Source organism: Periplaneta americana, chromosome 6 (assembly GCF_040183065.1).
Source record: "Periplaneta americana isolate PAMFEO1 chromosome 6, P.americana_PAMFEO1_priV1, whole genome shotgun sequence".
NCBI classification, from domain to species: Eukaryota; Metazoa; Arthropoda; class Insecta; order Blattodea; family Blattidae; genus Periplaneta; species Periplaneta americana.
Window position 1 is genome coordinate 59,867,577 of NC_091122.1, and position 144,179 is coordinate 60,011,755.

The 144,179-nt window shown below is 35.4% G+C and overlaps 2 protein-coding genes across 3 annotated transcripts; one reads left to right on the forward strand and one right to left on the reverse strand.

Moving 5' to 3' along the window:
* The first annotated feature begins 4,709 nt into the window (after positions 1 to 4,709).
* On the forward strand, positions 4,710 to 80,180 carry LOC138701355 (neurogenic locus notch homolog protein 1-like). Of its 2 annotated transcripts, none has more exons than XM_069828154.1 (6): positions 4,710 to 5,018; positions 58,074 to 58,126; positions 63,932 to 64,071; positions 69,009 to 69,188; positions 71,496 to 71,736; positions 74,986 to 80,180. In XM_069828154.1, exons 2-6 carry the CDS (start codon positions 58,085 to 58,087, stop codon positions 76,756 to 76,758), a joined length of 2,376 nt encoding a protein of 791 aa, XP_069684255.1. In that variant the 5' UTR covers positions 4,710 to 5,018; positions 58,074 to 58,084; the 3' UTR covers positions 76,759 to 80,180. The 2 variants fall into 2 exon arrangements, with proteins under 2 accessions (XP_069684255.1, XP_069684254.1); XM_069828153.1 differs by lacking the exon at positions 4,710 to 5,018 and adding an exon at positions 5,043 to 5,675.
* A 19,595-nt stretch (positions 80,181 to 99,775) lies between these two features.
* Wdfy2 (WD repeat and FYVE domain containing 2) lies at positions 99,776 to 136,774 on the reverse strand. The gene is made up of 7 exons (XM_069828155.1): positions 136,519 to 136,774; positions 123,913 to 124,054; positions 115,895 to 116,100; positions 114,481 to 114,720; positions 109,681 to 109,786; positions 105,989 to 106,221; positions 99,776 to 100,999 (listed from the first exon to the last, which is right to left on the reverse strand). The coding sequence occupies exons 1-7, from the start codon at positions 136,677 to 136,679 to the stop codon at positions 100,861 to 100,863; spliced, it is 1,227 nt and encodes a 408-aa protein (XP_069684256.1). The 5' UTR covers positions 136,680 to 136,774; the 3' UTR covers positions 99,776 to 100,860.
* Positions 136,775 to 144,179: the final 7,405 nt, after the last annotated feature.

Here is a 144,179-nt window from a genome sequence, read left to right on the forward strand (position 1 = left end):
TACGCCTAAAAACCGCACTGATTTTTGAAATGCACTACTGCATATAATCTTCTATAAACCGTTCTGAATTAAATTACTGTAGTTCTTAAAGTAGGCTACACTTCAGATCAGTTCACTAGTTTAAATAATCCAGAAGTGGTAGCGACAGTAAGCGAATGTTTGGAAAATATCGCTGCAAAATGATGTCGCGTATCAGTTCTTCTGAATGAAGTTAGTATTCATATACAGCAGACTCTTGCTAACCCGATCATTCTTTTCAAAAAGGTATGCCAGATTAACGAGATGCAGAATTACTGAAAGTACATAAAAATGTTATTTACTTCTTCATTAAATTTAATGTTACAAACTGCACCAAATACTGCACTTGCACTTCTAAATTTTAAACTAGAACGTTCCACACGTGACCGGCGCGGAGTGCCTCACAACTCGTGACGTCACAAGGACGAATAACTCCACCTCTTCTACGCCACTGCAGTTACAAATTAATATCAACTGCAGTAACAATTAATTCAAGCTCAGACTAAAATGTCCTTACAATTTTATTTGCTTAGAAGTTAAAGGCTTTCCTTCAAATTCCTGTGACGTTTGAAGTATAGTGTACAAGTAATATAGTACAAAACATGACATCGGTGCATATTCCTCAGAAAAAAACTATTACAGTAGAAGTGATAGGAAGTACATTAGAAGGAGCCGGATAATTGAGAGTCGAATTACTGAGAAGCGGATTAGCAAGAGTCCAGAGTAATAATTCATTGACCATTTTAATCATTCTGACGCATAGAGGATCTTTATGAAATAATACTCTCTCAAATATTCTCTTAATGACTCTAAAACATCTCCAGAACAATTTAAAAAATATATCTAGCCTAAAGAACTTCTGCAGTTTAGCAGCGTCATTAAGCAAATGCCTGGAAAACGTCACTGCATGAAGATCCTCTGTACCAGCTATTCTACAATGAAATGTCAATGGTTTCCAGATACCTTCAGTTCATTTCCGTTATTTTTTCATTACATCTATCCGGTCTTTCCTCAATTCTAGGCGCGCTTAACTTTATTTCTACAACAATTAATATAAAACCAATTAATATAAAACCGGAACGAATTCCCTTATTCGTATGATCAGTAGCCATTACAGTACTATTATTATTATTATTATTATCATCATTTTGAATTACTGTTAGAAACTCCTGCAGTTGTCGCAGCGTCATTACGCAAATGTTTGGAAAGCGTCACTACATAAACATATTCTGCACCAGCTATTCTACAATAACATGTCAATGGTTTTCAGATACCTACAGTTCATTTCCGTTCACCATTTTTAATTACTGTTAGATAACTTCCCATGTATTGTGGGTCCCTATCACCACGGCATGGCGCGTCCTCAGGTTGCGGATAGAGGAGACGGCCTCCAGATATGGAGGGTAGCTGCGAATATATTGAATAAGCAGACGTGGACAGCCGATAAGGGGTGGTCCTCCAGCTTGGGGGTTGGGCGAAGGGCTAACAACCCATCACCGTAAAAAACAGCTTGTTACGAAACCTAACATATCCCGAAAAGACTGAGTATATGATTATGTCTCGTGATCAGAATATTGTACGAAATAGAACTATAAAAGTTGGAGATTTATCCTTCGAAGAGGTGGAAAAAACAAATATCTTGGAGCAACAGTAACAAATGTAAATGACACTCGGGAGGAAATTAAACGCAGAATAAATATGGGAAATGCCTGTTATTATTCGGTTGAGAAGCTTTTGTCATCTAGTCTGCTGTCAAAAAATCTGAAAGTTAGAATTTATAAAACAGTTATATTACCGGTTGTTCTGTATGGCTGTGAAACTTGGACTCTCATTTTGAGAGAGGAACAGAGATTGAGGGTTTTTGAGAATAAGGTTCTTAGGAAAATATTTGGGGCTAAGAGAGATGAAGTTACAGGAGAATGGAGAAAGTTACACAACGCAGAGCTGCACGCATTGTATCCTTCACCTGACATAATTAGGAACATTAAATCCAGACGTTTGAGATGGGCAGGGCATGTGGCACGTATGGGCGAATCCAGAAATGCATATAGAGTATTAGTTGGGAGGCCAGAGGGGAAAAGACCTTTGGGGAGGCCGAGACGTAGATGGGAAGATAATATTAAAATGGATTTGAGGGAGGTGGGATATGATGGTAGGGACTGGATTAATCTTGCTCAGGATAGGGACCAATGGCGGGCTTATGTGAGGGCGGCAATGAACCTCCGGATTCCTTAAAAGCCAGTAAGTAAGTAAGTAAGTAAGTAAGTAAGTTAGATAACTTCTACAGTTGTCGCAGCGTCATTAAGCAAATATTTAGAAAGAGTCACTGCATAAAGATCCTCTGTACCAGCCGTTCTACAATGAAATGTCAATTGTTTTCAGATACCTTCAGTTCATTTCCGTTTACCATTTTTAATTACTGGTATATAACTTCTGCAGTTGTAGCAGCGTCATTAAGCAAATGTTTGGTAAGCGTCACTGCATGAAGATCCTCTGTACCAGCTGTTCTACAATGAAATGTCAATGGTTTTCAGATACCTTCAGTTCATTTCCGTTTACCTACTTACTTAAAAATGGCTTTTAAGGAACCCGGAGGTTCATTGCCGCCCTCACATACGCCCCCCATCGGTACCTATCCTGTGCAAGATTAATCCAGTCTCTATCATCATATCCCACCTCCCTCAAATCCATTTTAATATTATCCTCCTATCTACATCTCGGCCTCCCTAAAGGTCTTTTTCCCTCCGGTCTCCCAACTAACACTCTATATGCACTTCTGGATTCGCCCATATGTGCTACATGCCCTGCCCAACTCAAGCGTCTGGATTTAATGTTCCTAATTATGTCAGGTGAAGAATACAATGCGTGCAGTTCTGCGTTATGTAACTTTCTCCATTCTCCTGTAACTTCAAATATTTTCCTAAGAACCTTATTTTCAAACACCCTTAATCTTTGTTCCCCTCTCAAATTGAAAGTCCAAGTTTTACAACCATAAAGAACAACCGGTAATATACTCGTAACAGTTTTGTAAATTCTGACTTTCAGATTTTTTGACAGCAGACTAGATGACAAAAGCTTCTCAACCGAATAAGAACAGGCATTTCCCATATTTATTCTGCTTTCAATTTCCTCCCGAGTGTCATTTATATTTGTTACTGTTGCTCCAAGATACAGTATTTGAATTTTTCCACCTCTTCCATTTCGTACAATATTCTGGTCACGAGACATAATCATATACTTTGTCGTTTCGAGATTTACTTCCAAACATATCGCTTTACTTGCTTCAAGTAAACTTTCCGTGTTTTCCCCAATCGTTTGTGGATTTTCTCCTAACATATTCACATCAACCGCATAGACAAGAAGCTGATGTAACCCGTTCAATTCCAAACCCTCTGTTATCCTGGAGTTTCCTAATGGCATATTCTAAAGCGAAGTTAAAAAGTAAAGGTGATAGTGCATCTTCTTGCTTTAGTCCGCAGTGAACTGGAAAAGCATCAGATTAGAGATGGGTAAAGAAAGCTGGAACAGTAATTTGAAACTGATATATAACCTGTTCGTGATATAACCTGTTCCAACTGTTCCAAAGAGTAAGTTCAACGTTCCACATGGTTCCAACAGATAAACAGTTCAGTTTCTAAACAGTTTTTCTCTTCTTTGTTGTCTTCAAAGGTCACGTGTAGGACTATCATTGACATCAAATCGAAAGTAGATAAAATATCCATGTTCCACACGGCCTTCGTGCAACAGTAGCCTATGTAGGATCGCGCAATTTAATTGTACGAATCAAATTCCCTAATAAATCTCCTAATTATTTGCTGTCCATTGATGGAGAATATGTTCATGGTGCCCTTACATAGTGTTAATTATTAATATACCGCGAAAAATATCATCGGCTAATGTCATCGTTATTAATCTCTCCTAGGGTTATATGCGTTATTTTTACTAAAATTGATTTATTTTGAATTGTAGTTATTTACTGTACCCTTAACAGTAACCTACGAAAAATACTTTCGTCGTCATAACACACTGAACAGCTGATTTAAAGATAATTCAAGGGCTTTCAAACATGTTCCTGAAGCAGATGAGAGGTTGAAACAGTTGGAACAGTTGGCACTGATATTGTAAACATATTCTTATGAAACTCTTTCTTTGAAACTGTTATTTTGGAACAGTTTCGTTCATGAAACAGTTACAATCGAAACTGTTTCTTATAAAGAACAGTTTATCTCATCTCTACATCAGATAGAAACTGGCCTATACGGACTCTGCTGTAAGTTTCACTGAGACACATTTTAATTAATGGAACTAGTTTCCGTTTACTTATGTTACTTATGTCCCGCCCACTATAGAAGACATAGGCCAGTTTTACACTAATCCTAAACATCTTGACGGGATAATAAAAACCTAAACTAAGCTAACCTAACCTAACCTAAGTGCGTCGGTGTCTATTCCAAAATCGGCGAAAGTCGCTCAACGCTCCTTTAACCAATATTCGTTTAGTGGGCAGTAGATACTCTACATTGACCCCATTTTTTAAATACTGTTAGATAACTTTTGCAGTTGTCGCAGCGTCATTAAGCAAATGCTTGGAACGCGTCACTGCATTAAGCTCCCGTGAGCGGTCGAGGTGACCCTGGACGTCATTACACAACGCTGAAGATTCCTTCACGGGACAGGCAGCTTCCTAATCCGAGAATATTGGTAATTTATAAGCTCTGCTGAAGGTGAAAGTATCAGTCGCAAATATGAATTTAACATCCGTTTTGAGCTAATTGGAACCAACTCATCTTGACCTTATAATGGTACATCAGTAGTAGAGTAGGGATGAAGACGCATCTGACCTCCGACCTGAAGAGCCTCACGACAGCCTCATCCTGGTTTGTAGGTCGACAACCGAACACCGACAGGATAAAGCAGGATGCCACGAGGCCTGCAATTGTGACGTCAGGCGCACAACAACAAAAACAACAACTACTACAAGCTGTGGGAATAATGTGGCGGTGAGTATATATATAAGTGGGAAGTGTGGGGCACAGATCCGGCTAGTCTGCGGTGTCCGAGGTGAACAACATGTGATTGCTTCAGCGGCGAAGTGACAATCGTTCGGTTTCGATCGTTCAACAGACAGGTCAAGAAACGAAGTGTTTGTAAATAAAAACGAAATGGCGACGTTCTTTTAATAACGGCATTTACAACAGAAATAATAATTAAATAAAAGACTGTCATTTTAAATGCTGCATTGATTTCTTTATAAATGTGTTAAAATACGTTTTGAATTGCGATAAAACAAATGCAGACAGTTAAATCAACAATGCTTATCACTTTAAGAAATTTTAATTTAAATCAGTCTAAAACGAAAGGATTTGTAAAAATAACTAACAATTACATAACAAATTATTGCAATTTTCAAAGAAGTTCCAAGTGAAGAATATTAACTTACTGAAATAGGCTGTATGTTAAAATTAATTTGCCACTGTTTTTAATAATTTATAAATATTAATACATTTAAATTATTGTATTTATTTTAATACGTGTGTTTAATCTCGTGTGAATGTGTCCAACTATAGTGTGATATTGTGTGACTTTATTTCTAATTGATCATCTGAATTACACTCAAAACAACGAGATGACGCCCATAGCATCTATCTTCGTTCTGGGTAAGAATACAACATTTAATTTTCTGTTAAGTACGCACAACATAACCAGTGCCAGATTTAGGACTAGGCAACCTAGGGCGGCAATTTCCAGGGAGCGGCATTTTCTCTCTCTTTTTCTTTCATTTTCATTTTACAGTGAAATTTGTTATTGAAACACCTGTTTGGTAAATCTTTTCTGAAGTTTGTTCTTGAACACCTTGTGGAAGTCGAATATTGTTTTGTTATCGCATTGTCGTGGCCGTGGCGAGAGTAAAAGTAAAGTGTGCAGCTGCATAGTTACATCACAGTCTAGCATATACATATACGAAGCTCAATACGTAGTAAATATGCATCCATAGATAGTTGCTAACCATTAGGATCGCTAATATCACCTCATTACAGACAATGCGAAATAGTACCAGCACAGTCTATTGTTCCTAGCACCCTCACAACTCAAGCTTCGTGATTCTATGTACTAGACTGTGGTTATATTGTAATGCCGGTATCACGTTATTATACTATGAAACTGCTTAAATTTAACTGCTTGTATAAACAAGAATGCACTGTTGAAAATCAAATTAGATGTGTGTTTATTACCTAATTATCGCTGTGAATAATAACCAGAAATCTCAGTTAAATTTCCAATATAATATACCGTCAACAATACTATTTAATCACTTTCCAGCATGTGCACTATATCTTAATTCGATATGAAAGGTTTATTCCGCAAAGAGTTGGAGTTTATTTTTTAATTTGCTTTATACTTCCTATCGAAGTAAGAAATACTCGTAATAATTATATCACTATCAAAACTCAATGCTTAATAATAAACAGCAGCTTGCCTTTGACAAATCAATTTTGTTTCAACAATGAATAAGTTTGAATATATTTCTTTGCGTCGAGTCTGATGTGCATTGTCACATTGACTTTGATAACATCAATTCTTTCCCTGTGAAGGAAGTGGGAAGGAAATCTGACATAATTAGAACATTAAATTCAGTATAGTGTGTTAGTTGGGAGGCCGGAGGGAAAAAGAGCTTTGGGGAGGCCGAGACGTAGATGGAAGGATAATATTAAATAGATTTGAGGGAGATGGGATATGATGATAGAGACTAGATTAATTTTGCACAGGATAGGGACCGATGGCGGGCTTATGTGAGGGCGGCAACAAACCTGCAGGTTCCTTAAAAGCCATAAGTAAGCAAGTTTTTTTTTTTTTAATTTTTTACTTGTTATTTAACGACGCTGTATCAACTACGAGGTTATTTAGAGTCGATGGGATTGGTGATAGCGAAATGATATTTGGCGAGATGAGGCCGAGGATTCGCCATAGATTACCTGACATTTGTCTTATGGTTGGGAAAAACCTCGGAAAAAACCAACCAGGTAATCAGCCCAATTGGGAATCGAACCCGCGCCCGAGCGCAACTGCGGATCGGCTGGCAGGCGCTTTAACCGACCGAGCTACGCCGGTGGCTAGTAAGCAAGTAAATTTATTGTTTTCTGGATTATAACATTTCATTTAGAACTAATGTAAATTAAACGCGACATGTATAATAGCTGCTCATAAACTATTTGTGAGAGTTGAGGGGGGGGGGGCAAATTTTAGCACTGTACATAAATCCGGCCCTGAACATAACCTGTAAGAGTACAATGCGCCTAAAAAGTATTCATACTCTAATCACATTAGGTGCAGTGAAATTACTGTAATGTTATAAAAATACTTCAACATTTTCATTGAAATCGTCCGCGGTTGTAGAAAAGGTTCTTGCTCAACCTAGAGCAATTAATTAAGGACGATGGAAATGCTAACTTGGTTTCATTTTGAAGAAAATCACAGTAGAGGGACCCTAGGAATAGATTTAGAACACGTAACAGAAGCTTGTCGCTGGATTAGAGGGTTCCAAGTAAAATGTTCAATCTATTTGTGATATTTTGTCTGGCGATTTGTAAAACACTACTGTTACTTTCTCGAGTAAAAATTATATTTCATATCCATCTTTACTCAGCGGTCGCCTCAGAAAAATCGTAATATTCCTTTCTGAAACTGATTTAATTACTCATAAACAACTATTCCAGCTGCCACCTCCTGCTGCGTTCAACTGCCAAACACTAATCACCGAACAACAAATTTTTATTTTTTGTCTTGTTCCGAAATAAAAATAGGTGATTATTACTAATGTGTGTGCCCTAAATCTGAATTTGAAATCCAAATTGCTCCATCACCTACCATTCTCCGGGGAAAATGAATTCAATTCTTTATTAAAAAACTTCCTTTTTTATTTTTTACTGCCACTGATAAAATTACAACAGACTAGGGATTCAAAATGCCTCCTAATACTTTAAAAATGTGTACTGGATACAAAAATGATGTTACACAGTTTAAAACACAACAACAATAAAAATATTTCATGCGTATAATGACTTCTGTTTATAACTAGACCCGGGACTGTATTTTACAAGGAACCAACAATAGTCTGCAAGCATGCTGGATGATATTTCTTTATATCGCCTTTGCATTTAAGATATTTCTTGTTGAAATCTTTCCCCTATGCTCGTCGCTTACCGCTCCAAGGTTAGGAGGAAAGAAATCCAAATTATAATGTAAAAAGTGTATTTAGGGAGACATATTACACTCCATTTTCTCATATGCACTTAACATGGTTTCCACGACAAATTCTTTGTAGTTGTCTGCTCTAGAATTTCCAAGAAAATTGAGCAAATATCTTTGAAAGGGCGCCATGCCATTTTTTCTGTAACGGAAAGTTTTCCTCAAACAAAGAGTCAGCCATAACTTTGTGAATTTGTGAACCGACGAAAATGCCCTCTTTTTTTATTTGCCTTCACTCAATATGGTACATTTTTCTTTTAAGTACTGAAAAACAACACCCTTGTTTGTTCATTGCTGAGACCTCACTTTGAACTGTTATGAAATTTACTGAATAGAAGGTTCCAATATCTGCTTATTTATTAGAAGTACAAAATAACATGCCAACAACTATAAGAAACCGGAACTAAATCATAAACTCATGAAATGCATTAGCTTTTGTTTTGGTTTACAATTCCCAACCTGCTCTAAATGTTTCCTGGGAAGCGTTTATCGAAAAGCGAAATAATAATAATATATCTTAAAAACCTTACATGATACGAAGAAAATAGATGCATTTTCGAATTCAGCGCACACAAAAACGTAAGGGACACATTGTTTTAAGTCGGACCAAAATTCCTGTTCAGTGTAATTGACGGTCGATCATAAACTACCCCAAATACAATCCATGGATAAATTATATAATATCTTAATTGTAAGGCATTCAATCAATTAATAAATGCAATCAATAAATCATTATGCGAACATTGAAACAGCTGGTTCTCCACACTCATTGAAAATGAAATTGAACACATGCTTATATGAACTTTTTTGCTCGGCATACTTCATATTACCACCTCCTAAAATATTTGCTAATTCATCTGCAACACCCTTAAAGTCACTTTAATTGCGAGGTTACAATGTGACTGTATTTGGGAGTTGTACATTGGATTTTCATTTTGTGTGTTGCCATCTAGTGACCGAACTGAGACATGTCCACTTTCAGGTCTTACGAAAAAGAGCTGTAACCCATCCCGCATTTATTTCTTAATTAACTAATTTCTCTAATAATTTATGAACGCGGAAAGAAATCACTAAAAACTCCGAAAAGATTGACGCATCGCGGGCCCGGAACATTCCGAGTGAGGTTTCAGTGTCTTATCACCAGGCTTAGGATCCGAGACAACTTAAGAATGAAGCGAAGTTACAGTGCAACGGAGTACAGATGGAGTGAGGTGGCGCGTTGAGTTTTGTTTACCTGTTACAGTACGTACAGTACGTTAGTGTAAAATTCAGTTGGTGATCAGAGATATTACTCGTTGCACGAATGATTGCCGGCGGCCAGTAGGCGAACTAAATCATAAACACTGGATCGTATTGTATAACGCAGCGACAATGTCTCTCTTGAAATCGGGCAATCATTCGTTCAACGAGTTATTACCAAAGCTCGGATCTTGGGGACTTGTGTGTCGTGTGCTTGAGTAAGGTTACAGGCATAACGTACACAAAGCTCACGCTGCAAGTGCTCAGGGACAGTCGTTTGTACTAAGAAAGTGGTCACATCGAATGGCAAGAAGACGAACGAATAAACTGTGTCACGTCGAAGCCAATGACATTAAGAGAATTACAGGTAAACGGTCTGTTTGAGGAATTAGAAAATACGTGTTATTCGAATGGGTGTTATGGAAGTTTGAAAATGCATTTCTTAAATTTTAGGTATAGAATTTCGTGGAGGAATTCTGAGGAGATACATTATTTTCTTCTAATGCAGAGTTTATATCTTGTAAGTTGTGCCACACATAAACTAGAGCTGGAAACGGGCATTCATTGAAAGACATTGCAGTCCTTTAAATTGATGGAGAATTTGTCCATAGCCATGGATCAAGTCGTAGAGGGACCTTCCCTAGTAGTGATACACTAATTGAAAACTATTTGCGAGAAAAATTTAGGATATACTTATCTTTCTCAGATACGAGATCTGCTGAAAATCGAACAGGAAACAGTGACAGTGAAATATTCAGTATTTTATTTAGGCCCAAGACTTTATAATAAAATTTCAAACCATTTTCCAAATTTGAAATTTTTTAAAATTGAAACTTTTAAAAAAGAATTTTGTAAAATTATCCATGATATATAATAGTAACAAATGTACTTTTTTTACCTTTTATTTCTATCGACTATATTCATGTTTTTATTGAATATCACTGGCTTCTGTCGGATTGTCAATTTATATTAAATGTGTATTTTTCTCTCGTTTTCCCTTTCTTCTTTATTCTTGCTCTTGTGTTGTATTTATTGGTTTGAATTAAGTTAATTACTGTATTTAGTAAACTGTCCTTGTAAATTTTATGTTATATTATTCACTAAGACCACACCGTACACGAGCCTGACTCTTTATTTTATAAATGCAATTTGTACTCACTAGGTAGCTAGTTAAAATAAATAAAATAAAAAAATTAAAGTTTGCTCCCGTCACTTCATGTGGCGTGGAAATAAGTTTCCTTCGTTTCAAATCATGTTTAACTAACAGACGAAGAATTTATGGGTTCGAAAATCTTCGAATGCATGTAGTCATACACTGTAATGAAATGTACAGAGCAGAACTGTAAATTTGATGTATTTTGCATGTTTATTTATATATATATGCTATAAAATTAGATGTTTCAACCTATCATAATATTATCATTATGTTGTTCCAGCCAGGAACCACTTTTATAGCAGACCTGACAGTACCTCCGTGCTGGAAGCGGGAGTTTGTTGACATTGAAGTCCGGTCGCTTAGCCACGTTCAAAGACACAAGTCCCCAACTTCCGAGCTTTGGTTATTACAGTATTCTTCCATCTCTCCCTACGAAACGAATTCAGGCCATCACATTGCATTTTCAATTCATAGTGAACAGTTTTTTTTTTTCGAATTATTTGCAAGTATGTACAGTAGTGGCAAAAAAAACCGGACTGGCCCTTGTAGCTGATTTCAGAGCCTTGTTCACTCCAGACACGATAGACTGGTAACTAAAGCCTGGTTCAGACGATGCTAGTTTCTGTGATGGATTCCAAGGTGGCTGCGCTGATGGGTGCCCTGCGTGCTCACTTGGTGGCTCCCGTGTTGCCTACGGTGATGGTAGTTGTTCACACGGAGCTGGCTCTTTTCACAGTTCAAATTGGAAAATCATCTGCTGTTTCATCTGTTGCCAACACTCATGGTCAAAAAGAAACTAAACCGTGAATGGAAAACAACTAAAGTCCTACATTAACAGTAATAAATGTCGCAATAAAGTAATTATGCCATAAGTGCAAAATAGCTAAAGTCCGATATTTAATTGTTGTTTCTTAGAAACTAAAGAATATAGAAAAATACAGGTTTAGTTGGAAAACAACGAACATGGCGACATGGTTTCAGTGGTGATGTTATATGATCATCTTTGGATCCAGCCTGCAAACCATAACGAAAAATAGCAAGGAACCTACCCTCGAAATCCGGCAAGCTAGCCATCCAAGGAGCCACCAGAGACCTGTTTCTTAAAAATACTAGTTTAGTAGTTCACCAGTTACTAGTTACCAGAGTATATTTCACCAGCTCTAGTAGATTCTGTTTCTCAAACTATTTTACCAGTCTAGTAACTTGTAACAATTTTTCACTAGTCACATGATCTCTTTCACTAGTCAGCTGATTGAGTTCATTTGTTTATAGCCATTGGTAGGTATTGTTATTTGAGTTTAGAAGGCTAAGTTGTTTGTGTTTTGGTTCTTACTTCTCTCTTTTCTTGAAATTCCATCAATTGAAAGCAAATTAACTATACTCAATATGATTAATGAATCAAAGGATATATCATTCGGTGCTTTTTCAAGCATAATAACAAAAAATGATAAAGTAAACGAATGGACAAAAAAATGTGTAATATGTGAGGGTATGGAACTGATACCTCAGAACAAAGATTATTACCAATTCAAGTTCACAGTATCATAATATGAACACATTATGTAGCTAGTGGGTCTACTGGCGACATGGATGCCACTTATGACTTGAAAAATTCGCTAGTTTTTTTTTTTTCAGTTTTACGTTTGATCTATTCGTAAATTAGTGTCGTTTTGTATTTAATTTGTAGGCTAAAGTTGACAATGTCAGAAGAACTGGCAGTGGAGGAGGCAAGCCAGCAAAAATTACTGCAGTTGATGAATTGATATTAGATTATTAGGAAAAAAATTCTTCATGTGTTGCTGGTCTAGGGGAGAAAAACCTGATGGCATTGGAAAATAATCAACATCCCGATTTGTAGAGCAATTTGTATTTGAAGCTTTGCTGATAATGCATGACTTCTATTTGTTTGCTTGTTATGGCAGGTCCCACTATATTTAACAACTCGCCAAGCTTTTCAGCACTTTATTTAAACCGTTCATTATATTTAAACAATGCTCCCGTAAAGGAATAATAGTTGTTCCTTCTCGATATAGTTTTAGCTCTTTTCACAACTTCTTTACTACTTCAATCGGAATCACTAAACCACATACTGTATATTAAAAAAATAACTACAATATTTTGTTTTGATTATCTGAGAAAGGTTGTCACTGGTAACTGATAATACAGAAATCACCAGTCTTTAGAGTCTTGTAGGAATATTCCTGTGGAATACTAGTATAATCAACTAGATTAGCATTTTGAGAAAAAGAATCTCTTAGGAACTGGTGAAATCGACCAATATTACTAGTCTGTGAACTGGTAACTACTACTTTACCCTTGTAGTTTCTAGAAACACAGACTTGTAAAACAAACTATTATTACTACTGTACAGACTAGTATTACTAGTCCGTGAGTTTTGAGAAACAGGCCCCAGAGCGCTTTACTTCCGGCTAGTGAGCACGCAGGCGACCCATCAGCGTAGCCACTTTGGAATCCATCACAGAAACAGCACCGTCTGAACCGGGCTTAAGACTTTCGTGGTTCGAATCCTGCCTGGGAAAGAAACTTTTTTTTTGTTCCTTATTCAAATTTATTCCCAATACTTTTCGAATGCAGCGATATTTACTGCTTAATTAACTTATTATTCCCAGAACATGAATTTTACCAGCAATAATTTATTATTATTATTATTATTATTATTATTATTATTTATATAGACGCTCTAGGTTCCACGCCGTGGCGTCGTGATCTAAGGCATCCTGCCTAGAACTCGCGTTACGGAATACGCGCTGGTTCGATTCCTCATAGAGAAAGAAATTTTCTCATGAAATTTCGGCAAGTGTATGGGACCGGTGCCCACCCAGCACCGTAATGTACTTGGAGAGCTACGATAGGTAGCGAAAATCCGGTTTCGCAAACCAGCTATAACGGCTGGGGGGATCATCGTGCTAACCACACGATACCTCCATTCTGGTTGTATGATCGTCCACCTCTGCTTCGGCATGTGGACGTGAGGCCAGCAGCCGGCTGGTCGGTCTTGGCCCTTCATGGGCTCTAACGCCATGTATTTTTATTTTTATAGACGTTCTAGACGTCCAGACAACAGTGCGTTTTGAGGCAATAATTTGACACCATGAATTAATATGAGCCGTTTGCTTTACTATTCCTTCCATGTATACAAATTGAAATGATGGAAGAAACTGCGCATATTCATTTAATCTCGCTTCGTATTGTTTACTGAAGTCCTAGTTTTACTTTCTCTTATAGAAATACTAAGAAAGTATATTCGGTATTCATGTGACTTTGTAATATGCAATTACAAGGTCGGGAATTTGCGAAACACAAAAGCAGAGCATAGAACTCACGATTATGCAAATGAAAGCTTGCTTTGCATTGTGCTGATGTGAGACCACACACTTAAGAAACACTCGATGTGCATTACAAAATTATTGAGCAGTACACGCGCACGCAACAAGATGTAGCCTATCTTTCTGTCTCTTTTGAATGCTGTAGTTGCCAGCTATTATATTTAACGTGTAGCTCATGAGGAATTATCACAAAATTAAATAATACAGTAAGTAAAACATATCTCAATTGTAAGTCTCTCCTTTACGAATCCAAAGGATGCAGATTCGATTCTCGGTAGTGAAGAGCAAATTCATCAATCTTGCATAATGTTTGTATTGTCTTAATTGTTGACCTTAAGTATGTTGCTACATGGCAAGAGAATATTGCTATTGTGAGTACCAAGTGATAGTTAAAAATCCTCACAAGAATACTATAAACATACCCATGTTGAGTCTTTTATTTCTGACATTGAAATTCTGTAAAACTGGTTTGATGCCAGTGAATGTTAGAACCAAAGTAAAAAAAAGCGAACGAACGCACAAATTCTGATTTCACAATTCCATTTTGTCCTAAAACCGGCTCTTGGATTACCTACCTGCTCTGTATAAAAGGCACTGAAGACACTGGGTGAAGAACTACGTTTACCTCGATATAAAAATACACCTGGCATTGGAAACGGAAAATTAATACTGAAGTGCGAAATAAACTGAAATTATATTTTTAAAAGTGGCAATAGCTTATAATTATTAACGATGAATGCCACTAAGAAGAATTTACAGAACGGTGTTTAGAATAGGTTGCGAGCGACTTAACCCTCAACTGGTAATGCTTTTTAAATTACGTTAACGGTATCTATCCATATGGGTCTATATTGACCCATAGATACCAGTTGAAGGTTAAGCTGCCCAAAGCATTATAATTATACAGCACAGTTCACCAACAAAGTGACGGGACATTCGAGAAAATGCGTATAACGTTGATAAAGGTATTAGAGTAATGGAATTAGCATTTAAATACATACAATTAGCTGTAATATTTAAGTGTGTGTCTAATGAACAGAATGAAATAATATATATTATTTTAATATACTCTTTCATCGTAGAATGAAATAAGCTATGAATAACAGTCAATCCCCCAATAATAATAATAATAATAATAATAATAATAATAATAATAATAATAATAATAATAATAATGATGATGATGATGATGATGATGATGATGATGATGATGATGCAGTAAAACAGAATCTACTATTAATAGGACAAGTAAAAACTGCTTTTGAGTCATGGACAACTAGCCGGTTTACAGTACGGTATATAAACATACGAAACTATCCATTAAATATTGTTTTTTTTTTTATTATTATTATTATTATTATTATTATTATTATTTACATATTTGTATGTAATGCCAACTTTGTATTAATTTTCTATAGTTACGCATGTAGGGTATATTGTGCACGCATCTGTTATGCGGTCATGTCACAAGTCAACACATACATAATATATACACATACACAGTATATTAGTGTCGTGCAATGTTCGAACATGGGAGGGGATATCAAGATATTACGAACTTCGCCCTACTCCATAGGCATCCCAACAATACGTGAAAGTAAAGCATGTGAACTAAAATAACCAAGTAAGTTGAAACCGGTCAGAGGCCTTATGTTCGGTTCATGTTTGCCGACTCTCTATAGAACCGAAGCTCTATTTGCGTTTGTTCAATCTTTCCCTTTCCTTACAATATATTCTCGGTGGTTTTTTTCTTACGTACTTCCACCTCTCCCTGCCCTTTTATGCTTTAGCTGCAGAAGGATGTCAGGCACATATATTTCGAAGTTATGCACAGTAATGAGTATAGGTAATTTTTCTTGTTATTAATATGACTAAACATTCGTAAAAATATATGTATAATTTAGTGCTGTCGATCGATAAAAATATTTAATCGATTAACGGTTTGAATTTAATCTATTAATCGATAGATTTGGAAAAAAAATTTAATGTACCGTAATACACAATTGTTGTTAAATTTAATTTGCGTTTGGTGATATATATATGTATGTATCGCTGTATTACAAAACAATACTATTTTAGTTATTTACTAACATATTTACGAGTATTATGTAGGCTTATAATTTATTGTGTCAGTATAGTGTCCTACAATGTTCGAACATGAGAGAGGCAAGCAAGACATTACAAACTTCGTCTTATTCCATATGAAAATCTAATCGCAAGATATGTGCTCAAATCCTTAAGCAGTTTAAAATAGTGTAGGTACGCACTGCAACGTTCGAACATCACAGAGGCAACCAAGATATTACAAACTTCGTCTTATTCCATATGAAAATCTAATCGCAAGATATGTGCTCAAATCCTTAAGCAGTTTAAAATAGTGTAGGTACGCACTGCAACGTTCGAACATCACAGAGGCAACCAAGATATTACAAACTTCGTCTTATTTTATATGTAAAACTAATCGCAAGATATATTCTAAAACATGAAATGGTGGGAGTGGAGGACAGCGAATATTTTTATAACAAGGTGGAACAAACACGACAGGCCTCTTCTGCAGAGTAAACATCGACGAATGTCGAACTTCGTCATATTCGACTAACTTGAATCGAACATACCGTAATGCTAATCCTTTCACCATCCGTATAGTCAAATATTGTTATCGAGCAACTGTGATTTATTTGAATATTATGCGAAGAATGTAATTATAGCTATTTTGTAACTGATATAGTAAAAACTGTCATGTATTTTTAAAACATAATGGGCCGTATTCATAGACATTCTTAGCGCGGGCTTTCGGTGGATGATCAGCGAACTAACGTTTTTCGTATTCATAAACCAGTGTCAGCGATATGATATGATATGAATCCTGTTTAGCACGCTCGTAGCCCGGGCTAGCGAAATGTCTATGAATAGCACCCAATGTGACGTAAGTATATATAGACTACGTATATTTTTGACGACGTTTAATCATATTTTTTCAATAAAAATTATCTTTCCGTACATCTAAATAAAACTTCACAAGATTTGTTCTAAAATCTTTACTCAGCTAAAAACATGAAAGGATAAGAGAGGAACTTCAAAGGCACAGATCATACAAGGCGCAAGTTCGAGCGAGCTTTGAAAGATCTGCTCCTTCAAAGCAAACTTTTCGAGTTCCTCTGAAAAAAACTGAACGGATTTAACGTCAGAGAAAGAAGAAAAATAATCCGTGAAATATATTTTATGACATCTCTTCTGAAACAGTTCTGAGTAACTGGAGAATGTATAGTATGAATTTCAGGAAACTCCGAACTGAGGTCTTGACATTGAAGTTTATTACTGTTCTAAACATGTCGTCCTTGTAATATATTTGTTTCATTCATTTACCCATTTTCGAATCTCATTAAATATGCTGCTTTGATAGTGCTAATACTGAACATAGGAAAGATAAAGATATTAACATTGTGACAGAGGTGAATAGCATATATATACATATACATACGTAGGCCTACTACATACATACAGAGTCGGCCTGGTTGGCGCAGTTGGAATAGCGCTGGCCTTCTATGCCCGAGATTGCGAGTTCGATCCCGGGCCAGGTCGATAGCATTTAAATGTGCTTAAATGCGACAGTAGATTTACTGGCATGTAAAAGAACTTATGCGGGACAAAATTCCGGCACACCGGCGACGCTGATATAACCTCGGCAGTTGCGAGTGTCGTTAAATAAAACATAATATTTTAACATTTATACACACACACTCTGTACGTACATACATAAATCAAATATGCGTATATACAGTGTGTTTAAAATATATACAACATTATTTCAAGACTAGATTCCTAATACATCAACAATGAAATCTTGAGAGCTTCAAATTCAAGATGCCAAGACAGACAGCTCTGGAAGATGGGCACGGATAGATATCAGCTGTGTAACTCGTTTATATTACAGAAAAGTAAAAATAAATTCAGTGCTCAATCAGACATAACGCATTTTGGTTCACACATTGGTAAGAAAAATACTTGGTAAGAAAGGAAGAGGAAGACCGAGAAGAAAATACAGAAAATATATATACTTAATAAAATAAAATTAACAACTCTATGAAGAATTAAAAAAAATAGCACGGGGAAGAGAAACATGGTTGAAGTGACAAGACGAAGACTTTGAAATTTATGTATTTACTTTCGTGCTTAATTGGAAGAGGTGTGACTACATAAATTCTTGTAACAAAGAAAGCAGAGCAGGTTTAGTGTGGCTAAGATTGGGGGAATGGAATAGTAATAAAATTATCAGAGAAAAAGGAGAGCGCCTCTGTCCATTGTGTGGGGAAAAGGATTCCTGGAAACACATTTTAGCCCAATGTGACGAAACGGAACATATCCGGAGAAAATATCTATCACCCTCGATGCTAAGTCAGAATAGGGGTTCGCTTGCATGTCTTGACCTCATGGGGAATAGAGAATGCGAACAAAAGACTGGATTATTCCTCTTGAAGGTGAGACAGCTTAGAACATCAACTGTTGAAGTTTGTGATACGAACTGACGAAGGTATAATTGTAACTATTGAAGTATATACTTTTATGCCTGTTTGTATGTTAGGTTAGGGTATATTATATAAATGTGTTTTGTTTGTACCATTTTCATATTAATCTGTGTGTTATTTTGGAGAGTACTTGGATCTAATCATAGGTGAGGGGGTGAAACCTACAAAGTAAGACTTGTTTTGTAAAGCACGTACGTTCAAAAGACCCGTGCATTGGATTTAAGAGAAAATTCTGATAGTGTAGTGCATCTGTATGTATAATATTATTTAATAAATCCATTTATTTATTTATTTATTTATGTTTATTCATTCATTTATTTTAAACTTGAGATTTTATGTATGACTTTATTTTATCAAATTTCGCATGCTATTTTTAAAATGAAATTAAAGTAACAACCATGTCGGGTCTTGAAAAGGTGTGTTAATTTTATTACCCTCGCATCACATTGGACTGTGCAGATTTAGCGTGAACTAGTTGTTCGTTATAATGTGAAAGAGCGAAGAGTCGGTGAATAATAATTGTGCGGTAAAGTGATTTATAAGTTTCTGTTGTGAAGTAGGCTACGTGCCGGCACCGGGTTTCTCCTTCTCCCTTTCTCATCATCCTCACCTAATCCCTACAACACTATACTTACACATACACTCACCCTAATACATGACCTAACTCTTCACAGATACACATCATGCGTAACGTGTCCCGCCGAAGTTGTGTGCAACTTAAAAATGGGTCACAGTCCTGCCATCTATTCGCAGTATGTGAAACCTGAATCACGTAAGTGAAGTGGGTAGGCATTAGCCACGCACGCACAAACACACACACAGTTTCTGTTGTGACTGAAAATATAAACTTCTTTGGGTTAACTCTAGGAGAAAAGATGATTTTTAAAATAATGGAAGAACTAAGTCATCAATAAATTTAGTACAGAGTAGTTAGTGCAAAGAGAAGGAAATGAAGATGAATCGAAAATTTAATATAAATGTGTATGAAAAAGACCCTTAAATTTAAGGATGTATTTTGTACGATGTCTGAGGATAGGCTTAGTGCGCTGGCTATGTTGCCCATTGAAAATAAACTCCTGAGGAACATTCCGAACTTTAACGAAAAAATAATAGATAAGTTCGCCAAAAAATGAAACAAGGGTGAACTTTTCATACAGGCATCTATACTGAAGGTACGAGCTATTCCATCTCAAATCAACCGAAATATAGAGAAAATTGACCTTACAATTTCTAAATACAATATTTCTTTTTTGTACGTAGAGAACTGTGATACAGTGCTTTGTGCAAAGTTTGAGGCATCAGAACTTCATAGTGTTTACATTTAAAATATTTAAATTTATCGTATTTTCATAAAATTTGCAACTTTAAACTGTTGTAGCTCCGAAACCCCTTCATCCAATGATCAAAATCATGGTTTATTTTGATGCTGAGAAATTGAGGTTTATATTGACATATAAACAGATTTTCATACTTTTTATGGAAATGGAGAAATTTAGATTTTTCCTCATTAAGACGCCTTTGCCAAGGAAAAAATATTTTAAAAATATATAGTTAGATTCCGCATTGAAAGTACAAATAAACACATATTTTTTACTGATGGCACGTTGATAAGAAAGTATTGAAAATATCAAATAAAGAAAATAAATAGTACGCGCGTGAACTAACCACCTGACTGTGAGGCGGGAGCTAGCCGAGGTAAGCAAGGCCAGGAGACATCAACACGTGATGTGTCGTCTAGCAGTCATGACTGTGCTAGCTTTATCACAGGTTTTCATAAACACAAGAGTAAAATGACGCCCATCGCTCTCTTATCTTCAGCTCTCGGCCAGTGCATGTGGTACTGCGCCGTTCAAGTCTAGGCGTGTGAAAATAATCTATTTAATACCCTGGAAACTTATTGCCGTACCACTAACCAAACAATGCCGAATCCCTCTTAATAATGCAAGTTTTTTTCTCAATATTTTTTTACATTTTTACAAATTGGCAAAAAGCCTAAAAGTAAGTAAAATCAGATTACCTGTCTCTCTGTATACAATAAAAATAAGGATTACTTCTTAACATAACCTACCAAATGTCAGCTTCAAAATGAGCTCTTGTTCAATGTTCTGCAGTAAATGGTTCCAGAGTTCTGAGCGCTGAAAGAGGCTTATTTTTATAAAATACGCTAAATTTGTCGCTCAATAATAAGAAAACCGTTTGACTTTCGATAGTATATTTTTGAAAATGCACTCTCCTCAACACCTTGTATAAATAGGGAAAAAATTAGAGTATAAAAAAATGCTAGGTATTTTACTGATCGATTTCATATGGAATAGCCCGTACGTACTATTGTTTGTTTTGAGAAATATTTTACAGTCAATATTACTGTAATTTTCATGTGGCTTAAATGGTTAGTAATATTTTATTAAACGAAAATTGTACACCCAAGACGAAAAATCATGAACCGCTACCGCTCATACGACTGCTGAAGAATACTCTGCAAGACCTACCGCCAGTTTACTCTTAAAGACATAATTCACAAAAGATTAAATCCAGAATTATTTCCATAATTAGCACGTATGATCAGACTACCATACACTTACGACTGTTTCATCACGTCATCAATAGCAGTTCACCAACAACATCTGGGCCAACATTGTTTATGACTGTTTATAGAATACTTCACGTACATCAACAAAGACTCTTAGCAAAGAACTATACAGCTTTCTTGGAAATAACATCGCCTGATTTCTTGGACGACATACCACTGGTAATCCATGAAGGGTTACGTATTATCCTAAATGGCGAACCGTATCTAAATTAAACGTTTTCTCATCGCTGGATAGACAGGTGGACCAATCGCTTGTTGCTTGCCCTTCACCCTGACTTAAACCTCTGAATTATATCTGTGGGATCATTTATAGGCGTTTGCATGTTAGTCTGCAGTTGATACAGAAACTCTCCGCGACATAATTGTGGCTGTCGCGGTAGTGGAGATGATAGTCACACATCAGGAACATGGGAACGTAATCGAAGATCTCTGACAGTGAGACGACGCTCTGAGGTCTGTATTGAGACGGAAGGTCGACATGCTAAGGCCCAATTGTATAAATCTCCCTGACTAAAGATCAACTTTGATCGAAGATCGAAAAGTGAACCGAGTTCAGACACTTCTTCTATTGTATAAAACTTTCCTGCGATCAAATTACCTTGGTTCAAATGCAATCTAAGTTCACGTGAAAAGGATTTGGCAACATCGCATAAACAGGTGAAAAACGTGATGCGCGGACAGGTTTGTTCAGTATTGCCAATCTAGCGACTTTAACTCTTTTTCAACAACAATTTCTTTTAACTTTTATATTTCTTAAATAGGAATTTAGCGACCTTTTTAGCACCCCATAGTGACAAAATTTAATCTTTCTTTGTCGATAATGAGAAATCTAGCGACTTTACAACTACTTTTTGGCGACTTTCCGTACACTCTGTTGGAGACACTGGTTTTTTGTGCAATGTAAATAATGGCGGACAATAAGAAGAAGGTTACTGTTCTCCGAGTTGTTATCATGTTATGGTGTTTGATAGTGCTAAACATAATAAAGCTTTATAAAACGACAATTTTCGTTTAGTAATACAGTTAATTGAAAATTTATGAATGTACCTATCATATCCGTTAATAATTAATGGTTTTTATAAACATAATATAATTATAGGTTATGTTATTTGATACTGCTGAACACGATAGAGCCTTATAAAATATAAGATTGTTTGTGTATTAAGGCAAGAAATTGAAAGAAATATATATAAATGTACCTATCATATCTATTAATATTAATAATAATGGATATTTTATTTGCACAATCCGTCACTCGTGTATTTCAAACAGAAAAGAAATAACTGAACTTGGATCACCTAACTTAATCGGAGAAATTTCTTCAGTCAAAGTTGACTTTAGTTTGAGACAAATTAATCTCAGATTAGACTTTATACAACACAAAATTCCAAGTTCAGCTGAAACAAGGATCAATTTAACCTCTGATCTAAGATTAAATGGTTTATACAATCGGGCCTAAACATTCTATGTTTACAGCAGGAAGATGTGTTTTAATACTTATGTTCTAAATCTAAAATATAGGCCTACTAAATATTCACTAAATAATTTCTTAAAATTACCCAAATATTCTCTTAAAAAATAAGAAACAAAAGATCTCCTAAAGATTAAATTGATTAATGTAATATGCGAAATACTCTCGTGTGTGTGTGTCTATATATAGTATTAGTGTTCATAATTATTTTCCATTGCAAGTGTCAGTAGTATTTGTTTGTGGCCGTCTTTTGTCTTCGTCAAAGTTTCACATAATTAATATGTCTGTCGCAATGTTCTGCGTTACTTGCGTGCGACTTACTGCATTTTAACAGAAATGAAGATAAAAACAAAATTGAATAGTCTATGTTAAAATCATCGGTAATTCTGAAGGATGATCGCTCCACGATTTTCGAATTTTTTTTACAAATGACGATCTTATGCTCGATTTTCGAAAGGTAATACAAAAAAAATTTGGAAAAACATAATTTCGACTGTAACCTAACATAACCTATAAAACCTTAAACTAATCTACCTAATCTTAACCCAGTCTGGTAATCATCTATAAGTACTGGTTTTTGTTTTTTTATGAAATTAATATTTTAAACCCTTCTGATTATTATTCCTAATGTGAACACACTTAGAAAAAGTGAGCGGAAAACAATCGTAGTTTAGGTTTATTGTATTTACGGATCTGCCGATTGGAAGTGGTCCTCAGCCATGTTGCTGTGTTTGATGTCTAGATAAGAGGAGTGGCTCGCGACAGGAACAGTTTGGCTGTGGCGCATGCATGGACTTCTCATGCAGTACCAGCGCGATCCTTAACTGAATTTATTTTCGCGTGTACATTGCAGATCGAATCAAGAAGTTCCCTTCGTGTTCCGGTTACACATCTTGCATATACGAAGATTAGGTTTGGTTAGTTTAGGTTTTTATTAACCAAGTCTGCGCATGCGTAGACAGCCAAGATGACCCTGTCACAAGCCGCACGTAAGTCGATGTTTGATGACGTCATATTAATTCGATATTCGATTGTTTCCATTTTGTCTCAGTCGCTTTGACATTAGTTCTGGTGATGGAAGGAGCGTGTAGTTCTACATCTCGTGATGGTGTTTTGTGTGGAGATTGTAGTATACATGCTACGGAATTCAGATGGTTATGTAAGGATGGCGATGGATATCGGGCGATTAGAAGTGGCCCTCAGCCATGTTGTATTTGTCTGATGTGTATAAGTCATATTTACAATCTATAACAGGCCTGCACAAGGTTTGCGCTCTCCGAGCCGGCTCACAGCTCATGAGCGGAATGCAGATATTAGCTGCGCTCTGTATAAGGGTGGACTGGAAGAAGGGGTGATCTCGTACAAAATGTACACGAAAGAAAGTACTATTACGAGTGTTTATGAAATGAATTCCCGTTCAGTGTTTGCAAAACTATCTTGGACTTATTAATTAATAAAGAAATATTTATTTTACAGAAATAATAGAAATTCTATAGCTACTTAAATGTACAATATCATTTTGTTATATTTTTATTTATGAGTGCATCAAAACGCGGTTTTATGCTGTTGGCAGCTGACAGGAACAGTAGCCTACTGATCGTAATGAAACATCAGTTACAGATGTTCGATATCTGCCTTTATTAAAGTTGATTATAGAAAACAGTTGCTCACAAATATAAATGTTGAGCCAAACATAGCAATCATTTTCACAGCCAGCCTGTGTAGTCGTGGATATTATTGCTAATGTTTAGTCTTGTAAAACTCAACCAGGCTAGCAGTATTATTCAAACGATCTTTAGCCCTTAAGTCACATTGAAGATCAATAAGTTCGAGCTGTAAATCGTTAAATGTTACGTTCCGTCTTTTAGATTCCTCCATACTGTACTGTAGCAGTAGGTAAGCAACGTAAAACAGTTACTGAGAATATGCACTGCACTCCACTAGATAACTGAGTGGTCGTTTCCCTCTCCTCTACCTATAGCAAGTCTATGTCATTCTGACGTATCTTCCTCTCCGTTTCGGCGAGTTGTAAACACAGCTCTCCCGCTCCGAAGGAGCGCGCGCGCTCGTTGAGCGCTGTTTGGGCAGGTATGATCTATAACCTGTAAAACATAGTCCGCCTGCAACAATCTATGCATTTAATGACGGGGAATTTAATATACAATAATTGGTAATATCCAAGAATCAGTCGCTGTTTTTCCAGACCAATAGGAGATCGATGACGCGATATGACGTCATGCACGATGGCAATACTTAAAAAATATGAGTTTAATCGGGGACTACCGCCCCCTACACCCCCGCTACCACAGCTTTTCTTTCTCTCACTCTACACCATTTCACTGCTCTCCCTTCCTCACATATTTTTCTCTACTTACTTTATTCTACTAAATATTTTGTGTTAAATTGGAATAACAGACGGATAAATCGCAATAAAGAGAAAGCCAGTAGGGGAAGTTACCCCCACTCACATGAAAAGTGCATTCGACACAACACTCACGTAGTGTGTCTGGCGAGCTAGTAGGGGAAAAGTGGAAGGGGTGGTGGACAGAGCTTCTACGTTCTGCTTAATGTGATTTTCCCACGCTACGAATTCGTTGATGCACAAACCCTTAAAAATTATACATACGTACAATTAACATTAAATACTTCCAAAGATATTAAACATATGACTATTAGGTAAGGTAGAATAATATATTATACATGCTCAGAACTTATAAAGTCCATGGAGAGGCTTTCCTCCAGAATTAATAAATCATCTCTGTGGGTTAAAATATGCGAGTGTAGCTTAGGAAATTATAAGTTTCAAACTTACCTACTTGTTGCACACATTGCAGAATACTTGACCATCACTGGTTAATGATTTATCTTCTTTCGCCCACTGATTTCCCACAAAGTATCCTTAAACACTACCACACTAGGCAATCACAGCACAAAAGATTTCATTTCTGCAGTCGTCAAATCTAAACACAAGATGGTACACCGTGTGCTGGTACTTCCGCTAATACTAGTCAAAAGAGCGACAATTCTTTACCGGAAGCATATAAGATGGATAATATGTTTGAATGTAACATTACATGTGTGTAATTTGAGCATTAACTTTCCCACTGAAATAATCACATGAGCAATCGAACGAGAAATAGTAAATATAATTAATCAATTGACAAAACACGTCAAAATACGTACTTATACTCTCTAACACATTAAATGTTCCTGAAACCCAGAAATATGCATCCATATTCTCTACGAAATTTTATATTCTGAAAGAATTTTTGCTTAAATGCCGTTATACTAAAAATCGGCAACGATATTGGAGATCTTCAATGTTCACCTACTTAAATATAACACGCGGAGCAAGTTCTCTGCAATCGGCATGGAAGTCGAGAAATATTATGGACGGAAAACACCGATCATACGGAAATGGGTATTTAAGAGTTGTTAAATTAATTACAAAAAAGTGAATCTGAACCAACGTTAATACAAATTAATTTTATTTCCTACTCTCTCTCTCTCTCTATATATATATATATATATATATATATATATATATATATATATATATATATATATATATATATATATATATATATATATATATATATATATATATGGCGGCCGGGTAGCTCAGTTGGTAGAGCAGCTGGCTACGGACTGGAAGGTCCGGGGTTCGATCCCAGGTGGTGACAGGATTTTTTCTCGTTGCCAAACTTTCAGAACGGCCCCGAGGTTCACTCAGCCTCCTATAAAATTGAGTACCGGGTCTTTCCCGGGGGTAAAAGGCGGTCAGAGCGTGGTGCCGACCACACCACCTCATTCTAGTGCCGAGGTCATGGAAAGCATGGGGCTCTACCTCCATGCCCCCCAAGTGCCTTCATGGCATGTTACGGATACCTTTACCTTTTACTAATACAGTAATAAATAAATAAAAATAAATTACTGAAGTTTTTTATTTTCGTGTGTTAATTTATCAACATCTTAGGTTATTTAGCGTCTGAATGAGATAGAGGTGATAATGCCGGTGAAATGAGTCCGGGGTCCAGCACCGAAAGTTTTTTTTTTCAGTAGGTTATTTTACGACGCTTTATCAACAGCTTAGGTTATTTAGCATCTGAATGAGATGAAGGTGAAATGAGTCCGGGGTCCAGCACCGAAAGTTACCCAGCATTTGCTCATATTGGATTGAGGGAAAACCCCGGAAAAAACCTCAACCAGGTAACTTGCCCCGACCGGGAATCGAACCCGGGCCACCTGGTTTCGCGGCCAGACGTGCTAACCGTTACTCCACAGGTGTGGACCACCGAAAGTTACCCAGCATTTGCTCATATTGGGTTGAGGGAAAACCCAGGAAAAAACCTCAACCAGGTAACTTGCCCCGACCGGGATTCGAACTCGGGCTACTTGGTTTCGCGACCAGACGCGCTGACCGTTACTCCACAGATGTAGACACATTAAAATATATGGATTATTAGTAGTATTTATTTATTTAACCGTCAGGCTTTCTCTGCCCCTCTGCCAGGAGATTCCAATTATAATATGAACAATAAAATTACAATTAGTATTAAATTTACAATTACAATTACAAATAAAATTACAATTAGTATTAAATTTACAATTACAATAACAATAAAAATCAAAGTACGAAAAGATTATCTGACTAATTAAAGCTAGATAATTTATCATAGAAAAACAAAGAACATTTTATATTTATTGAATTACAAATTAAACCTAGAATAACAAAATTGTAGTGCGGAGACTAAGAGGAAGGCAGAAAATAGAAAAGATTGGAGAATGCTGGGTTTGCAGTGACAGAACACTACATTTGCATATATGTATATATCTGTGTGTGCGTGCGTGTGTGTGTTTTCATCCATTCTTGCTGTACTTGGAATAAAATCTGTCCTAGCTAAATCGGTAGCGGTTCTAGTTACAAATCCAAAGCATCCAGATTCGATTTGAAGTAGGGAAATAGACTGCATTTTCTCCCATTGAGACTGTCTCTTTCGATGTGTTTGCTTTACGTCATCTTAAGAATATAGGCCTACCTTTAAGATTGTTGAGTAATTTAGGAGGTTAGGTACAGCTTACAGCAATAAAATTTTGGAAATACTCAACATTTTTTCCTCCATTACTGTATCTTGTACAATAATAAAAATTAGTATGTGTAAAACACTGTCCTGCTTTAGGAAAAAATATTTTTACGATTTAAAAAAATTATTTACACTATTTTTTTAATTCAGTTTACTGTGCAGTGATGAAGCATTTCCCACATAACTCAAAAACTATCCAACGTTTTTTATGTGCATTCATGCATGCCATATCTACAATATGATGCAAGATCACTTCTCTACCTTTGATGGATTGTCTGGTAAAAAAATAAATTCATTTAAAAATGGTCAAATATCAGTATTTCCTTCTAACACAAAAAAATATATATATATATTATTTATTAAGGAATGTAGTTGAAAGAGCATGATATTGTAAACATGAGTTTGAGCAATAAAATAAAAGAGAGAGAACATGAAAAAGTTAACAAGTTTATGAGTTATGACGTAGAGCTAGGATTCGTATGTAGTAAAAGCTAATATTTTTAGTCGGTATATTTGATAAACATACAAGCTATGCCCCCCCCCCACTCCTTATACTTGCCATTCTTGTCATTCACTACTTCCATTAGTTAGCGCTAAGGGTCTTTAATCCTCTTAACCACCACTTACAAAACAGCGGGGGGTTTGAAAGCTGCATGGTCTAGTCCTTGTGACTTTTCTTGCATTTCGAGTCTTGTCAACCAGGCTTAAAACCTTCTTAACCGGCATCACATCGACTCAACTATACTCGACGTCATCCATAACTCTTACTACATATAAATCCTAGCTCTACGTCATAACTCATAAACTTGTTAACTTTTTCATGTTCTCTCTCTTTTATTTTATTGCTGAAACTCATGTTTACATTATCATGCTCTTTCAACTACATTCCTTAATAAACAATATATTTTTTTTTATTTTGTGTTAGATATTTGACCACTTTTTTAAATGAAAATATTTTTTATGAGACAATCTATCAAAGGTAGAGAAGTGATTTTGCATCATATTGTAGATATGACATATATAAATACACACACAAAATTTCATGACAGAATGTTGGATACCTTTTGAGTTATGAGGGAAACGCTTCATCACTGCACAGTGAATTTTGAATTTTGAAAAAAGTATAAATAATATTTTTTAAATCGTAAAAGCATGTTTATCATATAGCAGAAGGACAGTGTTATACACATACTAATTTTCATTATTCTACAAGATACAGTAATGGAGGAAAAAATGTTGAGTATTTCCAAAATTTTACTCCTTTAAGCTGTACCTAACCCCTTAAGATGGTTTACGTAATAATCACATCGATCTTCGATTTATATCACGAACAATCATTACTCATTCACTTCCTAGAGGTTATGTAGGCCTATGTGTTTTTATCTGATCTCCATGTTACGAACCGGATCCAGGGATCAGCACTCGTCAGCCTCAATATATTCACCTAAGAATCTCAGAGCTCTTAGTAATCAAAGCAATTTTGATCCTGAATCACGAACAGGATCCAGGAATAATCACTCATTGACTTCTCTACAAAAGTAAGCAACCTACAGCTCAGAGTTTAAGATGGGTGAAGTGTTGTGTTCTGGGTCCTGCGATCAAGGTGAAATCTGTATCATTAGGCCGGATACGTCACGGGACCTTACGGCCAAGGTGTAGCCGCGAGCGAGGACGTTGCCTGACCTGATTCAAGAGCGCGAGCGGAGGCGTCGTGAAGATTCTTGTCATCACATGTGCGGGCAGCGCCAAGCAGCCCAACTGTAACGTGCGACTACTTCATTGCAAGCTGACGTCTTGTTTCACTTTTATGGACGATATGAGAGAGTAGATTGCGATCTTTAGATTAATTTCTACTAATAGCGATAGTATATTTACGTTACATATCTGCAGTGCTTGGGAAAAGTGACATAAGTCAGTTTCCACAAACCTTTTTTGATAATTTAATGACAACTTACACTGGTTTATGTCGATTTGATTTTTTCTGTATGAATTATTGTAATGGGAGGAATACCTATGTATTTTTTTCCAAGCGAACAGATGTTCCGTAAGTTGTCAATAAATTATCAAAAAAGGTTTGTGGAAACTGACTTGTGTCACTTTTCCCGAGCACTACAGATATTATGGTCCCTGTCCAACCATCCCGGATTCGATTACTGGATACATCATCATTAAAGCCCGGATTTCTAAGCAAAATGCATATTCCTTTCACACTTTTAAAGGCAAGCAGAAAGATTATACTTCGTAAGACACATCTAGATAAGCAGTTTAACTATGTTAGTGCTTATAAATGCTTATTTCGCAGGAAAACGTTTTTGCTTACTTATTTTACGATTTTTAATTAAAACAGCATATTTTACCCAAAACTGTAATTTTAAAAGTGCATATTTCACTCCTAACAGTCATTTATCACTGATTTTCTTTTTTATTGGATAATAAAAAATTAACTTCAGTCAAATGCGTAAGAAAGCAATGCTAGGGAATGACCCAGGACGTTGTTAAATAATACTGCGTAGTTCCCCGCCAAGCTTCTGCGATTAGGCAGGTCAATCGCATTATCGGAATGATGTCATGTGCATGGATGGTGAATCCCCGAGTTCCAAGCTGCAGTGTGCAAGTTGTGCAACACGCGTTGGTTCAATAAGGTGTGTGTGATTGCTCGCTGTTGTAGTTAAGGAATGCCACCCACAAAAATCTCTCAATCAGCATTCTTACACAAATGCGTAAATGAGTTTGGAAGTAATATTTTCAGTGAGGACGGCAATGTCTTATTTTGTTTGGTGTGTGAAAAGAGTGTTTCTGTGAAGAAAAAATACAACATTGTGCAGCATATTAATACAACGCGGCAAAAGGAGAGGTTTAAGAATAATGTAAGTTAAACCAGCAACTGTTTAAAAGCAGTGTGGGTGAACAATCGAGTTCTAGTGATATATTTTTCAATAATAATAATAATAATAATAATAATAATAATAATAATAATAATAATAATAATAATAATAATAATAATGATAAGGTAACAGTTCTACGAAACAAATAATTTATCATAATATTTCCGTGTATTCATTTTTGCTTTGCTTATCTTACTGTTTTCGTGTATTCGTTTTTGCTTATTTTGGTGCTTATTTTCACCATTTTTCGTTCTTATTTCTTGCTTATTTTACTGTTTGATTGTGCTTAGAAATCTGGGCTTTAATCATTATTAGGGATAACATTTTACTGATTTAATAATCAGCCTAAAATTGTCAAAAACAAAAAAAATGCGATTCATTCATTCATAGCATTCTGCCCAAGTGCAGGACTTCCACTGTAAACCCAACATTCTCCAATATTTCCTATTTTCTGCCTTCCTCTTAGTCTCCGCATATGATCCATATATCTTAATGTCATCTATCATGTGATATCTTCTTCTGCCCCGAACATTTCTCCCGTTTACCATTCCTTGCAGTGTATCTTTCAGTAGACAGTTTCTTCTTTGCCAGTGACCCAGCTAATTTCTTTTTCTCTTCCTGATCAGTTTCAGCATTATAATTTGTTCTTCACGTCGGCCTGGTTGACGCAGTTGGTATAGCGCTGGCCTTCTATGCCCGAGGTTGCGGGTTCGATCCCGGGCCAGGTCGATGGCCTTTAAGTGTGCTTAAATGCGATAGGATCATGTCAGTAGATTTACTAGCATGTAAAAGAACTCCTGCGGGACAAAATTCCGGCACACCGGCGACGCTGATATAACCTCGGCAGTTACGAGCATCGTTAAATGAAACATAACATTAACAGTTTTTCTTCACCCATTCTTTCTAAAACAGCTTCGTTTCTTATTCTGTTTGTCCATTTCACAGGCTTCACTCTTCTCCATATCTACATTTAAAATTCTTCTAATCGCTTCTCTTCACTTCTTTCGTAATTTCCATGTTTCTGCCCCATATAATGTCACACTCCACAAAAAGCACTTCATAAGTCCCTTCCTTAGTTCTTTTTCTAGAAGTCCGCAGAAGATGCTCCTTTTTCTATAAAAATCTTCCTTTTCCATTGCTATCCTCCTTTTGACTTCCTGACAGCAGTTCATGTTACTGCTTATAGTACACCCCAAGTATTTGAAGCTGTCCACTTAATCTACCGTTTCATTCAGAATTCGCAAGTTTACCTTCTTTATTTTTCTTCCTATGACCATGGTCTTCGTCTTATTTGCATTTATCTTCATCCCTTAGGCCTAGTTTTCATTAGTAGAGTTAGCAGTAGAGTAACTTGGGCAAGTACTAACTATCCTTTTAACTCTACCAATGTAAACGTAATTGGTAGAGTACTTGATCATGGTAGAGTAGAGTAAGATTGCACAATGGGACAGTAACTCTACCACTTGCCTTCCCCCACCACTGATTTTTACTCGACTCTACCGGCACTATACTAATGAAAACAGGTTTGGTATATTCGAGTGTACTGTTTATGAAGATACCATGTGTTTGGCGTGTTGTTCTTAGTTTTGTTTCGTTATGGTGCTTAAGGGTGAGCTGAACTGAATTTTGGTAATTTGTAAACTATAAAAAATGCATGAATTTTTTTGCATACTAGTTCTGAGTATTATTTGGTACAGACATGCAAATTTTGAAAGCTGTAGTGTAAGTAATATCACCATTATTAATTATTCATATTAATGTTATATTAAATATTTAATAGCTGTTTCTTCCATGTCACGGATGTTACAGATGAGTTTTAATGTCCTTCATTTCTTCAGTTTAAAAACTGTGACATTTCTAAGTCAAAATATTCACTGGAATTGTAAGATTGCTAATTGTCATTAACCCAATCTAAGTTACTTAAAATAAATGACAGAGTTAAAATCTCATTAATCCTGGAGCTCTGGAATTAACAGTGCAGGCTCTCGAAATATTTCTTAAACAATAGTTCCTTGAAAAAAATATATTAACTGCTGATCTCTCTATGAGTAAGTGCTGCAAACTTTAGGGAAACAAAAAGTACCCGTTACCTAGTCAAGACTACTTAGATTCAATGCCCATGAACCTTGTAAAATATTTTCCTTTTAAAAATAAAACATTAGAATATTTAATTTTAGAGTCTTATCTAGGTCTTATACTAATAATAAAAAAATATTTCTGAAAAAGACTTTTTCATTGGAATTCCCAGTTTGCCTGGAATTGCTGAGTATAAACTTCACAATTCCGTCGTAAATGAAAATAAAACTTCCCCCTCTTCTCACTTTTTAATTACGACTCATATTCTCCATGCTATGTAGTCATAGAGGATGACGAAGCCTCATAAAATAAATCAGAAAGACGGATCTTCTTTAGAACAACGTCACTACATACGGCAAATGACTTTTGTTTCAACTGAAAGGTATTACATCTAGTTAAGTAAATAGGAATAAGACGATTCTCTTTAGGCCGGATGCTACAGGTGGAATTACGTCAGTGATGTCTAGTTTTAATGGAATGTACCTAATTTTTAATTGTTATTACAAGTAACATACTTTAATGGATATACCGACATCTTAAACAACTGTTTTATTTGGTAAATTAATGACGCTGTATCAACTACTAGCTTATTTAGCGTAGATGGAATTGGTGATAGCGAGACAGTATAGTATTTGGTGAAATGAGACAGAGGATTTGCCCTAGATTACCCGACTTTCGCCTTACATTTGGAGAAAACCTCGGAAAGACAACTAGGCAATTAGTCTAAGCGGGAATGGAACCCACGCTCGATCGCAATGCAAATCATAACTGAACACTCAAGTGTAAATATGATAACTCATATGTAGAGTCTTTGAAACAATTATTATTAGAGGAGAAAAATTCACTCCGGCGCCGGGATCGAACCCGGGTCCTTGGCTCTACGTACCAAGTGCTGTAATCACTGAGCTACGCCGAAGTTCAATCCATAGCATCAGATCGAATCCTTCTCCTCTAGTGTTTTTCCCTTTGTGGCCTGATTCCAAATCGACATATATACAATACATACCATAACAGATATATTCTGTAGGACCAAAAATTAATCTTAACGTAGATTTGAAACAATTGGTGGCGCTACTCTTGGTGGTAAAAAAGTTTTTATCGCACTATTTATTTACGATAAATTCTTTTCCCTGACACTTGTTCTAGCAATGTACTGTACTTAGGGACGACATGTAACGAAACAGAACGAATGTCATTACCTCAACTAGAGTCGACGGCAATTCGTAAAGCGCTAATCTGCTAGCGTTTGCGTCGAGAGAGATAGAGAAAACAAGGCCGCGTACAACATTGCCACATCGTACTTCACGCGCACGTGCAATACAAATAGCGCAGGAGAGAATTTAGATTATCAAAAGACAATAATGACTTCATTATTGTAAGCATGACACCAAACCCTCTTTCCTTCACTAACAATATTCTTTGCACGGTTCTCAACTCCACACCACATGCTTCTACAGTCGCTTCTTGCACGTTGGCAACGTTGCAGCCAGCATCAAGATGGCCGGCAGCGTTCTGCTCCTCAACGTTTTTTAAATAATTATACACCTTAAACAATATTTTCCGCGCCTTCTTGTGTAATACTTGTCTTTTTACAGTCTCTTCTTCCATTTATTTATCTTGCACACACCAGTGGCGTATACTGGTTAAAGGGTTTGGGCTACCACTGACCCTATTATTACACAAAATATATTTTAAAATCCCTATAATAAAATTCCTTACATATTTATGTGAATTCCAGACGTCTTGATTGGGACGAAAATACGTTGATGACTTCGTCCTTGAAATTACAGTTGGGCCACTTGCAAAGTTTCTGTAGAAATGACTTTTCAATGGATATTAGTGCCAAGCCGGATAAACGTTCTTGTGTATGAGTTGATCTACAGTAGGATTTTATTCTCTTCAACGCAGAAAATGTTCTTTCTACAGATGCTGACGTAGCTGGTATTGTCACAATTAATGTTGCCATTTAAGGACTTCAGGAATAACTTGGTTCAGCTGGTTTTCATATATGGCAGATAATATTTCATGGATAGGTTTGTTCGAAAAATCAAAGACTTCTGCTGAATATATTACACTTAATTCATTTTTCAAACGTACTTGATCAAAGTGACTGTTATAGGACTGAAATAATTTGTTTAGTGCCTCATTCGGGAATTTTTCTCTATAAGCAGAAAATTTTTGAGAATCTAGAAGATGTGTGAACTGAAGCTTTCCATAATCAGAAAATCTGTCAGTAATTTCCATGTGCATACGATCTAGTATGCTGTAGTACAGCTGCCTGTATTTCAATTCATCATCTCCTTTTCTTCGCTTTAATGGTGGTTCCATTGTATTGGCTGAAGAATTTTCATTTTCCATATTACTCCATATGGACGGAAACCCACTACGTCTGAACTCGGATATAGTATTTTTTTTTTTAATTTTGATACCTCTTGCAAGTAGTATGCTATGTCTAGACTTTTTGTCTGAAGAATATTGTAGAGCACATCTGTATGTGCGAACACTCTAGCATAGACTTCAAGAAGAAATATATTCTGAAACTGTGTGAAAAAATTCAAATATCCTTGAGCCTGCACATTTACAGCATCATCCCAGTTTTCTTCAGAGTCATTACAAATGATATTTTTAAAGAAAGCAGTCCGTTTTTCTCTGTATTCCTTTACTGTATTTACAAGCCGAGATGTAAAATTTAATCTAGTTGGTGCTATTTTTGGGAGTTTCTTGTTCATAAATTCCTTGAGTTTTCTGATCTTTTAGGAGATGTTGAGAAAAATACAGCTAAACCCGACAGTATTTTGAAAAAAATGCGGCATTCTGGAATGGATGAAGTAGTTTGTTGCAAAACTAAATTGGGAACATGGCTGTAACAATGGACAAATAGTGCTTGAGGATACTTTTCTTGAACTTTTGTTTTTAAGCCATTAATATTTCCCGCCATAACTGAAGCACCATCGTATGTCTGTGCAATTAACTTATTGCCGACATTGTATTCTGCTATAACACCTTCCACATGCTGAAACAAAGCAGCAGCAGTTTTGTCCGAACTGACATTTGTGAATCCTATAAACCGTTCTTGAACATTTGCAGCACTGTCGACGTATCTTAAAACAGTGGACAGTTGACTCTGATTAGAGCAGTAACTTGTTTCATCAACAACAATGGCCACAAAAGGTTTTATGTTCTTTATCATAACCCCACTTATAGCAAATATTAAGTCATTCTGAATTGCGAGAGAAGTACCACGAAATACTGTTGAACTCTCAAGATGATTGGCCAGTAAATGGTCAAATTCACGTAAGGAACTTAAATATTCAATATAATTTCCTATATTGTCTGATTCCACACTCTCATTATGACCCCGAAAAGCCAATTCTTGTTTCCTAGAAAGCAGACTGCGTTAATAAGATGCAGTAAAATCTCCCGATTTTTTTTCACAAGAGCATTGTGTTGGTTGATGTGTAGAGCTTTTCGCTTATCTAGCTGTAAATCAATTCTTGTCTTCCCAAAGTTTGCAAAGTTCATGCTACTACAAATATGAGCTTTTGATTTGTCGTATTCTAGGACTGCCGTTCGGAGTTCATATTAGAAAACCCCTCTTTTGACTACACATTAGTTTCGCGGCTAAATAACAAACATGGCCAGCAAAATAGTTTAGACAGTTTAGAAGTACCACACAACCAATTCCACTTACCATATGATGTTGAAGTGAAATGGCGTGTGTACTCACGCTGTTTTTCTTTTACGTCCATGGACAAATTTAACTCAGGAGTTGGTCTTTCCATTTTCACAATTTCAACTTTCTCGTTGTTATGTACGACGGTTAAAAGACACTTTTAATAAACCTTCTATTACACAGTCATTTTCAACACAAACCTCTCCAGAAACTTGTTCTGCCATATTTTTCACAATATCACTTAATTGGGAAATTAAAAACTTAATAATTCACAATTAATATAACTCTTAGACACTCGAACAAATCACAGATTTAAAATAATGCACCGCAAGAACACAATCACATTCATGAGCTAGCGTACTAAGCGTATTGTTGCTTCGCGCCTGCGAAGAAACCGATTACGAGAGCGGTAACTCGACCGGCCTACAATGCACGATGGAAACAGAAGGGAGAGGGGGGACGGGCAGTTGTGCCACAGAACAGCGTGCGCGGTATGGTCACAGGCTACCTCACGTAGCAGCGGTTTCTCCAGCGATGCCGCCTTGACAACTCGTTTCTTTTCGAGAGCAGAGAGCGTATATAAATCTAACAATTACTTTAATTTTAATTACTATGGTAAAACTAATAATACAAAATTATTACATTATGTTATATTATAAACTTTTTCTTTTGTAATTTCCTTGGGCTACCGCCGGTAGCCCCGGTAGTCCGCAAAATACGCCCCTGGCACACACACAGTAAATGTTAGTTTTACTTATTCAATGTATTGAAACACTCACACGTGAACAAACGAACTCGGGAAGTACTTGTTACAGACTGATTCCGATTGGCTCTACTCTACAAGCTTGTGACGTCACATACCAGAATTGCTACGGCGTATATAGCAGGTGACCTTCTTCCGAAATGCAGTCTAGTCTAGTGGTTTGCTTGTGAACCTGGTCGCTCGTCCTCTGATCATGCGCAGTGCCTCCTTTTTGGGACTTGAAAATATCTGTGCGCCATCAATTGTTTCTAAGACTATGCATATTGCACACTTTTTACTTTTTACTCCAAACAAAAGATGGTTATTATATTTTTCAAGCAGCATAGTCCAATCATCCGTTAACATATTCTTTAACCAAGTGAAAGATAAGGTGGCTTATAGAACCAGAAAACTGTAAATATGAATTCTGAGAGTTATCACTATTTAATCCCGATGTCTTCAATTTTACACTCACGTTTATAAAGTAGAATGGAAAAGTAATCTTTCGTTGGCGAGATGTTTCATAACTATCATGTGCAAGTTTTTGCCAAATTTTTGTGCTGTTACTAATGAACTCAGGGGTTTTTCCTAAAATGTTAATTTATCTCACTCATTTAATTAACCTGCTTCATTTCTCGCTTAAAGGTAGTTTACTGGACAGAATATTCCGCTCCTGATCAATCAAACTAAGGCATTTTCGGCCAATTATTTTTAATTTGATATTATTAATTAACGAAAGTTATTGTGAAAAATTGAAGGTAACAACAATTGGTTCATAATTTTGAATTTGTTTGCAAGGGAGTTTTTGCCGATTCCGCAACGTGTTTTCTGTGTGGAGCAGTTTGTAAAAACAGAATGAATTGTACGAGTTCAACGTATTTCTTAAAGAAATTTCTTAGCCAGACCAGGATGGCCGAGGACAGCTCCTTCACTTAAGATAAGTACGTGAGTCATTGGCGCAGATGGAACAGTTCAAAACAAACCTCATCCTCATAAAAAGGCAGTACCGACCACAGAACATATCGAAGGAGTAAGGAGTTACACTGCTGTGTGGCTATGGTCATTCAGCAAGGCGACACTCTTAACCAGTGATGTCAAAGCAAGCGCATTTTTCTGACCTTGACGTCGTGCGCGGGCATTAAGCGCTAGGTATGCTAGGAGGAATAAGCAGCCTGTTGGATTAAGAAAACAGTGGTGCACAAACTTCAAACGGAACGTGAAATTTTGTGTCGTTATTTTTATATGGCTTCTTTCTGTTTGTTATTTTCTATATTGTCTGTAAAACAAAAGTACTAACACCTATTTCTTAGCCTAATATTGCAGTTGTGTTTTTAACGTTAATAACATAATAAAGAGTAAAGAAGGAATATTCACACAAATTCCATAATAACTACAACTATACTGTACTAAGTGAATTAAACACATCATTCATAAAGAAAGTGTTATCCCAAAGAAAGACACTGAATATGACATGATGAGTTCAAATTGATATTGATGGTATATTTATCCTAAGTAATCAAAACAATATTATAGTACAAAACAAAGTTGTCTAGGTATATGTTTTAACTGTAACTAATATTACGTAATAAAACTCTTACCGCATTATGCTTTTAGGTGATATTAGTGCGCAACTTTCTGTTATCAGAATATTAAATTATCTCGAAATCTGCTGAAGCTATAGAGCTGACGTTTTACCAACATATAGGCACATATCTTTTGTTTGTGATGTAACAGTATTTGCTTTGTTAATTCATTTCCTTACAAACATTTTCCATGCGAATATTTTCAATCATTTTAATACACTATCTTCAATAATACGTATTTACGATATATTAGATTTACGAAAACATTGTTTTAGTACCTGTAAGGCTACTAAACAAACATATCTGAAAATTTCACTTTTCTGTAAAAAAGTTAAGAAAATATTCCTTTTGAATAAAAGAGGAAACTTGTGAAAGATGAGCATTAAAATTAAATCTTACATTCTTATAATGCACTTATACTTCAAAGACAAATCTAAAAATTAAAATGGATACAGTTTTAATAAGTTCTCTTCCCTTTATCCATTGAATCAGTGCTGGCCATCCCTGTATATACCTTTTTCGTCTGTCTCTTTCCTTTCCGCTGTAAAGCGCTCAGGCTCTCCTGGGCTCTAAAGCGCGCGCTTGCTCCTATGGGCATCAGTTGACATCAATGCTCTTAACCGTAAAAGCTATCGGGAAGAAGTCTTACATTAGAGCAGAGATGTCGTCCCGTTCTATTACGTGACGTTCTTCAATTTCGTTCCATCATGAGCATAAGTTCAAACCTTACCTCCCCTGATTTCTCTCTCTCTCTCTCTCTCTCTCTCTCTTGTACGGAGGGGGAACCCGAAGGCTTACACTGCAGCCTGATGCTTAAGATCCATTCACAACGAAAATTAAGTGTAAACGTATGAACATAAAACTTAAACGCGTAAAATTACTGGGATGTAGGCATTCACAATTAAATACGCAAATGTAAGTATTAGCCAATCAGAAAAGAGGATAACTGATTCAAAATGGCTACTTGTATCATTCTCGTAACCGTTTCATTCTTGACTGACAATGATTGTAATAAAATGCAGAATTTCCTTATAAAATAAAAATTTCAAGTTCAAAGTATTTTCTGATTCCACGACATTCATAACAGACGCAACAATAAAAATAAATAACTAAAATGTTGCAAAACAAAATAGGTTATATGCGTAATACAATTCATTAATTAACATCTATCTACAACATATTTCTATTTGTTTTCACAGTTCAAGTCACGTGAAATTGATTCCCATGCATTAACTTTGTATGACTTTAGTTTCTTGTCATACAAACAGGGCTGTGTCTGGTAAATAGCAACTAATCGACGACATTGTGCAACTGCGAACAGCAGGGAGTTCTGATTGGATGATTTCTTACGTTTTGCAAGCTTCTATGTTAACGTTTAAATGAACGTTTACGTTTATGTTTATGTGTTCCATTGTGAACGGTTCCACTACAATACATAGCACCAAGCTTTTACGTTTATGTTATGTTTACGTTTAATTTTTATTGTAAATGGACCTTTACTGTGCTTATCACTCTTATTCTTGTAGCCAAACGGCAGCGCTCTTGTACAAGTACAACACGCCGCACCGTGAACTTAACCCGAGTTATTGTATGGATGATGATGATGATGATGATGATGATGATGATGATGATGGCGAAATGAGTTCGAGGTCCAACGCCGAAAATTACCGAGCAATTCTGCTTTAATTGGTTGAGAGAAAACCCCGGAAAACCCCCCACCAGGTAATTTGTCCCAACCAGAATTTGAATCCAGGCCCGCTGGTTTCATAGCCAGACGTGCATATTACTCCACAGCAGTGGACTTCCCTCTCTTACCTGCAGTCTTATGCTAGACGCCATAGGGGAGTACAAATTTAATACAGTGCATCACTCGACCTCGTGCTAAAGAGTAAAGAGCATTGAAGTCATGACAATATCCTCAGTTACTTCAAGTATTATGTTTTATTTCAAATAATAAAATAAAAAATTGTTTCAGAAATAATATCAATGTTTAGTAGTACGTCTAGAGGTACAGCTTTTTTTCATTCATGAAATTTAACAAATCTAGGCTGAGGAGTCAACTGATAGACAATAATTTATATTCAGTTTTAAGGATTGCAACTGCTAATGTAATATTACCTAATCCAGAAAGCAAGACTAACAGCGCCCGTAAAGCCGAAAACCCGCACGACAATACTGACTATATCGCGTCGTTGACGTAAAGACTGCTTGTGAGAGTTTCAAGACTTCGGGAATTGTCGAGTCTCGAACGTCAAGCAGCCTTGAATCGTCACAGTTTATACTCACAGACCATACTGAACTTTTAGCTGTTTTGACAACTGTTATATATCTATAAACAATCAATTAGCCTATTTGAAACATCATCTCTACCTTTCGGTGTATAATAATCCGTTCCCCAATCTTTATATAATTACTAGGCCCTTATTAAAAGGCTGGGATTTTTCTTTTCGTATGTTTGAGATTAAGTGTACAATGTCAAGTTAAAAATATATTCACGCTTTATTTAGCGTTATGTTTTATGTTTCTTAAAAATGCAAATTTATTCGAGAATTGTTCTTTTCTATTTATATAACCTTAAGTAATATCTGAGAACATTTTGATAACTATGATACTGCTTTGTTTTGTCTTTTTGTACCAATTAAACATCTCTAATGTTATTTATTTCAATGATGTATGTTATTCAAAGTTACGAAATCTTTCCACGCCGACCAAATGTTATTTCGAGGATGATGTATGTATGTATTTATTTACACTGCAAGTGGGCAAGCACCCGGTGGCAGTGGTATATACAATATTAACAATACACAATAAGCAAGACTCGAAAGACAAATGCAACGAACACAGCATGCGAGAGCGGCAGTTAGTTTTGTTCATCTCTAATATAATTTTATGTTATCTAAATATAAACGTCAAAAGTCTGCAGTAGATCCTTCAAGTGAGAAAATGAACTCTTGTAATTTGAGAAAATGTGTTTTGACATACACACTGCAATTGCAATAGATGAGCAATGGAATGAAAGCTTAGAATATAATTATTATCGTCCCACTCACTGGATTAAATTCGGTGGTTCACGAGGATTTGCCGTCCTTTACGGAGCTTATTTCTGAAGACATTTTGAGCAAAAAATTTCATATAAACATAGTTCCTATTCTCAATATTTTCAGAGTTACACTAATTTAAAGTTGTTTGTAAAATACGTTTTTTCTTTAGTTTGAAGGTAAAAGAATAATAGAGAATGAACCATTCAGAAGTATCATTTATTTACAGTAATTGGCAAGTATTATGAAGCTAAAAATGTGCTGTGAACTCCTTAGTTGCTTCGTACAGACATCTTTTTCTATTTTTAACTAGAAAATTCCATTATTCTTACGCACTTAACACAACAATTATTACAAATCACACCACTTCCACCGACTTGACTATTTGCAGTTCAATTTTGCACCCTAATGCATAGTTTTTGAGAGTTTACAACACATTTTAAAAAATGTCGCCTCCGCTTGAGTACACTTGGCCGCACGCTTGTGAACGGCATCCGTCGCGCTACGTACAGTTACCCTGAAAAAAGAATGAGACGATTCTTGGTCGTCGGAAGTTAAAGTTCTACAGCGCGGTTCACTCGATATCGACGTAGGGATACATAACATGACAGATAGTACAAGAATTGTTACAAGGACCACAACAAGGACAAGGACCAGAATAAGGATCACGAATAACACTGCCATTTAAGGCCAGGATTTCACAACATAGCTCGAGTCCCAAAATATCATTGCTTCACTGTACCGAATGGCAAATGCCTGCTAAGGGATCTACATTCTGGACTGCTGCTATCACTGTCTTGTCTCTGTAGCTCATATAGTAGCGTGCCGGTTCCGTTGTATAACCGAAACGTCTCGTGTTCGATCCCAGGTAAAACTTTTTTTTTTATTGAGGTGTAATTAATTTGTTCAGAGTTCCTCGACTGTCTAATTTGTAGAAAAATATGGAATAATTTATGCCCAATTTCTGGGTCTTACAAGTGGGCTGAACCTCGTCAAAAAAAATAAATCTTACTTGGAAGTTAAAAGTATTCTTCCTCAAACAAAAATCATAAGAAACAAAAAGAGACCTGTTAACTTAAAATCTTGTCCACATGCCATCAGCTTCTATTACAGCTCTAAGTCGATCCGGCATGGATGTCACGAGATTGTGGAATAAGTTCTGATCCCCGGCGAGATCTTCCCAGGTGTCAACAACTTGATCCCACAATTCGTCTCGATTTCGAGGGCGTCGGTGGGCATAGGTGGCTATCCTTCTCTTTTTCAATTCCGCCCATAAATTTTCGATGACATTCAAATCAGGTGACTTCGGAGGCCAATTAATGATTTCGATCTCGAGTATCCTTTGAAACCATCTTTGAATGCTTGCAGCATAGTGCACGGGATGGTTATCCTGCTGGAACAGCAATGTTCCTTCGGGAAAACGTTCTCGGGCGGAGGGAAGGAATATATTTTCCAGAATGTGCTCGTAAGTTTCCGCATTAAACCGGCCATCGATGCGTTCTATAACGCCAGGTCCATCGTAAGACATCCACCCCCAACACGATATGCTAAAGCGCCCCGATCTTTCACGTCGGTGCACATAGCGCTGATCATGTCGGAGACCATCCTCACGATAGACACGGACAGGACCTTCGTAATCACTCGAGATGGTTGTTTCGTCGGAGAAAATTACATTTCTCCAATCGAAATCCACTCGATTGGTAGCGAAGACAAGACGGTCGACAGCTTGTGCTTCCCCCAATATTTCCATTTGCGCAGCCCTCCGGCTCCTAATACCGCGGTTCCTCAACCTGCTGATCACAGTCCGTGAAGAGCCGGGAAAGTTAGATGCTGCTCTTATTTCGTTAGCAGTCAGAAAGGGGTCCTGTCGAACTGTCTCGAATAAAAGAGCATCCTCTTCCAATGAAGAAATCCGCGGACGCCCAGGAATAGGGCGATTTTCGACCTCCCCAAAATTTTGGTAACGATGAACCCATCTCGCGGCTGTACTTCCAGGAACACCGACCAAACGGCCAGCAGATCTAGCCCCATATCCAGCCTCAACTAGAGCTATAACTCGCTGTCTCATGTCACGTCGGTTCGCCATTACGTTGAGAAATGAGAGATGACGATAATACTTTAGTAGAGACAATGACTATTTAACGTGATATAGAATTATTGAAATAAGAGGCATCTTGCATAGTAAGAGTTAATAAATCAACCCTAAATTAAATATCTAAATAACAGGATATAACAGGAAGTCCAATTGTTGCGAAACTAATCAAATTAAATCTAATTACATTAAATAAACAAACCCCAAGTTATGACACCACATTGCTACAGCTAAATTGTATGTTATTAATATAAGCATTGAATAGGTCCGTGGTTGTGCGTTGGACGACAAAACCAAACATCGAAAGTTCGAATCTTGCCGAGGAATGTAACTTTTTGCTTTTTATAATGTAAATCAGACTTATAACTACAATCATTCATATTTCTTAATATTTATTAATATTTATTAATATTTATAGCCAACATTGAATTTGTAAAGAAAAGACTTTAGAAATCTCATATGGAATTTGTGATCTGTAGTGACATAAACATAGATTATCTCTCGGAACTTTTCCGTAAAAGTAAATTAAATTCACTCCTTGAAACTGGAAACCTTATTCGTAGGGTCATTTTCCCATAGCATACAAGCTGAAGTAACACAGCCATTGATAAACGTTTTGTACACAGAATTAGACTGAATTCCTATTCGACAGAACCTATAACCAATGGCTTGTCTGACCATGATAAACAAATCCTATGTGTTTCCAATGTCACTGAACAATTTCAAAATATTAATTTAAAAACTAAGAAAGGATCGTAATTGCTGTATCTAGTGATTATTTACATTTATGTCTACAAAATGAATCTTGGAAAAACATATATGATACTGATATTAAGAGTAAATATATTGAATTTTTCACTTAATTTCATAATCACTTCAGTGGATGTTCTCCACTCAATGTTGTGAAAAAATTCAAAAGTAAAAACATGTAGATAAAGCAGGGACTTCAAAATCTCATGTATTAAAAAGAAGAATCTATATGTAATGAGTTGCAATGTAATGATCTTCATGTTCTTAAATACTGCAAGAAGTACAGTGTAATTTATCAAAAATTATGGAAGAGGGAAATAGAATATATTTGAGTAGAAAAGCACAAAATTCAGATAATGCAATTAAACCTATTCGTAATATTATTAAATTTAAACTTGTAGATATCCTAAGAAAGAAAATATTTTTTCATTAAAACCAATGATTATAAAGTAGAGGATCCCAAATCTATTGCAAATTCTTTCAACGTATTATAGTATATAGTACAGAAATATTATTGACAACTTAAACATTCAAGATTTTGCAAAAGATACTGCAATTGGTTACTTAACAGATGTATTTAATAATTATTATTAATATATGTAATTAGTCAATAACTGAAACAGTGCTTATACATTCAATCATAACATGAATAAAATTGAATGCAAACACGTAGATAAAATAGTTAAAATTAACTGCAGGGGTGAGAATGAAATAATCCAAAGCCATACTTTTAACAAAAATTGTTTTGTGCGAGTGCATTTATTACACATATGGGAAAGCTATTAATAAATTATTGTAATAATTACTCAACAAATGACATAGCCTAAGGACTCTAAACCTTTGTAAAAGTTTGTCTATTATTATATATTTTTTTAATTTCATTTTAATTGTTAGTTTTTAATATATATGCATTTACATTGTACATATGTGTGTGTATAAATGCATTCATTAGATTAACGTTTATAATATTATAACTTGTAATTTTGTATTGTTTGCGATCATTAACACTTAATCTCAGGACTTTGTAAAACTATATTTCAACGTGACTTAGCTATTTCAACGTTATTTAGACAAAAAAAAATTGTTGTGTAGACTAAAAATCGAACTCGCACTCTTCTACACAACACGCAGAAGTCTTACCGTCTGAGCTACGGAAACGACATGAAAGCTTTCCTTTCTTTGCGGAGTGTCGATCTAGTCATGAAGGTCCATTGTCGATTTAACTACAGGATTTATGTATATATTTATCTTTTATTTACGTAATATTATCATATTTTTTGCAGTTTTTTAATTGAATTTCGGAACGATGCTAGTAACAAACCAAATAGCCTGAATTTAAGTAACTCAATATTCGTTATCTTGTGTATCGGTGCTCTGGTCTCCGATCATGCGCAGTGTCTTACATCTGAGACTTAGGAATATTCAATCGTCTCATCCTTTTCCAGGGAAACTGTACGTCTTTGATTTCCGTAGCGCTCAGCGCTCGCGCTGACTGCTGACTGCACGCTGACCAAGATCACGCGTTCACAGCAATGCGTTCCAATAACGAAACGTAACTCTGTAAATATTGAGAATAGGACCCATGTTTATATGTATGTCTTCAGAATGTCTTCGGAAATAAGCTCCGTAAAGGACGGTAAATCCTCGTGAACAACCCTGTATAATTCGGCTATTACAAATGAAGTGAATGAAAGTGTTAGTGCGTTCATCATACAAGTAAATTACATTTATATTATTTATATTTATGTTGTATTAATACATTACGTTTTAGTAATAATATATTGAACTATGAATAACACATGGAGACCTGGGAAAATAATGACAATCATGATGGCAGTGAGAATAGATGTGATGTGACACAAAACAATAATGTGCATGGTTGTGCTAATATCGAGGTCTGTCGGGAAAGCGTCCAAAGAAAGTAATCTGTAAAAATAGTGGATAAACGAATACAGAAAATTGTATGTTATGTGCACGATTACATTAAAAAAACTCATGTCGGGAAGCGGGGAGCAATAGTATAAATAGTGGAGGCGGTTAGGTTAAGCAAACAGTCAGTAAGATTGTAAATAGGGAATAAAAAAAATAAAAATTTAAATTATGGTTTATTTAACGACGCTCGCAACTGCCGAGGTTATATCATCGTCACCGGTGTGCCGGAATTTTGTCCCGCAGGAGTTCTTTTACATGCCAGTAAATCTACTGACATGAGCCTCTAACATTTAAGCACACTTAAATGCCATCGACCTGGGCCGGGATCGAACTCGCAACCTCGAGCATAGAAGGCCAGCGCTATATCGACTACGCTATCCTGGCCGACAATATATAGGGAATCAAAAATACCACAAAAACCGGGTAACAAGAAAATGAAGTTCGAGAAAGTCGATGTCAGCTTTGATGTAGTTCGTAGAGAACAGAGTACACAAAAATTTACACCGGCCAAATGGCGCTACTCTGTCAGATTTTGGAGGAGTCGTTACTCATCTCCTGGTAATCTCCTTTACTAGGATTTTGAAGATCAATGTTCCTAAACATATCTGTAACTTATATAAACAGACATTTGAAATGTCACCATAAAAAAAGAAGCCTTCCTGTATGTTAGGCATCCCAATACGCACAAGTGCAGGAGGGTTTGCCTGGCTTCCAGATATTTTTATTACAAATATTATGAGTTCTTCAACTCGTAATAAAGTCGTTTCCAAATCTGGAATCATATTCTCAAATTGCTTCCTATAATCCTCTCTACTAGTCCCAGTCATTTGTAGCATGGTGACTGAAACAATTTGTACAAATGTATGTCCTCCTTTGTGGATCAAACAGTAATAGTATTTACAGCTACAATTGGGCGTGACCAGTACTTGGATGGGTGGCCGCTTGGGAACACCACGTGCCGTTGGCGAAACTTAAAAAAAAAAAAAAAATAGTGTACCTCTGCACATAATGTGTTGAACATTGTGCCACTGTCACACATCTGTGACACAGTGCATGAGGGTTGGCCACTAAAGGAAAACTAAGAGGTGGAACTTAAACTGAGAGGATTCAATCCGGCATCGGAACTGGAATCCGGTGTGGCTTAGTGGATAAAGCGTCAGCATGTAAGCTGAAAACCCGGGAACGGGTCCCGGTGCCGGAGAGAATTTTTCTCCGCTCCACCTATCCTTCATCAAAATTAAGTAGGTAAATTAATAATACAATAGCGTATTTTTCTATCTTTAAACTCACATTATTGAAGTTCATACATTTTAATTTAAACATACACTGAGAATTATTCATATATAGGTAATATTGAAATGTTTTATGTACTGAAAGAATTTCATGCGGACATAAATTGCAAGTTAGTCTCAATATTTTAAACTTCTCTCTTAACCTAAACGTTCTCATATTACTCACCCCTTCATTTGAAATTGAATTAGAAGGACGCGCCTGCTTTCGGTGGCACAGAGCTTTGAAGTCAGGAACTAAAGAATAAAAGGAAACCTCGTCCACCGTTGTGGCAGAGGGGTTTCTGAGTCTAACTCCGAGCCCGGGTTCGATTTCCGGTCGGGACGAGTTGCCTGGGTGAAGTTTTTTCTGGGTTTTCCCCTCACTCATATGGATGAATATCAGGCGATTGGAATCCCACTCATCTTCGCCACTTCCTTTCCTCCCCTATCATCCTTTCATTCCGTTACTTCTTCTGGTTTTCAGATCGGTCTACAGGCGGCCCTCCGAAGCTGGTGGCTATCTCGACCGGCCTCCGTGGATTGTATTCAAGTGATTATGGATAGCTTCTGCAACGGAACCCGGGGCAGACCTTCTCGGGGGAGGACTTCCGCCTCGGACCGTTAAGGGAGCCTTGGAGAGGGGGTTGCCGAAGCAGGAGTGGTACATGGACTCTGTTGGCTGTAGGGACCGGTCGTTAAGGGGGTCAAGTGCTTAGGTCGGTGCGCGTAGAGGATCGGTGGGCACGCAACTCATCCCATATAGGGGTGTGTACAATAGACCTCAGGTCATAGTGCGTGGAATGTTCCCTCCCTCTCTCCTAGCAAGGAAAAAAAGGAAACCTCAGATCACTTTCAACACGAAGTCTATTTCTGGATTTATTTTTCAGATAGGCCTATGAAGAAAAAGACCTCTCGCGCAAATATGTGGATGAAAAAGGTTATAGTTTTATTTGATAACACTGGTAACTCCTCAAACCTAATTAATGATAACGATTTATAACTTTTGTGTAATTTAAAATCAGTGGAAATGGCGTTTCAGTAGACAAAATTCCAGATTACTGTTAGCAAGAATGTCACAACAAACAACAGACTGTATACGAAAATCCAAATGTCATATAAATAATTATCATCGTAGTTTCTACGCGCGGTTGACCTTTGTCGGATTGACACACATCACTAGAAGTTGAATCACCATCGGACCTTGACTCAGCACTCTCTCCCGATTATTGTTGCCGTTTGAAATGTCCACATTTCAACAATTCATCTATTTAAGATGTGATCTGAAACGATTCTGATACCAATATGCTACTGCATTTGCCAACCAGGCCAAGTATAAGTAGCCTATTGTTGAAACTATAAAATTCTGCAGTTGTGGTTGGTTGTTACATTAAAAGTTTATAAATTTGTGATTTGATTGGTTGTTCATTTTCTGAAGTGGAATTCTACCATTTCCAAGAGAAACTTTGAATTTTAGAAGTTAATGCAGATACGCCTTTCAAAATCCAACAGGTAGAAAAGACATCAAAATAATTAACAGATGGCACATGATTGCACGTGTAAGAAGGTGAATGTTGGTAATATTGTGATAGTTCTTTTTGAGAATTTATTACAATTTTCTGAACGAGAGAAGGGCGGGTTTTGTGCAGAAACGTGTCCACGAACATTCCCTTAATACGTTGACGCAAAAAAACCGATCTTCCTCTCGCTCAGTAAAATTGAAATAAATTCTCAAAAAGAACTATCACAATATTACTCATATCACAACATTACCAACCTTCACCCTATACAAAAATCGTTCAGGAACTAGGAATGCACGTGCTTTAAAAAAAACATAAAAAAAACCTACCGAACCGCCTCTTTGCTCGGGTCATAAATAAGTCTGCTCTTTATGACAGATTGCGATTTCTATCTCCTGTCATTATTCAATCGCATAAAGCCATAGCATAGCGGCATGTGTCTTCGTACCGACCCGTCTGTTCCTCCCTTCCGTTACGCATCTCTCTGTCCACAATCAAAGTCTTCTCCTTATAACAGACTGAGGTAGCTATTTTCTGTCACTGAATGTCTAAACACACGCTTCATTTCAAAGAACTGAAAACAATATGCCTAGTAGCTACAAGTCGATATTCCAGGTGGTAACTTCTAATATAATGATGATGATGATGATAATAATAATAATAATTTATTTATTTATTTATTTTATTTATTATTAATATTTGTGTGCTGAACAACAGCCAGAGGCCAATTATAGTTCAGCACAATACACACACAGAAGATACAAAGATACAAAAACAATTAAATAATATCTTAAATAAACAAAAACGTACATAAATAAAATAGATAATAAGAACAGTAAATACTAATAATCAAAACGAAACTATACCTTAAAAGGATCTAAATTGTGCCCATGCAAATTGGCATATTTTATGCATCTACAGACTGGAGAAAGTGATTTAGAATTTCTGTTATAAAAAATTTTTTGAAATCTTAAACCTTTTGTAGGAATACGAAGGCTGATGTTGTTTATGATAGACTCACAATCAATATCATCATTGATAACTTTGCAAAGAAATTGATAATCAAGATTTTGACGTCTAGAATAAAGGCTACAACAGTTAAAATATTTATAGGTAATCTCATAGTTAAAGTCAGAGGAATTGGGTATAAATCGAAAAGCACATAAGGAAATAAATTTTCTTTGAATATTTTCCAATTTAACCGAATCTGTTGAAGTAATGGAATTCCAGGCTACAGATGCATATTCAAGTTCAGATCGAACCAAAGTAAAGTATAGAATTAATAGTGACTCTGGAGTAGAAAAAGAATAGGTTATAGACCTTATTAAACCAAGCATTCTTATTGAATGATTATAAATATATTGAACATGATCGTGAAAGTATAATTTAGAGTAGTACACCAAGATCTTTAATAGAATTTTTCCTAATAATACAGACGTTGTTAAGAGAATAGTTAAATTTTATGGAAGTAGTTTTTCGTGAGTACGAAATGACAAAAGTTTTTGTTTCATTAATTTTCATTCCATTATTATCAGACCAAAGTTCAATAGAGTTAATATCATTTTGAAGAGTTTGGCAATCGGCAGGACTATTTATTGAGCGAAAGATTTTGAGATCATCAGCACATAACAGGTAGTTTGAACTTATTCTTTTACATATGTCATCTATAAATAATAAAAATAATAGAGGGCCCAATGTAGATCCTTGGGAAACTCCACATAAACAATTAAATGGGTCCGAGAGAGAATCACCTAGACGAACACAACATTGTCTATTAGTTAAATAGTTTTCAAACCAGCTCACGTAGTTAGAAGAGAGACCAAAGTTTTCTAATTTATTTATCAAAATATTGTGAGGTACAACATCAAACGCTTTGCTAAAGTCGATGTAGATTGAGTCAATTTGACCTTGCGTTTCAACAACCGGCATAACAAGATTAAGGTAGGATACTAAGTTAGTAGTTGTTGATTTACCTTTAGTAAAACCATGTTGGGCTGAATTAATTTTATTTTTAACATAAAATGAAACATGTTTGTGGATTATTTTTTCAAAAATTTTTGAGAAATTGTTTAATATTGAAATAGGTCTATAATTGGAAACAACATTTTTTTACCATTCTTAAATAATAATAATAATAATAATAATAATAATAATAATAATAATAATAATAATAATAATAATAATAATAATAATGGTAATAATAATACCATAACATTGAGGATTATTGGGGATCATCAGTGCGGTTTTAGGAGTAATAGATCAACTATTGATCAGATTTTTTGTATTCGCCAGATATTGGAGAAAACTGGGAGTATAAAGGTACAGTTATTCATAGATTTCAAAAAAGCATATGACTCAGTTAAGAGAGAAGTTTTATATAATATCCTTACTGAATTTGGTATTCCCAAGAACTAGTTGGATTAATTAAAATGTGTCTTAGTGAAACTTACAGCAGAGTCCGTATAGGCCAGTTTCTATCTGATGGTTTTCCAATTCACTGCGGGATAAAGCAAGGAGATGCACTATCACCTTTACTTTTTAACTTCGCTCTAGAATATGCTATTAGGAAAGTTCAGGATAACACAGAGGGTTTGGAATTGAACGGGTTACATCAGCTTCTTGTCTATGCGGGTGACGTGAATATGTTAGGAGAAAATCCACAAACGATGAGGGAAAACATGGAAATTTTACTTGAAGCAAGTAAAGAAATAGGTTTGGAAGTAAATCCCGAAAAGACAAAGTATATGATTATGTCTCGTGATCAGAATATTGTACACACTTCCTCCACACACTTAACGAGTTCTCGCTATCACAGATCACACCTCGCTATGATCATCTATGCACTGCCTTCATGCAGAGAGCATTTTTCTGATTATAGTAATCATTCGTTGGGAGAAATATTACAGGTTATGTATTTACGTATATTGTCGTATTTAAATATATAACCTTTAAGTATATTGTCGTACTTTACAAATTATGTACGAACGCTACTATGTTGAATCTGAGTATTCAGATGATGAGGAAATGGAGTTATATGAACACATTTTATTAATGGAAAGAAAAAGTAGGCTAAATTAAAGCCATAAATATTTGGAAATCACACTGTACCTCACGAAGATAAGGGCGAGTTTCAGTCAGTGATTTCCATCTGGATGATGATACGTTTAGGCGTTATTTCAGGTTGAATGGACCACAGTTTTTTGCCATTCATGATATGATAAAGGATTCTTTGCTATGTTCTGATTAAAATTATGTAAACTGTTAAAACATATACGTAGATATATTATTTCAAATGTTATAATTAACACTACTAAATCTCATCAAAATAAAATATAGCCCTATTTATTTGCAGATCATTTGAAATTTGTCTCCGAATTTCTGCTTTAAGTTTCGTGTTTTTATAGTTTTCATCCCGTGTATCATATAAATAGGCCTATTGGTGACATCGTACAAGTTCGATAAGTTTCTGACTGCAATTATCAGCCATCTTTCCTCATTGTCAATAAAAACAATACAATTCATCGGCACCTGTGATATTACTTCTTCATCTTTCTCTATATTCAATCGTCATAAAGAGTATAAATGTCAAACATCTTTGATAAATGTGTCAAGAAAATTCGCTGAGCTACCGATTTCAGCGAGAAACTCGCTGGATGTTTTCGCTTCGAACCAGAATCTCTTCCAGTGTGTGGACGTCCATTTGAATCCGTGTTATCAATCTTTGAATTTTCTCGCAACACATTTCTCTCTAGCGAGATTTCTTGAAGTGTGTAACGGGCCTAAATTAGTCTGTAACTAGCTTCATATCGGTAAATGACGAACTGCCAAGTACCCACCATTATACAAAAAAATAAATAAATAAAAAGTAAACGTGTGTTAAAATTTGTGCCGAGAGTAGGTACAGTATTTTTATACAAAATAATATTTCAAAATATACGTAAAAAATACGAGGCAGAATTATAGTATTTCATGTAAAATGGTAATTTTAAAATTTCCGTTCAAATGCACAGCGAAATCGTGTTTTCTTTTTTTCAGAGTCGGCAAGCAATTCGAGCTTCACCTCCACTATGCCTTCAGCTGCGGTTGCGCCTAATGTACTTTAAAAATATGCGTTATAACCCTGATTACATGTAATTTGGGGTTATAAAGATGGGTGAAAGCGTAGGATTTTATATCAAAATTTTACATTTAAAATTGGTATTTTGGTATTGTTATTGGTATTTTTATGTCAGCTAATATGTTTTTAAATACTGTATATACGCAGCCAGACCGTGGTATTTTCGTATCAAAGATACATTTTCAAAACATGCTTCAAAATATTATATGGCAATATCTTGAGGGAGTTCATCAGTTGAGCGCAAGAGAAAATTTTACCTGAATTGAATGCATCAGTTGAGCGCGGCGGTCAGTTTAACACGAGGCGCAGCAATTTCCCTTCCCATTTTGTAGAGACTTAGGACTCTCTGTACATTGACAGGTATGGTTAAAATGCTGCTCTAGTAAAAATGCTCGTACCGATAACTTGGTACTTGTCAGAGTTTGAAATATTTGTTCCAATGCCAGTAATGGATTGTTTAATATCTAGGTCACTTTCTTGGATAATAGAGGCCACTCTCTCTGTGGAACCAATTATAGTAATATTTCCGCGTTTATATATAGGCCTACAGAGTAATTCTTCTATATAGGCTACTGTTTCCAGCTTTTATATGTGAATGGATTATTTATGAAAGGGCCTAAGTCATTATTTTGTGAAAATGAGTTTGTAATGTAATAACTGCTCCTTGGGTGTAGATACATCGATTTAGATATGAAGAGGACTAAGTTTCACACTCTAATGCTTTGTAGAATTTATTATACAATTTTTATTTCAGCCTTAATTTCAAAATTTCAGCCTATAAGCAGTTTTTCTTAAGTTGCTAACAACTTAGTATTCAAGACTTAGGCCCTTTCATAAATAACCCATTCATGTAGAATTGGCTCTAACAGTACCCCCGTTGTCATTCATTTTAATATATGTACTAGTTTGTGTCTCAATAACGACTTAAAGAAACGAATATATGAGGATGCGCAATATTAAAATTCAGAGAGAACACTTTGTGGAACACCTCACAGCCATTATTAGGTTCTGTCTGATGTAACAGTATCGGAAGCCCATATTTCAGGGGGAAATAACAAATCCGGTTCTATGAAATTTTCTACCAAATAATCAGTAAAGACTGTGATACTTTCATTAACAGGTTGGTTGCTATCTGATTCTCCAACAAATGCATCTCCAACTTCATTTGGAGAAAGAAATGAAAGACCGAATGCCCAGTGCAACCATTTACAGTTGTCAGTATTGTTACCTTTATACTCATTAGAAAGCCTCAAGGACTGAATTTTTCTCCACCAAGCCTGACTTACACTGCACACAAATTTTCTCACGCGATACGTGTCATCTCTAAGCCTAGGGAAAATTGACCCCGCGCTCAACTGATGTATACCCAAAACTGACCCCGCGCTTAACTGATGTATACCCAAAACTGACCCCGCGCTCAACTGATGTATACCCAAAACTGACCCCGCGCTCAACTGATGTATACCCAAAACTGACCCCGCGCTCAACTGATGTATACCCAAAACTGACCCCGCGCTCAACTGATGTATACCCAAAACTGACCCCGCGCTTAACTGATGTATACCCAAAACTGACCCCGCGCTTAACTGATGTATACCCAAAACTGACCCCGCGCTCAACTGATGTATACCCAAAACTGACCCCGCGCTCAACTGATGTATACCCAAAACTGACCCCGCGCTTAACTGATGTATATCCAAAACTGACCCCGCGCTTAACTGATGTATATCCAAAACTGACCCCGCGCTCAACTGATGTATGTCCAAAACTGACCCCGCGCTCAACTGATGTATACCCAAAACTGACCCCGCGCTCAACTGATGTATACCCAAAACTGACCCCGCGCTTAACTGATGTATATCCAAAACTGACCCCGCGCTTAACTGATGTATATCCAAAACTGACCCCGCGCTTAACTGATGTATATCCAAAACTGACCCCGCGCTTAACTGATGCATATCCAAAACTGACCCCGCGCTTAACTGATGTATATCCAAAACTGACCCCGCGCTTAACTGATGTATACCCAAAACTGACCCCGTGCTCAACTGATGTATGTCCAAAACTGACCCCGCGCTCAACTGATGTATACCCAAAACTGACCCCGCGCTCAACTGATGTATACCCAAAACTGACCCCGCGCTTAACTGATGTATACCCAAAACTGACCCCGCGCTTAACTGATGTATATGCAAAACTGACCCCGCGCTCTACTGATGTATGTCCAAAACTGACCCCGCGCTTAACTGATGTATACCCAAAACTGACCCCGCGCTTAACATATGTATACCCAAAACTGACCCCGCGCTTAACTGATGTATACCCAAAACTGACCCCGCGCTTAACTGATGCATACCCAAAACTGACCCCGCGCTTAACTGATGTATACCCAAAACTGACCCCGCGCTTAACTGATGTATACCCAAAACTGACCCCGCGCTTAACTGATGTATACCCAAAACTGACCCCGCGCTCAACTGATGTATACCCAAAATTGACCCCGCGCTTAACTGATGTATACCCAAAACTGACCCCGCGCTCAACCGATGTATACCCAAAACTGACCCCGCGCTTAACTGATGTATACCCAAAACTGACCCCGCGCTCAACTGATGTATGTCCAAAACTGACCCCGCGCTCTACTGATGCATTTTTAATCCTTTCGCGCTCAATTGATGTACACCCATATCTTGATAGGTCTTGCTCAGGATAGAGACCGATAGCGGGCTTATGTGAGGATGGCAATGAACCTCCGGGTTCCTTAAAAGCCATTTGCAAGTTACTAATATCTTGATAGGTATTTTTTTATGTCCGGCGAGGACAGGAAGTGGTCACTATTTGGAAACATAGTATTAATATTTATGCTTTAAAAATGTACTTCGAACCAGGGAAGTTTTCGTAGTGGTAATTTTTACGTTTCCTATAGTACGAAGTATAGCCTAATTTAACAAAATTGATCATTTTACGGGTTTTCTTATGTTTTTTCATTAGAAAACGCGCTTGGAGAGATGTGAGTTGAAAGCGCGGAATATAATATTACTACTATACCTTAGTGATCCCATTACGCTTCACCGTGACGTAAGGAGATAGTAGCCTTGACCACAATCTTGCCGGAACTATTAGTAAGCGATTGCAATCACACGTTCTGCAAATGCAGTCTTGTGGTATTTTAATAAGATCGCCCGAGTCGAGGTTACAGTTTGTCGACCCTCGCCTCTAGCATTGCCCGATTTCATCGAGAATGCCCTTTTACACTAAGTGCTCCAACCAATGGTACTATTTTATTGATATAAAGAAATCTGGCAAGCCTAACTCAAAGTTTAGAAAACAAATCCATGACATTGCAATTATCAAATGCAGTGCCCTAAAACAAGTAAATTCACTGACTAGTTTGACACAAAAATGATTCTCTTTATTTTTTTTTAATTTAACACTTATGCCACATTTACAATCTGTCTACAATAGACAATAAGTAATAGTACATTATGCAACGAGCCTATAATAAAGGTAATTAAGAAGCGAGTATGGATATTTATGAAACGAGCGCAAGCGAGTTTCATAATTTTCATACGAGCTTCTTAATTACCATTATAGGCGAGTTTCATACGAATTTTTATGCTCGACCATAGGCTATTTCTAACTTGATATTATTAATTTTATTTGTATCTGACCTTGACGAATGTCCCGTATGTTGTGAGATGTGCGCAGACGCGAAAGTATTGATTTTTCCGAGGAACAGATGTTCACATTGACCTTGCTAGGCCATAAGAACCTACAGAGTTAACATTGAAATTAAATTAGACATTGAAAAACGAGATGACAAATTGAGTTTATTTGAATATTATTTACAATCAACGCTAATTTTTATAGTAACAGAACATAACCTTCTGCGACAGTATTGGATTTCCAGCCTCCGTGACTTTTCGCTAATTCTCTTTCGATTGCATATCCGAGAATAACCGATACTTGCGGTTTTATAACGGTAGAAAGCTGACCTGTCATTGGCTGAACAATTGTAATCTGAGTCGTCATTGGCTGAAAGACCTGACCTTTAATGAGTAGGTGTACTTTAATGAGGTCCATTAAAGGTCTGCTACCAGGTGTATAATTACTACATTTCGGCATGGTCGAGCATAAATATTATAAAAGAATATGACATGAGTGGAGATGTTATCCCATGACAACACTCCAAAAGAAAAATAACAATGTATTAAAAATGAATGGAAGGTCAAGAACATTGGTCCTTTTAAGTCTTCTTATTGTTTGACTATTATCCAGCAAATTTAATGCATGATGATTGGGATGTTGATTTAATCGGTATAAGTATTTTTACTGAACTTAGAGATCTCTTATTTCACAGTTGAAATGTTTAGGTCACGATGAATGGCATCATTACGGACATACCATGGTGCAGTGACAATGGAACGTAAAGTTTTAGACTGATACCTCTGCAGTATTTCAATGTTTGAGTTGCTAGCAGTTCCCCACAGTTGAATGCCGTATGTTCAGATTGGTTTTAGTATGACTTTGTAAACAAGAAGTTTATTTTCTAATGACAGTTTTGATTTAGGTCCCAATAACCAATAGGTTTTTGATGTTTTAAAATTTAAGTCTTTATATTTAAGAAATTTATTTCTTTGTTATACTACACTATTTTTCTCGTGATTTGCATAGCTAATCAGCAACACAGTATAATAAATGCATTAATTTTGATTTCAGGTGTTTTACCAATGATAAGTTCTGCACCAGCATTAGATGAAGGTGCATTGTGGGTAAGTGTAATTATTATTATTATTATTATTATTATTATTATTATTATTATTATTATTATCCAACTTGTCCGAAGACAAGACAAGTTGGAACCTCATAAGTTACGCCAAAATTGCATCACTCATGAGGCAACTAAGCCAGGAGATAATGGAGTAGGGTGGCCAGTCCCTTTCCCCCTCCATTGCATACATCGCTGACTACTTCTTTGGAATGGCCATTTTTTTATTGTCAACTAGCATTTTCGACTACTTTGGCCGTAATATTGCTAATAACAAGTTTTATCTTCCGAAGATCTCATAAAAAAGATTACAAATTATTGTTACTTTATATATGTATAGAATATCGTGATTGACTATTACTAGGCTCTATATGGAGTATTTTCTTTTTGATTATTTCATTCTTATGCATAAGTGATATACATATGTTTATTAGACAAGATGACTGTCACATGCTTTCGCGGGGAAATAGGAGTTGAAGTATTTGCTGGTCGGTGTTGTCAGTATGGTACAAAGATACTACATACTGCAGAACGAAAACAAGAAACGTGTTACTCGCCAATTTCCTGTTCAAGAGAAATAAATATTCAGTCCCTTATCAAGAATTGGAACCGATTCCATTGGGGGAATGCGTAGGTGAAATTTCTAAATTCTACAGTTTTGACCCTAATGAGCTGAAATTTCTACTAGATGTTCCTCTCCTAACATATATTTTGTGGTACAATTTTCATTTTTATCGTGTAACCACTTTTGAGGGTAGGTTGAAAAAATCTGCTTACATTGTACCGTTTTGCAAAGCAGATGTTTATGGCTTTTCTACCAAATTTTTTTGTGACACAGATCCCACAACAAGATGAGGACCACTCAATTTCATCCCCGAACAGAATACAGGTAAAACAATATAATTTACTTGTCTCAGAGCATTGTGTTAGCCTAGGATATTTCTTATACTGTGAAAACTGAAAATTTCTATTTTGTTTTCCTTCACCTGCTATTTAATATGTAAATTAGTGTCGTACAATGTTCGAACATGAGAGGGGATATCAAGATACTACAAACTTCGCCCTACTCCTTAAGCATCCAGCAGTACGTGGAAGTGAAGCATAGCCGAATCTTTGAAAACCGGTCAGAGGCCTGATGTTCGGTTCAAGTTTGCCGAGTCTCTATAGACCCGAAGCTCCCTTTGTGTTTGTTCAATCTTTCCCCTTCCTTACATACGTTAGGTGCCTTTCTCCTTAGTTCCTCCTCCCAGTGGCGGTTCCTCGGGGGAGGGAAGGGAGGAACGTCCTCCTCACATTTTTCTTCTTTTGAAAGTAAATACCAAATAAAATATGTGCCTTGAAATTCGAGGAAGATTCGATCATTTTTAAGTTCACAGCTATAAGGAAACCTCGGTTGATCGAGTTTTAAACGATGCGCGCTCATGTGCTGCTATAAAATTGTGAGAAAGATGCGAGATTGTTTGTGTGGAGGAAAGTCAATCCATTCCTCCTTTACTGCAGTTAACACACATAGACAACAGCGCACTAGCGGCCAGAGGAAGAAGCAGAGTTTTAAAGCGAGTAAATGAACGGAGAGGGAGGAGATCCTTCTCTGAATCAGCGCATGGGCGGGAAATAGAAACCGACTGGTCGTGCAGCAAGCTCGCTACCGCTGCCATCTAACGATCTTGCATTCAACCAGACTATAACACAACTAGGAGGAGGCACAATAAAACAGTTTTAACGCAACGCTATGAAAGACACCATATAAACTTCTTTTTAAATTATAAATAAAAAATTTTATTCATTGCACTTTATATAGGCTACTATTCATGGTTTGAAACTTTCAAGGATATTTGAAAGTTAAAGTCGTGTTTATATAAAACAAAGAGGAAGTAGTTCTACGTTAGTATCGCAGATCTTTTTGGCCCCTGAAATTTACTTCCGTTCATTGTGTACTAGATAGGGCAACACCCAAGTTGTCAGTTTTGTACAAATATATTTGAAATTGAAAGTAAGTAGGTACTCCAAACTGCATTATTTTTAACATAAAAAATTGGGTACCGGCAACTTTGAACAATAATGGTAGTATGACTTTACAATAACTGATATTCTTCAAAAGCATTTGATACTGAACTTGTACAATGTACATGTGGCAACACAGACCACGTGGGTGGGTGCAGTGTTCTCGCTTTCCTCAGATTATTTCCCATTCCCATTTCCGTGGTTCCGATTACGTCTTCGTTGCTATAGTCTCTTCCAACACGTGTGATGCTGTAGTGTGCTCGAAAAATGCTGCGAGGTGAATTTCCTTGTAATTGTTAATTTGTGCAATTATTCAACAATGAATGGAAGTGAAAACATTATATTTTATGGAAAATTTAGGAAACTCAGTTTACAAGAACAGATTATTGCTATACAGAAGGGAAAGCCAACCCCAACACTACCTGGGCTTACATGTGTGCATGTTGGCTAATTTGTAGCATGTTTCATTCAAGAAGGTGTCATTTCGTCCTGTTACCTTCTTTCCTCCTCTTAAGAAATACGCAGGAGCCGCCACTGTCTCCTCCTCTTGTGCTTTAATGCTTCAGCTGCATTAGGATGCCAGAGACATATCTTGCGAAGTTACGCATAGTAATGAGTGTAGGTAATTTTTGTTCTCATTAATATGACTAAACATTCACAAAAATCTGAGTATAAATAAATCAAATCAAATATATTAAAGAAAAAACGCATAGGTTCATTCCACCGACTAGTATTTTTATTTATTTATTTATTTATTTATTTATTTATTTATTTATTTATTTATTTATTTATTTATTTATTTATTTAACCTGGTAGAGATAAGACCATCAGGCCTTCTTTTTCCCCCTACCAGGGGATTACAACTACAATATTAAGAATACATTTACAATTATAATTACCGGTACAATTAATATTAAATTTAATTGTAATTATAACTGTAAATGTATTGTGCAATGTTCAAACATGAGGAAGGAAACCAAAAAATTACAAACTTCCTCCTGTTTCATATGAAAACTAATCGCAAGATATGTGTTCAAATCCTTAAGCGGTTTAAAATAGTGTCCTGCAATGTTAGAACATGAGAGCGGTAACCAAGATTGTACATACTTCCTTTTATTTCATATCAAAAACTAGTCGCATGATGTGTGCTAACATCCTTAGGCAGTTAAAACATGAAGGGGTGAGAGTGGAGGACAACGATTTTTTTATAACAAGGTGGAACAAACACGACAGGCCTTCTCCTGTAGAGCGAACATCGGCGAATAACGAACTTTGCCATACTCGATTAGAACTTAACGCCTGTAATGCACGACGCTAGTTTAAAGCATGAAGGGATGGGAGAGGAGTACAGCAAGTATTTCCATATTATTGGTAAACAAACATGACAGGCCTCCTACAAAGCGAACATCGGAAAATATCGAACTTCGCCATACCCGACAAAATGAACCGAACATATTGTCTGTCATGCACAACGATAATGTAAAGTATGAAAATGAAATAGGCCTAATTTGTTTTATTTAACAGGCTGGATAGTATGTTATAATTATGTATAATATTATGAAAATGAAAACATTTATTTAACATGTTGGATATTATTATTTTATTAACAGAATTGACTGCATAAGTTATAATTATGTACAGTAAAAAAATGAAGTCTTTTATTTATTTATTTATTTATTTATTTATTTATTTATTTATTTACAAGTAGGATACTGTAAGTTTATTATGTGTATTATAAAAATGAAATAATCTTATTTATTTTCAGGTTGGATATTGCAAGCCACAACAAATTATGTGTAGTGCGAAAATGAAATCAAATATTTTATTTATTAACAGGTTTGATATTATAAGTTATACTGATTTGTAATATGAAAATGAAATCATTTATTTTTATAGACTTATACAATTTATTTCATATTAAGGTATTCATGTTACAATACTTTAATCATCCGTATAGCCACACATCTATTGTTACCGAGCAACTGTGATTTATTTGAATATTATGTCAAGAATGTAATTATAGCTACTTTTTATAGGTAGGCCTAATTGGTATAGTAAAAGCTGTCATATAGTCTTAAAAGAATGTGATTTACTTATATGTACGTATATTTCTGTCGATGTTTAATGATAATTTTGTAATAAAAATTACCTGTCCTTACATCTTTATAAACTTCACAAGATTTGTTCTAAAATCCTTATGTACAGACCGATTATTTAGTCCTGACAGCTCAGCGACGCGAAAGAGGGAAAGTAATAGAAATAGTGGGGAGAGCTCCGGAATAGAGATAAGGGCGAGTAGTCGGTAAAGGAACGCAGTACAGTTTAACTATACTAGAAACATACTGCTCTATTGCATACATGACATCCGATCGCTCCGAAGGCAAGCGAGAGACTAACCCAAACACCCCTTGGCGTAACTAATGGACTCGCCTGACCCAGGCGCACATCTCCGGCGACTATTAGGACTAAATAATCGTACTATAGCTAAAAGCATGAAGTGATGGGAGGGGAGGGGAAGCGAGGCTAGAGAGGCAGTGAGCTTGAAGGGGCAGGTTCGAGCGAGCGGGATAGATCTGCTGCTTCAAAGCAGACTTCGGTTCTTGTCACGCTCGACAAACTTGAACCGAACATAGCGCTCGAAATGCACGACACTAATGTAAATGTGATGTCGATCTCCTATCTTTGTTAGCACATTTTGTTTCATACGTCCAATTTGGAAACGTTTTCTCTTTTAATTCTACAAATAATGACCTTAATGTTCTCTCAGTATGAGCTATTTTACATAAAATTAATATGTAACACACACACGCATGCACTTTTGATTAAACTACACTTAACAACGCAGCGCTTTTAGAGAACAACAATAAAGTACAACGTAATATTGTGACGGAAGGTTAGCCTCGCTCAAACTTGCGAGTCAAGGTCGTAGCCATGCCTGTAGAGGCTTTTTGCCTTAAGCCTCACTGCTCGCACTGCTCTGTCCATACTGGAATGACTGCCAACAGTGAACTTAATATATGGAAGGATCGGAGTGCAACGAAATGTTACGATATATCGTTATTACAAAGTTATAGGCCTATTGTTACTAAGAATAATATCACAGTCTAGTATATACAGTCACGAAGCTTGAGTTGTGAGGGTACTAGGAACAATAGACTGTGCCGGTACTATTTCGCATTGTCTGTAATGAGGCGATATTAGCAATCCTAGTGATTAGCAACTATCTATGGATGCATATTTACTACGTATTGAGCTTCGTAACTATATATACTAGTCTGTGATAATATCTCACATTTTTTGAGTAGGCTAAGCCTCAAAAGTCTCTTAAGAGCTTCGCCACTGGTTATCACTGATAAAAAAGGAATGCTGATTTTTTTCAAACGTCTTGTAATAATTACAGCAATAGTATTTTGTACAGTATAGGAAGTGTAACTTATAGCTTTGTTGAATTTCGTATTAAAAAAAAATAAAATACAAAGACAAAACTGTGTTTCAACAGAAGGCTTCAACTCTTGAAGTAGTTACTAGTTACTCCTTGCAGTGAAAAGTTGCGATATACCGTAACTAGTAAATCGGTATTCATTCAAAACTTCTCCATTCTCATTTTATACGTAAATTATTTGCAGTATTACAGCAATATGATATGAAAATTAATTATCCATGTTATTCCCAGTTATAAATAATATAAACACAAATGTAGACAAACATATGCCAAAACTATATAACAGTGAACAAGATGTACGATATAGTACAGCTATTGAACGTTAACAATATTAATACTAAGCAACAATGTTGCCTTTTTTAGATTCTGGGAGAAGGCAACAGTTCAGATGAGGCTTCTGTGGTTATTCTCATTGGCTCTGAGAAGAGTTATTCACCATTCTCTTGTGCTGAAAAGAGTGATGGAGTATATCGGGACCCAATGTCTTGCACCCTCCATTACAGGTGAGAAATTATTTCACTTCAAATCACTTTTCTTCTTTCTCTGGTTACAATGTTTTAATTTTGACAATTCACATCCTATCATAAACTTTTCAATATCAATCTGCTGGGAGAGAAATACAGGAAGACAGAGGAGATAGAATGATTGGCAACATTTATTATTGTTATTGTTATTATTATTATTATTATTATTATTATTATTATTATTATTATTATTATTATTGTTATTATTATTATTATTATTATTATTATTATTATTATTGTTATTATTATTATTATTATTATTATATTGAGGTCAAACAGAATAATTGCTTATGTTGGGATGCAATTACAGTGAAACTTTTATCTTCATTGGTTCAGTCTATAAAACTGTGACAGTTATTGAAACTACGATAATAGAATCATTTTAAACCCATATTATGGCACAACTCATTCCGAAAATAAAACAAGATCATATATAAACCTCTTTCTTTTAGATTATAACTTCGATCAAAATTATATATTACTGTACCTACTAGAATAATCCATTAATACCGTCGAAGTGATTTACTACAATAAAAATGATTAAATTCGTTATATTTCTTATAGGACTTTTAACAGAAAACCTTAATAAATACCGTACTTTAAAATGCAATAAACAAAGAGTCGCATGTTTCATTGTAACACAGTGTTTAGTATCTATTTTGATATTGAAATTATGTAGCACTTTCTTAGATGCCAATATGGCACAGATCATACACAGGCTATATGATAACAACATCAGGTTTTCGAAATGAAATACTCGAGTACATGATCGGATGCTCGAGATTGTGCGAATGTTAGTCATTCAGGAGAAATGTACTAGTAAATGATCTGGTAAAAACGATGATTAGTAAAATTTCGACGATAATCAAATTTAATAATACCAGTACCGGTACTAAATAGCAAGGGACAAAATTAATAGTATAAATGACGATAGCTGAAGACATTAATGAAAGCTCTGCCATAGTTTTAGCAGTTGTAGTAAACCCGATTTCAGTTTGGTTGATAGGCTTTTTTCCCCTCTACTCACACTCCCTACTCTTAGTGAAGGGGAAGATGCTACTGTCCATTTCACAAACGTTCGACTAATTGACTTCCTACTTACTTACTTACTTACTTACTTACTTACTTACTTACTTACTTACTTACTGGTTTTTAAGGAACCCGGAGGTTCATTGCCGCCCTCACATAAGCCCGCCATCGGTCCCTATCCTGATCAAAATTAATCCATTCTCTATCATCATATCCCATCTCCCTCAAATCCATTTTAATATTATCTTCCCATCTACGTCTCGGCCTCCCTAAAGGTCTTTTTCCCTCCGACCTCCCAACTAACACTCTATATTGCATTTCTGGATTCGCCCATACGTGCTACATGCCCTACCCACCTCAAACGTCTGGATCTAATGTTCCTAATTATGTCAGGTGAAGAATACAATGCGTGTAGTTCTGTGTTGTGTAACTTTCTCCATTCTCCTGTAACTTCATCCCTCTTAGCCCCAAATATTTTCCTAAGCACCTTATTCTCAAACACCCTTAATCTCTGTTCCTCGCTCCAAGTGAGAGTCCAAGTTTCACAACCATAAAGAACAACCGGTAATATAACTGTTTTATAAATTATAACTTTCAGATTTTTTGATAGCAGACTAGATGACAAAAGCTTCTCAACCGAATAATAACAGGCATTTCCCATATTTATTTTGTGTTTAATTTCCTCCCGAGTATCATTTATATTTGTTACTGTTGCTCCCAGATATTTGAACTTCTCCACCTCTTCAAAAGATAAATTTCCAATTTTTATATTTCCATTTCGTATAATATTCTCGTCACGGGACATAATCAAATTGACTTCCTACATAGTGACAAATTTTATTTCTGAAAGGGTTTACCGATACTCTATATTTCGAAAGTCCATTCTAGAGTCTGTGTGATTTATCTTGTCTCACTGTGAAAAGAGAGAGAAAGGAGATATGTCTTACTTCGTCTCTATTGTTATGGCAATGGGGTAGTGAAGGGATGCCGTCCATCCATCCAGTGACGGAAGGGACCAATTGATACATTCTGTAGCGCAAAATAAAATTACAAAATATCTCTCTTCGTACTGTGTAGTTCCGTCACTGAGCTTGTCTTTCAAGAAATTGAGTTCCGGTAGCCTGCACAATAATAGGGTTTTGAAAGGAATCCTGAAAATTTACAACCCTCCTATAATATCCACCCTCATTTGAAGGGACTTGGTTTTATTGCTACTGAGACAAGATAAACCTTACCAGGTATAAGAGCTTATATTTCATTTTATTTTTGTTTATATTAACTGGCACATTAAAAAGCTACTGACAGCAGAATATAAATGTTTTCTCCACCCCTAGTTGCTACTCTACAGCATACACACTGGGACAATCTTTGCACTGTGTCGCTCCCCCCTGACTTCATAATACAAACTGACATTCCTAAATGTAACTAATTATATTAGTTGAAAATATCGTAAGAACTACATAAAAATATACTGTAACATGTAATTGTCAAACATCTGTGACACTGTATTTTATATTCACTTATATACTTTATTTAATATTTTATTTTCTAGTGTGTACAGCTTGGGGGGTGCAGGTATAAGAGGTAACAGCTACCGGTCTGTCACTGACAGACTCAGGGAAAGTAGAAGGGGAAAGAAATGCCATCGCATCCTCTCAACTTGTATGAAATGTCGTCTAGTAGTAGTAGTAGTAGTATAGTAGTAGCAGCAGCAGCAATAATAGTAGTAGCAGTGGTAGTAGTAGAAAGTAAAAAAAAAAAAAGCGAGACATCTTATGTTCATGATAACAAATATAAATTCGTCAAACTCAGTTATTTTAAGTCTTATTTCAATTATTTTTGTTAAGAAATGGACAGTTCTAAGAGCTGTTTACTGATATAAAGTTTATGAACACGGAATACCTTACATTTCAGTATTTAAGAGTAAAATAATACTATCTGCTTCAGTATTTACAGAAATTAACTGAAATTAATTATGCTTCACCAAAGAGTGTAAATTTAGTATGAACAATCAAATTATATTCCTGCACCGAAAACCTCAAGTTTCATGCTTCACAGTTACGACTAATACTGTTCATGACGTCCTCATTGGTATGTTTGCTGGTTGCTTTTTGAGGCTGCATTCGGAATGGATCCATGCACTTGGGTATATTGGCCCATTGTGCTCCCTATATGCAATGAATGTCCCAACCTGACAGATGGCCCAGGAGGCATTCGTAAATCCGATGGTGACTTGTGGTCTTCCTGCCTCAGCAGATAATAGATGAAATGAGGGAGAATTGCAGAGTATTGGTGGAATGAAAGAGGGAAATGGGCGTATCCCGAGAAAAACCCCTGCAATATCTGCTTTGTACGTTACAAATTTCATCATAACCAATCTGAGGATAAATCCCGAGCCATTTCAATGAAAGACTAGAGAGCTAGCTGTGAACTAGAGGTATGGTTGTCAGTGGTCGTGATTTACGGCACATAAGAAACCCTGCCTCTGTATGATGCAGTTCCAGACAAAATTTACCAGCCATTTTTCATCCACATCGAGATTTGGTACCATTAACTACCACTACCGGTACTACTACCACCATCACCCTCCCTCTGCCCCTGTCACCACTACTACTACCAACCATTTCTACTTACTACTTTGCATTCAAATTATTAACTTTGTCTCCACATATCACGTGACTGATTATGCACACTACTGTGGAGTCACCATTTTGCTTCATGCAACTATTGCGCTGCAACTTCAAATTGAGGACCGTTTTTGCAAAACTTGCTAACTGCAAAATTTGCAAAATTGAGATTTTGGTGGATTCGTTAACATAAAGCATGCCTCTACACGATGTTAACGTTATCTTAGTAAAATTGAATTATTTCTCTTCATTATAGTGTGTCAAAGTGTGAGGGTTGCACTTAAAATCTATTTGTCTCCATTCAGTTTTTTGTCTCTCCTGTAAAATTTAGTTTTTTTCAGTTAGCAAGTTTTGCAAAAACGATCCTCAATTCATAAAATTAATTTTTTTTAGTTTCTCTTCTTTCTAGTGACAGTTACAATCCATAATTTATTATAACCTGTTAACAATAATTAAAATGTGGGCAGTTTGAACGAAACATTGTTTATTTTAGAGATGGAGTGCTTCTGTTAGTTCATGTTGAATCTTTCGTACACTACTTTTAACACTTGAATATAAATAATTGATTAAATGGCGATCTTACTCGTGTTAATTGTGTAAGCATGTGCGGCTTACAGCTGTTTCGGTGCTTCTTCACACCATCCTCAGAGCCTACTGCCAATTATTTCTGTTAGTTAACTACAAACAGAAAGAATCTGACTTCAATCCTAAGTGAAGGTGAAATTTTTCATTCTGTCATAATTTGTATATATACCGTACTCTAGTGTTCACTCATTTTCATACAAAATTAATTATCGAATCTTTTTTCTCGGGATGAAAAAGTAGGACGGAGAGTAGTGCTTCTTTGTACACTCGAGATTCAGGAACTAGGCCTACCTATGGAAACTTCACTCTGCCTATTCTATGCCACAGTGATATGTAGATAAATAAATACTCTTACCTTTTAACTAGAAATTAAGTATCCAGAGTCGACCTGGTTGGCAAGTTGGTATAGCGCTGGCCTTCTATGCCCAAGGTTGCGGGTTCGATCCCGGGCCAGGTCGATGGCATTTAAGTGTGCTTAAATGTGACAGGCTCATGTCAGTAGATTTACTGGCATGTAAAAAAAACTCCTGCGGGACAAAATTCCGGCACATCCGGCGACGCTGATATAACCTCTGTAGTTGCGAGCGTCGTTAAATAAAACATAACATTTAAGTATCCAGAACTTAACAAACATTAATTTTCACCAAGGATTGTTATTTAGTGTATATGTTACAGATGTTCTCACGGCCATAGAGAAGTCTACAAATGTCTGGATGGTTATCTCTTTAATGCAGAGACATTACGATGTGAAGAAGAGGTGAATGTGACTTGCACTACTGATACATCAAGTATATGCAAGATTTTAGGTGATGGTTTATATGCCAACTACACAACAAACTGTCAAGATTATTTTAGGTAATTACAGTTTTAATTATAGAAATTACCGTACCGGTACTATGTCATCATGTGCTATGAATAATGGAATTGGTCTACATTCCTATTCTTTTATGCAATAGCAGTTTACAATTTATTTTTTCATTAATTTTTTGAAGATGATATTTATATACCGGTACACTAAGGTTGTTAAGTAAAAATTATAAATAATTTTTAATTGTATAGAAAATCTCTCAATTCAATTTTTCAAAATAGGTTATTTGTATACTCTTATGTTGCATGGAGTACATTTTACAATCACACTATTTTCCCACATGGTCAGATAGGCTATATATTTCATTTCCAGCGGAGAATATTTAATACAATGTACGATGACAAGTGAAGATCAGAGAAGTGAGAGTGGGATTGATTATTTATTGTGACATTGGTAGAGGAGACTGATGCTGTTGACTGAACACGAAGACCGGTAGACAATGGGTGTGCATTGTGTGCGACTGAAATGATGACGAAAGGGTGTATGTTCTATCATGTATATTTAAGTATCAAATATATTTCATATTGTATGTTTTTAATACAGTAAATTTAAATCATGTAAATATTACATGAAAAAAAGGAACAGGAACGGACTTCAAAGGCTCTCAACCATTTTTGTTTATAATTTAAGAGAATAGAAAACAAGTTTCATTGAAGAACTTGGGTGACACTGAAATAACTGAAACAAAGTTGAACCTGAGTAGTACTATGTTAGTAGGCCTACTCAAGTAAAAATATTTCATCAATATTATCGTATGCCATATTTAGCAGTCTCATACAATTTTTAAACAAGTTTCAAGAATCATAATTTCTCTGTCTAAGACACACGATTTTTACTTGGAATTTTTAAAAAACGAATAATTTATATTTCATTCGGCTAGAATAGCTAGTATGGATATGAAAAACTGTTCTTTTGTAAAAAATTCATATGCTTAATACATTAAAAAAAATGATGCCAATTTCTTGTTCATTCTTGAGAATGATTCTACTTTGTCTTGAACTTATGCAACTTACTACACTGGACAGTACAGACTCGCTTGCACGTTAATAACAGAGAAATTGAGTATTTATATCATATTTTATTTGGTAGTATCACAGTATAGTATATACAGTCACAAAGCTTGACTTGATGAGGGTACTAGAAACAATAGACTGTGCAGGTACTATTTCGCATTGTCTGTGATGAGGCGATAGTAGCGATCCTAGTGGTTAGCAACTATCTATGGATGCATATTTACTATGTATTGAGCTTCGTGACTGTATATACTAGACTCGACTGTGGTAGTACGGTATGCAGAAACATGGCCTTAGGGAAGAAGATATAGCAGACAGAGAACTTAGGAAAATGAAGATAAAATAATCTTAGTATAAGTTCCTTTCCAAAATATAGGCCTACTATGTTTGCAAATTTTTTATACTGCAATTCAACAACAATGAGTAGGAGTCCTATAGGTCTATAAGGTCATTAAGCCTTTATTTTACAACCAAATTATATTAATTTATTTCAGTAACATAAGCAGTTTCAAATTAAAATCCATGAAAAATCACGGCCTCAAAATTGGTTAACTTCATGGGACGTTTCTCTCTCAAGGCCGGAATTTCGTAACCAATGTTTACTGATTTCAGAAAGTTTTGGAACTGTCGACAAATTTGTTACGGTACTGAATACTTGAAAAACTTCTCATTCGAAAATGCCTTTACACATTTTGGAATTTTGGTAATATAATATTGCTAGTTGCCTGTGAAATTTGTCATAAGATAGGCCTACTGAGGTATTAAAGATCGTGTTATGTTTTATGATTTTGTAAAATATTTTTATTGAAATAGTGAAAAACTGGTTTCAAAGCAGAATACTAAAAACAAACAGATTTGTACAGTTGCCAACTATTACTAAGAGTAATATGAAAACATGTGTAAAAGTGATGAGTGAACATGGTAAAGTGAAGGACAGTGAGAGGGTGGATAAGTGGGAGAGGAATATATATATATATATATATATATATATATATATCTGTCTCTCTCAAGTTTCCTTACTCTCACCTCTGGTGAGATGATTTTAAAATATCTTAGGAATACATCGCTCGCTGTTTAAAAAATAAGTATATTTTAATAAATAAATAATTCGAAGTATTTATGAAAATTTTATAACTTAACCATTGGTTTAGAAAAGTGACTTTAAAGCTGTACGGTACTTACTTTTAAAAAATTGAAGAACTGTTGTATTAAACATAATTCTGATTGCTGTTCTTAGCTCAATAATACTGGCGTAAATTGAACATGCTATTTGTTCCGCAGATGTGAGGGCCACATCCTAACCAGCAGCTACACGTGTGGTGCAGGGTTTTCATTCAGCACATTAGCACGAGGGTGTGTGGCAACTGGCGACACAACGTGCATTGAGCCACACTGTGCCACGACTGGCAATGGGTTTTATATCCTCCCAGGTTCCAGTTGCCGAGCATACTACCATTGTGACCAAGGAATACGTACAGATTACATCTGCCCGCCAGATACCATATATGACAGAAACAAAGAGGTTAGTGGAATAATATGTAAGTAGTACTGGAATTTACAGACCCAGAAACACAATTTGGACCATCTGAATTTTGCTTCTGGGTCTGTATACAGTATATAAAATGTCAGCATCTCTATCACCACTACCAACGACACTGCCATCGTCACTATCACCTCCTCTGCTACCATTCCTACTATCCTTGCACATATTACAAGGAAACCTTCCAAAATTATCAGGTCGAAATCTTCCTCTAAAAGTTGTATACGACAAGGTCATGTGAAGGAAAGCTTAAAATAATACATAAAGCACTCCATGAACTCAGTATAAACTGTAAAAGCACAAAAACAGCTTCCAAAATTAGCATCAAATCTACTCTCAAGTACCAGTAACCTTTTTTTTAAGCTCTTAAGGTACAAGTGCTTTACAAGATTTTCTATCGTCAGTGAGGGAAGTGGGAAAAAACCTGAGGCGGTATGCTACCCCAAGATTTTCTCCTGGCATACCTCGATTTAAAAAATACACAACATACACATACATGATGTATACAATAAATTGTTTCGTGCAGTCAATAACGCGAATCTTTGAAGCTTACGCAACACTTTAAATTTCTTAATAAAATAATTTAAAGTTACTTTAGTTATTTGCTAGATTATTTTGCAATGTCCATTGAGACTTATCATTTAAATAATGTTAAAGCTTCAAAGTGCCTTACTTAATTATAAATAAAAAGTGCAAAAACAGCAAAAATGATACAGTCACTAAATTGGCAACAATGGCCATCACAAGCTACAGACCACAGCCTTCTATACTTGAAATACTACCGTTTTAAGCATTCCAGGGGTTGACTTATCAAATAAACGTGTCTAAATACATGTTGAATACAGTTCCTGAAGGCTGTGGTTTAGATTTAGGAAGCAAACAGATAGTACTCTTTGTTGTGAAGAAATGTTTAAACAAATTTTTATGGATCACATTTTTTTCATGACAGTATGTTATATTTCACTAATGGTATGTCTTTTGGCCATAGAAACCAGTGGCGGTATTCCATACCGGTGCATACCTCTCACTTCCCTCACTGTCTATTGTCTATTACTCCTTACCAGCTACACCTATAGACTGAGTATAAACACTGTCTTCAACTTTTATAATACTGGATTACTATTGGCAGAAAAGTGAGAAATTCCTCAAACGTTTAGAACAAAACATATATTGCATAGATACTTCTCATAAGTAAGCCTAATGTCGGTTTTGGAGCAAAATTTTACACAGATTAACTTCACAACTTCTTTACTGTGTTAACTTTTTAGGAAATTACCTGGCCGACAAGTTTCGAAGTGTTATTCTTCATTGTTCATTCACTGACTAGGCTTTGGCTCCTCAACTCTTTTGTTATTAGAGGAGAAAAATTCGCTCCGGTGCCGAGGATCGAACCCAGGTCCTTGGTTCTACTACCAAACACTCTAACCACTGAGCTACGCTAAGTTCAACACACAGCACCGGATCGAATCCCTCTCCTCTAGTGTTTTCCCCTTTGTGGCCTTACTTCACAATTGTTATTAGAGGAGACAAATTCACTTGGGCACCAGGGATCGAACCTGGGTCCTTGGTTCTACATACCAAGCGCTCTAATCACAGAGCTATGCCGAAGTTCAATCCACAATACAACAATTGTTACCATAACAGATAAATCCTGTATACCCTGGTGCATATTAAAAAATGATTTCTTATAAATATGTCTTACGAATAATAGCGCAAGAAAATAAACCATATGTATGTATTTATTTACACTGCAAGTGGGCAAGCACCCGGTGGCAGTGGTATACACAATATAAACAATACACAATAAAATGATAAGCAATACACAATGAATTTACAATACACAATATAATTTTATACACAATACAATAAGAATACAGAATATAATTTAACGCAATAATAATAAAACATAAATAAAATACCTAATTTTACATTACAACCTACATAATTATGTATAGGCCCTACATAAGTTTCAATAGTCTTTCACTTTACTCTCATCTCACTCACTGTAGTGGCACTATGACGCATTTCACTGACACTCTATAACACATTTCACTGACACTATAGAACACATTTCATTGACGCTATAAATTATCACTGATCGGAACTATTCACTGCACTGTAAAACCATAACTTCACTGACTCACCTCGCTTCACTGATACAACAGTTCAAATAAGTCAAATAATTACACCCTTATGCATACTTATAAACAGAACTACATTTAAACTAAACATTTCTAGTCTAAGGCCCTCTTACACACTGTTTTTAAATAATTTACAATTCAAACCGAGGAAGTAACTCGTCAGGCTAAATAAATACATGTCACCTTAAAAAAATTAAATGTTAAATGTCACCTTAATTTTAATTTGCACTTTATACACAACTTTTTAAATTATTCTTGAATCTCCTTAAGGAAGGACAGCCCTCAAAGACTGCTGCAGGTTGGTCATTCCAATCATTTATAGTTCTATTTAAAAATGAGAATTTACCTACATCCGTTTTCTGTTTCCTACATTTGATTTTAAAATCATGATCGTTCTTACCATAGTATGTTGGCTTTTCTAACCGAGGTGTTATGTCTATATGGTAATATTATTCACAACACGATAAACAAACTGAATTGTTGAGAAACACGTAAAACGTATAATGAGAAAGCATGTGTCATCTTCATGACATCATTGTTAATAATTTTGTTGCTTTCTAATGGAGGAGTTTACACCTGTGGAGTAATGGTTAGCGTGTCTGGCCACGAAACCAGGTGGCCTAGGTTCGATTCCTGGTCGGGGTAAGTTACCTGGTTGAGGTTTTTTCCGGGATTTTCCTTCAACCCAATATGAGCAAATGTTGGACAACTTTCGGTGTTGAACCCCAAACTCATTTCACTGGCATTATCACCTTCATCTTATTCAGACGCTAAATAACCTACGATGTTGATAAAGTGTTGTAAAATAACCTACTAAAAAAATCTAATGGAGGATACAAATATCTGAATCCATTTCCTGTTTTAAACAATTATTCGAATTTGAATGTTGCTACTGCTTCTTTCCTTATTTTGTATGTTTTCCTTCCGTAATTTTTGTTGTGTGGACCTTTATCCATTTAGATTAGTTTTTATATTGTTGTTATGAATACCATGTAAATGTTAATGAAAGTTTTTAGTTTTCTCTCCTTATTTAGATCTGATTCTTTCCTGTCAGTTGGCATGCAACATTTTTGTTCTGTTCTGTGTGCAGGCCTGTGTTCCAGCAGGTGGCTTATGCTACGAGCCTCTCTGCACTGGTCGGGTGAATGGTCAGTACCCTGACACATCACATCAGTGTGAGCGGTCTTTTGAATGTTCTGGTGGAGCTCTACAAGCTGTGTACAGCTGTCCAGCTGGGCAGCTATTCAACGGTCATGCGTGTCTGCCAGCTGACACGGTGCCTTGCCAAGCTCCGGAGAGTACGGCTGTAGCTATTCAAGTGCCAACTTCCAACCCATGCAAGGATTTGCCTGACGGCTCACACACTGCAGCACTCCAAGACGACTGTCGCAGCTACATATTATGCAAATCTGGTCAGAACCTAGCAACTCTGCGTTGTCCTGTAGGGCTTCGACATGACGGCAGACAATGTGCAGATGCAGCTACAACCCCTTGCTTGTCAGACTGTGTACATCGATCTGACGGCTACTACACTGATCTGTTAACAGGATGTCGTAGTTATTTCTATTGCTTAGAGGGGCGAATGACAGAGCGGAGGACCTGTGCAGAAGGCACCTTGTACAATGGACATATGTGCATTCCTTCACAGTTATTCAAGTGTCCTCTTTCATCTCCAACGCTCCCTGCAATTAGAAGCAATAAATGTGCTTTGCGATCAGACGGCTTTCATACCGTGTATGCCAGCAGTTGTCAGGATTACTACTATTGTTCTGAGGGTAAAGTGATATTGGAAGGTTCGTGTTCGTTGGGACAGGTCTGGAATGGTAAGACCTGTGTGGAACACGGTAAGTTTCTCTGCAAAGGGCCCGAACCGTGGCCAGGATGCGTGGGCATGGAGGCGGGCTTATACCAAGACTACAATTCACGTTGTCATTCCTATTACTACTGCGAGAATGGGAACAGAACACAGCTGGTATGTCCGCAGGGTCAGCTCTTTGACGGCAAGATGTGTGTACCAGCTGACACATACGAGTGCCCGTACATAGAACCCGATGTTTGTAGCGAGAAACCTGATGGATATTACAGTGACATAGATTCCAGTTGTCGGTCATATTTCTACTGTTCCAAAGGATACAAGTTTACATATGTGTGTACTGGTTCGTATGTTTTTGACGGGAAAGAATGCGTAGATCCAAGCACTTACAAATGTCCATATACTTCAAAGGCCTGTATATCTCTGTCCAATGGATATCACTATGATACAGCTTCTGGATGTCGTAAATATTTCTACTGCTCGGAAGGAGACAAGATAACGACACTTACATGTGCGGGAAATAAAGTGTTTAACGGACAAAGATGTGTGGAGCCAGCAGATTTTCAGTGTCCTCATCAAATAACAGAAAACTTCTGTGCTTTGCAATCAGACGGTCTTTTTCCTTACGCTGGTAGCAGGTGCCGGCGATACATCCACTGCAAGGATCAGAAGCAGATCTCCATATCCACATGCCCTGATGGAAAAGTGTTTGACGGATCTGCCTGTGTTGAGGCAGGGATTACAAATGCCTGCCGTTCTGCAGCATTTGAGCCCAGCCCGAGTCCTGATTGCACGAATATGCTCAATGGCTTCTACCAGAACTACACGTCTGGCTGTAGGAGCTACTTCTATTGCATTGATGGAATGAAGACAGTCCTTACTTGTCCAGGAAATGAACTATTTAACGGACAGCTGTGTGTCAGTTCCAATTCTTACACGTGTCCTCCTGTGCCTAGCACAAATATATATCCCTGTAGTACAAACCACACAAAAGAGAAAACCGTACAAAGTGGAAAATACATGATATTACATATTTTTCCTCCAACCTGACAGATATTTTTGGTTTCTTATCTAGATGAAAATGAAAATTTCACTCAGGATAAAACCCCAGCACTAACCAAAGTCTTCATTGTAATTTAAAGGAGAACTTGCATACTTAAATAGAATATTCAAGAGCCTTTTGGGCATTTACAATTTTCTTCTTCATTACAAAGATTTCGTTGTCCCAAAGAAGGAGAAATAAATGTGGGAAACATATTTAAATAAATATCTAAGATCTTATCCTTTAAGACTTATAAGATCATTGTACATAGTAATATATAAAGAGTAAGGCGTTAAGTTTTTATTATCGATACTACAGCAAAATCAAACATATAACGTAGTCTGTAATATAACAGTTAAATTGCTACATATCTTCTCACTATAAAAATTATGTACAAATTATTATTACAATTTATTTTAGTGTTATTATTGCATAATTCAGTATGCAAATTCATTCATTCGAAAAATATTGATGATAAACTCAGTTCTTTTCATATGTGCCAGTATTATATAAATTACATTTGAAGCCAGGTTGGCTCAGCAGGTAGAGGGACTGTGTTGGGAAAGCGTGGGCCCAATTCCAGGTAGCATTACACTTTCAGACTCTTTCGGTCTACAATACAACGAGCATGAGGAAAGCAACAAAACTACACAGCCCACTCCCTTATAGTTCTGCGGATAAGACGACAGGGAACTCTGTTTCCAAACACCACATACGTCATACTGTTCTTTACAAGATGCTGTTAGTTTTAAATTGCATACCCGACATTGTTTTATTTCACAACATAGCTAATGTCCGGACATAAATCTAGGAGAATAGTTGTAACTTGCGATTTTTAAGTTTCAGTCTCTCCTACATGCATATAAATGATTTTGAAGGGTAATACAATCTTGCAAGAATTAGTATGTATCACTTTCAATTTATTGTTGAATTTGTAAAGCTGTCGAAAGAAAATCTGAAATTCATCGATTAAACATAGTTAATTTAAGGTATATTTATTGGAGACATGATACTGTAAAGATTCACAATTGCATATATAATTCAAATTTATCATTAAATATTTTCATATAATTTATAAGTGTGGTTATTAACCAAAGTTCATGCAAATGAATTTAAAACTTCCAGTTGTAAATGTGAAGTATCGGTATTATTTCTAAGACGACAATAAGAATGGCATGGTACAAAGCACATACAAGAAGTAAGATTTAGTTAATTTTCTAGAAATAAAGAAGTTAATGTACTGCTTTATGAGAACTGCAATGTAATTTTAAAATAAACTTAGTACATAATATAAAAGTTAATTTAAAATATATATGGCATCAGTACATTTATAAAATTCTCGTAGTTTAACTGGAGCTTTAAATGAGAGACCACTCATAAAAAACATTTTTCGTTCTAAACGTTATCAGTTATCACTGTGCACTTTTTATCCTTACCAACGGTGGACTATGTATGGAGCAGGATTGTTGCCAGAACTTTCTATTGGAAGCAGTGAGGGAAGTGAGAAAAAACCAGAGGCGGTATGATACCCCAAGATTTTCCCCTGGCATACTTAAACTTAAAAAATGCATACCTCCCCTCCCTTAGAATATACATACTGGTACATGATGTATATAATAAATGTATTGTTTCGTGGCACTAAGTAACGCAAATCTTTGAAGCTTACGCAACACATTAAATTTCTTAATAATAAATTAATTCCAAGTTACTTCAGTTATTTACTAGATTATTTTGCAATATCCATTGAGACTTATCATTTAAAATAATGTTAAGGCTTCAAAGTGCCTTACTTAATTATTTATGAAAAGTGCAACAACAACAAGAATGACAGTCACTAAATTGGCAAGAATGACCACCACAAGCTATATTTGAAATACTACCGTTGTAAGCCTTTCGGGGGTTGACTTATCAAATAAACGTGTCTAAATATGTACACGTTGAATACAGTTCTAGAAGGCTGTGGTTTAGATTTATGAAGTAAACAGATGATACTCTTTGCTTTGAAGAATTGTATAAACAAATTTTTAAGGATCACATTTTTTTCAGTGACGGTATGTTTTCTGGCATCAGTGGCGGTATTCCATACTGTCGCATACCATCTCACTTCCCTCACTGATTGGAAGAAAGATTTTTATAATTTAATACCTCAAAGTGTTTTTTCTGGATTATACTTTATTGTCATTTTTAAACTATTGACATAATGTAGGAAGTATATCTATGTCTACCATCTGCTGCCCACTCTGTTCCCTGATTCCCCTTCACATTGGACGTGTCCATGTGTGGTGTACAACTGTGCGATTGTTATGAGTGCAGTTTCGTGAGAGATACTGTAAAGAATGGCCCGCTATTTGACTCTAGGAGAAAGTGTGTTTTGTGCAAGACATATTACAAGTAGTCCTACATATAGGCTAAATATGAAATTTCATATTCTAAACCAGTAGTGTCAGAGTTGTAAGCTCCGAAACCGGTTGTGGTGCTAGAGACGTCCAGTCGGAGTGTGAACTTGCTTATGTCTGTGGAAGCACCGGAGCTCGCAATGAGTTATAGTGGAGGGCTCTGCTCCGTTTAGACTGTGTCTGACAACACTGTTCTAAACCATTACTGCTAGTGGTATAGGAACAAGGATTTTCACAATTCACTATGTGTAGAGAAGTAAATTCCAAAAAGACAAAGTATATGATTATGTCTCAAGATCAGAACATAGTACGAAATGGAAATATAAAAATTAAAAATTTATAATTTCAAAAGGTGAAAAAATTCAAATATCTTGGAGCAACAGTAACAAATATAAATGACACTCAGGAGGAAATTAAAACAGAATAAATGTGGAAATGCCTGTTATTATTCAGTTGAGAAGCTTTTGTCATCCAGTCTGGTCACAAAAAAATTGAAAGTTAGAATTTAAAAAATAGTTATATTACTGGTTGTTCTGTATGGTTGTGAAACTTGGACTTCCACTTGAGAGAGGAACAGAGATTAAGGGTGTCTGAGAATAAGGTGCTTAGGAAAAATATTTGGGGCTAAGAGGGATGAAGTTACAGGAGAATGGAGAAAGTTACACATCGCAGAACTGCACGCATTGTATTCTTCACCTGACATAATTAGGAACATTAAATCCAGATGTTTGAGATGGGCAAGGCATGTAGTACATATGGACGAATCCAGAAATGCATATAGTGTGTTAGTTGGGAGGCCGAAGGGAAAAAGACCTTTTGGGAGGCCGACTGAGATGGGAGGATAATATTAAAATGGATTTTAGAGAGGTAGGATATGACAGTAGGAACTGGATTAATCTTGCTCAGGATAGGAAGTGATGGTGGGCTTATTGAGGGCTCCAATGAACCTCCGGGTTCTCTAAAAGCCATTTGTAAGTAAATAATGCAATAAAAGGCAAAATATTTTCACATAATATTTTGGTAAAATTTTCAAATTTCTTCACATTTTGCATGATTTTTTCCTGCTCCATTAATATTTCTGTAACTACTACTGAACCAGGCTTTCCACATATTATAACGAGGTTGCAAGGGACAGTGAAGTGCATTCCATAACCTCTCCTATCCAAAACCCAACCTCAACCTGCTCGTGGTGCAACCTGCTTTTACAGATGAGGCTCTGGGGACCGAGTATTGGCGGTATAACCACAACATCAGAAATAGAGGAAATGCTATTTCATCTCTTACGCTGGCCTGCCATGGCGTAGAAATGTTCCACAAGGGTGCTTGTGAGAAAGGTCGGTGGACTCTAAAACTCCTCCCGGCCAGGTCCGATGGACCCATTAACCAACGACAGGTGTGGCCCTCCAGTCATACTGGGGGTTTACGTGAATGGGTGATGTAACCACCATTACAAACAAAAAATTGGTGCCCACTTAAAAAACGGTTACACTTCTGCTAATTCACAGAAAAATTGGAGAGCAAGAACGCTAATGGCTTCGTTGCCAAAGCCTGGCATTAGATAACAACAACATATTATAATGAGGCAATAGAGCTGTTTTCCAGTAAACACTTTAAAAACCCAAGCCACCAACATTCTGGAATTCACAAGGATAAGTGGAATCTCACATTGCCCTTTAGAGTCATTGAACTCGTTGCATCACTGAACTCGAAAAACCAAAATAAAATATGTGGTTCCTATTCAACCTTTGCTCATTCTATCGGATACAGTTAAAGTCTTGTCGGTGTTGCCATGTCTACTTTCATGTACGTAAATTAATGTTTTAAACGGATTCCAATAATCAGTTTTGCTGTTTATTTTCAACGTCATATGTTTTTCATCATACAAAATAATATTATACTGATAGAAGCTGTAATATTTTTCCATAAAACATAGAAGAGTTACTTATGTTGCATTGTAACCAGTGTTCAGTTCAGCCAATGTAAGATTTTTTCAGTGTAAAAAACTAAGTTACCTAGTTCCTGCATACCTGATTCTCCTCGACATGATGCAGTACCGGTAGCAAAATTTCGAATGCTAATTGGCCATGACTGTTTAGCTGCACACCTTTTAAAATTGGAATTTTTGCTTCACCAAAATGCATCCTGTGTAACCTAGAAGACTCTTTGACGAATCAAGAACATTTATGAAAACGTCTAGCTTTGGTATCAAATCTTCTGGATTCGGACTCTAAATTGAAGGGCTTAGAACAAAAAGGAGGTAAGTGACAGAAACCAAGTTTTGAGGAAATTACGGTTAAAGTTCTACATGCAATGAAATATTATACACTAGTTTGGTGAAATGATCCCCATATAGCAGCACTGCACAGTGTGATCTCTTACCTGATTTTATCCCAAAGAAACATCCTTTTGGGCTATCACAACACGCACTTGCCTCATTTTTTTTAATAATGTCACTTACGTGCTTTTTGTTCTAAGCCCCTCAATTATACTGGGAAGCTAGAAGGTGAATGGAGAACTTCCAAGTGCCTGATACTACTACTAGATAGATACTACTACTACTAGTTCCTGCATTCAGGTAAGAATTTGATGACGCTGAAAAATTTATTTCTTATGCAGATTTATTGAATTTTATTTGATATCACATTAAATAAAGACTAAACTAATAATCTTCACAGGCTTATTTTATAAATACTCGAGTTAACTCCAAATTATATAGGACTTGAGTCTGCTCCAAATTGTTTAAGAACGAAGATATTTTGAATTTTAATATTTATTTCATATTTTCATGTTTTGCCAATTTATTTATTTTATATCCGCCTGTCATTACAGGTGACCATATAGGTCCGGAAAACAATTAACAAAATGTATATATGGAATAGAGAGAAAAATCAATACAGTAGGTAGCAATCACAGTACAATATGCAATTTAGAAAGTTAAAAAAATTAAACATATATAAATGATTATGTAAAATGCCTATGAATTTCTTTAAGATATTTAAACAAGATAAACTTCATATTGTGCCAGTCTCTAATTTATAAGTATGACTCAGCTAGCCAGCAGGGCTGTCTTAACAGCATTATAGACCCCGGGACAAAGCAGGGCACTGAGCCCTGCCTACACAGTCACTCATAGGAGTAAATTATCTATAAAATAAACTTACGTTTATTAGTACCTCTACCAAAATCAGTGTTTTGACATAAAAAAAAACATGATGTACAGCAAATATTAATCATTACAAATGTTTGAACAATACAACATGAGCCTTGAACTTGAAAAATAACAATTTTGACATAAAAATTGTACTTCGTTGGTAAATCGTATCGACTGAGATCACACAGGCGCACATTATAAAATTATAATGAATTATTTATTATTGATCAAGTGTTCAACACAAACATTTGCGAAATTTCTTTACAGAGATTTTATAATTGGCTTGAAGTGACAATGTCTACAGGATATCTAATACACCAACTCTCCACTACAAGGCAATTTTTTTTTCCTTTTTTCGAGTTAGCAGAAGATTTGAATGTTGAAGCAGGTGATTGGAAGATAAGTATTAAATTCTGGTCTGTGCACAAATTAACATGGAGCCCCTATGCTCGTGGGGTCCCTGGGCAACTGACCACCGTGCCCATACATTAAGACAGCACTGCTCGCCAGTTCTTTACGGAATTTGTTTAGAAATTTCTGAATAATCGACTGCTGACGAGGCAGTAAATAAATTTGAAAACAAGGAGTCGGTGTTAAACAAAAAACACTCTAGAAACAGGCCAATTTCAACAGAGGCTACATTAGATGATATTGATGCCATTTTCGAATGTTCGCCACAAAAATCGTTTAAAAAAATTAGCTCAGGAGACTGGAGTGTTTGTATCTATAAGAAATGCAACACATTTATTACTTCTTAAACCTTATCGCTATGGGCGAATTTTAGCATATTTGTATATTTTATTCCTTATTTGCAAATCATATGATACGACATAAATGCATTTCAAGTTATTTGTAAATAAAGGTCAAGATTTTATAGTGCATATATATATATATATATATATATATATATATATATATATATATATATATATATATATAAAAGGCTGATATGGGTGGTCTGAAACACCTGACCACCCATATCAGCCTTTTTTTCTCGAAAACTATATGATACTGGTTGTTCATAAAAAAAAAATTTGATAACCAAAACCTATGTAAAGAATCGATTGGTGGCAGTAACATTTCCCGTAACAAACCAGAAGTAGGGGTACCTGTGGTCAACTTCGAAATTTCAAATGAGAACATGGGTCACTGAAGGTGTCATTGGAAACTATTTTTAAAAAGAAACAACTTTTACTGAAACTTTTTTTTTCTAACTTTTATTGTTTACTCACAAAGCAACAAAAATGTTATTTTCTGAGAAATGTTGTATGTTGTTAATGTACGTACACTCTTCATAGTAAGTGTTCAAAATGTCTGCCACCCTATGCTAAACAATGTCCTGATCTCCTCCTAACATCCGTGATTGCACGGAGACCTTCAGCACAGCTGAAAAAAAAAAGACTTCTCTAAATCTTTGTTTCATATCTTCTCTAGTTGTTGGACGCACCTGTATATGTAAAATGCTATGTTTTATTTAACGACGCTCGCAACTGCAGAGGTTATATCAGCGTCACCGGATGTGCCGGAATTTTGTCCCGCAGGAGTTAGTTTACATGCCAGTAAATCTACTGACATGAGCCTGTCGCATTTAAACACACTTATATATATATATATATATATATATATATATATATATATATATGCATATTTATGGGATTAATACATATTTCAGCTTTTAGCACATATAAATGCATATTTTGTTATTTTTGATACGGTATCTGGGCTTAAACCAAGATTGAGAGAATACGAAAAATCGCAAAAATGGAATACCCAGTACAGAAGAAACACAGACATTGAAACACATTACAATGGCTAATTAAATTTCATTTCTTGCAATCTGACAACTAGCAGACAGTGCAATGTTGTCGACGAATTATTGTGGACTATTCTGCGGCAATCAACAAAACACTCCATAATGAAATGCACTGCTGATTCTGTGTAAATGTATAATATAAAGGCATTATGATTGATGAAAGTTGAGATTAACAGAACAGATAATCAAAAACAGAAGCTGCCTTATCGTGTACTTCGCACATGCATAAGATTTTGATAGTTGTCACAAGAACATTGCAATATGATTGGCGCAGAAGTTATAGGAAGTGTTGATAGACTTCTTCACGGTCGCTAAACTCGAATTTCCCCACCTATCAACAATAATATAGGCCAGATAATGCAATTTTCTCTCTTCTACTTGCTGACATGGCATATCAGAATATTTCATTGTATTATGGTGACAAGTCAGAGAAAATTCGATAATGTGTTGAGTGCATTGTATTACATAACAACTTAGCAGAAAAAAATTATTGATTTTGAATTAGTTTTATCAATGATGCAGAACGAAAAATGTGCTAGAAGTGTACTGCTTAAGCAGTGGGTTGAAGGACACGCAACTTTAACAACTGATGGTAGGCCTACCCGTATCTCAGTATTCTTATGTATAACAGAAAAACCATCCATAATAGTAATTTTCTTAAAACAAAATAAGTTTTTATAATTTTAACAGCCTGGTGGCATTGGATAAAAAAAAATAATTTTAACAGTGTATATTTTGTTATTTTTAGTACATACATCGTGGTTTTTATTGCATTCGTGCATGCATATTTTGCCATTTTTTAGTATATATGAACCTGGCCCCACAGTTATAACTATATCTCAGAGCATGCGCTAAAAAAATGATAATCCAAGTTTGCGAGTTTGTATCATTTTAATCCACATACCGGTTCACTGAAAGATAACACTGAGTTAGAAATTACAGGAATTTCAGTGGAAGTACTGAGGAGAGTGAACAAGAACTTGTTTATGCAATACAGGTATTCCACTTGTGTGGGACAAGAGGATCAGCATTTTCAGCATCTACTAAGAAGGTAAGTGTGTTGTAGTAGTTTAATTGTGCTGTAATGATACTGTGTCATCTGTAATCACAGACCTAGCCAAGGATCTGTATGTCAGTACATTGGGAAACCAAACCGATAGTAACTGTGAAGTTCTCTACATTACACATTAGGTTTCTATGTACATACAGTAGCGTGCAAATTAATCCGAACATGACATATTTTTACATTTTCTGTCATTTTTGGCCTCACAGTTGCTCATACCGCTTTAATTGACATCTGTAGTACTTGTAATTCCATTGTTGAAGGTCTGTCATTATTTTTTTTATAATATGTGACATTTTGCCTGTCGTTCTGTACTTATAAGCATTTCAGTTGTGTTGAAGACTTAATACTGCAATACTGTGTACATTCTGTTGTCTTCACAAATGGATACAAGTCCACGAAAACGGTCTAAAATTATAACATTAGCAGACCATTCTTCTATGACATAGAGGCAAATTGCTGCAGAATGTCACATCGGTTTGGCTACTGTTAATTCGATCATAAAACGATACAGGGAGACTGGATCCATCACACCCCAGAAAAAAGGAAACTGTGGCCGGAAAAGGAAGATTTCACCTGCAGATGATCGTTTAATTGTCAGGAAAAGTAAATTAAATCCTAGACTAACTGCTGTCGACTTAACCCCTGAGTTAATGGCTACCACTGGGGCGAATATTCACGTTACAACAGTGCAGCGTAGGCTTTTGGAAGCTGGACGAAGAGCTTATAAGCCTATTAAGAAGCAACTGCTAACCCCTGTTATGTGCAAAAAACGCTTAATGTGGGCAAAATTACATCAACACTGGACAGTGAATGACTGGAAGAATGTACTTTTTTCCGATGAGTCTCATTTCGAGGTCCACGGCCACCGTGCTTCTTACGTGCGGAAAGGATCCGAAAAAGTAACAGCAGCTCATCTCCAACAAGCACCCAAATACCCCCCCTAAAGTAATGTTTTGGGGTTGTTTTACACATGAAGGGCCTGGAGCATTAATACCTATCAAGGGAATGATGAATTCTGACAAATATATTCACTTATTGGAAACCAGAATCGTACCCCAGCTGCAAAAATCATTTCCGGAGGGCAGAGGTGTGTTCCAACAAGACCTGGCACCATGCCATACGTCTCGAAAAACTACAGAATTCTTCAACAAGAAGAATATTCAGGTACTCCCCTGACCAGGCAACTCACCCGACATCAACCCCATTGAGAACTTGTGGTCAATTTGCAAAAGAAGAATCCAAAAAATGGATTGTCTACAAAGGAGAAGATGATTTCTGCCCTCATTGGTGTATGGTTTTGCGATGAAGAAATGAAGAATATTTGTGGGAAATTAGTAGAATCCATGCCAAATCGTCTCAGAGCTGTTATTAGGAACAAGGTAGGCCACATAGATTACTGAGGTATGTCTTAGATCCTTTTTTTATCCTGTTTGAGTGTTTTTGCATAAGTAATTACGTTGTTCAGATTAATTTGCACGCTACTGTACATATCCATTCATGAAGCTGAAATCAATAAAATTACAATATATTTTGCATTATCTTTGTGTATCACGACGTTTCGAGTCGAAATATGCTATTTTTATTTTCCATATTTTAGAGTTTAACACATATGCAATAATTTTCAGCATATTTTCCATATTTTAACACATAACCAGTAAAATAATATAGTCCATAGTAAGGCCAATTAAAAATTATGAAATTCCATTAAATAGGCTACAAAAATTTAAAATTAAATTTAAGCAATAGAGTTTTAATCGTTTACAGTAATTCTTTAAAATTAGTTTCTGTTCTTAATTTAAAATCAACTATCCTCTCAACAATAGAAAAGCAAGTTTTAGTGTTCTGCCCAAGGGCAGGTCTTTCACTGCAAACCCAACATTCTTCAGCCTTTCCTATTTTCTGCCTACCTCTTAATCTCCGCATATGATCCATATATCTTAATGTCGTCTATCATCTGATATCTTCTTCTGCCCTGAACTCTTTTCCCATTCACCATTCCTTTCAGTGCATTCTTCAAAAGGCAGTTTCTTCACAACCAGTGACCCAGCCAATTCTTTTTCTTCTTCTTAATCAGTTTGAACATAATTCTTTCTTCACCCATTCTTTCCAACACAGCTTTATTTCTTATTTTGTCTGTCCATTTCACACGCTCCATCCACAATTCAAATGCTTCTAGTCGCTTCTCTTCATTTCGTCGTAATGTCCATGTTCCTGCCCCATACAATGCCATTCCATACAAAGCACTTCACTAGTCTCTTCCTTAGTTCTTTTTCCAGAGGTCTGCAAAAGATGCTCTTTCTTCTATTAAACGCTTCCTTTGCCATTGCTATCCTCCTTTTGACTTCCTGGCAGCAGTTCACGTTACTGCTTATAGTACACTGCAAGTATTTGAAGCTGTCCACTTGCTCTACTGCCTCATTTAGAATTCGCAAGTTTACCTTCTTTACTTTTCTTCCTATAACCATGGTCTTCGACTTATTGGCATTTATATTCATTCCATACTGCTCACAGCTGTCATTTAGCTCCAGTAGCATATCCCTTAGTATCATTTCCTCTTCTGCTAACAACGCCATATCATCAGCAAATCTGATGCACTTTATTCTTCTTCCTCCTACTGTCACTCCTCCCATGTTCTGAATACAGTTCTTTACTAAATTTACATACATATTATTGTAAACAGAGAGATAGTAGCTTAAGGTAAATTATGACATGTTTAATCTTCAACATTACCTACCCATTTTGCTTATAATGAGAGTTAAATATAACCATATGCCGTGTAATGAGAGCAGTGGCATAGCCAGTGGGTGCGCCAGGTGGGCCCAGACCCACCCAAAAAATACGCGAATTTTTGCGTTTTTTAAGGAAAATGCTCAACATTAAAACTAAACCATGGATCCAGAGCAATAGTTATAGTCGATAGCATTAAGGTAAGAAGTCAGAAATGCGTTCATTTCTTCAAGAGCCAATTTAACTGTGTTGGATTGGGCCTAAAAATTGTCTGGCAGCGATAAAAAGAAGGAAGCTATGGAGGCTACTGAATTGTTGCATGAGCTAGAAACATTTGACACCTTATTTTATTTGGATGTTTAGACGATATTCTTGCTCTTGCAAATTCATTATAGGAAGCACCTCAGTCTCCGAAAATGGATATTAGTAAATGTTCGTCCTTCATTAAGGCAATGATATAAAACTTTTCAAAGCTCTGAAACGAAGAAAAATTCGACAATCATGTCAAGCACAAGGCTTTGAAATCTAGCAATTCTATCCATCAAGAGGGAGAAACGTTGGGATTTGTTGAAGGACCCATCATCAGCGATCAGTGGCATATACTGGTTAAAGGGTTTGGGCTACCGCTGACCCTATTATTACACAAAATATATCTAACAATTACTTTAATTTTAATTACTATGGTAAAACTAATAATACAAAATTATTACATTATGTTATATTATAAACTTTTTCTTTTGTAATTTCCTTGGGCTACCGCCGGTAGCCCGCAAAATACGCCCCTGTCAGCGATCGACAGATTCGTTGCTAGGAAATCTCGACAGCTCCAGTTCACCTTATGAAGTGTTTGTATAGGTATGCCTTGCTTGATTGTTTATCATAATTTTGCATGTTATTAAATAAGACTTCCGAGAATGAGTTTCAAGAGAGTTGACGGCAACGGCATTGTCAGGAGATGGGTCAGGTACTTTCTAAACCCTGCATATCTGGCTCAATCAAAATAATTAGTCTGGCTACGCCACTGAACGAGAGTTACGAAAAAAACCTCTTTTATTCATATATGTGTTAATAATCACATCTACCTCTTAAATTGTTTTGTCCTCGTAATACTCATTATCTTCAATCGTAGCTAAAGAGATACATAGTTAGTATTATATAAGAGCCTATTTTGAAATCTGAAAATATTTACCATGAGTTATGTATATGTAACGTTAGTTACGACATTTAGATGAAATTTTCCTTAAATACTGCACTTAAAGTATGGGCGAATCCAGAAATGCATATAAGTGTTAGTTGGGAGACTGGAGGGAAAAAGACCTTTAGGGAGGCCGAGACGTAGGTGGGAAGATAATATTAAAATGGATTTGAGGGAGGTGGGATATGATGATAGAGAATGGATTAATCTTGCTCAGGATAGGGACCAATGGCGGGCTTATGTGAGGGCGGCAATGAACCTCCGGGTTCTTTAAAAGCCAGTAAGTAAGTACTGCACTTAATGAGAAGTTAAAATTTTGAAATTAGAAAACAACAAACAAAATTATTTTCAATGTGTGTCAGCCACAAAATTTTTAGTTTGGCCTAACATCTGGCTTTACATTTGATTGCCTTGGTGCTTCGTGGCAGACTCAATTTAAGTACCGGTATTATACTTAAAAGTGCCACAACCATAAAAGAGATAGGCCTGATACAAGCACATTGCATTAAGTCTATAAGCAAGGATGCCACATATGATTATCATTCCTTCAACTTAAAAGCCTGTTTCTAAGATTTCTATGGTGCATGGTGCAGACACTGATGAGCCAGCAGATAAAGTTTCTTTCAAGGAAAGGGGTGAATTGATGTCTACAGATACTGGAGTAAGAACTTTTGTATTAGTCAAATTTCATTATGGTATAACCAAAGTTTCAGATATGTTGCAAAGTTCTGTAGATGAAGATGATGTTAAAATAATGTTATAATAATGGTGCATGGTGCAGACACTGATGAGCCAGCAGATAAAGTTTCTTTCAAGGAAAGGGGTGAATTGATGTCTACAGATACTGGAGTAAGAACTTTTGTATTAGTCAAATTTCATTATGGTATAACCAAAGTTTCAGATATGTTGCAAAGTTCTGTAGATGAAGATGATGTTAAAATAATGTTTCTCAAGGGATGACTTTTTAAAATCAATGACGACACATGTGAAACTGAACCAGATTTTATGCAAGCTATCTACATCAGTAAAGTTGTTGCAAGGAAAGAGTACAGAATGCTTACAAATTTAATAACAAACTTGGTATCAAAGAAGTGTAACTGCCTATACATTAAATGTAACAACTTTGAATTTAATATTCTTTTGAAATAAAATGTTATTTGTCATTGTGTATGTAGTGAAAATTTATAATGATAGGGGGTGTCATACACCATGTGATGAAGTAAGAAAATCATCTTGGGTGGCAATATTATAAAAGACAGAGATTATTATTAAGTTCGTTATTTAACAACGCTGTATCAACTACTGGGTTATTTAGCGTCGATGAGTTTGGTGATAGCGAGATGGTATTTGGCGAGGTGTCGGCCATAGATTACCTTACGGTTGGGGAAAACCTCTGAAAAAATCCAACCAGATAATAAGCCCAAGCAGGGATTGGACCCGCGCCCGAGAGCAACTTCAGACCGACAGGCAAGTGCCTTAACTGACTGAGCCACGCCAGTGGCCTTAAAAGACAAAGAAAATGACTGTATGTTCCGAATATGTCAAACAGTAATATTGATAAAACTTGAAACTTGTAAGACTTTTACTTTCAGAGAGATTTGAAATAGCATTATTGACTTTGCTTGGAATGTCTTTTTTTGTGTAACGTGAGTTACAACAACTATTCCATCAATAAATTACAAATAATTAATTATATTCCAGATTACTGTTTTGTGCCATGAAGAATGTTTTTAAAATGCAATAAATAAGCAAAAAAAAAACTTTCTTCATTTTTTGTTTTAGTATATATGTAATAAGTTCACAAATGTGTGTGAATGTAACGTGAGTTACTGTGGCATAACCCTGTATTGTCGGACCATCGGATCTGTGCCCCTTCAGCGCTGTCGTCGTTCTTGGAAAAGTTAATGCGTGTACTCACTCCATTCCACCCGCTTTCCTCCCACCACATTAAACAGCAGGCCACGAACCTTGCCAAATAGGGATGTTGCCAAACTTCCGTCAAACGGTGTCATAAATAACTGGTCCTCCATGCTACAATATTATTTCTTTCAATCAAAATACATCTTGTATTTCTACATTTTTTAAACCTAAATCCCATGTCTCAAATCACTTTCCGTAGTTTTTCTGTACAACCTTGGAAATTATTGCTTCTCTCACAAGCTTCAGTAATTTCTTCAATTTTGGAACTTCTTTCTGAACGGTATAAAATTCTTGTATCTTTCTTCTTAAAATACATCGGTTCATATCATCTACAATAATTAAAAGTTCCCTTGGTCTGTTCTTCTCCGGTGATTCTAGCTTTTCATCTCCTGCACAGACTCCCTCTCTCCTGATTTTCTTTATTAGGAGTTCTGACCTGTCTATATAAATTACATAAAATGTTGTATTATTAGTATTAGTTAAGTAAATAATTTTAATACATAATCAATTGAAATAAAATAAGCCTCACCTGTGATATCAGTTGCTCTTTTCGTTGCCTGATTTATAGGAAACAGATATTGACCTGTTTGTTTCTCTTCATCACAAAATGCTATTACGTACTTGCTTAATAATATTTCTTTCGCCACTCCGTGCTACAGTAGTCATGTTGAGTTGACAACACTGGACTGCAAGTGCAAATAAACTGTCCCGCAAGATGGCTCAAAATTATGAATAGTGGGGGAGAGAAATGAATTACCGAGGCTGAGAAGGAATTAGGGTTCAGTTCGCATATCTTACGGAGGCACAGTTCCGATGGTCCGACAATACAAAGTTTTGAGTGTGATAGCTAGCTGTCTTATGTCTTCCACTGGATCAGCAGAAATGTATGGTAACAATGCTCTACAAAATAATATTCTGGTTTTATCATTGTATAAATAATGAAAAGCAAACATAAATGTAAATTAAATATGTATTTACTGCATTGTTTTTCTGCAGTATGTCAATAACTAGTCTTAATATTAAAAGGAGTAATGTTATTAAAAACAAACGTACGATCATCCTATTTTAATATCTTAGATCAAAACACAGCAACTGAGAAAAATACAATAATAAAACATAGGAATGTGCTAACATATAATCCAATGTTATACTCAAAGAAATAAAGTAAATTTCTTACTTCTGTATAATATGACTTAACATTTACATGTTTAACCTTTTGGCATCTTATGACTAACCATTTGTTTTAGAATGAATTATAATTTGACTATATAATGCTTTTGAGCTTATTGTAAAAAAAAAATACTATTTGATTTCGTACACTTTGATTTTGACTGCTCTTTTTCTTTTCTTAAAAAGATTGCCAGGAAAGTCACAATACTGCCTTTGACTGTGAATTGTATAGTTTGTAAACTTTATGCCATTTTCAGCAATAACTGATTTCATGATTCTCACTCCATAAGCCCAAAAGTTATTTAATACAATAATTGTCAAAATTGTTATAATTAAAAATATATAATGAAAAATGTATCATAATTTTCAGATCAGAGGGTGCAGAGAGTCTCTTAGCTAACAAAAACTTTGAGCATTCTTCTGTCAATAATATAGGAACAGGAAAGCAAACATATGACCGTTAGATAGTTTTCCTTGTCTAAGAAACTTTCTGTTATCTGAGGTGTCGTTAATTCCATAGATGCCTTATACATATATATGTTCTAAACTTTATTTGTGAATATATGAATCTGAAAGATATTCAAGATCTTGAAGTTGGAGTTCAGTTTGAAATAATCTACATTCCTTATCCATATTTAATCACTAATTCTGTTTTCAAAATAACCTTATTTTGTTCAATGATCAGAATTAATTTCATTAGGATTCTTAGATAAGTATTTATGGGCAGAAAAACAGTATAAAACCTTAAATGAAATGTGAAGTGTATTTGAGAAGAATGCAATGATGTGAATGATGAGTACAAAAATGGCGTATGATCTATGAATAGCAAAACATGTTGCTTTATTTTACACATGAAAGCCATTGCAGTAAACCCTCATTACAGGGTAGTTCGGAATGAAATATATTTTGTGTTTCAAGGATCCCACCAAATATTCAATAATATTAGTATAAAAATATCTGAGTTAAGAATATTTTAATATTCTACTCTTCGAAGTTAAAAGCAAATGTTACTGACCCCGATACTGTAGTATACAGACGGTTTAGAACTGTCAGTAACTTATTTTTCATAATTAAAGTGAAGTTTCAATTTTTATCTCTGTTGCACATTCCATGCTCATGCAGTTTAATAGAGTAAGAAGGTTAATAGATTTTGCTTTACAGCATTTTAATTATATAAACAGGTAGTATATAATGTAATATTGTTGTTTCACACAATGGAATACAGAAATTGGTCCCCTTTTTGCATTTTCTAGCACATGCATATTTAGTTAGCTGCCCTGCAACAAATGGTATCCAGTTGTTGTTTCAAAAAACTTTATATTGAAGTATTGTATATTACATATATTTACATAATTTTCAATTTGAAACATTTCTTCAATTGCTAACTTTTTTATGAAAATGATATTTCTCTCTCCCTTTTCATGCAATAAATTTTTCAAGGTAAGTAGAAACATCTTAAAAACACAAAAATGACGTTTATGTACAATTAATTTTGAAATGTATCCACTAACTAATTTTCAAGCAGGTATACTAAATAATAATATTGATCATATGTCCAGAAAAATATAAAAAATAGGGTTCTACAGCATTTCAGTAAACAAGTCAGCAGGAAGAAACATGCTCTTTTAGGAAGATGGAATTAGTATGATCGAATTCACTCTAGAAAGCTTGTATCAGACAGCAATATTCACATAATGCTGACCTGCTGTTACCATGTGCTGTTAGTAGGCAGTGCTAATAATTGTTACATAAATTCATCTGCAAGCTACACTTAACTCACAAGAAGGAAATGAAGTTGAATAAGATACGATAAATAAAACTTTGCTGATTTTATGAACTTAGAATTAGTACCACAAAGAAGATTAAATCATAGCTGCGCTTCCAAAATCTGCTATATCATTTAAACAGATTTTCATGAGAAAGAAAAATGCATGATCACTTTTAATTCCCTTGATTTCCAAAGTTCAAATAAAAGTAGCCCGACTCCTATTTGAATGTGAATGCGATATTTTCACTGCTTGAAATTCCATTATCGTATTATATCGTATCATAACAAAATCAGTTACCAGCTAAAGTCACAACGCTGTTATTCTCAGCGTGACTCCTCTTTGCTTACACCTTAGGAAGTGAAGGCTCTATAAAGTGTAGGTAGTATCGTTCGCCATTTTTGTTCTTTTGTTCTATTTGCCACACCATTAAACATTATCATGTCGTAGCTCCTATGATAATAAATCAAACGCACTGTAATTGAGCAAATAATTGAGCGGCAAATAACGTCCTCATGTGCTTTCTGCGAATGCCAACGAAAGAGCCAAAATGGCAGGCAATTATATTAAGTATTTATCTAGCCTTAGGAAATGCATAACATCATCAGTAGCGAATCACAAGACGCACACATTTAAATGTAGCTGACCTGCAACGTGATTGGCTGCCGGAAATAAGAGCGACGGGACTATACGAAGGACAATTTTAAGCAATAATCGATTGTTGGCATTCTTCCTGTCAGTATTTCATCAGACATCAGTCAAATTACACGTCTGTTCGCATCCCGTAAAATGACTTACTCGATAAAGAAAGAGTGGAAATTGTGGAATCGTATGTGAGAACAGGTTCGATTAAGGAAACCCATGAAATTTTCAGGACAAGTTTCTGGATAGAGGACAACCAGCAAAGAGAGCAATACAGGGTTTGGTTAAAAAGTAGCTTGCTACGGGATCTGTGCAAAATGCAAAAAGAGAAAGAGTTTCTTCAGTTTGCACACCAAAAGTTATTGAAGCTATGTACTGCTTCAGAGAGCCATTTTCAACATCTTCTTGAGTTCTTTTCAGCACTTCACTTTTGTATTTACTCTATACTTACATGGGATACTTTTATCTGCACCACCCTGAACTTTCGCTACAATTTCATAATTTTTCATGTAATGCATAGGTGGAGAGAGAAACTTTTCCTTGGAGGGGGGGGGGGCAAAGCAAAACCACAGAATCCCCATATAACAGGATTATGGGTGAGATTATTTACCTCCTCCCCCCGTTATAACTTGACCGTGGTACAGTACAGTATATCGGAATATGATCATTTAATAAAGATATCTTGGGGGGGGGGCATGTTTCTTACAATATTATATCCATATCCGTGATGTTTTGGACCGAAATGTATAGGGCTTGAACTGTAGATCTACTATAAATTATAATAGAGCATAACTTAAAACAATCCCCCTTTTTTTCTCTCTTGTACAGAAACACATAGGCCTATACATCAATAAAACTATGTAACAGTGCTAACAGAAACTTTTTTATATTAACCTTAACTTCCTGAAGATATCATGAAATTTAAACTCTAATTATTTTATTTAATCTCGTCTTTAAGTTTACACATTATACTGGGATCACTTTTCTTTTTTTCTACATTGTTGTGCAGTATGTTATTCATATTTCTCCAAGTGACAGCCTGAACACCTGCAGAATTCTAACACATGAGTACAGGCTGTTACAAAAGAAACATTACAGTGCTTCCATTCCTACATTTAAAAATTTAAAATAAGTATTATAATAGTCCATACACATGATCTGAAGACATTAATTCGTCAATTTAAGCACAGAAACTTAACTTCTTTCCTTTCTAATGTTTATTTTTAAAGTAATATTTTACTAATACACTCTTGCTTCACTCTTCGCCATACAAGCCATATAATCTGTAATTAATTAATTAATTTTAAAGTCAATATTAAATTTTGTTAACACCATTTCAATATGTGGAAAAATGTATTATTCAAGTTTTATTATACAAGAAATATTCAATAAACAATTTTATACTTTTTGCATGCATAGGTTCCTTTAATATTAAAAAAAAGATTTCAACTTAGGAAAATGTACATTCTTGTTTCAATTAACCAATTTTTTCCAGTAACAAAACAGGCCATTCTTTTTTGATCTTCCGAATTCAATATTTTCTAACGTTAATAAAACAAGAGTTCAGACAAGTTGTAATGATTGAAATTACAGTACAGTCAACGCTCGATAACTCATACTAAAGGGAGCGGCGATCTGTCAGAGTTATAAAAAGTCCATCTTATCAAAGGGAAATAAAGTTGTATGTTAGGAATGAACACTAACACCATATGTTATCTATACAGTAGCAATATTATACTGAACTTTAATGCAACAAGATTATCAATACATACCAGGTAAAACAGAAACACAAATAACACAGGTAGGGGACAAAGTGCATTAATCAGAGTCTATTGTAATTCGACTGGTCTATTATAGGAGTATGATGGTGATTGATCTGCCACTTTGTTGTTGTTTTTCCTAGTAGAATGTTTGAAAAAGTTGTCAATCTTCTTTTATATTTTATTTTCGAAAAATTTGATCTGAGTTATCCGAAGTCCAAGATATTGTGCGTTCACTGTATACCGAAAGTATTGTCCGGGTCAGCTTACTTCATATCCTAAGGGTGAAACCTAACCATTTTTCCCCCATTACTACATATGCTAGTGGATTGTGGTGATTTTCTAGTTTGCAGGTTGTATTTTCTTTTGTCAACTTCGTTTCGAATTTTGATACTGACAAATACTACAAATGGTAGTGATTTTGTAACTGGTATGTTGGCAGCTGAGACAAATATCGACAATATTTGTCGGTACTGGAGTTCCATGAAATTAAAATTGTACTAGGTTTCTGAGCCGGTTACTGGAAGCTATTGAAATTTGAACATATTAATAATTAATTAATATCAGTATTAAAACATAATAGTTATTTTATGTGTTGTGTTGTGGTTATAATTCAAGACTATAGTCGGAGTTAGTACTAATAATTTCATGTGGTCAAACAAAATATATTTTTAGGTTAGGTCTCATGAGTGAATTGTTTAGTCAAACCAATAAATTTCGTATTGACAGACAAAATACTTGATATGTTGATCCCTTTCTCGTATAGTTTGCCTACGAAAATATAGTACAAATTATTGAATTATTTAGAATAATTTTCCAACATAAAGTACGGTAAGTAAATAAGTCATTTAATACGTAGGATCGTGTGATATCTGGTAATAGTTGGCAACACTGACAAGACGGCAATATTTGCTGTTTAGGAACTGTTCTTATGTGACCGTCACTATAGATTTGAAAATCAAGGTAATTAAAAGTGATAATGCTTTTCTCTTTCTCATGAAAAATTTGTTTAAATGCACAAAGCGGATTTTGGAGGCACAGTGACGAAATGTAATAGTGTGAGGATAGTATATTCAACAATCCCAAAAATTTTTAAGTAAATACAGTATATGGTTTAATATCTGCAATATGTAAGTGTGATTTAATATATTCTTTGAATCTGTAATATAACTCAGACGAATATAATTTAACAATATAGGTATTTAAGAATATATATTTTATAATGAAGTTTTACTGTACTCCAAATTATATAAACCATCATTGCATTATTCACATTATTCACCATAGAAGAAAAGATACCTGAGACAATATTATGTAGTTCTAGTTATTCTAAGAATTTTGTAAACTGTAGTACATCAGAACACTTTCAAACTGAGCAGTAGTAATTACAATTAATGGCAAGTACAAAGTAGGAATGGCTGTATTAGAGGAAACTGCATTCAGGAATATAAATATTTTACAGCCAATTATACACTCTTTGTTGAAGAAATACATCACAATTATTCGGCTGAATTATTCGTTTAACAAAAGGCTTTCATTGCAGAAAAGATATTGACAGCCTCATTTCTGAAGCAGATCTGGTGTTTGGTCACGTTTTATGAACAGTGATAAAACTAGAGCTTATTTTTATATTCTATGAAAACTAGTTAGTGATTACAGATACAAAATTAAATTACTGATCACATGCTCAAGAGCAGCTATTAAGATTTTACTAATTCAAGCTAAACCTATGACGAAATTATAAGTTTTAATGCAAATTGTTTGCATATACCTAAAAAGACACGTGAATTTGTGACGCTAACAGAAGCGGGATATTTCAATATTTAATTCACAAGTTGGATACAACAGAAATTTAATGGAACATTATTAGTTTACAATATATAAATAAGTGAAAGATAGATACTCATCATTTTAATACACAAATTCAATCAATACAAAGCATACACTGTAAGAAAAAAATATATTATACTTTCTGGTGAAATATGAAATGTTATTTTATAGGACAAACCACAATTTTTCAAAATTAACATCGGTACAGCTAAATATTTATTTCTGTCTCAATGACGCAGTACTGTCACAAATATATAATTCACTTTCTCTGTTAGATTATACAACAGCTGCAACAGCACCACCAACTTCAACCATGGCAATCTTCTGCCTAACTCAACCTAAAAATCTGTAATGTGATCCTTATCCAGCAAGATATGAAAAAGAAAAAGAGTAACTGAAATTCCACACTTCAAACTCGGATGTAATTCTATGAGAAAAAAAAAAGGAGAGAATATGTCAACTCATAATAGTACATTTTCAAAACCTGTTTCTTTCCTTTCTAATGTTTATTTTTAAATTAATATTTTACTACTGCACTCTTGCTTCACTCTTCGCCATAAAAGCTGTAATTAATTAATTTTAAAGTCAATAGACAATATTAAATATTTTGTTAACATCATTTCAATATGTGGAAAAATGTATTATTCAAGTTTCATTATATCAAGAAATATTCAATAAACAATTTTATACATTTTGCATGCATAGGTACCTTTAATATTAAAGAAAAGATTTCAACTTAGGAAAATGTACATTCTTCTTTCAATTAACCAATTTTTTCCAGTAACAAAACAGGCCATGTTCATATGTTAAACACTTGTACACACAAATTTACACAACTATCATGTACAATAAAATTCTCGGAAAGTGAAACTTCCCAGTTTCCAGAAACAAAAACTAACTTCCCAGTTTCCGGAAACAAAAACTAAGTCTTCATATTCTACGAATTTCTATTTCTAAGAACACTCCCTATTTTGTTCCCCATGTCTATGTAGAATTGCATGGTGCAAGTCTCTGGCAGAGTACCAGAATGGCCAGCATAATACTACGCTCAAGTATGAAACACAATGATGCAGTTTCACATAACAATATGCAAATGATTATATTATATTATTAAAGATAATCCTGTGCATTTTTCTCCACGATGTTAGAAGCAGATAATGTAAATTGTTATGTCACATCATCCACAATTTGTTATAGTATAAAAACATGACAGTAGGTACTTCGGTATCTTTAAATCTTGTTACATAACAGTAAAGGAAATGCCTGTTTTAAAAATTCAGAAGGTCGTTTTTTCTCAAGAAAGCATTCTACTCTCCTTTCACTGATATTTTAATTTTAGTCTGTTTGAGACTAAATATATGAATGTGTGGTAACACAAAGAAAATTACAGCACCTACATACGAACTCTAGATCAAGTATTTTCATATAAACAATTGAAAGAATGTTCAGTTTCCACATTAGTTTAGTACCGTAGTTCTAAAATTACATCCGAAAGAATTGTTAGAAAATTTGTATTACTCAGTAGAACACACATTCACAAATCACAGTAAAGAAATGAAAAAAAAAAAAGAAAGAGTAAATTTTCTAATGCATATTTAACATGCAAAATATGTGTAAAAGCATAGTTTTAAATCTTGTTGTCACTACCACAAAAATGATACCAAAAAGGGTGTTTTCTAGAAACAAAATTTTTTACCTCAGAAACCAAACGTTTGGACATAATATGTAAACTTTTATATATGAGAAGGACTTCAAAAGGATGTTTTAGATGCAACAAAACATCCTTCCTAAAAACCTCCAATGCAGATAATCACTCAGAACTAAAGGGAATACTGTATATGAATACCATGAACATAAAAGTTAAATCTCCAGATATATTTAAACTGCAAGTACTTATCATTATGTAAAAATATGTGAAAGTTACACTTGTACATAATAATTAACGCCAAATGCATATTACTTTTAATTAGTACACCCATTATAGTCCTAAGTTTTACACTACGCAAAATACGAATTTCAGTTACTATTTTCCTCCTCAATCTATGCAACTGCAGTCACAATACTTGAGTCACTCTTTTTACCACTCAGAAACCTGATATAATTGACAAGAACTGGAAGGAATCATCCTTGAAGCTGATTTCCACATAGAAGCTAACAGCCTTGGAACATTGAATTGAATGATTTAAGTCCTCTGGAAGGGTGAATCACATTACAATATTAGGTTGGAATCTAGGAAAGATTACATTTAATTAGTTGCACAAGAAATAGCACCTCATACACTACAGCATGGGAAGGTACTTGCATGTACAGGATATGCCATCAAATGCTGTGACAGTCCACGGCCATTCTCCTAACACCTGTAACACTCATGCTGGAATGTCTGCCATTTTGTCAACAGGGCTCAGGAGTGCTACAGGGATGCCAGGATCATGGCCCTGAAGCAGTAACAACTCCTTCAAGGAATACAATATAATTCCTCCTTTATATTAATGAACAATAGTTAATTTTGGCCCATGTAAAATTTTTCAGTCATTCCAGCACACGCACAGTGTATGTACAGTACATGCACATTTATATACATTTACTTTTATATTACATAATATAGTCTCGGCAGTCTCTTATCCAACACACTCTTATTTATCACAATATCTGGCGAGTCGTATTGAACTGTACTTTACTGTAGCAGTGCAGATACATCCCACACTTTGATCAGTCGATCTTGTCCAACAGTCAGCAATCGTTTGCGGGGCTCATCAAGGTCCATGAACACAATGCTGTGTTTTGCATCATGAAATGTAGCCATCGGAGTGTGACTGTAACACAAACATCAATCAGTTCTCAAAGAGCAAAGAGTCGAGTAAGACATGACTGATCACGAGTCCGCTAACTTAGCGAAGTGTAGTAGAACACAAGCCATTTCTTAGTGAAGTAATAAGTGAGGTGAAGGATCTGTTGAGAATGGATACCATAAGCCTAAGGAATATTATTAACAGAAAACTGGAAGAACTACAAAAGAAAAGCAATCTATTAAAAAAGGTGAAATATTTAGAAAAGAAAAGGAGGAACAATCTAATCTTCTTAATCAAAAAGTTTTTTTTTTTATTTTAGTAGGCTATTTTACGACGCTTTATCAACATTTAAGGTTATTTAGCGTCTGAATGAGGTGAAGGTGATAATGCCGGTGAAATGAGTCCGGGGTCCAACACCAAAAGTTACCCAGTATTTGCTCAAATTGGGTTGAGGGAAAATCCCGCAAAAAACCTCAACCAGGTAACTTGCTCTGACTGGGAATCGAACCCGGGCCACCTGGTTTCACAGCCAGACGCACTAACCGTAATCAAAAAGAAAAATGTTATCCAGTCATATGACTTATTTTGATGTAAATTATACAGTTATAAATTTATATTTTATTTATTAAAACTGTTAATGTTTTCGCCATGCAATATGGCATCTTAAGACAAAGATTAGAGATATCTTATGAAAACAAAATACTGCAATAAAATTGTGAAGAGGATGCATGTCAAAATATAGTTAATGGATATCAAAGTTAAAAATGTTAAAATAATGAAAAACTTAAGCATACCAATTACAACCAAAATTATTAACTATGCATATTTAATCAAATAACAATGTCAAATTAACGTTAAAATATATGTACATGAATACTACTTTCCAAATTGGTATATCACAAGTAACTACCATATGGAAAGGTTTTTTGGACAAATCTGCAGTAATTTTTTTTGTTAGAAAATATATGTGCAGTTATAAGCTGGTATTTAAATATATAGAGTTCTTAAATATGCATATTTTTACAAAATATGATAAAACTGAATTATAATTTGAAAAACATGTAAACTGTTATGACATTTTAGAAATTTAGAAATCTTCCCACTATTCGTGAGCTGCCACAAGGGACAAAGAGCACTTAATAATATAAATATTTAAAAGTTCAGTGAACCATTAATTTTGTTTTGACAATGAAACTCCTACAAATACATAGCTGCAAATACATTTTGTGATTGGTGGAAATATACCTAGTTTTAGAGAGGCAAGTGTTACAAAAAAGTAAAGAATGCTAATGAACTTGGTTTCAATTCGAATATAGGTGATGCTTTAGGAGAGCAATTGATCCTTTCAATGCAGCTAAAGTTACAATTGGAATAATAGATGTAGGTATTCCAAACCTCTTAAACACATCTTTCATGAAGAGAGTAGCGGTACCTCTTGCTCCAACCAGAAGTCCAATTACTTCAAGCTCTTCTAGCTGGTAATTTTGGAGGTAATAGGGAATGATAGGATTGTAGATATTCTTTTTTTCCTTATCCACTTCTGCTGGCTGTTCCTCATTCGTTTCGAAACGCACAGTGGGATCAATTATGAATCCAGATCTTGTAGATTCCTTGAAAGCTATTATATCTATGCGCCGTGTACTGCCAGTGACGGAAAGACCATCTACTTCTTCAAAGGTGTTGTAATCGGCATCTTTAAGGGCAGTGGATATAATTGATTGTACTTGGTGGTGTCTAGCGTTTCGCAGACCTTCGCCGTTCAGTTCAGTTACGTTGAATATGTTATAGGTTACGAAATTATTAAATGAATCATAAGTTTGAACATATATTGTACGATTCAATATGGTTATTATTTTCTGCTGAGTTGTATTATACTGAAGACAACAAGTGAAATAGGTATATTACATATAAATATTTTGTGCATGTATATTTTTATTTTGTCTTCAGTATAATACAACTCACCACAAAATAATAACCATATTGAATCATATAACATATTTATGATTACAGTATATATATATATATATATATATATATATATATATACAGAGTGTTCCGCTTATAAGTATAACAAAAGAAATAGCTATAACTTTTGAATTAATACAAGTATATAGTTGAAACCAACTGCTATAAAGAATGAAAACTGGGAATTTTTGTTACCTTATGTTCCATAAACCTCAACATGGCTTCCATTGGTGGCACGGGAAATATCCAACCGGTATTCAACCTCGACCCAAGTGTTATGAAGCATCTGTGGTGTAACATTGTTGACAGCAGCATAAATTCTTTCTTGTAAGTCTGCCAAATCACGTACTGGCGTCCTGTAGACCTGGTCCTTAACAAACCCCCACAGGAAAAAATCAGGTGGTGTTAGATCTGGTGATCTGGCAGGCCATGTGATGTACGGTGATCTTCTTCCGATCCATCTTGCAGGGAATTGTTCGTCTAAGAATGTGCGAACCATGTTGGCAAAGTGTGGTGGAGTCCCATCTTGCTGGAAAATTGCTCCATCTGGGAGTTGTGGCACAGCATACAGTTGCAACATATCCAGGTACGTGTTTGCAGTGACTGTCTTTTCAGCAAAGAAATAGGGACCAATGATTCTGTCACGCATGATCCCACACCAAACATTCCATTTAGGGGAATCCCGTTGGTGTTCAATTACGACACTTGGATTTTCCGACCCCCAGATGCGACAATTGTGTCGGTTTACTTCCTGTTTCTCTGAGCTGCCTATCCCATTTCATTATTGAGACGTACGTCGGTACAGCTTCCCTCGGTCTAAGATTGTACTGACGGCGAAACAAGCGCTGTACACGAATTATGGATCTATGTTCTGCTAATGACAGCACACAAAAGGCTTTCTGCTGTGGCGTCCACATGCTGACTGACTAAAGATACGATACGAATTCTCTTATTTAATGATCTGCGCATGCGTGAGTCTTCTAAAAATAAGTAACAACAATGGATTAAAACTTCCCAATTTCCTCTTTACAATGGTACCAATCTTAACCCATTTGCATGCATTGTTATGAAATTATAACTATTTCTTTTATTATACTTATAAGCGGAACACGGTGTATATATATTACTCTGTCCAAGTTCGTTTGTGAGTAGTTGTGTTTATATCCACGATTTTGCATGTCTATTTCGTCTTGTGAAAAATGTGTATTCTTTAAATTAATGAATCTATTAACACCATTCAATTGTGGTTATGATGTTTTGGTTTTTATTTTGGTATTACTGATCAATTGTTCAAGTTTCTTATTTAAAGCCTCATATTTCTTTTCCCTTATTATTCTTATTTTGTTACTGATAGTCATATCTATGATATGCCATGTCTTACCAACTATTGTGGATGCTTTAAGATGTAATTGATATAGTTGTTCGTTCATATTATCTTTTTTCTTATGTAAGAATTTCATCTCATTTCTTACCAATTGCTAAAGCTTTTGTTTTGATAGCTGAAGTATTTTTGGTTTTATTTTTGATAGTGACATAATTTGGTATAATTTTAATTTCCATATATTTCCGGTTTAACCATATGTTTGCTATTATGTTGTGTAATATTGTCTTTAGGTTTGGATATTGCTTATACAGTTTTGCTTGACTAGCATCAATTATTTTATAATCCATGTGTAATGTTCCAATAAGTTGTATTGATAAACAAAAATTATATATTTTTATCAACAGTAATCTCACTAGAGATTTTGATTTATCTAGAGAAAATCAAAACTCGAGTGGGACTTAATTGATTATTACACGATTAAAAGAAAGTATATAAAGATTAGAAATAACGAAATACTCCAATACAATAAGATATTAATTGATTTACGAAAATACAACTGTCTTCAAATGTATTATTGTACCATCTCAACATTACAAATATTACGCTAGATGGCAGTAGTGTGTTATGATTAGCTGTTTTCATGTTATCAGTAGTGCCAACTATAGAATCTTCATTGAACTCTGTGAACGATTACTAGTCAAGAAAGCTTTGTTGATTCAGTTTCATTTGTATTAAATTATTAAAACAGTTGCATTCCACTTCAATTATCCGGATCCCAGTAATCAACCTCACATGACAGATGATTTTCAATAAATCTTAAACAATCTCTGATACGTGACTATCCATAATATCATATAGCAGAAGCTATAACATAACCTATATAATATAAACAAATGTTAGAAAAGTTTTAATTAGGGATGATGAAATAAACAAGAAAAGATTTAATTAAGGATGATGAAATAAAAAATGAACATGAATAATTTTAAAAGGAACAATTACTGAAAGCACAATTTTCAAATTTGAATGTTTTAGTGGTTGGTGGTTCAGATGATGTTATATTGGACGTGTGCGTAAAAGAAGTGGAACTCGTTGATGTACATGGAGTATTCCTCAACTTATTAAGGATTTCCGAATGGTGCTCATTTATTTGTAAATAGGGTTTTAGGGAAGATGCATAGCTATGACCAGTGATCTTTATTAATTCTTGTTTTTGAATGCCAATGCGAGTCATATTTGAAACTGCTGTGCATCGACTGGAGTGGTTTGTAATTTTCTGTTTTTTTTTTTTATGTCCAGACCAGTGCAGTTTGAAATGTTGGCAAACAAAGAAACGAATGCTAGGGTAGTGATAAAAACAAACAAATGCTAGGGAAGCGATAAAATTAAACAAATGCTAGGGATGCGATAAAATTGTGTGATAAGCAGCCATGATTGGTTGAAAGACGTCCTTTCGTACCGTTTTATTGGTCAAACGTAGTATGACGTAATAAAAGTGTAATAGTCAATACAACTTATTGGAGCATTAAACATGAATTGTATTTAAATGTGAGCATTCACAACTAACTATTGTGAATGCTCATATTTAAATGCATTTATTTTAACATTATTTCCGTTCCCGTTCTCGTTATCGTTTCCATTCTCGGTTTATTGTGAACCAACCTTATCTGGGACCAGTCTGTACATTACAAAGCACAGCTAATAGATATTGTACCATCTCCACTTACTCCATGTCTTTGAGTTCAGAGAGGCATGGATCACAAACTCGTACATCAAACTCGAAGCCCATTACAGGGATGGAAGACCGACCAGCACTGCAGCGGTCACAGACTGCACGTCCACAGTAACGGCAATGATGTTGCCTGAGACCCAACTGACGTTGATCCATCATGGCACGAAGGTTCCAGAAGAATGGTCGTCCACATCGCTGACAGCAATCTGATTCATGCCACTCGGGTGTCTATTACAACACAAATTCATTTAATTTTATAAACAAATTATATATCTACATAATAAATTTGCTTTCTTTTAATGCAGCATGAAAACTTGAGATTAGTGTTGTTATTCAGACATGCATAGAACAAACTAAACAAAAGGAAACTATCATGGATAAATATATAATAGGATGCGAAACTTAATGAGTTTCCCATAACACATACTAGAGGTGCTGTTGTAGAAATTGATCTTGCTGCCATCTATTTCTGGGAGGGGTGTTATTACATCTAGCAGCGCACCAAGTAGCGAAAAGAGTAATTACTCCATGCATTTAGAAGCGCACCTGGTTACGAAAATGTTAAACTGTGCAGAAAGTATTCCCTCCCACCCTCATCGATATTCAAAATTATCCCACTTTAAAATAAAACATTTACGGTTTTATTCCTCACAGCATATTCTACTGAAAATTCTTACCGGAGCCAACAGGAAGATAAAAGAGACGATGTGTTTTACACTACCCGATTAAAATATAACCAGACAGAGACAAAAAATAAAGCAAAAGATTAGATAATTGGGATTGTATTCGTTGGGTATGGAAAAGTCTGCAAGAACTACTTAGATAGTTCAATTTATTATATTACTATTACTTTACAATACACTCAACAACACTATTTTTACAACGTCCATAAACATCACTGTTTAACATACACTACTTATACACACACGTATCACTTTATGTTCACTTATTAGCAAGTTTCAGTCCGCCATCTTCATCTTCGACTCTCCCATACAGCAATATCTCGAACGGATAAATAGAGAACTCTCGGTAATGTACCCAACACGTAGTTCTAATATTCACCACCTATGACGTTGGGCGCTGATCACCTTATTTCAAACCCCCAAATCCAGATGGTGCTGACCGCAGTTACGCATCCTATTATATATTTATCCATGAAACTATTATGAAACACTTTCTCGCTTCACAATGGCATTTAATGTATTTACCTGCATAATGGACGCACCCCAATTTTTCGCGTTAAAGTTTACAAAAATTCCCCACATAATACACAAGCAGAGGAATATGAATCTGTGATAAATGATAGCAGTGATGCTGAACCTGATAGTGAATGAGGTAAGGCTAGTGTTAATAACAATAAAGTGCCTTGTCTTATTGTCTCTGTATTCATTGTTACAAGTTACATCTGTTTATACAACTGCTTATAACTAGATGGTGGGCTTGGGATACCTTAACAGTGGCAATAGGTGATGCACAACGGAGCTTAGACATGTGACGTTATTCTCGTAGGTACATTTTATTAAGAACGCAAAATGACCTGTCAGCCATCCAGTTGCGCGCTGTAGGAACCGAACCTAAGCCAGCAGAGTACTGTGCGCAGTCATAGTGAACAGTTGTCTGACAGTGTCGAGGTTGTCTGTCACAGTGTTTACTTGTAAACAAAGTGCAGGTAATGTGTGGGGGAGGTCAAGCTGTACGATAAACACAAGGGTTGCACAAGGTTTTAGTTATAATTAATTATATTAATTAACATTAACTGACATTATATTTTCCAAAAACACACAAAATAAAAGAACACAAATTGCATAACATTATCATATACACATTTTAACAAACAAGGAATTGTAAGGTTGAAATAATTCAATATGACAAATCAAATTTTGCTACTTAGTCTATATGATGTTGTTTTCAAGCAGCATTTTTACGGTCATGAATTTCACTCTCTGTATGACTAACATAATGTCACTATCTTCTGTACTGTATCTGAATAAATGGAACTTTGAGAAGGGATAATTATTATGTTTAGGAAATAGTGTTGTCACTTCAGACTAATATACTGTAGTTTTAATTCGGCCCAGAAGACAGTGATATTATGTTAACCATACAGACAGTGAAATTCATGACTAAAAAATGCTGCTTGAAAGCAACATCATGTAAGTAGCAACATTTGATTTGTTATATTGAATTATTTCAACATTACAATTATTTGTTTGTTAAAATGTGTGTATGATAAAGTTATGCAATTTGTGTTCTTTCGTTTTGTGTGCTTTTGGAAAATATAATTTCAATTAGTGCTCCGCCATAAATGTTGTAACTAAAATCTTGTGCATCCTTCATGTTTATTGTACAGCTCGTCCTCTCCCACACGTTACCTGCACTTTATTTACGTTTTCTCTGTGCCTAAACGAGACACTCTACTGTATTTGGTAACGTGTACAAATGCAATGTCGAAATACCAGTCGTATTATTTGCATTCACCATTGACATCCTGTGATGTTGAACGGTTGTTCTCAAAATATAAAAACTGTTTGAGTGATCGCCGCAGGATGTTTCAGTTCGCAAATCTTCGGTTGTATTTTGTTGTTCATTGTAATGCCAGCAACGAAACCGAAGAAGACGGAACCTTGCATGTATAAGGTATGTATTCATGTACTTTATTTTCAATCATAACCAGACTGTACTACCTTTGTTTATGTCCGCAATGCGTGCCCAGTACAAAGTGTGTAAAAGCTATAGTCAACGCTTGCATACATTGATTGCTAAAATATCCCAGTTCCACCCTCTACTTATATAGCTCGCGCAAGAAACGATTACCGAAAACCAATGGTGGCGTTGCTGTCTGTTTTGACGTGTGTATGTAGGCACGCCGAGGGGGGAGAGGAGCGAGCCGATGGAAGTACTATCTCTTCCAAGAAGATGAACAAATGAGGACATCGCTGTGGAAAAAAAGAACGTAGCAAGAGAAAAATTCGAAGCTAATTAAACGCACAACATATGTTTACGAATGAAATAATAATACCGTGCGATACAAGACACGTATTCACATGCAATGGAACAAACTGAAGTCGTAATGTAACTACCACAATGCAAGACTGATTCTATTATCGATGTAATTTCTCTTCCGACTCTACTCTTGAATATCATTCAAGTTACGTGACCTTTCCTCTCGCCCGCTCTTCCTTATCGCAGTGTTTCATTCACATTCCTTCTGTCGGTAATCCATGGTTGCAAGACCTATAACTATTATCAATCATCTCAAGTGCATTGCAATCTAAACATAAAATAGTCGCAGCCCATATATTGTTACATACTCTATCGATTATTTGAGCATTCGAGCTGGCACACCTTCAAGACATGTCCCCCCCCCCCCCCCACTAAAATTTTTTCCTTGCATAAAGGACGTACACTAGTTTTCTGTTATAAAAATCGAAAAAAAAAAAAAGTGCGTCTATTACGCGGGTAAATACAGTACGTAGATAGTAATCTTCATAGCCAACTGTTTCACTAGTAGATTGACATTCATTAGACCATTTTGATCATAAAGAGAGCAGTTGGGGTTTATGAAATTTCCACTACTTAAGAAGTATATCCTACCACTTTCTTTATCAATGTATAATTACAAATTATATCTGGTGATTTATCACACCTCCACTGTTAGCTTCACATTAAGATTTGATGTTCTCTCACCTCCTTCCTGTCAAGAGTCATGTCCCAAAATACTATAACTGAATCCTCTCCTCCTGAGATCAGTTGCTGTTTAAGCCCTGCATAGCACAGTGCTGTTACTTTGTTACTAGAAAACAAAACAACAACTTAATATGAAATCACACTCAAAATCTATACACAGTAATGTTAGGTCAATACACTTAACACACAGCTCATACAAACTCTGTATAAAGATAGAATTATTATACATCCCAATTTGATTTGGATTGTCCTGTTTTATAATGTTGTCTTGTTCTGGTCGTCCTGGTGGATTGAATGAATATCCCATTTTGTCCCTTTTTCATTTACTTGGCTATAAGATCCTTTTTATCCCCTTCTATTTTTATTTCAAAACCTGGGGGTCTTATAGGTGTGAACTCGTAAAATCACTTGGTTCGGTAGAGGATTAAAAAATACGGTATTTTAGTATTTTTATTGCAGCTGTCACAGTGATCTAGTAGTAGAACACTGGACTTATCATGTGAACTTGACATACACCAGATTTATAACTTGGTTGGTCAAGCACAGTTAACACAGGTGTTTTCTCCAGGAACTCATGTTCCCCTGTAGCATCTCATCTCATCGTGGGTGTAGTGTAGACTATTGGCACACTCTGGCCAATGACTCCATTGGTAAATTAGTCTACACAATTGGCTTTATATGGATGAAAGATAAACACTCAAGTAACCACTATTAGTATGTATGTGTGTGTGTTTTTATATATAAGAAGTATTTTTATACCACACAATATAGATATTTCATTAAAACAAAGTTACTACATAATTCTGTATTTTGACTTTCAAAAAATAAGGGTGTTACCACAATCTACTATATACAGTCACGAAGCTTGAGTTGTGAGGGTGCTAGGAACAATAGACTGTGCCAGTACTATTTCGCATTGTCTGTAATGAGGCGATAGTAGCAATCCTAATGGTTAGCAACTATCTATGGATGCATATTTACTACATATTGAGCCTCGTGACTGTATATACTAGACTGTGGTGTTACTAAAGTAACGGGATAAACGATGAGATCCTATAGTCAGGTAAATATGGTACATATATCTCAAATGCAATTCGTACTACTATGTTTGTGTTCGATGATATAACATCATAAGCGTTGCAAGCTGTTCAATATTTATCATGGGTTATCAAATTATAATGACACCAGATATTTTTGAGTGACAACTGAATTGAGTTGATTGCCAGATGTTTCGAATGTTAATGTAAAGGGGAAAAAAAGAGACAATTTAAATTAACATAGAAAGACTGAATGTGCAGCAAATTTCAAGTATATTATGCTGAGCTTCACGTATTTATTAATTACTTTTTATTACGTCCTCTTTATTGACTAGCTAATAACATTATATTAGTGATGGATATTATTTCATACCAGTAATGTTATACTTATGCCTACATGATTATTCCTATTATTGACAGTAATATTTTGTATATTGATATTGATTTTGGTTCCCAAATTAGAATTAACATACACATTAAAATTTCTAACTGTATCGGGTGAATAGAATGTCTCTAAATAAGTGAAAGAAAGCATAACCTCGACTACATAATAATTACGTTGGTGTATAGCTAGCTCTTGGATCTAGCTATGAAAGAGTGATAGAAAAGATACAAAAATTGATATGAGCAATGATCCTTGCCCGTGTAGTAACATGCCGTAGTTTGAACTCTGCATGTGCATTATTTCGAGGCTAGTATAGAAATAAGTATTAGTATGCGTATGAAGGAGTTAAAAAATGTCAAAATTTACATACATAATGATTTTTGCTCATAGTAATAAGCCAACTTTGTAAGGGAATTATTTTCTGAATTCGACTCTTACAAAATTATAAGACATAATTAGGGTTTGGTGTAGGGCTCTTGTATCTAACTATGGAGTTAAGAATTTGTATTACTGACTACAAAAAATCCTTTACGAGAATGAAAGAAGGTAAGAATTTGTTAATTCAAATGTGTTAGTACTGCAATATATTATCTTTTAAGAAAATGGAAGAAGGTAAGAATATTGTAATTCAAACGTAGCCTATTACAGCAAAGGAAAAGTGAAAGAAGTTGCTGGGATTTAACTGTTGCCAGTTAAGCACTGTCCTCCAAGTGCAGCACTCCATAATGATTTATGGATGACGTAGTTATGTGAAGTTGCAGTAGATAATTATTAGGCCCTCTTTGTACACCTAGGTAGTTAGGGCTACAATTAGTAACCTAGATTGGATATATAGTGAACGCATGTTTAATTATAAAAGGTTACCTCGAATTTTTGTTTATTTATTAAACGTTCCCCTGATGTATGTATTTTACAACATATTGTGATCCAAGATGAAATGCAATGGATATGAAGAAACAGAATAAAACGGTAAGCACTTCGCTAATAGTATGTTTTACTTCAATCATGAACACTGCAATTTTATGTGTGTTTTGAAAAGAAAAAGTGAATTTTCATTAGACCTACATAATAAGACACAAATATCACTACAGAACAAAGGAGTAATTACAACAGTTATTACAAAATTTCATCTGAAAGTTTACCATATATGAACAGCTGATCGCTAGAATCAGCTGTTAGCTCTGCCGATACTAGCGACATGGTTGGATTCAATGAGAACTAGACCTTCCTGAGCTTGATTTTAGTACCAACAACATCAAAGGTGCCGACAAGACTTGTCTCTACTGTATCTTCTTTATACTGTGATCAGGCATTGTTCACTGCTAAAATTAAAGCAATAATTTATAGAAGAACATCTTATGTTTTTAGGTTGAGAAAATAGATCCTTTCATTCAGTGGAAAAAAAAAAAATGATTCTAACGCCTTTTTAAAGAAAGCCAACTATGAATGACATTCATGATCGAAGTTAAGCGGTCACCATTTTGAAAGCAATTCTTTTCACGCACTAAAAATGTAATTGTAAGAACAAAATTAGTACATGTATTATATATACACCAGACGAAATATTTGTATCAGTGAAAGTAGAGGTCGAGGTCAGCATTCAGAACTTATCTTCACTTTAGAAACATGTCGCATATCCAACAACTCGTAATAAAACAATTCAGCCAGAGCTGCAAGCTTTAATTCATTACTTATTCCAAATTCCAGAAAAGCAGAGATATGAAATCACTGTTCGCATTCAAATACCAGCACACTTTTTATTATTATCAATAAAAAATTATTATCAGTGGTTATAACTACCACAAACAGAGTCTTCAGGAACAGCATGAGCTAAGGGTGAGTCAAATTTACCATCTCCTTCTTTGAATTATTTGTAAACATTGAAAATAATATGTGCTGTTGCTTACAAATTGGTTTTCCACGTCCTACAGGTGAAATCTCTGCATTGTTACTGTTACAAGCAGCTGGCTCATTAGCTGTTTCCTATGGCTGTCACATAATTATTGTAGTGTTTGATAATATATTATCAATAATAATAATAATAATAATAATAATAATAATAATAATAATAATAATAACAACAACAATAATAGTACTTCATTAATAACAGTAGTAATGCTGTATTCACACGCAGCAATGATTTCACACATGTAGTTCACTGGAATAAGTAATGCTTGCTTGCGAAACTAGCTGATTGTTTTGTTTATTACAAGCACCCATAGTCCAGGGGCATATGCAAGGGGAGGATTACAGGGTTAGAAACCCCCTCATTTTTTTAACTTTAAAAAAAAATACATATTTAGATTTGAGGGTGTTTTTAATCCATAATCGTTTTCTGAACTGCCTCCGTGGTCTGTTGGTCAGCATGCTGGCTTCCAGATCTGGAGGTCCTGGGTTCGATTCCGGGGTATAGCTTTTGATGAATTTTTCTTCAAGAAGAAAAATTCCCTGGGTGTCTAGAGTCTGGAAATTTATATGAGTGTGAGTGTGCCGGTTAATATTAATTAGCCAATTATAAAAAAAAAAAACAAAATATATCAGGACTGTCGCTGGGCAGTAACCTGAACACACGTTTCAGCGTCACATTGTTGACAAGTAACTCCATATGCCAGCACAACCATGAAGCATTAATAGATGCTATAGTGTTATCAACAAAGAGAAAAAAAAAACAAATAAAAATAATCGTTTTCTCTTCTCTAATTTTTCACTGTCAAATTAACAAAATTTACATCGACATAAGGCATAGTCCTCTTACCCCTCCTTCAATATATTCATCATGCCAGTTTCATTCTTCATACTGGGTGAGTTCCATGTTCCATTATTGTGTTTAATAATTACATTTATTTCAATATATTTTATTGTTTCCATGTATTTTCCTGTTATGTAAATTAAAGTGTCTTAACTGTCATATACAAATAATTGTTGACTAAATATATATATATATATATATATATATATATATATATATATATATATAAATGATTATTGTGTATGAGTAATAATGACACAAGCATTTTTTATTATATAAAATTAAACAGAAGTTAAAATTTATTAAAAATAGGATGACTGAAAATATTACGTTTCAAAGACTTTATAAGGATATTCATGAATATATTACAAAATATGCCGTAACATAATAATAATAATAATAATAATAATAATAATAATATCGGTACCGGTACATAAAATTTAAAATACTGATAATGTAAATTGTAAACAATTTTAATAATAACACCCCTTGACAAAAGTCTGCGTATGCCACTGCCATAGTCCAATAGGCAACACAAAAAAAATTGATTGCAGAGCCCATCCTTTTCTTACACTGATACAAAAGACAACGTAAATAAACAACACAAAGTAGTAGCATAAACAACTTACTGATGTCCTTGGAGTTCATATGCTGTTCCTTGCTGCCCACCAATGTCCCACACAATAACACTCTGATCAAAGCTGCCAGAGAAGAGAAGTTGTTTCTCTGAATCCCATGCCATCGTACGTATACTTCCTGTATGTCCTTTTAAAGTTGTAATTAATGTTGATCCCGAATTCTCCAACCTAAGCATTGTGATCTGACCAGAATAATCACCAATGAAGGCGTGTTTTGACTGTGAATCAAATCTATACATATGTTAAGGAAAGCACAAAATGGTACCAGTGCGAATTACAATTCTTCACATCATATTTAACTCAATTATCACAATCTAAGAAATAAAAACATACATTCAAAAGAATATTCCCTGTTTTTTATTTAGTTTAAGAATGCTTTCAAATCCAGAGATTATTTAGCATTAAAGAGGATATGAAAAGTGGCAATCTTAATCTGCAAAGGTTATTCAGGAAGTAATGACCATTTGCGCATTCCCGCTGTGCAGATTGATATCGGGCTTCTAGCCAAGGTCGAATGGTTACCTCGACATCTTCACTAGTAAAGATTAATTTTTTGGTCCTACAGAATATATCTGTTATGGTAACAATAGTTATTAGAGGATCCCGTGCCATCTAGGGCATCCTGCCTAGGACTCGCATTACAGAATGCGAACTGGTTCAAGTTCTCCTGGGGGAAGAAATTTTCTCATGAAATTTCAGCCAGTGTATGGGACCAATGTTCACCCAGCATTGTGATGCACTTGGGGAGCTACGATAGGTAGCAAAATCTTGTTGCGAAAGCCAGCTATAACAGCTGGGGGAATCATCGTGCTAACCACACGATACTTCCATTCTGGTTGGATGATCGTCCACCTCTGCTTCAGCATGTGGGCATGAGGTCAGCAGCCAGCTGGTCGGTCTAGGCCCTTCATAGGCTGTCGCACCAAGGATTATTATTATTAGTTATTAGAGGAGAAAAAATTGCTCTGGCGCCAGAAATCGAATTTTTCTCCTCTAATAACCATTGTTACCAAAACAGTTATATTCTGTAGGACCAAAAAAATTAATCTTTACTTAGATTCTTCGCCCAACAGTGAATAATACTGTGGATCCCAGCCACCAAGTCACTCAATTGAGTGCGCTTCTTGTATAATGACAGTTGACTTAATGTATGTCAATATATATGTTGAACCTGGAGTTAGGCCACAACGGGAAAAACACTGGAGGAGGATTCTATCCGGTGCTGTGGATTGAACTTCAGAGTAGCTCAATGGTTAGAGCACTTGGTATGTAGAACCAAGGACCTGGGTTGATCCCCAGTGCCGGAGTAAAAAGTATAAATAGTTAAATTATAACAAATTGAAGTAGGAAAAAATGTCTTGAGATAGCAACGTTCAACTATAAATACTTGGTTTATAAAGGATACTGCAGTGCTGTACACCATGCCTCACTCTGGAAACCTCCAAGACGACGACCAGTCTCAGAGCAATGATAATGAAACATTCTGTCCCGACCAATACTTAAAACCCATTCACAATTGAGAGCAAAGTGTATGCTTGTTACTCGTGCTTGATGGGCTGGGTAATTCCGTACATGTGTCATGCGATTGAAGTCTGGTGCAAGTGTGAATTCCTGAAAAACAGTTTTCAGTTTTAACGAGATACCACAATTTCCCAACATTCATTATATATTTTTTTTATTATCCAATTTAATAAACCCTATTTCACCCTGAGGTACGTTAGGGTTATAGTTGGCATCAAAATACATATTTTATAACCAATAAACAATAATAAAGTGATAACATAAAATAGTGGTCACAGTTACAATTTACATGAATTATGTAGAAGCATGCACATTAGAAAAAGAATGGCTCCTGTTACAGATTAATGAGATGTTTGAGGAATAATCAATGCAAAAGATATACAAGAATGTCTAACCGTTTCAGAGTAAATCACGATCTTAAAAAGATAATCAATAGTAGATTAATAAAACAAAGTTTCACTTTCACTTTCAAATTAATACTTAATTCATGAACAATGAAACAGTTAAGAGTAATAAAGAGATATTACAAGCAATGATTTACGGTTACAAGTTACATACATGATTCAGGAACAATTACAATAATTAAAATATAACACAAGTAATGACTTACAACTAACGAGTAACGAACTTCTTAAAGGGCAATATATAATGGTAGGGGCAATACAAAAGACTTAAAAACATATGTAAACAGGACAGTAAAGGAATAGTAGAAAAATGACTTAAGATTACAAATTAAACACATTCTTTTTAAAGCAATAGATAACAACAAAGAGATACTAATAACAATACACTGACTGTAGTTACAGATTAAACACATTATTTTAAAAACAAGCACACAAAGGATTAATAGCTATTTTCAGGCATCATTCAAAGGGACCATGACAGTAAATCACATCTTCTTGATGTTATTTCGTATATTAGTTTGTGTTTCAATCTATTTCAATTTGTTATTTTTCACTGTAACAACAAAATATGTTTCATAAAGCCTTAAGGCATTTCTCTATACTTATTGTATCATGGTACTCTTTGTCATTATATTCATTATATATTCATTATATTGAGATCTAATATTCGATAATACAACTTCAAATTGTGTTTATCAGAGAATGGGTTGCAACTAATAGCTTACCATCTTTGTGGCACCTGAAAGTCTATACATATCCCTTTACTAATGAATTCGTCATTTCACCAGTCAATTTTTATTTAAGAGGACTTTGAAGATTTTTCTATGAAATAACAACCCCTCTTTTACTTCCTTTCCTTTTCATTATACATCTTAAGTTCATTTACTCCTTCTGCATACAAAGCAGCAAAATTCATTACTCAAGCAGATGACTGTCGACACAAATATTTAACACTATGTTATAAGTAGGGGGTGGATGTTGATGACCTAAAAATCTACTTAAAATGATCATTAAAATGCCCTTAAACTAATGGAAAAATGGCATGAAATTAAAAGAAAATGACATTTAAATATTATTCACCATACTCGCACCACAACTTCTTAAAAATTAGTCATCTTGTTTCAATGACTGCCCTGCAAATCTCGGAAAGAGGAGGCAACTTCCTAGAATTTGGCTAAGATAAAGGAAAAGAATATGCAACAAAATGAAGGTTTCAAGGAAAAACTATAGATTTTAATGAGGGTTTACAATGTGTATCAATAAGTAGTGTCCATGTCAGTGCCTTCATTCTCAGTCTCCTCCTCCTTCCACACTTCACTTTTGTTACCAGATCTTCCAGAGGAGACAGTGTGAATGACAAAACAAATTGTGGGCGCAGCGTGCATTCTTGCAATCTCTGTGTTAAAAATACTGTATACTATAGTAGATATCCTTTCCAAATGTTGAAGACACATCATCCTGTCCAGGACATGGTGAAAGTTTCCCCCCTTCCAAACATACATTCTGAAGATACCCTCGTACCGACAAAAGAACAGTAGCAGTCAAAGTCCTCACTTAAACTAAGCTGCTGTCAAGCATTTTATATTACTTCTGTTGTGCGAAGTGAAGCCTTCAGTGGAATGAGGAATGGACTTTAGAGACTGCTCCAAACTATAAAACTCAAACTTCACTATTATTAACTTATTCAGTAGGTAATTATTACTGACCTATTTTGTTAGAAAATGATTTAACAGACCTACCAGTAAAGAAGAAAGTAAAATGCATTCCAAATGATAACAGTCCAGCAGATGCCACGTTTTCCTGCTAGGGGCACATACAGGTTGAGTTGCACCTGCGCACTGTACCATCAAAGTCAGGGATATTCTAAATCCACCATTTCAAGATCACTGAGTTGGCAAAGATAGGCCAGTACCTTAGCCACCTCAATCATCGTATCTCACCTGTATGAATTACTTTTTGCAGAGGAATATGAAAGGTTAGGTCTATGAGACTCCAACAGATATTATAACTGGCTGCTTGCATAGCTATAGCTGCAACAATTATTAACATAATACATGTTACTGTACTCAGGTAAATGACAGAGTTTCAACAGCTTATTTGATATGTTTGCGACCCAACTTGTAAGCACCTCAAGTGGGAAAACTGCACATCTGTTGTCACGTACGAAAACTATATCTCTTCAACTCCTTTGTCACCCCTGAGCTGTTAAACGAATTTAAGACTCTGCATAACTGCATTAAAATCATTACTAAATGAAAATATGATAAAAGTTTACACTTGCTTCTACTCGTTTATTAGATAACACTGATAGGCCAATTATTATTTCAACTGCTGTTTGAATCTTTGAATTTGATTGGAACTAACTGAATATTGTTTCTGATTTCTATTAAAGAGCCTTTAATTTCTTTTAGTAAAATTATTATATTTCATATGTACCATGTCTAGGAAAATTTACTTCCAATTATTGAATGTGAATAAAATCCATTCAATAATTTAGAAAAAATCGATGTAGAAGACAACAGAATGTTCAAAAGTTCATTTCCGGTGTAAGAGATACTAAAAATCTACACGAGCATATTTGAGAGAATCTCAAAATTTAAGTTTTGCTGCATCGCAATATTTTCTCTATATTTTATACAATAAGAAAGTAAATAGTAAGAAAAACGGGAAATACAAGAAAGAGAAGCATGAGAAAAAAGGAAAAAAAATAAGCAAAGGAGGAATGATAAAAAAAAGAAAGAAAGAAAAGAATATGGAAGTCTGTATGGGGAATGAACATTTTATTACCAATTTTTTAAAAGTGAAGTAAATGCAAACTTTTTCTTCATGATTTACATGTTCAAATAAGGACTATTTTCACGATTTACATATTCAAATAACGACTTTTTTCCACGAATTGCAGTAGTTTTATTTACCAACTCTGATATCCTTACTCATTAGTGGCAGACAAAATATGAAATTTCATACTCTAAAACTATTCCTGCTAGCAATATGGTAACAAGGATTTTCACAATTCAGGATGTGTCAAATGCAATTAACGCCAAAAATGTTTTCATATTTCATATTATTTTGGTGAAATTTCCACATTTCATAAAAATATTAATACTTTGACATATTTTGCACGATTTTTTCCCCTTCTGTTAATATTTCTACAACTACTACTGAACCGCGCTTTTCAGATATTACAAAGACATAATAGGGAAACAATTGAAAACCCCGAGCCACCCATTCCACCAATATTCCGGATTCTGAAGGGCAAATGAAATCTCCAAATTCCCTACAGAGATACTGAACTCGTAATGTCAATGAACTTGAGGAGCAAAAATAAAACAAGTGGTTCCTATTCCACCTTCGCTTATTCTTTCAAACCCAGTGAAAGTCTTTTCAATATTAATATGTCTACTTGTTGTTTAGTCAACTGTCCGAAAACAGGTCAGAAACTCACAGGTCAGAACCACTTATGAGGCAACTAGGCCAGGAGATAATGGGGTAGGGTGGCCAGTTTCTTTCCCCCTTCATTGCATACATCACTGACTAGCTACATATTACACTAGTCAGACTTCAGATGCTTACAGACAATTGTTCTTCTTCCAACACATATTGTCGAGTGAGATGTACTGCCTGATAATAGATGTACACTTAGCGGCAAAAAGAATGGGCCAGCCGACAATTTCTAAGTTCCAGAGACATAACATTGTGCATGCTCGTCTCGTCAAAGCCATAGTTCACTAGATAAACACAATTAAACCATATAAATTTGCTGTATTTTGTTTAAGAGTCTAAAATATGTAATAAAATCGAATGGCGAGTTGATTCTAGATACATCATGGCTCTTGAAGAGTGACATAATAAAACTGATAAATACAAAATCAACCAGAGCGAATATGAACAGGAAAACCACATATTATGCCACGCCGGTATTAATAGTCACAGTAGCGTAAGTCGTTATGGCATTGGACTATTGAACAAGTTGGTAGTAGTAGCTGAAGGTTCGAATCTCCCCCAATCTTTTTCTTTTTTATTACAAATTTGCCATCATATGTGTCTTGTAAAGCTATAATTATGTGGCGATATCTCTTAGAATATGGCCAAACTCTAATAAATAATAAACCACCCTTCTCTTTCGAGCAATACTGCTATCTGTTAATACAACATTCTGTGTCGTCATTAAGTTTGAAGATGGCACAGGAACAATAACTCATTGCCCTGGTTCGCATAGGTTATTCTGCGTATGCTACTCTTCAACAGGACTTCGATTGGAGAAATGTCATTTTCTCTGACCAGGTAATTGTCTCCAGTAGCATTCTGCGTATGCTACTCTCCGACAGGACTTCGATTGGAGAAATGTCATTTTAGACCTGTTCCATAATCTTGTGGACTTCATGCCGCGCAGAATGAGGGCAGTTGTTGACGCAGATGGTTTGTGGACGAGATACTAGTCCCCATCACAGGCCTTGTTTTGTTAATATATTAAAAAATTATTTGTTTTTGTTAATTTAATTATTTATTTGTGTTTCATATGCGTCCGGTTTTTTAGGATGTGAAACTAGTATTTTTGTTTATACAGGCCAGGTCTCACCTATTAATAGTCCACAGGTGATGGGCAGTAATATTTTTACAAGGCAGGCATAACGAAGTTTGTTAACAAATGCCATTTCATATTTAAACTAATAAATTAAGTAAAAGTTAAAATAAAATAATAATTTTACCGTAATGGGAGGCGAATGCACAACCTCTGGTACGGATGTCAGACTCCTTACCACTGGGCCACACACTGCTCGTAAGGTTTACTACATTATAGGCGGACGACTTTCAATGAAGAGACACCACAGCAATGCCTTGCAGTGGGTTACGTTTACACGAGTGAACTGCGCGATAGAACTTAGCATTTCTGTCGACCAAGAGTCGGCCCATTCTTTTTGCCGCTAAGCGTACATATCAGCCAGAACCTCAATCAGAGGATTATGTCTATTTAAATATGTATAAATTAATATTTTAAATGGGTTTCAAATATAAATTTTGCTGTCTACTTAGCTTTTCCTCTTTTTGCGACTTCATAGGTTTTTCATTCTATGAAACAATATTAATAGACAGACAGTGTAATCTTTCACCATAAAATACAGAAAAGTTATTTGCATTGTAACCAGTGTTGAGTCCAGTCAATGTAACTCCTCTCTTATTTTTTGTTCTATTCAGTGTAACAAAAAATTGAGTTACCCAGTTCTTGCATTCAGGTAAAGATCTGATGATGCTGGTAAATTGTTTTATTATGCAGATGTACTGTATTTTTTTGATAGCTATTAACTACAGACAAAAACTATTCATCTCTAAGAAATGTCTTGTACTGGTACATAATGATGTAACCTGCTCCAAATGATTTAGGAACGAACATATTTTAGCAATAAAATATTTATTTCATAATATCATATTTTGTCAAAATTTATTTTGGCATTTTTTTTTTCAGGCTCATGTCATAATTTACTTCATACTTGTGTCCTAAGACATAACATGACCGTTGCATAATACACTATTTTTTTTCCTCAACTCAATTTTAGTTCATGTTAAGTGACAGATACCATTATACACAAGTCATAAAACCGAGTAATGATACAAAACTGTGCTATTTAATAATGATATAAATAATTTTATGGGCAAAAATCGTTAAATCTTATCACTTTAATTCTACTTTAAAATCATATTAAAACAAAGATTAAATTATTATGTACTCTGGGGGCAGGGGAAATGATGCACTTAAAACCACAAGATGACAGTACCCAAGGCTTCTAAACTTCTCATAGGTTGCATTAGTATCGAGCTTGTTGGCGAGGGATTGACAGGGAAAGGAGAGCGATTCTGATGTCACAAGACTGCTGAGCGCGCCAAAGCTCAAATGTTTCAAAGCAGTATCTCTTGTTGTTTCTTGTTTATATTGTTTTGAATACATTATGCCAGGCCAAAGGGGTGCTGTTGCGGTATGCAACAATTCTAACAATAAAAATAAAGAGTTGTCTTTCTTTACCATTCCTAAAGACTTAGGAATTAGAAAAAAAAGGTAATTACGTGCAAAAGACAGGATAAATTCAATCCTGATACAAGCAGAGCATGCTCTGATCATTTTAAAGATGACGATTTTGTTCCTGATTTCCGAGCAGCTTTAATGAAAATAAAGCCGACATGACCAAGAATGTTAAAGCCTAAAAGTAAGGCCTATGTAAGTAACGTACAATAATACCAGCTTTGCATAATTAGATTAGGTTCATCTACGTTAACCTTCAAATTATTTTCTTTCTTTTGTAATCTCTGCTGGGTCGTACATAACTTACAATTAACAAAATAATCAAGCTACTTATACTAACAGTCACATACCAAAGGGGTGTGAGGGTTAATGACTGATACCAGTGATGTTATTTCACTGTAATTCTTATGATATTAATTTTATATTAACGATTTATGACATTTTGTCCTTATGGCATATTCAGTGGGTTAATCATAAAAGTCTCCAGTGACAATTCATTGTTGAGTTATAGTGATTATTGTAAACGAACGTGTAGCTGACATTTCATTACTGATACATGCTCCTTTTTCCAAACTTTAGAATGAGATATTAAAAAAACATTCAATGTTAGAATTTTTATAAACATACATTTTAAAAACACCACCATCTTGGCTGTCTTTAAATTTTAGTACATTATTCTTTCTTTTGGAGGTTTAACCATGCTATCACCAGCATGGCTAAGTAGTTTCAATAATACTGAAAAATTCTTCAATGAGTTTCATGGCAATAACACGATTAAAAAGGGGCGAAATATTATAAAAAGAACCAAAGAATATGTGGGAATGTTCGTACATTACGTTCCATGTGAAATTGTTAATTGTACAGTCAAAATTAGGTTCTTTATATGACTCAAGTAGGCTATCTGAACACAAGACTGGAAACTAGCAGACGAAAACGGACAGCAGACGAATTGTTAAGAAATACAGAAAAATAATCAATGACAAGTGTAAGTACAGATTTTATAAACACAGTATAAACACTTTCAACATATTTATTTTATTCCAAGATAAGTACACAATTGGTTTATACTCCTTGTAATGTTTTTATTTCTGATGATTATGTTTATAATGTATGATACGCTGATATTGCTGATCAATTTCAAAATAAAGGACTAATGAGCATGGACTCTTTGCACGTCATCAGCCAACTAGCCATTTGATTGGCTAATGAAAAATGAGATAACCTATTGAGTGTATAGAAGCCTTGGACAGTACCCACATATCAATCCTCAAAAAACATAGAGTACATTATTTAACTCCATATTCTACTATAAGTCACACTCTTCTGATTTAATTTCACAGCAACTGACTCTTTATTATTATTGTATGACGAATACTGTAGCTAAGTAATGAAGCTTGTCTACAGGAGTTATCTCCTACATAAATACATATAGATTACACAAAGCCACTAATTTATGTTTACACTACTGATATTGAAACCTACCGATACAGTGCCATTTTCAATTCCAATGAATAACTGTCTTGTTTCAACACAGTAGAACAATGCAGTTGCACCAGCTGCCATGTAGTGGCAGATACTAGGCCAATACTGACCAGAATCACGCTTCAGCCATACTCGAACAGTTCTGAAAAATATATATACACATAATAGAACACATTTAATTATTCTTTGTATTCCTTAGTCTGCCTCTGTACACACAATTACCGTATCAGTTAACATCGTCATTATCTCCACCACATCATCATTCTTCATGCATATCTCGTTTTACTGTGACAACACTTTTTAGTTCTTTTAGCTCTCTGATTATTGTATTATTTGTCTTTGTTTTATGAAGAATTTTAGATAAGGGCGCAAATAGCCATAGTAGCTGATGCGCCCTTTTTAAACCCCACTGTCTATCTATCTTCTCCATGCATTGGGTATCTACTTGTTCAGTTTAATGTTTTTTTGGATGTTCTACATGTATACAAAATTATCGAAATAAAAAAAATATTGAAAGAACAGAACCAAAGAGAATTCCAAAACAAGTCAAGGATTGATGAAGACTATGAAGCAGATGCAATGAAACATGACAATAACGGCTTTAATAATTATTCTCATATGAGGTTCTTAGAATAGCAAAGACATATGCTTCAATATGTCCATTTTTACTTTTTTTGCATCAATATAATCCATGAAGATTCCTCTTTCATCACTGTGAGTGTCAGTGGTTCATATGTTTCGGAAGGAGATGAAATTTCCATTGAAATGCAATCAGAGCTGGACCTTATGTACAACTTGAATCTTTAAGCTGAGACTGTAAATATTAATGACATATAAGCCTCTATCACGTTCAGCTGCTTGGACTTTAACACATGCAAACATTTAAATACACTGCACTGTTCCCTGTAAAAATAAATCTATCAGTATGTACGACTGCTCACTATTCCATTTTATTGATTGTTGTTTTTATTTTCATTCAACAGCCAAGTTAGCTATGTTCACTATGGCCAACAAATCAAAATTTGCAGTAAAAAGAACCCATTTAATGTGATAGCATTTCAAAGACACTGGTGTCCTACAAAGCACATAACTAAGCACCAGGTTCAGGGATCAAAATTTTCTGAAGGAAGAGTTTTTGTGTTTACAGAGAAATTTAAGTTGGGATTTGGGATAAAACCTATCTATAGTGCAGAAGCACCACACTGGATCCAGTTACAGAAAGGTCGAAGTAATAATTATGAACAGAGAGTTTTCAACCTGTCATCAGTAAGGAGCGGATTCCTATGTAATTAAATATTATTTTTGCGTGTGATAAAACACAATTAACAAAGTAAAAAATTCCGTACATGAAGTTTCAAGTTTAAAACCCGAATTTTATTTCACATAAAAACACATATTTTCACAAAAAAATTATGTAAATACATATTTTCAGGAAATCTATTGTAAACACATAAATCTTAGAGTTTTTTTACTTAAATAATTTTTACAAGAACTTTTAAACATTTTAAAACTAAATCAATTATGTCACTCAGAAGTACGTGATCTTTTTTAGAATTCTTGATTGCTTCGTGTTTCCAACCACTGTGTGGTGTATCTGTGATACATTTTTGTAACAGTATCGCCTTAAGTTCTGAGAACTGCTAGGCAAAATATCAGTGTTGTTTTTAGAGAATAAATTAACATGGACAAGGAGGAGAGATCTTGCAACACATAATTAGGAATGTTTATTCTTGCTGAAGATGATTTCATTCCACGCTTTGTTTGTGAAACACAACAGATAAGAACATTATTAAATTTAAACAAATCTCTCGTCTCTTGCTTATGTCCATCAAGTGAGGCAATACGTTTTGTTGTTATTCCCTGTTACCGGGCTTCGTCAATCGATATCCTTCAAGATATACTGAAAGATGGTTGTTTAAAAAAGATTTGGCTTTCCTATTAGCAAATCTAAGCTTTTTGTGAGACACCATAAAACACTCGAAACATCCAAAAACCTGTTGTCTGAAACAAGAAGGTGCGTGCCATGAAAATTAAACTAGACTCACTACCAGGTTCAGAAGTACAAGTACTAAGGGACAAATTCCAGAATGTGTTTGGGAAAAACAGTGGATATAAAAAAATGTGTAAAGTTGCTCAAGTATTGGAGGGTGTGGCTGTAGGTGAAATTGACGGTGTATGTGTTTGTGACATTCCTCTCTTTAAATATGCACGTCTGACATCCTGTGATGTGGAAAGATCGTTTTCACAGTATAAGTCATTGTTCAGAGATAATCGGCATGCATTTGTGATGGAAAATTTGGAGATGACCTTTGTTGTTCACTGCAATTCTCGGCCACCTACCAGCACTAAAGTGTGGTGGGTGAGTACCTAGTAAGATTTTTTTTCCAAGCTAAGTAAGGTAATTTTGTCACATTTAAAAGAAATATTTTTTTTATTTTTAACAAATATTTTCGTACTTTTTAGCACATAAAAAATAAATATATTTAAATTTTTTAGCACATAAAAATCCGCTCCCTAGTCATCAGTTTCCCTCGAAAACAAATACATGAAGCCAGTTCATATATCACCAGAAAAAATTGTCGACATTCGACAGCTCATCAACTACAATCCCTCCCCTCCCCCAAGTCATCACACTACTATAATGCCATTTTTACTGGACAAGAGGACTACAAGCAGCTGTTATAGTAGATGTGGAGGATGACAAGTTTGTTGATTATAAAATTGTCTACAACCAACCATCGCCAAATGTGCTTTTACACCCTATTTTGGTATGTAAACATACACATTCTTACACAATTGTAAAACTGTTATATTAATTTAGTATTCTAAAGGTTTTTTAAAAGTTTAAGTTACAAAATTTAAGAAATTATAAATTATGTCAACTTACATGCTAAGTTATCAACAGAACCCGGATGTTTAGGCATTTATTTTGGTTAAAATAGGTAGGCATATAGGCACTAAAATAGTAAAAACAGGCATTTATTATTCATGGAAACAGGCAAAAAAAAAAGAGAAATACTTAATAAACTATCCCATACAGTACTCACTTTCCTTGGTTACATGTCACAACAAGATGCTTTTTTAAATTGTCAACTATCATAGTGAGCTGCTTGTCAGGGAGAACGTTTTTCATGGTGGAAAAAGATCTTTCTTCTTCTACTGAAGTGATTGGAGCAAACTCAAAACAATTTATTTCAGAAGGACTGTCTCTACTTTCTTTCAGAGATCGGGAAAAACCGACTGGCATTGTCTCAAAAAGAGGGGTGTAAGAAGGGATTAGAGACTTCAAAGTATGGTTGGCTTGTGCATGCAAGCGACAACAGTAACAGGACCTGGAGACTTGCTTTCAATACTTCCCTCATCCCCTTTCTTTTGCTGGTAAACCCCGAAGTGACCTGAGCACTGGAGGTTATACTAATCATCTTTGTTAAGTGACATAAAAGATAGAATCAGTAGGAGAGAAAAGTTTATGACTTCTTGGAAACATATGTATTGCTGGAGAAAAAGATTTTCAGCAAATATTTGTGTGAGGTGAATATATATTTTAAATTTGTACAACCGTTCTTTTTTTGTTTTTTTATATAATTTATGTGCGGTTTACTTTAAATGCATTAAAAATATAGAAAATGTACAATAACGACGTAAAAAGGCTAAAAAAAAAAAGCCATTTAACCTTGAAGTAGGCAATGGGAGCTAAAATAGGCAAAATAAAATTGGGCCTATCGTCCCCAAATGTGTGGAAACGTCTTTATCTCTAATAAGTCTTTCATACATACACTCAGTTTAAATAAGGCAGTTTGCCTAACATCCAGGCTCTAGTTATCGACAACAAGAATTTATAATATATTAATAGTTTCCAGTTCATGAAATGGTAAGGAAAACTATGAAATTTCAAATTTGGCACTTATGTCGCATTGATACATAGCAAGGAAATCTTTCGAAACTTTAACCGAATTTATCTCGAAAGTAACATTTGGCACATACGTCATTTTTATTCTAGGGGCCTCATATATCTGTGCTTGTCTATATACTTTCATGTAATCTGCCACACTTCTTAAAAAACTTTTAATCTTCTTGGAGTCTTGTCTTCTTTCTTTCATTTCTGCAGGTTATTTTTAGTGATATTATTTATATTTATAGTAATTTAAAGTAATGTAGGCCTAACATTTCTATCCTAAGGTCCAGTTGCATTTCAATAAGTCTCCCAACAGCTTTCCACCAGCAAATGACAATTAACCCAGTCTCGAGTGTTAACCTAATTTGGATCATTAACACATCTGAACTACTTTTGTACACTTAACTTACACTGTCTCCCTAATAAAAATAAATAGAAACATTCTTCTGATCAGTGCAGAGCAAAAACGGGTATAAAAAAGGAGAACGAACTAGAAAAAATAATGAAAAAGCTAAAATTAAATTGTTTCTGTAATGAAGCACTCTTTCCAATTTATAACCAGATGAAAGTGAGACAGTGTACGGTACAGTCGAAACAAGACAAGTTCCCCGTCTGGAGAATCAGAAATTATGATTAATAAATTTGTACCTCTGCAAGCATATTATATTTCTTCAGCAGACCCTTAAAGTGGACAATTTGATTCACTTACTTCACGAAAAAGCCTTGAAGATAAAGATTTCTATAACACAGCAACAACATATTAACATCGCTCTCCCAGCTGTAGGAAAAAACAGCAAATATGCTCCCAGGAATAAAGTTTTCAGAATCAATGCAGCGACTTAATATTGATGATGAGATGATAATATGACAGTGCATATTAACAAATCTATATTGTCGTACTGGTATTTATTTCTTCTGGCCATGCTATATTAAGGGGTTAGGTATAGCTTACAGCAGTAAAATTTTGGAAATATTCAACATTTTTTTCCTCCATTACTGTATCTTGTACAATAACGAAAATTAGTAGGTGTAAAACACTGTCCTTCTGCTATAAGAAAAAATACTTTTACGATTTAAAAAAAATTATTTACCGGTACTTTATTTATTTATTTTTTTAAATTCATTTCACTGTGCAGTGATGAAGCATTTCCCACATAACTAAAAACTAATCAACATTCTGCGATGAAATTTTCTATGTGTATTTATGCATGTCATATCTACAATATGATGCAAGATCACTTCTCTACCTTTGATAGATAGTCTGATAAAAAATAAATTCTTAAAAAAAAAATGGTCAAATATCAGTATTTTCTTCAAACACAAAATAAAAAAAAAATATTATTTATTAAGGAATGTAGTTGAAAGAGCATGATATTGTAAACATGAGTTTCAGCAATAAAATAAAAGCGAGAGAACATCAATAAGTTAACAAATTTATGAATTATGAGGCAAAAGCTTCATCACTGCACAGTAAACTACAACAATTACGAATTTTGAAAAAAATATATATATATCTTTTTTAATCGTAAAAATATTTTTTTTCATATAGCAGAATGACAGTGTTTTACACATAGAAATTTTCATTATTGTACACTGGAGGAAAAAAATGATGTTGAATATTTCCAAAAATTTTACTGCTGTAAGCTGTACCTAACCTCTTAAACAACCATAATTTCCCAAGAAAGAGTGAGCTAAGTCCTATGCCATTCAGTATAAAAAGAACTATTTTTCGATTTTACAGGCAACTCCACTCCCCTTCATTACAGTGAAATAAATCTTTAATATACTCGTACTATATTTTCAATCTGTTCTAATATGTATGTTTACTTCTAATATGTATGTTTACTGACTTGCCATTTTAAACATTCAGCCTATTTTCATCTTCTGAAAGTTAGTTGTTCTTTTCATGAACTTTTATTATTATTATTTCTTTTCTTTTTTTTTTTACAGTTTACTGTTCAGTAACATGGCCTTTCATCTCGTCTCATTAGCTCAGACGACAAAGCTGTTTGCTTGTGAAGTGGAAGGGAGTGGTTTTGAGTCTCATCCAAGTGAGTTTTTTTTTTTTTTTTTTTTTTTCCTGAATAATGTTAAGATGGAGCTTTACAGTCTTGGGACGGAGGTATCACTTTAATAAAAAGTAGAATAATTACTGCTCAGCTCCTATGGGTTATTATCAGGCTTGAACTTCAAGCAATATTACAAGGGTTAGCAGTAGAAAATTCAGGTCATCTTCATGCCACTTTCAGATATATGTATATTTAGTTTCAGGTTTAGGGGAGTTATTACATATCTGGCAAGGACAAAGTGGTTTTCTGAAAAGATAGAACAAGTTTTTGATTACATACTGAAGAAACTATCTAGTGAACTTTATTGACGGCATTATGTCATTGTAAAGAATATTAATGACAATTTAAGTAGTCTTTAAAAAAATGGACTGAAAGAAATCGAACTCTTTGGAAAGTTTTAGCTAGGAACAGTCAGTGGTTGAATTGTACTGTAACTTTCCCAGAAAATGGGTTAAATGCTATTAGACCTCGTGAAACAATTAATATTTTGTCCTGAATTGACACCTGTGCCCAGCAGAGGGACGTCCTAGGAAACTGCTTGAGGAGAGCAGCAAGAAAACTAAGAGACGAAATGTGAAGATTTTATATCACTGTCTTGTACTCCTTCAGAACTATCCTTACATTTATAAAAAATGCTGCAGCGGAACGATCTTGGCTCACATGAGTAAAATCCAGAAATCTTTCAACTTCGTCAATAAAACAAAAGATAGTTGAAAGCTACGACTTGTTTATAGTATCCGATATTTTGTCCATAATTAGAGCCACAAAATCTGTTTGTTCAATCTCTTTCTTCATTATCTTCACAATTACTGAGCTGATTGCAGCAAATTAACTGTTCTGAATTGCAAATGATGTATCTCTAAAACAAAAGACTCTTTCACATAACATGCTGCCAAAAGAGATTCATATTGGCTTAGTACATTGACAAGTCCTACATAATTTCCTCTATTTACAGTGGTAAGAGACTCGTCGTGACCACAGAATGGTAGCTCTTGCTTTGCTAATTAACATACAGCATCCACTAAGCAGTAAAGAACTACACAATCTCTTTCTTTTTACCTTTTCACTGTGTAGTAAAGCAATACTTTTTGTTCATCGAGCTGGTGATTATTTCTTCTTCTTCTTCTTCTTCTTCTTTCAGTTGGTTATTTAACGAAGCTGTATTAACTACGAGGTTACTTAGCATTGATGGCATTGGTGACAGCTAGATGGTATTTGGCGAGATGAGGTCGAGGATTCGCCATAGATTACCTGACATTTGCCTTACAGTTGGAGAAAACCTCGGAAAAATCCGATCAGGCAATCAGTCCAAGTGGGAATCAAACCCATGCCCAAGCACAACTCTGGTTTGACAGGCAAGCACCTCAGCCAACTGAGCTACGCCGATGGCTTTCTTGTTCTTCAAAACGTGTTCAACTGAAGAAAACACTTTATATGTTTAGCAGATGTTTCGTGTCTGATAAGACAGTGACAAAGTGTTTTAAAATGTCAAAACTACTTTCGCACATGCCCCATTAATATAAAACAGACGACCAGGCCAATAAAATAGTTTATTCATAGAAAAAAAAAAAATGTTATGTTTATTTAATGACGCTCGCAACTGCCGAGGTTATATCAGCATTACTGGTGTGCCAGAATTTTGTCCCGCAGGAATTCTTTTACATGCCAGTAAATCTACTGACATGAGCTTGTCGCATTTAAGCACACTTAAATGCCATCGACTTGGCCCAGGATCGAACCCGCAACCTGGGGCATAGAAGGCCAGCACTATACCAACTGCGCCAACCAGGCCAACTTATTCATAGAAGTTATTAACAGTGTACTGTACTGACACATATTGAACGAACTCCTTTTCCTGCTTTTTCTTTATGCTTAGTTTTTAAACCTGGCATTGCTGGACATGGTCTGCCACCCTTCACAATGTTACTCTTCTCTTGAAAACTCCTATGGGATAGGGGGGAGGGAGAGTGCGTGCATATGTGTGTGTGTGTGTGTGTGTGTGTGTGTGTGTGTGTGTGTGATGTGCACGCAAGTGTATAATGCTTAGGATTTAGCAATGAAGTTATCTTCTTTCTTGCTTCCCAATATTTGGATGTAAGTTCCACAAAAGTCTCCAAGCGATTCTGAATTTGCTAGATGTTCCATGACCATATACTCGTCCTTTATGTTCAGCAAGCATTTAGGAAAAGTCAGTAAGCCAATTCAATGATGGTGTTTACTAAGGTAGTTGTGACCAGTAACTAATCTGAATGTGGCCACAGCAGATTTTCGGGGTAAGTGGCACGTCAAGAATTAGTTTTAAATCTTTCTAAGCATTTTTTCATGTTGAATTTTGGTGTTCTGCTATTAAACTGTTGCGACAGTTGGAGTTAGTTAATATGAAAACATGTAATTTGCTTTAATGTTGATTTTAGTTCCTTTCTTAGCTAACATACCAGTTCTCATTATCATTAGCCCACGGTGAGGTGGGATCCATTAGAAAACTATGTTCTCATTAAAATTTTAAATTTATTTCACTATGCAACGAAATTTTCAATTCCCCCCCCCAGAGGATGTATGGATTGCAGCTTAAGAATTGGACAGGAAAACTATGTTTTTGTATTTTGTGTAATCAAACAAATGTATTTTTTAATAATGAGTAAATGGCTTCAACCTCGCCATCAAAATTTGTTGTAAATGTGACAACACTTTTATAGAAAGATACATATAGGCAAGAAGTGCCTGCACTAACTCCATCTTCATCTAGAAGAGAGCCATATGTGTTGATGTTCATCCAAGCCGTTTGTTTCTCGAGGAATGGCCTCTGCTTCTTCAGGACATATATCTCTTTTGTTGGGAATTTCATCAAGAACAAGGAAGTAGTTCACTATGAAATTATTATTTGGACTAGATCTACATTAAGTTTTCTTAAAAGGGCTCGTCTTTCAAGACCTACCATAATTTGTCTATTGAAAGTGATTACTTGCATGGCTTTTAAACATATTCCTTGCACTGCCCTATTTTGTTCCTGCAAGTCTTTTTAATAATTTTGCTGTATCTATTGATTTCCTTACGATTATGTGTTCAATGTGATTTCTCCATGTAAGCTTATTACCAAAATTTACATATGCCTAGATATTGTGCATTGCCTGTTCCTTGCATCTTACCATTCCATAATTAAAAATATTACGAAAAATCACAGTTCAAAATTTAGGGGTGTGAAGTCAGTGAGAAACATTCATGAAAATGAATAATTACTTGAATTTCAAAACTGCACTCCCTCAGAATGTAAGCTTGTCACAGCCAAGCGAGCAGGCCATCAGACTTATGTTGGGAGTTGTGACAACGATCTAAGAGACACCAGGGTCCTTTGTATTCTTGGAAACAGAATGGTAATTTTTTAGGTTAAGAGTTAGTATATTTGTCTTATGTTGCAATGTGTTTTAAGAGTTAGTGTATTTATCTTGTGTTTCTCATACTTCAGACCACTACATTTTGAGCAGTGATTTTTTGTAATGTTGTTAGTTGTGATAGAATAAAGCCGTTCAGTAGATCTACAAACACACCATATTTCAGAGCTATAAATCAAACTGTTTTCCAGTTAGAATTTTTTTCCACTTTTGGCAAGACAAGTTGAGAATTCGCCATGGATTCACCTGTCATTCACTTTACATTTGAAAAAAGTTCGGTAAAAACAACTAGAAAAACCTCTCAAACAGGATTCAAACCAATGCCCAACTTCAGAGCATGAGTTCTTCTCCTTAATCTCCTATGAACCACGTCAACAGTATATTTTTCATAACTGTCATTCATCAGCACGGAATTCCGTCAAGGCAGGAGTTTCACAAGGATCAGTATTGGAACCTTTGCTTTTTATGATGACGAAAACAGGGCCTGAAGCAGGCAACAAACTGACTAACGATTTGACAGCAATGTTTTCACAGATAAAAGCATATGAACTTAAATGTAACACAGACACAGGCACTTGTTAAATTCGCTGCAGATTGAAAGAATTCCTAGTAAAACGAATGGAGACAGTGTAAAATATAGTAACCGAGTCAAAAATTTAGTAGTCCACATGGATATAGCTATATCTAAATTGGAAAGAGTAATGGAACGGAGAAAAATTCTCTCCGGCACCGGGATTTGAACCCGGGTTTTCAGCTCTACGTGCTGATGCTTTATCCACTAAGCCACACCGGATACCCACCCCGGCGTCGGACAGAATCGTCTCAGATTTTTCTCCATTGCATTACTCTTTCATCATATGATGACGCAGAATATCTGCATGGAAATATCATATGTACTTCGGTACATTAAAATAATATATATGATATGCGTAAATTACTTCGTGATTTAAGACGGCGCTTATTCCATCGGATCCCGGTCAACTAGTCACTCATAACGAGTGCACCTCAGCACATGTGTGGACTTCAGTCCTACGTTCATAGACATCTATGATGTAGTGCAGAGGGCAGCCACTAGAGGGAACCCAAGAGTTGGAACTTAATCTGAGACGATTCTGTCCAACGCCGGGGTGGGTATCCGGTGTGGTTTAGTGGATAAAGCATCAGCATGTAGAGCTGAAAACCTGGGTTCAAATCCCGGCGCTGGAGAGAATTTTTCTCCGTTCCATTACTCTTTCATCATATGATGATGCAGAATATCTGCATGGAAATATCATATGTACTTCGGTACATTAAAATAATATATATAAATTGGAAAGTACAAGTCACATAAATCACTAAAAAGTGTTTTTGGTAAGTAGGCTACTTCAATCACTTAGGCACTTAAATGACATCCTCCCAGCTGCCCTCAAAATATGCTTACAATTATATTTGTAATGCTCACTTCAACTACAACGACATTCTCTTTAAAGACCTAAACAATTCTTTCACACAACATAAGCCTATGCAACGACCCCATAATGCTTGAGTGCATTTTGCCTGTAATGCTCGATGGCAAGACCATATCATGCCACGCTACCAATGTTGTGGTTGCGCCTAAAGGAGCACCATCAGCCACACAGTCTATCCCTAATTTTCAAAATACTACATTCCTTTACTTCTCAGTATCTTTCTTCACTTATTATAGATTTATTAATTTGTCCTACAGAATAACATCTGTAATACTGACAATTAATATTTGGGGAGAAAAATTCTCATAGCTGAAGTGCACATATTTGTACAGATTACTGTGCACGTAACTGTGGAATCCCGGCCAAACAAGTCACTCAGCTAAAGTAAAATGGCAGTTGACATTGGACATATACATCAACATGTATGTCTACATTGGAGTCAGGCCACAAAGGGAAACATTGAAGCAGGAGGGTTCGATCCAGTGCTGTGGATTGAATTCGGCGTAGCTCAGTGATCAGAGTGGTTGGTAGGATGTAGAATCAAGGACCTGGGTTCAATCCCCGGCCCCAGAGCGAATTTTTCTCCTCAAATATTAATCTTTCTTCATGCTTCCAAAGATTGTCACCCTCAAGAGCAAGTGATTCAAGTCTATTTCTAATCCCCCAACATAGAACCTCTGCATATTCAAGAATATTACAGTACTGCAGAGAGGTTTGTTATGTTACCGTAACTAATAATACTGAACTAATAGGACAGAGCACAGTAGTCGAGGTAGACGAATCGCATATTTGGACGAGAAAATACAATAAAGGCATATAGACTAATAATCAAAGAGTAGAAGTTTACGACGAATAAAACAAGTTATGTTCATATTCATTTTCCTATATTTTATGTAGAATAAAATAACACTAACTTATTCAATAATTTATGATAACGTTGTTGTTGTTGTTGTGAAACAATCTATGACGTCATAGAGGACTCTCTCCCATAGACATCGTCTTCTAGGAAATTACCAAAATTTGGAGCGAGTCTTGATGGGAGTTAACCTGTATGTAAGCAACAATTTGCACGACTGTCCACAAGTAGCATATATACAGGGGCTCTTGTTTACTGCACGTGCTCAGTATGTTGTAAGCGAAACTTGCACAACAAGGGAGCGTTAAATTTTATTTCCGTATCTGTACACTACGAACTTCGTAGGCTCTACCGGATATCAGATACTGGTGTGATGAAAACTGCCCAGTTTAGACAGTTTGGGCACAGAGTAATTATCTTCTGGTCACTGCAATCTCACAATGAAGAAGATAGGAATGCATTTTAATACTGGTGACCTAAATTCTATTTATAACCCAATATCTTGCATTATTTATTTATTTATATTATAGACACATTGTTTAGCTCTACTGAAAAAAAAATTGTACTAATTTACAATTATTATGCTGTGTGGCTAATCTTAGTGATATTTTTCTTGAATCAAAGTTCATACATGACACATATAATATATGGAGATAAAAGAAAAACAAAACATTAACAGTAGGCCAGAATCGACCACTATTAGTGACGTACCACAACAGTTTAACAGTGAAAGTAATGTAAATGAGCACCGGCACGTATACATTGTAGGCCTAATAAACACTTTTCTTTTAAATAAGATTATTCTGCCGGCTCCTCCTCTACAAATACTGGTCTTATTAAGGTCAAAGTTAAAAATTACCTTTATGAAAAATCTGACACATCAAAACAATACACACTAATCTAATTGAAATGGCTGGTTTGTAAGTGATGTCAAAAAGTACGATCTTACCGATCATCACAAACACTAATGACTCCATCTTCGCCAGGAATTATAATAGCTGCATTCAAATCATCATTACATCCTTCTAACTTTGATAAAAGAACAGGTTTCTTCGTAGAACTGAATTTATCACTACTAGATGCTGCTGCAGGTTTTATTTCAGCAGCCATGTTTCTCACTGTCGTTTTCAATCACCTTACATTTATAAAGAAAAATATCCCTCGCAGAGTCCGAAAATGCCTAATATTTCCCACTCTACTATACAAATGTACCCAGAATGGAATATAATATTGTGACTCATCGTTATACGAGTCACCTGTTTACAACTTTAGTGACAAAGGCGTGGTTCGGTGTTGCATTGGACGTATCGCCTACTGCTCTCGGTTCACTTTATTTAGTTTTTTAGTCCATTAGTCTGTAACAATTCAAATTAGTTCTATTAATGCAATTCGACTATATTATTCACAGTCCAAACGGCGTCTTTTTCAAACATGCATTACTCAAACGCATTGCGTAGTCTGAGCGGGAAGTATGAATGTGGTCAGAAATAAATCTTTCCTTCTTGTCGGTAAATTGTCAGGCTGTTCTCACTACGTGGTCTCATTTCTATTATTTGCACTTCTTTCTTCAATGTACTTTCTATTATTATTTTGGCCTGGTCGACAATCGAAATATTTCGTGGTTATAAAGGACATTTTTGTCACAATCCCCATGTGATTGCGTCGATAAGAACTGGTTTGCATCCAGCTGCAACAATATTTAAGCATGCGGCCGAAAAAGGCTCTACAGCGTATAGACCTCGGAGTCTGACATAGTGGACATTCTTTTAACGGGTAGATGTTCATTCTATGGAGCCACTAAGCATTTGTGACCAGTATTCATCCTGAATCTTACTGCTGCTTCCTTCGATGTATACCCTTGCTCTTCTCCCACGTGTTTCCAATGTACATTATTTCTTGTTTTCTGCCTGTTTTTTTTTACTCTGTATATTTTTATACTGCTTTCCGACTTATCTGTTTTCTCATTGCACCCATCCCAATTAGTCTATCATTTGTGTGGACTGCAGTATCCTTGTTTTACCAATGTGTTTGCAACATAAGAGCTGCAGCACTCCCTGCTTTGACAGGAAAATAAAAATATTTATTTTAATTTGCAGAAGAATTGTTACAGCTTTTATTGGTAAATTGCTTTATATTTCATCTGGCCGGGAATATGTACTATTATCTTATGCATAATCTTTTTGCGCGTCGACTGTATTGGAATTGACACTGCATTCAAAGTCGTCCTGGGATCTGCAGGGTGGGACAGCTCATAGAGAGTGTGTCTTGCATGGTCAGGGGGTAGAGAGGTGAAGGGAAGCAGAGGGAAACTGCAGCTGTTCAAAACTCATATTTCGCTGCAGTGGCTTGCAGAGCCAGGCGACAAGGGAAGAGCTTTCCTCCACTCCCACACCGCTATTGTAATGCTACGTCAAAAAGATTCTCTATTCCCTTGAAACTTAATGACAAATTTTTTTATTTTCTCTTCACATACTTACTGTTGTAGAATCTTATCGAGTTAATATAACGAAATTAATATTCTCTTTTGCCTTATTATTACGTATATATCCAGCCTCCAGCAGAACCTAATATTTGCCTTAACTCAAAATGATTGCACGAGTAGAATCCTTTTAATATAGCACGTAAAATACGAAAGAGACTTCTTTTCCACTTTTAGAACATTGCTTTGGTGTGACGTCTTAGTACCGTAACTTAACCAGTGCAAATGTGCAAGCATGAGTGTGTGTGAATTACAGAATATTAATTTTATTTTTCTCAACTTTCCCTTGCGGAGAAGATTGATGTAATGAAATGAAATTAAATGGTCGTTCATTACCCGACTTAAATCTTACTCAAGCTTCATCCAGTCGAAATAGTGCATATACAGTATGTAAGGAAGTATAACAATGAAATTTACGCTAAGCATTTGTGGTTACGTGGATGTGAACAAAAAAAAAATCTGTATTTTGTTTTCCTTGCCTCCTCTTCGGTGGTGATACTGCATAGACTAGGAGTAGTGTGACAGATTTAGGACATTTGCCCCTAAAAATTAAAAAGCATGAATCTTCGCTGTCTCACCTGAAAAAGTTGTTTCATTGGCAATGTTAGGCAAAGCTAATATTGCTGCGCAACTATGTAAGTGAAGCGAAGAGAACAAACATTCTCAAACATAATCAAGAAGTGAGAAAAAATCATGAAATTATTTTAAAAATATTGATTTTGTGGCTAATATGAACTTCCCCTTAGGGGACATGATGAAAAAATTATTCGAAGAACCCTGGTGTATTTCGTGGGTTCGTTAGTAATCTAAACGAGCCTCTCAAAAATCATTTGGAACATGCCACTGTTTAAAGGTAGTTCTAAAACAATTCAGAATGAACTGGTAGATTGCATGTTGAGTGTCTGCCGATCTGAAATTCAGACTGAAATCGATGGTATTAGTTTTTTTTTTTTTTAATGATTATGGCAAATGATGCCACAGACATCTCCCAACTAAGTCAGGAAGTTTTGATTTTTCGATATGTAGTGCATTTATTTTTGTCCTATACTTATTAGTAATGATATCAAGAAGTGAAATTTGTGTATGTACCAAAATCTACTGCAGCTCCCCCAATCCACAAGTTCACGAGCCGCCACTGGTCTGCAATCTTATTTCCTTCTAATCCAACATGAGAAGGAACCACTAGAAGACCACGAATTTCTTGAAGGCACTGAGATGTGTAATGCTTGTCATTAGCAGCTGATTATTTGAGGATATTGCTTGTATGGTCGCTTGTGAGTCATGTTTGTCATCAATCTGGTTATTATATACCGCTACTGTTTTTATTTTGTTGTTGATCTTTTGTGATTCAGCCATTTCACTTTTGACTACAGTCCATAGGGCTTTCGTTTAACTTTTTAATTTTAGGACTATATTATTATTATTATTATTATTATTATTATTATTATTATTATTATTATTATCATCATCATCATCACCATCACCATGTTTATTTAATTTTTTTTAGCAATATTTCTTACAGTAGGGTTTGTTTGAAAGTCTCATCTTTTGTTGTTTTAAATACTCTGTATAAAATTTTCTTGTGCGGCAGTGGTGAATATGACTTTAGTTATCCAGTTACTGTTACACTTTCCTTCCATAGTTCATTGATTATTTTTTTCAATGGGAAAGCCAGGTCAAAATGATATGTAACAATGCTTAAAAATGTGTGTGCCTTTTTTTTTTTTTTTTTTTTTTTTGCTGTTTCGGTGCTTCGTCACACCATCCTCAGAGCCTACTAAATCTCGAACTTCTCTGCCTGTTGTGTGGGTGCGTTTGATTGTTGAAAAGTGGTGAAGCACCGAAACAGCTGTAAGCCACACAGACTTATATAATTAACACAAGTAAGTTCGCTAGTTAATCAATTACTTATATTCAAGTGTTAAAAGTAGTGTATGCAAGATTCTAAATGGACTTCACCACAATTTTCTTTCGTATGACATATAATGTTAAAGTAAACAGACATTATTGTTAATACATAATTTCAGCCATAATTAGTTCAAGCCAATTTAATTAATAATAACAGGTTGAGTTTCATAATACAGTGGGGGATGGTTGAAAAAAATACTATGTTTTAAATCAACAAATCAATCACTTCATAATTTATTAAACCTCAGTATTTAATTACAATACCTATTTCCATTTGGAGTGTTTAATCAGATACATTTTAAAAATAAATACGTAGTTTTTGAAACCATAAATATTACGGCACAGTTGATATTGTGTACAGGGATTTCACTACAATATTACTACTATTTATGAAAACGTTTTTATTTTATGGTTTTCAACTTATATGTGTTTATTCTATTTTCAGGCTGAGTTGCACAAAACAGGCCGGGGATCATTCAAGAGGAAGTTAGATGTAGATGGGGAGCAGCTTATAGCCAAACTTCATCACAACTTCACACCTCTTTGTAATCCAGGGGCGTATTTTGCGGACTACCGGGGCTACCGGCGGTAGCCCAAGGAAATTACAGAAGAAAAAGTTTATAATATAACATAATGTAATAATTTTGTATTATTAGTTTTACCATAGTAATTAAAATTAAAGTAATTGTTAGATTTATATGCGCGCTCTGCTCTCGAAAAGAAGCAAGTTGTCAAGGCGGCATCGCTGGAGAAACCGCTTGCTACGTGAGGTAGCCTGTGACCGTTTCGCGCACGCTGTCCTGTCGCACAACTGCCCGTCCCCCTCGCTCCCTTCTGTTTCCATCGTGCAGTGTAGGGACGGGCGAGTTGCCGCTCTCGTGATCAGTTTCTTCGCAGGCGCGAAGCAGCAATACGCTTAGTACACTAGCAATTGAATGTGATTGTGTTCTTGCAGTGCATTATTTTAAATCTGTGATTTGTTCGAGTGTCTAAGAGTTATATTAATTGTGAATTATTAAGTTTTTAATTTCCCAATTAAGTGATATTGCGAAAAATATGGCAGAACAAGTTTCTGGAGAGGTTTGTGTTGAAAATGACTGTGTAATAGAAGGTTTATTAAAAGTGCCTTTTAACCGTCGTACATAACAACGAGAAAGTTGAAATTGTGAAAATGGAAAGACCAGCTCCTGAGTTAAATTTGTCCATGGACGTAAAAGAAAAACAGCGAGAGTACACACGCCATTTCACTTCAACATCATATGGTAAGTGGAATTGGTTGTGTGGTACTTCTAAACTATCTAAACTATTTTGCTGGCCATGTTTGTTATTTAGCCGCGAAACTAATGTGTGGTCAAAAGAGTGGTTTTCTAATATGAACTCCCTTCGAACGGCAGTTCCTAGAATACGACAAATCAAAAGCTCATATTTGTAGTAGCATGAACTTTGCAAACTTTGGGAAGACAAGAATTGATTTACAGCTAGATAAGCAAAAAGCTCTACACATCAACCAACACAATGCTCTTGTGAAAAAAAAAAAAATCGGGAGATTTTACTGCATCTTATTAACGCAGTCTGCTTTCTAGGAAAACAAGAATTGGCTTTTCGGGGTCATAACGAGAGTGTGGAATCAGATAATATAGGAAATTATATTGAATATTTAAGTTCCTTAAGTGAATTTGACCATTTACTGGCCAATCATCTTGAGAGTTCAACAGTATTCCGTGGTACTTTTCCCGCAATTCAGAATGACTTAATATTTGCTATAAGTGGGGTTATGATAAAGAACATAAAACCTTTTGTGGCCATTGTTGTTGATGAAACAAGTTATTGCTCTAATCGGAGTCAATTGTCCACTGTTTTAAGATACGTCGACAGTACTGCCAATGTTCAAGAACAGTTTATAGGATTCACAAATGTCAGTTCGGACAAAACTGCTGCTGCTTTGTTTCAGCATGTGGAAGGTGTTACAGCAGAATACAATGTCGGCAATAAGTTAATTGCACAGACATACGATGGTGCTTCAGTTATGGCGGGAAATATTAATGGCTTAAAAACAAAAGTTCAAGAAAAGTATCCTCAAGCACTATTTATCCATTGTTACAGCCATGTTCTCAATTTAGTTTTGCAACAAACTACTTCATCCATTCCAGAATGCCGCATTTTTTTCAAAACACATTGTCGGGTTTAGCTGCATTTTTCTCATCATCTCCTAAAAGATCAGAAAACTCAAGGAATTTATGAACAAGAAACTCCCAAAAGTAGCACCAACTAGATTGAATTTTACATCTCGGCTTGTAAATACAGTAAAGGAATACAGAGAAAAACGGACTGCTTTCTTCAAAAATATCATTTGTAATGACTCTGAAGAAAACTGGGATGATGCTGTAAATGTGCAGGCTCAAGGATATTTGAATTTTTTCACACAGTTTCAGAATATATTTCTTCTTGAAGTTTATGCTAGAGTGTTCGCACATACAGATGTGCTCTACAATATTCTTCAGACAAAAAGTCTAGACATAGCATACTACTTGCAAGAGGTATCAAAGTTAAAAAAAAATACTATATCCGAGTTCAGATGTGGTGGGTTTCTGTCCATATGGAGTAATATGGAAAATGAAAATTCTTCAGCCAATACAATGGAACCACCATTAAAGCAAAGAAAAGGAGATGATGAATAGAAATACAGGCAGCTGTACTACAGCATACTAGATCGTATGCACATGGAAATTACTGACAGATTTTCTGATTATGGAAAGCTTCAGTTCACACATCTTCTAGATTCTCAAAAATTTTCTGCTTATAGAGAAAACTTCCCGAATGAGGCACTAAACAAATTATTTCAGTCCTATAACAGTCACTTTGATCAAGTACGTTCGAAAAATGAATTAAGTGTAATATATTCAGCAGAAGTCTTTGATTTTTCGAACAAACCTATCCATGAAATATTATCTGCCATATATGAAAACCAGCTGAACCAAGTTATTCCTGAAGTCCTTAAATTGGCAACATTAATTGTGACAATACCAGCTACGTCAGCATCGGTAGAAAGAACATTTTCTGCGTTGAAGAGAATAAAATCCTACTGTAGATCAACTCATACACAAGAACGTTTATCCGGCTTGGCACTGATGTCAATTGAAAAGTCATTTCTACAGAAACTTCGCAAGCGGCCCAACTGTAATTTCAATGACGAAGTCATCAAAGTATTTTCGTCCCAATCAAGACGTCTGGAATTCACATAAATATGTAAGGAATTTGATTATAGGGATTTTAAAATATATTTTGTGTAATAATAGGGTCAGTGGTAGCCCAAACCCTTTAACCAGTATACGCCACTGTTGTAATCTGTGCGACAGCGATGGCCAGTACCAGGTCATTGAAGAAGTAGACGCTGATCCTGTTTCCTATATTGAATCAGTGAAAACGTATTTTGATGGTCCTCTGCCTGTCATGAGTGTTGAAAAGGTACAGACGGAATCTCATGAAGAGATGGTAGCCCATGAGACTGTTCTATCACCTTCGCAGTCTTCGTCTGTAAATATTTATTTATTTGTCTAATGGCTAGTACATGATATTTACTGTCATTGACTGAGGGAAAACAAGAAAGTGGTGAACAAAACTACAGATTAAGTAATTAAAAACATTCGGGCTCTGGCTTCCCAGTAGCAGTCGACTTCTTTGGAGGATTTCAGAGCAGGGCATTTTGCAAGATGTCGTCTATCCATGTCTTCCTGTTGATGGCACAAAATGCAGGATGCTGATGGACGGATGCCAAGACGATTGAGGTGTTTACCCAGTATGTCATGTTCAGTGTTAAGACGAAAGCTTGCAACTGCTAGTCTTCTGGGTTCAGGAGGTATATCCTTCAGTAATTTCCTACGTTGTTGCGAAATGTTTATGTCCAGTTCTTGTTGGTGATAATTTTTTTGTAGTTGCTTTATATATTGTTTTACTGAGCTAAATGACAAAGGTTTCAGTGGGTTTATTTTGAGATTGGCACCCTTCTTTGCTAATGTGTCAGCCTGTTCATTCCCATGTAGATTACAATGTCCTGGGATCCATTGTAACACAACTGTTTTGCCATGTTCTTTTAAAGTTGCAAGTATTTTGTGACAATTATTGATCTGTTCTGTGTAGGGGTAGTCAGTTTTATTTTGGAAAAAATGGCTGCTTTTGAGTCCAAGAGGATGACGGCGTTTGTGAATTTATCCATATGGAATAAA

Coding starts and splice junctions, on each gene's coding strand:
- Wdfy2 (XM_069828155.1), bottom strand. CDS start 136,679: ATGGCTGCTGAAATAAAACCTGCAGCAGCATCTAGTAGTGATAAATTC. Junction 124,055..136,518: donor ATTAGTGTTTGTGATGATCG/GTAAGATCGTAC, acceptor TATATTTTTCAG/AACTGTTCGAGTATGGCTGA. Junction 101,000..105,988: donor TCTGAACTCAAAGACATGGA/GTAAGTGGAGAT, acceptor TTTGTGTTACAG/TCACACTCCGATGGCTACAT.
- LOC138701355 (XM_069828153.1), top strand. CDS start 5,645: ATGACGCCCATAGCATCTATCTTCGTTCTGG. Junction 5,676..58,073: donor AGCATCTATCTTCGTTCTGG/GTAAGAATACAA, acceptor TTTTGATTTCAG/GTGTTTTACCAATGATAAGT. Junction 58,127..63,931: donor TAGATGAAGGTGCATTGTGG/GTAAGTGTAATT, acceptor TGCCTTTTTTAG/ATTCTGGGAGAAGGCAACAG.